Below are 121,996 nucleotides of genomic sequence, written 5' to 3' on the forward strand. Positions count from 1 at the left end.
AAGCTCATACTGTTTATGTGCTATGCTGAGATATGACAAGGGCAGCTCAGGATAAACCTAATATGTAAGAAGATTCATTTGTTCCACAAAAGCATTCCCCCCTGTAGCAGGTGCAGTTTGTTCACAGCTTGACTTAGGGGAGATGAGTGCTAGCTGTCACACGTTTTACTCCTGTGAATATTTCTCAGGGCAGGTTTATTTTTGAAAGTCAATTAAAGGCACAAGCTTTAAAGTCTTGGCTACAAGAAAGCAATTAATCATGTCCACCAATAAGGGATACAGTTCATTGAACACACATCAATCAACCCAATGGGACATGTTGTCACACTATAACAAAGCAGTTGGTGAAACAGCAAAAAAAAAAAAAATAATAAATAAAAAAATAATAATAATAATAAAATAAAATAAAAACTGTATATTAAAGCAATATTTTGGCATTAAACATAACATTGTAAAAAACATGACTACTTGCTTCAATAAATGAAAACCTTCTGTAAGCTGCTATTTTGTGTTCGTTTGATTATGCAACAACAATTAAAATATGATAATAATTGGAAGATAGAATTCTCTAATTCTAATATGCTGTGATGATTTTGAACTAGGTATTTAAAATAAACATTCATAAAGATACAGCTGGAGAAAATATGCATTTGCATAATTAGACTTTTGTCTCAAAACCTTATAGGTACTGACATATAGCCCTTATGAACGCCCATGTGTGACAATTAGCTCCAGTCTTCCGTAATTTAAACTGATTAGGAAACCAGTGAATCTCAGATAACCCTACCATTCCAGGTCATTTGGAATTCAGCTACAAAACAGCACACCCTACTGCTGAATGCCACCATAACACAGTTACTGTTCCTATTGTGAACTTCGCACAACCTTTGTCCTTCAATGCTTTACACTGCTGGGGAAAAAATAAATCCTGCCTAAGGTGGTTTGCTGGTTTTATCTTCTGCTGAGAGTTCTGCTGTCTAAACGGGTTTGATGGTTTTGGATGGTTTGGGGCGACCTGGTAAAGCAAGGAGACCAGCTAAACAAACTTAAACCAGACTGAAGTGTTGACTAAACTGGACTCTGACTCAAGTCCATCTCAAGTCAGATTTCAAGACCATGTTTTCTATGATTTCATACGAGGTCCAATTACTCCTGAAGATTTGGTCTTAGTCTCGGACCTGAGTCAAAATCTGGTCTTGTCCGGACTGAGGTCCTTAAACACTGCATCTTTTTCATCACCAAATTAAACTCTATTTACTGTTATAATTAAACCAAGCAATGATCCTATAGTCTTTGCAATAGAAATACTTAAAGGATAATCGAGAATACATCCATATATTTTGCAGAGTGAACCAAACACTTAAAAAAGTGTCAGTCAGTAAAGCCAGTGGAATTTAAAGGCTGGATTCTGTTGTGGCTCAGGGTTGGAGATTTTTTTTTTTTTGACCCTGTGTCAAAGCCCAGTGCAGTTTCCAAGAATCAGTAAAAAATAGATGAGAAACTGATGAGAGATGGAGCAAAAGGCCTTCGAGAAATGTTTTCTTTCTTTTTTCTTTTTTTTTTTAGATAATTATGTGCACTGGACTCTCATAGTGAAGATTTAACTTAAGGTGAGCATAAACTGATATTTTACAGCTGTAAAAATCAATAGAATAATTCACCCAAAAATTTTAATTCTGTTTTTACTTAACCATTGCATGCATCTCACATACAATTTTCCTTGAAACATATAATAAAAGTTGCAAAGCAGAAAATTACATTTTTACAATATTTAGCTTATTAGTGGTGACTTTCGGTTAATGTACATATAGCAGAAATGTAGTGAAAAATAAATTAAAGACGTAATCAACCAGAAGATGAAACTATTAATTATTATATGATGTAATATCTTCTATGGTCGTATGGAATACTCCTATGGTGCTTTTTATCCGAGTATCCTTTACAAGAAAATAATATTTCAGTCTTTCTTCACTGTGTTAAGTACCATTTCTGTCTTTTTGAAAACATAAAAAATAAAGAAATAAATATATAAATAAATTACTAGTGATTTCAGAGTGTAATTATTTTCAAAGATAATCATACACTATAAAAATTGGTGAAGGAACTGTTGTTGTATAGAATATAGCTGTGTGGAAACTTTAGGTTGTTGCCTCCGAGCTGAGCCAGTGACCCAAACATCCAAGCAAACATTGTTATGAAATGCAGTCCTAACCTCAGATTTCATTATCCAGACTTGAGGATAAGACACTGGCTATGTGCAATAAAGACAAATCTTCTCACATTATTTTATCTTCCAATACAGAGGGGAAAATGGCATCAAACAGAATTTGATCCCTCATTTGGTGGATATCCTGCTGGGGCTTGTGAACTTCAAAGCTGGGCAGGTGACACAGATCCATCTGGTTCCTCTGTAGGCTTTGAGTAAATCAAGGGCACCTTACTGCTTATTCAGCATGACTTGTCTTTCCTTGTATTCTCTAGACAGTGCACAGTGTCTTACTTGTGCACTCTTGAGACACAGATGAGCCTTTCCAATATCTCCAAATTATGTTCCTTGAGTATCTCTTTTTGTTTCTAATTGGCATCTACAGCTTATTCTAAATGGGTATTTTTGGAAAGCATTGTTTCCAAATGCAGTTGATATTGATTTTAAAATTGTATTCTGAATGGGTTGAGTTTAAATGAGTCCCAAATCAAAGCGAATCTCGTCAGAAGACGAGAAATTGCACCATATATTTTATGTTTCGTTTTATTTATTTATGATCCCATGCATTCCTGTCTCCTAATTTGTTTGCAATGCCCTGAATTCCAAGAAAATCGTTATTTCTGGCTTTCAAAATATATTTAATAATGGAACTCCTGAACGAACTGTCAATCGTGGCTCATCATTAATCATAACCAAACAGTTGGGGAAAGTTTTAATGACTAGTCATCAATCATTAATGTCATAATCATCAATCACGATCAAACCGTTGTGGGAAACTTTTAATTAAACTGTGCTTGACCTATATATTTATTTATTTGGTTAGTTTTAATTTTTAGCAAATGCATTTGGAATTTGTTTTTTGTTTTTACCAAAAAAGTAGCATTTACAAAGATGATAAGCCTTAAAAATGTCATGCAGTATCAACCATTTCATAAATGGTTTCATTAGATTCAATTCAATTAATCTTAGAAAAAATACAAATAATAATCTTTCAGGCTAAATTTGATGAAATATCCTGAAAGTAACAAAATAATGTAATCATTAGTTTGTCAGATATTGGCTGCCTGGCCACGGAAGTAAATGAAATTCATTTCCAAAGAGCTGTGTATCTATCCATGCCTCCATCAAACTACATAAGTTAAGCACAACTTGCTGTTCAGCCTTCAGTTTTAACCCTCTACTGCATGATGTTTCCTCATGGTAGCAAACTCATTTTCTTCTCTTTACAGGCTTAGAATGCTCATAAAATGGCAATAAAGTGGTGTGTAATTGACAGATTACTTTGAATAAACCATTTAAATGTGTTTCTTCATCAAATTAAATCCTGCTGGTCATTAAAAAATAAAATAAAAAATAACTTCTGGCATAGCGCACTTTAAAAAAAAAAAAACACCTACTACTACTACTACTACTAATAATAAAACAATATGTTTATTTTTCAAGATTTAACAGAACATGATTTTCAACAATTAAGCAATACTAACAACCAAAATGTGAAACAAAATTACAGTTGGTGTTTCCTTTTTGAGTTCCACTGTTAACCCTCTGCATGCTATTGTTATGCATTGATCTTTTATGACACAGATATGATAAAAAATGATGTACGATATTAACACACATCGCTTGTTTTATACGCATTAGGATTGTTGGAACATTTCTCAACGAGTCCAGCTCACCAAACAGCCCTATTGACTAAATTGTTTGATCCACAACAGAGAACACCGAAGCAAGAGAAACACGGGGAACGAGGCATCAATACAAACACACATAGTGCCTTTTTTCGGAGAGCTGCATGGTCGACTGCACGCTCATCTTTCATGACTTCTCATTTGGAGGCTGTGACAGCCCACTGGTATTAATTAAAAAGAGAGCGAGATCTGTACCGCTCAGCTCTGACCCACGACAGACATTGCTCTCAATTAGGTGCCCTCCAAAGTCTCCCCCGCTAAGGCTTTTTGGCAACATGGTTTTTCAGAGTGATGATTTGAGTTTGTAAATGATAGCAGGGGCTGTGGTCAGGACTCCAGTTTATTCTGAACACGATGCAGTGCTGCAGACTCCCTTGAAACGTCTAACACTCTACCTAAATAAAGTCTTGCTGAGTGGACAGTCATCTAATATTAAAAACGGATTCATTATTTATCTCTATGTTGCTCAAACCTGTTTGATTTAGACCTGCTTTATTAAATTGAAGACAAAAATAGACATTCTGAATATTGTGATGCTTAATATTTTCCATGCAGTTACGATGAATGATATGTTAACCTTTTGATCTTTTACTGATTAATTATTGATGAATTCTTGTTTTATTTTAAATAACTGTTTCAGAAAGTGATTTGTTTATTTGATTGTGCAACATCAGTAAAAGTCTCAGTGTAACAAAAAAACAAAACAAAACAAAAAAACACTAAGAACCCATTAATACTAAGAACTATAACTATAACAGTAACTACATTAGCATCCACATTAAATAACGTTCTATTAAACGTGCGTGATGCCATTATATCATCTGCTGCTTTAATGATTGGATGGATTCTGATTGGCTATCAATGTTTTCATCTTTCATAAGCTTGAAAAAAAATAAAAAAAATTGTGATTCCAATGGTATTGTTCCTCTATGCCGTTATAGTTGTGGTGTGGCAGCTGCTTTTAAATGTAGAACGACTTTTAAAACGACTGTTTATGTTTATTGTAACCATTATAGTTATCGTCCTTGTTGTGAACAGACCATTATTGCATGTTCTGGTATTCGGTTTTTTTCCACTCATTATTACAAATAATTTGTTCTCCTCCCAAGTGCATTCATCTCTGCAGACGATACACTATTTTAAAAGTGATCCATATGACTTGTACACCTTATTCCAAAGTCTTCTAAAGAAAGAATCTGTGTTGACACACACAAAAGAAAGGAAGTGATACAGGTTTGAAACATGGTGGCGAATAAATGATGACAGAAAATTCATATTACTATTAATATTAATTACTATTAATATGTATGGGTATAGTTTTGTGATGTGACTGGATTAGCAATTGTATTTTTGTTATTATTTTATTTGTTTGAATGATTTTTTTGTATTGTGCAACTCTGTGGACCCCAGGAAGATTAGCAACCACTTTGTGGAAGCTAATGGGGATCCAAATTAACAATAAACAATAAACAATAACAATATTTGGGGCAGACTGGGGAAAAAATAAATGGACTCAGACTCTCAATAAGCAAAACCACATAAAATGTCTGTTGTGTCCTTTAGATATGAAATATCTATTGAGCCTGTCTGAGTGTTGCAGCTGTCAATATCAATCTTATCTCTGCACAGTCGGAGTTTGTTTAGTGTCTGTTTGCTTCTTTTAGCAGATAGAAGAATTTTCTTCTTGACTGAGCATGTTTGCAACATTCACTCAAAAACCCAGTGCCAGCTTTTCAATCCATTGCCTCCCACTTCATCTTGCGATAAAACAATCTCTGAACCAAGGGTGTGGCTAGACCCTTTTACTCAAATACTTCAGTGGTACATTTTAGTGAAATACCACTGTGCTCCGGCAAAATATTACTGGTGATAAGTCCTTGTCTGATGATGGAGATTGCCGTACTTGCCTGAAAATCATTTTCAGCAATATATCTTCTGTTTTCTATCAACTGTTTGAAATCAGAACCAGTAGCAATGCCACGTTCATGCATGAATGTTGCTCTAAATCATCAAACTGGAATTGTTTGCAATTCAGGTTGATTCAATTGGACACTTTACTCACGCGCCGAATCATTTGATACAGTATTTACCTGCAGTCAGTAGGAAACAAAATAATTTGTAAGCAGTGAAAAAGCATTTTATGGGAAGTGTAGCTTGTGAACAACTCTGTTGCAGATTATTTATATGCATATATCCAAAACAGAAGCAATATAAAATTTCTATATCAAGTTTGTATATCAGTGTATCAGATTGTTGGGACATGGCTCTCTGGAATACTGATTCCAATTCAGAGGTCAGACGTATTGTCAGAATAAATTAATGCTAATATTCCATATGAGTAGGCTTGTTATTTACTTTTAGTAGCCCTGTTACTCGGAGATCCTGATTGGCTGACTAAATCCTCACTAAACTGATTATCAAAGAGTGGTACTCCAGGCCTATTCATTTAATAGTTGAGGATTAGCCTACTCATTTTTCAAAAATTGTCAAAACACTTTGCAAATGAACATCCTGGCCTTTCCCATGTCTTTTTTTTCTGGATTGTTACAAAGTTACTGTCAATTAGAAGTGTACAGTATTTTACAGATCTGCTTTTTGACACTTGCTTATTAGCATGTGTATCACCACAAGGGATTCCGAATTTCCTAAGGGGATCTTTAAAACTGGATCATATCCCAGGAGACCCCTGCTAGCCTGCATCTGACAGCTAAAAGATCACTATATATTTTTTTTTTTTATGCTCAGCAACAAATCATATGCACATAGAAGCCGGAAAGGCAAGACCTTAATGCAAACTAGCACTTTAAATCCATCTCCTTATCCTGCTCTGTTTGTAATGTGAAGTGTTATAAATGATGCTATATTCCCATGGAGCTGTTCTGTGCTGGAAGAACAGGAAGGGAGTGAGCTTTTGATGTTTTCTTTCTCAATGTAGGTTAGAGGAAGTGTGAGGCCCAGGTGGTGTGTGATTCTACAGAGCATTGTCTGAACCAATACATATGCTATGATAGGGTGGTGTGTCTTTTGTTTACAACTTTGAAAAGGATATGCAATGTGGAAGCACCAAATTTATGCATGTATGTAGGTATGCATGTGTTAGATGTTTGGCTGCTCTCCAAAAAAAAAAAAAAAAAAAAAAGTTAAGTGTTTTATTTCTCACATCCTTTTCTCTCTTTCTCACTCTTTCTGATGGCAGTTCTAATTAGTGTTTTTACTGAACGAACATTTGGATTTGTTACTCATCCACGTAGCTCACTCTTAGGCATCATTGCATTCTCTAAGTGATTTACAGTTGGTTGCTTTGTAGAATTCTAGGCATAAGGCAGTAATTATTTATTAATATATTAATTAATTTATTTATTCCTTTTGTTTATTTAAAATATTCAGTGTTATATATCAGATCACCAGTATGCATCTGTAATATGTATCTGATCTGATGGACTATGCAGAAATTCAGAAAACCTGGAGGCAGCTTTCACATGGAGTGTTTGTGAAATGTGCTTTGCAAAAGTCTTTATTTTGATCATATATTTTTAAATTTGCCTGACCGCAAATTGTATTAAATATAGACACATCGTGTTGCATAGCATGATACTTCAGTCATTCAATTAACAATTACCTTACAGTCTAATAAAGTGAAAACAATAATTTTCACTTTAAATCAACGCTTCTGGACAAAATACCAGTCTATAATGAATTTGTTTATTTCAAACATGCAGCCTTTCAGTTTACAATCACTTGCAAACATTGTCTCTGAAACCATGCTTTTACTCAGTGTGAAGCGGGCCAAGAAGCCAGGATACAGTAGCGCATCTCCCTTTATCACTCCTTTGTCTCATGAGAAAGGGGCACCCCAGTCACCACCAATATCTTCACTTATTCAGCGTGGCATCCTTTCAAGCCAGGGCATGCCATTCGCCTATTTATTTAAACGGCATCAATATTTAATTTGCTAACGTGTTGCAGAAGATCACAAGAGCACTCACAAAGGACCTCAGGCTGAATATGCAACGCCTTGATAAATATTTCAGCACTCCATTTCGCCAGCTCCCCCACTGACTCACTGTGTGCCTCGAGCTGATGCATGCAAGAATTAAACATGTTATAGCAGTATTTGTTCTTGAAAAAAGGAACAAAACAAGCGGGGCATTGCAGAGGTGAGGCATCCAGAAGAAGAGCATTTAGGCTTTGATATTGTTGCATTATTGTGAAGCAATTAAAGACACAAACAAACACCCTCACATACTAAAAATCAGTGCATTCATTTCAGTCAACCATTTCACTTTTTGCACATGGGTCATTTCTATTATGCAATACACTGTCATATATATATATATATATATATATATATATATATATATATATATATATATATATATATATATATATATATATATATATATATAATAAGTATCAGCATTTTATGAGGTTTGAGTTGTCTGTGTACTTTTTAAAAACATTTAATGTTGGTATAAAATCAGCTTTTAACCGGAATGACCCACATAATCTTCTCTGTTCCCTTATAACACTTCTAAGAATCCACAATAAGATGAAATACAGCCATAGTAGCTTCACATATATATTAAAATTGAAAATGCAGAAGTGCATTTATGTATTATGCATTTTCAATTTGAATATATATGTGAAGCTAATATGGCTGTAATACCTCTTATTATGGATACTTAAATCATATAAACATATCGAGGGGATATAGCCAACAAACTAGAAAATCCACAAGGCCTTAAGGAGCAGCTCCTGTAAAGATTCTCTCTACACTCATTCGTGGGCATCCATCAATAAGGCAATTGTTTAAGCTCCCAGCAGAGCTTGGCTCTGCCTGTGAAATTTATGAGAGCCAGAGCAAACAGACGAGTGGATGAATGGTGAGAGTGAATCCCGCAGGCAGACGGAACAGAGTCCTTAACAATAACAACACAATCAATCAGGTCATACAAGCTTCACACTCAAGCCTAGGACTGCTCCCAACATCCCCTCTGCATCTTCTGCCTAGCTCATCATTGCGCTTCATGGTAAAAGGCTATTGAGGATGAATGATAGTGCACAGGCTGCTATGTTTATACCAGATTTAGTGACTCAAAGGTGGCATTTGTTACCATCATCAGCAAGTAACTGAGGAAATGGATGCAACTTCCTCTGCATATTTTATCTGTTGTTGCACATCTCTAGATGATTGGAGAACGATTTATGATACGGCAACAAAGTTGAGTGTAGATGTAAGAAAGCAGTTTGCACTAAATTACACAGATTCACTGTGTGGATGATGTGAACATCTTCACGTTGTTTTCGCACTGGAAAAAAGCCTCATGGTTAGCCAAATAGCCGCTGGCATCACAACAGCAATCAGTCACTGTATTTTACTCATTATGCAGCCCTCAGGCTGCTGAGAGAAGCTCGGAGGAGGGTTTCATCCACATCGCAGCTGTGAATAGCTAAGTTTAGCCAGGGTTTGGGTGAAGGCTCTTGAATGTAAAAAGGGTACGGAACATACATGGCTACAACTGCACATAGATTACTACTAGCATGAAGACTGGAGGCAATGCAGAAAATCTGAGGTCTAGGGTTGCAACTAAGTGCACAAGGGATAGAAGAACAGACAGCATAAAGTCTTGCCACAGAGAGGAATTGTGTTTTGCCTACAAACAATGATGCATCTTTTGAACAGAAAAGATGCTACAGGATCGAGACACAATCTGTCCCCACAGCAGTGCTGCAACACGGTGCGTGGGGACTTCATTATAATCTTGACTGTAAAACTTTGAGATGATCACAGAGAATTTTGTCTGTTTGTTTCTTTGTTTCTTTTCTCCCTTCCTATTATTTTTTGGATTTGTTTTCTCTCTTTCACTTTTGCCTCTTTTTTTTTTGCCTCATTTTGTTCTCACACGACAGTGTTACTGGCCATGTCTACCTTAGCAACTGTGGCCATCCTCACTATTATCAGACAACTTTTTGATCTTTCCTAAAGGAAGTCTTTGAAAGTCTTTTGAACATTATACAACCCGGAGGTTATATTATTTTTCTCCTTTTCCAAATCTTTAAATAAATCCTGTTTGTGCATAAACTGTTCATTGTAATGTCTACCCTATAAGGCTTAGATTAATATTATTCTACTTCCTATTCTGTGTTATGGTATAACAATATACTGTATGTTCGTTTGTCTACATGAAATGTGTGTTTATGCCTGAGAGTCGTGTAAAGTCTGGAGTTCTTGGTTGTATGTCTGTTTGTTGAGGTCTTACATCACCAAGGCCAGTCAATTTAAGCAGATTGCTCTTCACACCTGTCTCTCAAATGAAATTTGGTTCTCACTCTCTGAAGCGGTTGTCTTGTTTTAGATGTATTCAGAATAAGCTCCGCAAAAAGAGAAGTATAATTTCGTTCTGGGTTGAATAAGATCTGAGGGACAGACAGTTTATCCTAAAACAGGTTAAACATCCTCAGCTGCACACCTACTTACCTTGAAAGAACTGAATATATGCAACCGGAGCCAAACGAGAGAGGCTTTCAATGCCAAAACTTTGCGTCAAACTTTTAAATACACATGCAGTGTTTGCAAAAGCTCTCATTCAAAATTGATCATGAAGTTCAACACTTGCTTAAAAGCTTGGAAAAATGCACACGGTATGTTTTGTTCTGTGAACACTTCCCCACTGAATCCATAAAATACACTCGTGAGTATGACTAAAAGGCTTGTTAATGCCTTGGACTGCATTATGACAAGCCTTGCATACATTAAAGCTGCTAAAGAATTGCTGTGCGGTATTGACTGTGAAGTTGTTATTTAGTATTCTGCTTTCATGTTTGTGCTATACTGCAATGCATTTACCTTGAGTAAAGCTATTGTGCAAATGAAAGGAATAGGAGGACTGTAATTAGCTGCAGTTATTTCTTCCGTTCTCTTATTGATCAGGCTGGTGTGCAAATTATTTAATACAGCCTAAAGAATCAAACATCCTCTTAAGTATCCAACAGCTGAGAAATTGCATCTGTGTTCCATGGCAAGCACAAACACACTGTCCTTGTCCTTCTGCTGTATTTATCTGCTTTGCATTGGGAATCCAAATAACCCTCTCGCCACTCTTGTAAATAATGAGAATAGGGACTTGCATTCCTCTGTTGCTGTTAATCACATCATTGCTCACTCTAATTTGGCTTACAGTATCTCGCTGATGGAGAATGTGATGCCTGATGAAGTAATTCCACAGAGGTGTGGATGTGTGATGTATATGTAGTGAAATTCAAAGATCTCTGCCTTAAAGAAATAGAGTAAACCCAAAATAAATATTTTCTGACAATGTACTAACCCGCAGGCCGTACAATATTTAGATTAGTTTGTTTTCTTCATCAAAATGGATTTGGAGTTGTTTACTATTTAGCTTCCTCACCAGGAAATCTTCTGCAGTGAATGGGTGCCATCAGAATGGTAGTCTAAACGGCTGTTTAAAACTGCAAAGTTTTAAAAAAACAAATCTGCAAGTTATCCACACCACTCCATTGCATCTTTTAATGTCTTAAAGAGTGAAAAGTGACAAGTTCGTAAGAAACAAATACATCAATAAAATGGAATAAATAACTTTAAAACATTACTCCAAAAATACCAAAATACCAGGCCATAATCCCTGATAGCATTTCCTCCAATGAAGGTCCATCCCTTGTGTACATCAAATTCTACTGACGAATTATATATATGTACTTTTTTTTTTTCAAGGAAGAAGCAGATATTTTTCATTCAATTTTGGGTGAGCTAACCTATAGGCCTGTATATATTTTTGATTTCTTGATTGTTTTTAAATATATTTTAATTAATATCAATATTGCAACAATTTCCTAAAAGAAAATGTAGAAATGTGACCATGATCAACCCTTTACCTGTTCAAATCCCACAATTGCACAAAGCAGTTTTAAAATCTGACTATAGAAATAAAATATGGGGGGAAAAAAATAACTAAAATTGATAGATTTTATATTATTCTACCACCAGTGGTATAAACAACCCTGATCTAGGCTATGGAGTTTTGAGCACAGTTTTCAGACAGCAGCAGTAGGCTTCAAGCATCCATAGTGGGTGTAATTTGAACATTGCTGCTCCCTAATAGAGACTCGGGAAAGCAGCCTTGTTTCCCAGAGCCTCTTTAGGCATCTCAGGAACATTCTGGGCTGAGATCACTGGCTTGTGTAATCCTTTATGGAGACAAAGGGGTTGTCTTTAGCGCTTCACTGATGCCTTGCTTGGTGTAAGCTTCTTGTAAGTACTTTCACAAAGTCATTTCATCACAAAACCAGGATTTTGAGGAACTCACAGAATGATGCTTTTACTGTCATTACGGCCTTTCTGAGTAGCGTTGGGGATTACTGCGCTCGGCTAGCTGAAGTAACAGCAAAGGAACAAAGCTCTGATTGCTATCTCAGGCCAACAGGTTGAAATTTTGTTAGAGAGGCTGAAATGGGGAGGTCACTTTTAAGAAATACTAGATAAATAACCATTGTGAACATGAAGAAATGGTTTGAAAAGGTTCTATTATTAGCAGTGTGTTATCTCTGCTTTCTGCCCATCTGTGATGTTATTGGTTTCTAGAAATTCTGGCTCATGTGAGATGTTTGTAATATCCTTTCAATATCCTACACTCAGAATAAGGTTTCTAAGGTGAAAGCTTTGCTCTACAAAACTTTGTGTGACTTTGTGCGAGTACACAGGAAATAACATAAGTGGTTGTGCAACTAAATACACAAAAAGTGATTTTGCTCCCTCATGTTTTCATGACTCATGATGATTAAGGTTGACATGAAGCAAAACCATCTTCTTGTAGACTGGTATTTATCCAGTAATTATACATTTCAGAGACAGTAAAAACATCTTGATTGCCTATGTGCTCAAGCTTTTTCCTAGTTAAAATAATTCAATGAAAATAAACTATGGAGATATTTTGCTTTTCTCTGTTGTTTCTAAGATATTCATAGACATATTTCAGTAGATTTTGCCAAGCCATCATAAATAGTTTCTTGAATGAACATGGAAAAATATGTTCATTTCATGTAAGTTATGTAATCATCAATGTGTAGAGAAATAAGGGCACATAATCTATAATTTATTATTGTAAACTCATTAGCATCAATGTTATTGTCAATCAATTAGTGTTAAATAAAAGCACCATGAAAAACCAAGAAGCTTTCTTACTCTTCAACAAGACACTTGAGCTTCTGTGTCTTTCACAAGTATAAAAGAGAATGCAAATTTATTTCTAAATGAAATCCAGGTGGAAGTTTCAGAAAAGAGAAGTCGTTTGCACTCTTTGTAGGAATTTAAAAACTGCGGCAGTACAACAATATACAAAATCTCACCCATGAGCAAGTACACTCTCAATAGAACAAACAGAGTGTCATTCATTTTAAATATTTAGCTCAAATCAGGATGTTAAAAAATTCTATTTTTCAACTAATGTGCTTTTTTAATTAAGTGGTTATCAATAGACCACCTTTGTGTTGTTTTTGAAGCTTGAATACCTTAGTCCTTTTTTTATTAATTATTATTATTTATTTTTTTACAAATTTATGGAAAAGAGCCACCAGTACAGTTATTCAAAATCTCAAGTCATTGGGCGAGCAACTGACAAAAAAACCTTAGTAAAAACCTTACTATAGTAGTAAGGTAAAATGATAAGGAATAGGTTTATAGAATTTGTCATTTGCTGTAATAATACACATAATACAAGTTTGATTAGCATTCATATTTCACAAACTTGTCGTGACTATTACAAATAGTGTAAACTGAGTTGTGTCTATTCTGATATGCAGTGTGCAGATGGCTCTGGCCTCATAGAAAGATCTGTTAACTCACTCTGTATGTTCTCTGCCCATCTGTGATTGTACTAGTTTCTAGAATTGCTGGCTCATGTCATGCACGTTTTTAATATCATTTGTACATCCCAGATTATAGATGTTTATAATAAGATCTTTAACATGAAATCTTTGCCCTACAAACTGTGTCTGACTATGTGATGGTACATAGAAAATAACACGGTAATAAAATGGTTTAATGCTTTAAAAAATGGCTAAAGATGTAACTGTTTTTGAATGCTTGTCAAAGTAGATGCTTGATGCAGTCAGGTGGTGTAATTGTGACATCCAGATGTTAACCAAGCCGTGCTAACCGGCCAAACCTTGACCCCCTGACACACTCTTGATGCAAAGAAATACATACTTGTAGAGTCACATGATCAGCACACATCATCAGGGCATGACACATCTTCCATTACCAGTAAAAAATTGAATGCAAATATGCCAAGCAGATAGGCAGAGCACATCAAAATCCTCCAAAGAGATGTGAAATCCTGCTCCTTAAACCTACAGTATAACCATTGCCGCAACTTGTGACATCAAAAGCAAGCTCCTTAGGAAGATCAGAGAGAGTACAATTTGGAAAGTCGAAGCGAAATTGCCATCCATGTCCACGTAAACTCTTCTATATGAAAAATCCAGCACTTGACGAGCAGCTATGTCTGTGTATGTGACTGCCAGCGTGGATAGGTGGGTGTACGGAAACAAAAATGAAAGACTTTTGACACAAACCTTGTTCTTATGAATCATCTTCACAGTTGGTTAAAACATGATGGTGCCCCATGGAATGCAATAAGTCATGTATTTCTCTTTTTTTTCACTTGAAAGTCTCCTCGTCTGATTAGAGTCTGGTTTGCTTAGAAAGTTTTGAATGTGTGCAGTCTTAAAATAAAGAGCTCAAGGTTAGAGTTCTTGATGAAATTTCAAAGAACAAGGGCACACCAGGCAGAGACACAGCTGCTGTCTTTCTTCTGTCTAGCTTAATTGTTCTTTTGTTGTTCTTGTACTGAAAGACAATTGTGAAGCCAAAGGTGACAGGAGCTTGATGGAAAGACTATGTCACATCCCCTGCTCTTTCTAAATCATCCCATGTAGTTGCTTACATACAAGGACCATTGACAGTCAAAAATCTCCATTTATTAGGACTGTTGGATCACAAAGTATAAGGATGTGTTTACAGCTGGTTCATGTATTTTACAGAACAAAGTGCTGTTTGATCTCGAAAGACCAAGTGTAAATGCCCTTCAAGATGTATTCTTGGAGACGGATGGCAGTCTTTTCATTCAGTGTTCGAGTCTGGTGAACTCTGATCTGCAAATGTGTATAATAAAAAGAAAGTTTGATTTAATAAAAATATTTAAGTAACAGATTGAACTCTTGGCTCAGTACAAAGAATGCAGACTGGAAAACTATTTATTTATTATTTGAATTTAATTTGTTTAATAAGACTAAAATCCTAATATTAAAATTTTTTGCATTGTGATATTTTTTATTTATAGAAAATACAATTGAAATAATTGTCAAGATAGCATTTGTTGTAATACCGTTAATTAATTATAATTTATTTAAATAAAAAGGACTATCACAGTAATGAAAATCACTGAAAAAAATTCTGAGAATAAATAAATGTGTAGATGGATGGATGGATGGATGGATGGATGGATGGATGGATGGATGGATGGATAGATAGTTAGATAGATAGATAGATAGATAGATAGATAGATAGATAGATAGATAGATAGATAGATAGATAGATAGATAGATAGATAGAAATTCAAATTTCTCAATTCTGCATTTACAGTTTATAGCAGATTTCCTCAGACAGACATATTCCAGATATCATTGCTAAAATCGGATTTGAAGTTTAGCAACTTTTCAGACAAAGGCGTTCAGGATTATAGAGGTGGTAGCCCTCAATACCCATAGAAGATGAACAATGAAAAGCCCATCTCTGGGTTCAAATGAGAGGGAAGCAAGCGTGATTCATTATGCAGTTGAGAGTGGAGTTGTACAGCTGTTGAACATCACCCAGGACAGACAGAAGTGCCACCAAATTAATTTGAAATCCGCCCTCCATTATGAATGAGGGCCAGGTGTTTCTCATTAAAAGTGGGCACACTGTCAGGAACACTTCAAGCTCACATGTGTGCCCACACACACACGCACACGCACACACTCTTTGGTGGGTGTTAAATTATACACTACAAATAAGCTGGGGGCAGAATTTACCTCTGCTATATGATTATTTGGATGTAAACCTTGGGGTTTTGCTATTCTTAGGTTATATCATTTCTAAAAAAAAAAAAAAAAACATTGTTAGGGCAGTTCTTATCCAATACATAAATAAATCAATAATATTAGAAAATGTGTTTTTCAGGGCTATGATGATTGGTCTGTAGTAAGTATAACAAGATGTTTTACTTTTTAAAGAAAATGTAAGTGTTTAAGTCCCATGGATAAATTGCTGTCATGATGCTTGATGTCATGATCACGATGAGTGTTGCTGAAGCTGCCAAGGTGTTTTGGTTGTTTGCTTACTGGCCCAAAAGACCATACTAGCCTAAATATTCAGGGCCTTTATATGTAAATTAATGTGTACATTTTATCTTACCAGTAAAATGACTGAATAAATAAAATTGTATGAATGTTTTTGAAAGTATTCTCTTATTCTCACCAAAGCTACAAACAGTAATATTGTGAAATATTATAACATTTATAACTTTTCTGTTTTATTATTATTATTATTATTATTATTATTATTATTATTATTATTATTATTATTATTATTATTAAATCTAATTTATTCCTATAATGACAAAGCAGAAATTTCAATGCTGAATCTTTATCCTAATTTGGTGCTCAATTATTCTAAATATGTATTGGTGTTCAATTTTTTTTTCTTTTATAGTTTTGTTATGATTATTATTAGCAATGTTGAAAATGTTTTTGCTGCTTAATATGTTTGTGGAAGCTGTGATAGATTCTTTCAGTGAACATTATATATATATTTATTTCTTTTTTTCAGAAAGTTATTTTATAGCATTATAAATGTCTTTACTGTAACTTTTGATCATTTAAAGCTGCAGTATGTAACTTTTGTAAAAATATATTTTTTACATATTTGTTAAACCTGTCATTATGTCCTGAGTTGCCTGACAGTAGAATATGAGACAGATAATCTGTGAAAAAATCCTCTGGCTCCTCCCAGTGCTCCTATTGCCATTTGCAGTTACAGACCGCTCCCGGTAAGAAACAACCAATCAAAGCTGTGGTCCGTAACTTTGTGTTCAAAATGTAGAAAAATTTATATAATAAGCGAGTACACCATGAATCCATTTTCCAAACCGTGTTTTTAGCTTGTCCTGAATCACTAGGGTGCACCAATAATAAGTGTTTATATTCTGACTATTTTAGATTGCTTCGGGGGTACCGCGGCGGAGTAACCCAGTACCTTTGTGATTCTTCATAGACATAAACAGAGAGAAGTAGTTCCGGCTACGATGTTCTTCCGCAAGACGCAAGTAAAAAGTATTAACCTTTTCTTAAAAAAAAAAAAAAGTACTTACCTAAGAGTTTTAAATGGTAGATTTCAAACATTGATAACAACTCAAAATACTTTAGTAATGGCTGCTGTAAATTCATCTTAATCATCAAAGGCATAATATCAATTTTTTTTTATCAAATGTAAACTGTAACAATATTTCATAATATTACTATTTTTACTGTATTTTTGATCAAATAAATCACAATAATCACATAATTTATAAGAACACTCTCACGTCAGTGAACAGCTGAGTCATACTATTGGTACATTGTCAGTTTGTAGAGAGTCAGTTGTGTTCGGAATATGCAGATCTCTCCATCTGGTGTCCTAGACAAGCACCCTTATCAGCCTGCCCAGTGCCAGAGCGCCCGTTCTCACCCAGACTCCTGCTTCTTGAGTTGATCTAGGGTGCCAATGTGACCTGATCCTCAATCAGTGCCAGGTGTTTCTGCCAGGAGAAAGAGCTGAAAATAACCCTACAATTCATCATGGGAAATAGCCAGCTGGGTGAGTGTGTGCGTGTGTGAGCAGAGTATGCATGAGGTATGCAATGCTTTATTCAACGGGCAAGAGATGCAGCTTCAGATGAAAATAATCAGCAGGATCCTGTATACTGTACCTGTTATGTAGCCTATTATATAAATTATTTTATCTGTGTGAGACCTGTTTTTATTGTCCTCTCAACAGTATTAATAATAGTATTAATACATTTTATTTATAATAACAAAATCTCAAAGTCCCACAAAATGAGAAAGAAGAAAAAAACATAACTCAAATCATTAATCATGATCGATACGACATAAGAAGAGTTTACATTGACTATTACTATTAATAATAATAGTTTAAAATAAATTATAAAATGTATACACAATCAGAATTTCTTGTGCTTATATATATATATATATATATATATATATATAAACTTCTGAAATAGAGTGTTCCAAAATACCAAATTCCAAAAAAAGCAATTGCTATTTAAATATCACTATTCAAAAGTCCCTTTTTTGACTATATATACAGTACATCAAATATTATTTCAGAAGTCAATCATAACCAACTGCTATATTCAAATAGCATCATTGAGTGTCCTTTCCCTTTATTTTAAGACGACTTGAATGACAAATTAATTTTGTAATAGCAACAAATATCTTGACAGTTTTGGATGTGGTTGCTAAAAATGTTTCTTGGGGTAATTATTGCCACTCAAATGCATTAATAAATCTCTGGGAAAAAATCTGTTTACAAAAGCACTATGTACTGGCAATCCATCTATCCAGGTGACTCCGTTCTTTTAAATCACAGTAATGTTTTTCTTCTCACACAGGTCTAGGCTTGTTTAAGTGAAATTATTCTTCTGTGGTTGATGGCAAACTGTTATTATTCTCTCCTGAAGTGGTGAAACAGCTGCTAAATCATTTCCTCAGCGTTGCGGGTGGATAGATGCCAGATATGATTGAGTGCGGCTGCAACTTACACCTGTCTCCAAACATCATGGATCTGCAGCAACAGGAAACTCTGTCATAAAAACATAACACGATGTGATATGAAACTTGTGATAAAAGAATATTAAGGGATGTGACTGCCTCCTACATTTCAGATTAGATGGATACACACAGCAATTGTTTTATTTTCTGCATTTGGCATCAACAGCCCATTGGTGTGGGAAAATGTATCTTGTCATCTGTTTTGGTCTTCACTGAAGTATATTTTATAGCTCAGTTATTTCTCTGCAGCTCAGGGATATTAATGGAGTTTTGTTTCTTTAAGCTTTGACTACGTTGTTTTTCTTTACAAAATATACAAAATATAACATAACTGTCTTGCACTAAAAGTAGCTAAAAATGAACGAATATAGAGGTAATTAGTTTCTGAAATAAATTCTTGAGTTCATACTGAAATGTGAGTGATTTCACTAAATGATTTCGCTGCTATTGCACAGTGCAAATAATGCTGTCTTATTTACTAACCACCCGCAATCCAGTTTAACCAGGCACTAAATGTGCTGGAATAGTGTGATGTTGTGAGCTTTCACAGTTAATTATAGGAAAATTGTTCTCTACAATTTGCATTCAGTACAAATTTTGTCTGTGGTTGCACCATTTCCTGATTTGCATTAAACACGTTCTCAGTGCAAGCAAACAAACAACACTATGACGGGTGAAATTTATTCTCAGTAATTGATCGCAATCTCAGAATTTCTATTTAGTCATAAGAGGGGTTTTCAAACTAGGTTTGCAAGCATGTGCTAGGAGATCCATGAACATTTTGAGACAGAAGTTTTTGTTTTGTTATTTTTCTTTTTAGGATAGTGTACAGTATTCTTCATTTAATTTTTGTTAAATATTTTAAGATATTAATTTTATTTGAATGTCATTTATTTTATGCATTTAATTATTAAATGTATGTATTATTATTATTATTATGTAATTATATAAATGAAATGTTATGTATTATATTTATGCAATTTTTAATGTTTTAGTTTTGCCTTTTGATGTTGTTTGCTTACTGATCATTACTTATTTTTTATTATTATTATTTTTTTTTTCAAAGATAAATAATTGAGATATTAAAGAGATCTCAGCTGTGATTTTTCAAAAAAAAAAGTGGATTTCAGCACTCAGCATTGTTTTGCATATAGTTACCATGGTAACTATGACAGTGATAACTTTCATGTCTGCAGGTGTGCAGCTCTGGCAAAGTTTCAGTCCCTAGTATTTTTTATATCTTCTTGAATAGTTCAAACTCCTGCGGATAATCTGCAGTGCAAGCGTCATGTTATTTCATGTGTCTTTCAATTTAATGACGTTACATGACAAATTTCCTCATTACACTAAGTTCAGGGCAGTCAGAATATGACTTTTAATGTCTTTTAAGCATTAACGTTAGTGTACTCTGCCTGAGTCTTGCAAAATCTTCAAATGTGCCTCAGCATCAGTAAGCACTACAGCTCACCTGTAAGACCTTGCTTTCACTTCCATATTCTCTTTGTGTTTTCAGACTGCACCTGCAGTAGCTTGAGACTGAACCCTGGAAATGGACATCAGTGGTTTCACCTGAGCTGCCCAAATCCAAAGCAAGCTTGCACCTGCTGTGGGATCTGTCTAGTGTTGAAACTGGAGAAGAACAGAAAGGTGCTCTGTATTGATTGAATTTGGAAATTTGCTGAAATTTAAGTGCAGTCAAAAGAATACTTTGCCAAAAAGGGGGGTGGGGGGTGGGCAATAGCAAAATACAGTTATGCACACTGTAAAATGAATGAGTAAATATATTTGCCATGTTTAATATGGTAGTAATATTTTCAAACAAATCATGTTGATTATCCTTAAGAGTTATTTTTTTGTGACATAATTTAATAATTTTATTATATTTAATTTTTTACATTTATAAAAATAAATAAATATAAATATATATAATGTTTTACAGAAAAAAATATTAAGTAGCACAGTTGTTTACAATATTGATAATAATATTAATTAATTAATTATTTAATTAATTGAGTAATGGCTCAACATTTTGCTTGCAATCACACATTTTAAATTATATAAAAATAGAAATAGAAAGATTTTAAATTGTAATAATATTTCAGTAATAATCACTGTGTGTTTGATCAAATAAATGCAGTCTTGGTGAGCATAGAAGATATCTGTCAAAAATATGGAAAAAAAGAAGAAACCTAGACTCATAAATGATTAAAAATTATTGTTCATTTTTAGTTCATGATATCTAATGCATTAAGAATTAACAAAATGAAAATGTTATCTTAAGACTAAAGCGGCACCATTGAGAGCCCAAATGAATCAATCTCATTTGCAAATTAATAAAGAAAATGTGTTAATGCAGTGTTAATCATCAACCACGAAGATGTGAACCTTTGAAATTTTTCAATGAAAACGTCTTTAATCACTAGTATTCAGATGTAACGTCTGCATTAAGATTGATGACTACTTGAAGAACATCTGCTCTGAGCACAGCTTGTATGGAGCCGTGCGAGTGACTCTTATGTGGCTGTTTTCATTTTCAATAATGGCTGATACTGCAGCATCGCACCCCAGCTCTGTGAGCCTGCACCGGTGTCTTCACTCAGCTCTAAGTACGAACATCAGACTATTTAAAGCTCTCAACCAGCCAGTGAAGCACCCTTTAAACCAGCACTGCTCCCTGTGTAACAGGACGCAGGTGCAGAATGACTGTACTGCTAAAGCCAATTAACAGGGTAGTCTGCTTCAAGAGACGTTCAAATGATAAAATTACTGGATGATCACAACAAACCATGACTGGATTTGACTCAGAGGCCCTTGACTTCTGCCAAAACTCAGTGTTCTGTAGGACATTAGAGGACCTTTTCATGGTAAATATATAGAGTACTTATGCAATGCAGCACAATCACGGAAAAAAAGCTCATGAATCTGAGTTGTCTAAGCAAGCTATTTGAGCCATAGAAGATATTTGGAATAATGTTGGTAACCAAACAGTTGACGGTAGCCACTGACTTCTATAACATGTAAAAAAAATAAATAAATAATAATAATAAAAACTATGCAAGTCAATAAAAAAAATAATTTGGGTAATCCAGCAATTATTTTCTTAGAGTCTGCTAGCATATAGAGACAGTTATTGGGATATTTGTAGTTTATCAGCACTGTTTAATCATTTAAATTTATGTTACAGATTTGGAACCTTGCAGATATTTAAACATACTTTAAATGTTGACTTGCATGCTCAGCACAGTATGGGACACAACAGTAAAGATAAGAATATGCTATGCTGAGCATAGCCATTGGCTAGAGATGGGGTCATACACTCCTGCTCTCCATTACCGTGAAATAACTAAATAAAATGCAACAAGACACCCCTGATTCTGATATATATTCACTGATATGCCGTAGATTTTTTTTTTTCTTTTAGCTGTATCCACAGGCTAGTTTTGGACCCATACTCAATATTCAGTGATATTTGTATGTTTTTCCATGTTTGCTTCTTTCCTTGTCTCTCACATGCCCTCTTTCTATTATTAGACATCTTTTCTCTCTCTATTTTTTATTCAATCAGCATCACTCCAGTCCTGTGGTCAGGAGCGTGTGGTCAAGAGAAATTATGGGAAATTGGAGATGTATCTGGTCTTTATTGCATCAGTGTTGTCACAATGAACCAGGTCCCTTGTGTGCAAGTACAATATGTCCTCAAGGTCCATATCAGATCAACACAGTCCTCGGTGAAAGGGACAGTTTATCTAAAAATGAAACTCAACCTCAAGTCATTCCAAACCTGCATGACTGACTTTCTTTTGTGATACACAAAATATGTTTTAATAAAAAATTGGACACTATTGAATTGTATTGTATTAAATAAATATATATATATATATATATATATATATATATATATATATATATATATATATATATATATATATATATATATATATATATCCAATTAACACAACAACAGGTCTTGTGCTTAGCACTGGCAGTGATTAATTTCAATACATGGCCAAGAAAGTCACCATATATGCATATTTATAGTGCAAAAATGCAAAGTTTCTTTGGCATACTCGAAGCAACAGATTTGGAAATTCTTATGACTGACAAGGTTGCTTATGACGACCTTGGCTTGCGCTCACCTCATAGTGATTGGCTGCCTTCCGGCATTTTTTGCCTCTCATTTGCATAAAGTCCAGCATTTCGCAACTTTCTGACTCAGTCTTACCATTTGCTCTACTCCACCAACCATCCCACAATCCCCTGTGCAAGCCTTCCACCAAGCTCCCATAGAGAGTGAACTGGAAAAACCCTCGCCTTGTAGGGTCACAGAATAACAGCATCCTCTTTTGTTAGACCCCACTGGACATTCACAAACTCTTACTTGGACACATTTTGTTTTTCTACTCGTTTTGACTTAGTTTTTCTTTTTTTACTTTTGATGCATTGCCCTTAATCCCACAGTTGCTGTCGTCAACTCCCGACACTCGCGTCCACTTTTATCTTCTTGTCCTCACTGCAGTCAATAAACTAAGACTCTAGGGGTGAGCAGAGAGAGAGGAGGATCGAGTGACATGCAGTATAAAAACGGAAATAACAAAGTTGTACTCAAACTTTTGTCACTGCTGGGCCGTGTTGATAATTAATGTCAAAACAGTGCAGTAGTATGGGGCAGCAGTGGCTTCATTTTGAGCCTGACATGGTTGCAGAGTACCAGCAGGCTTCAGAGAGCTTCAAGGGCTGCAGAAGAGACATATTCCAGGAGAATGCACCGCCAAGCCCTGCCACTGCCCCTCTAATGAGGAGAGGGACTGTCAACAGTCGCTTCTCTTGCTCCCTAGCCAAGCCTCGCTTCCTTATTCGTTCTCTTTCCATCTCCCTCTCACTCCCCAAGGGATCCCAATTCCCTGTAGGCCTTTTCTGCCATTCACACTGACTTCACAGATTAATAAAATACCCTCTGAAGTGCCCTCAAATGCACTCTCATTTTTGGATCCATCACCAACAAGTCGGCTACATCGATGGTTCTTAGCATGGCTGTTTTCCATAAGGAGGTAATCAAATATTACAAAACACAAGTTTCATCCCTTCTACTCATTACATTCTCACAGAGGTCCTGAAGTTTGACACAGACTCAAAATACAGTAATGTGAGAGGAGGCAATGCCTTCATTTTACTTTGGCTAATTTACTGTGTTAGGGTGATAGTGGCCAATTATTGTGCATTGAAATCACTCTGCAAATCAGCATGAATAAAATAGTATGGGACTGGTTTCTCTGTGAATCAGTGTAAACATCAAATGGAGCATGAATTTACATTGCGATAATTTCCCCTGAAAGAAGTGGTTCACCTAAAAACTGTTTTCAACTGGGTCAAAAAAAATTCAAAATGTCGATTTTTGTTTTTCCCAAAAGAAAGAAGTGCATACAGATTTTTTTTTTTTAAATGTGTTCTTTTTGGGGGGTTAACTGTGTCCTTGCATGAGTTTGTGAAGTTCCAAAGCTCTTGAGATAACACTGGTGTAGTAACAAAGCACATTGTTTTACAGCTAACCCAATCGCATGGCAATTCACACATATTTTACTAGGTGATTAATTCATACAATTTGTGGAAAATTTTACATATTTTATGAGGTGGCAAACCCCAAAGGACGAACCCTGCCCCTAAACTTATCTACAAAACCACACAAGTGAGGTCATATGAATTTGTACAAATTAGCCACCTCGTAAAATATGTATGAATCGGACATGATAAAGCATTGTTTATAGCCGTTTTAAGATAATCTGTGTAAAAATGCTATGCATAAAACTTTAAATATGTAAATATTTTCTCTCAAGAACAATAGCTTCTAAATTTGGCAAATTGTTAGCAGATGGTGCTTGGCATGAGACTACCCAAACACTGACAGGTGGTCTCACTGATATTTGATATGGAGATGGCCTTTCCTATATTCCCTACAATTTCTAGATTACCAGCGACATCAAATGTGTTACTAATAATCAAATGTGTTTCAAATAAGGGGGTTGTTGAGGTTTTCTAACATGAAGGGCGAAAATTAGGCTACATGCGGTGCAAAAGTGCTTCAGTGGTCAATGTGTATGAGTGTGTCCTGCAGTATGTTTTTGTGTATTTTCAGATCCGAAGCTGATTTTATAGATAGATAATCACTGTGAATCATTCCAAGATGGGAGATGTTTCCTTAACAGAGCATTTTCTTGTTAAAGATACATGTAAATGTGGCATAAGGCCTTTAGAGAGCAACAGCAACACATGTAGAGAATATATTAATTGTTTTGTAACTCAAAAGCAATAACAGAGAAAATAATTGCAGAAAAGCTTATATTTATCCGAACAGCCCCTTGATAATGCTAAAGAGCTGTGACTAGAGAGTCAACACATCCATTTTGAAAGCACCCGAATGAGCAATGGCATTTTTCGCTTGTGAGGAGCTCTATTTAAAATCAGTCATAGCCAAAGTAATGTATTACACAGTGTAAACTCGTGCTGGGTCTCATTGGTGTGACAGATCCCATGCTGAAGTAATTAAGGACAGGGTCTTTGCTGAAGGGCACAATAAACAGTCCTCTAGAGACCAAATGCACCACCATTAAGGCAGCAGGCCATTGCTTCTCTGGAGAACCCCTTGCTGACATGCACAGAAACGGTTCTTAATTATAAATTCGAGAAAGAAATGGGGGAAATATGCATGGGGAGACATCCTATTAACAAAGGGACATTGAAGGTCAGTGGAGATGTAATGTGTGACTGTAGTCATCTGTGATTGATTATATGCATGTTCAATTATTTATTTGTTCTCTCATTTCGCATTCTTTTTTAAAAAATTGTTTTTTGTCAAGTTTTGTGATATCAGCCATATAACGCTGTTTTTATAAGTATATCATGTATATGCACTTTAACTGAAGAGTCCTTGTGCATAGTGAAAGTGTTATTAGTGTTCGGGTGTGTGATTAAATCCTAATGTCTTTGGGCTAGTGGTGCACCTTGCAAATAATTAGCCCATATGGCCTCTGTGATGTCAATTTGTGAAATGTTTTTAGTAGCATGGCAATTCACTTTTTCCACCAATAGGGGACATCCTATACTTAAAAATGCCTTCAGGTTGTGATACTGAAATATATATATATATATATATATAAAAAGCAGCATTGTTATTTCCAGACAGAGGAGGGCAGCACGTGCCCACTTTTAACACAGAGGTTAAATTCAGAACAGCATGTTATTATTCTACCCTTATTAATGCTGCCATGTTTATATTAAAACTATGTATAAATATATGTATATTTTATGTAAAATATATAAAAAAAATGTAACTTAACATATTGTCACATGCAATGATCCAGGACAAATTCAAATTAGCTTTAGAGATATAATGGCAAACATTCAATAACCATTATTTGAAAAAACAAAAACAAAAGTTCTTTTTTTCATTTATTTATCTTATTATGAACACACACACACACACAGACATTTTGTTCATATACAGTATATATATATATATATATATATATATATATATATATATATATATATATATATATATATATATATATATATATATATATATATATATATATATATATATATATATATATATGTATATATAAATATATATACACACACACACACACACACACACACACACACACACACGCACACACGCACACACACACACACAAACACACACACATAAAAGGGGGCATGCTGATGTTAAAACATAATAATAATAATAACGATAATAATAAATTTTAGTTTGTAAAAAGCTTTGTAGCTTTACAAAAAAAAAAAAAAAAGAAAAAAAAAAAAAAAAAAAAGAACTACTACTACTACACTCTAAAAAATAAATGACTACTACGGCCTTACAGACGTTTCTGTGACATCTGTTCAAAGGCGATCATCTGTTCACATGCACTTCCACCTCATTACTGACTTGTTGCTGTTGCAATGAACAATGCAGAGACTGAAGCGAAACAAGCATGAACTTACATTCCACATTATTGTGCACATGCAGACAGCAGACAAAAACACTCTTTCGTTTGAAAGAGGATCCTCTAGAGCATAGTTTATTCATAAGTCAGTCTAGACCTCCATGTCGGTCTCATACAAACAGATGCATTCACACACACACACACACACACACAGACAGAAACTGCACAGACAGGAACCTGATTAGTGGTAAATGCAATTCTACTGTTCAGTGTGACTGACAGTGTCAGAGAGCGAGGGTCTCGTCTCTGGATGATACCATCAAAGTACTGCTTTATTTGTCTTGATGAGGAGGAAATGCCATGTCTCCTCTGCTCCGGGGGGCTTGCTGATGTCATCAGAGTGGCAACGGGAACATTTGCCTATCTCTGCAGCTGCCAGGAGCCGCAGTGCAATCTCACATCATGAGATATAGTTTGTCGGCCCACCATATTGTATAAAGGTAGAATTTGTTCCATATGCGTTTACTTTCCTGTTCATGATTTAATCCTAAGGTGTTTTCTTATAGCTGAATAGCTTAAATGTTATATGAGTACATTCCTAGCAAAACAATTGCATTTATCAGAGGTGCATGCTAAGTGAAGCATCTATATAGTGCATTAATAATATTGAAAGGGATCCTCTTCATTATTCATAACGGCAAGTGTATAGTTTCATGTATAAGGATGCAGTGAAAATTAAACACTATTTTTCAAAACTTTGAAAAAAAAAAAGTAAATAAAATAGTATTACAGTTTTATACAGTTTATATTTTATATATATGTGTACAGTATTATAGTTTTTTAAAATATATGTAATAATAATATATGTCCTAACAACCATTCACATTGTCATAGCATTATGTAGCATTACTTTTTTGCTTTATATATTCTTCCGAACTTTTCATGCAAAAATTGAACGTAATTGTGAACATTAATCTTCTATTTTTCCACAGTGTTAGTGGATAATAGGTCTACGATTAGTATGTTGTTTAATGTGTCCCATGCTGTGCTGTTTTGATTTGAAAGTAGTTGCGAGATGAAGCGGCGTCTGGCTTCCCTGCCGCTGCCAGGCTTATTGCAAAGAGGCACATGCAAATTTCATGCAACACTGCCTGGCTTTGTGTGCGCCAGCAGACGTCTTTGAGCACAAGGGGCAGGGCACTTTCTCCACCCTGACAGATTTATCAGTCGCCCTTCTGTGCGCTTGTTTTACTCCACTGTGGATCCTCACACTGAAACCTGGAATAAACATATAAGATCCATCAAGATTATCCCTTGGCAGAGATGTACAAAAGCAATATATAAGAGCTTTTAAGGGCCTCTAAATCTAAAGAGCCCTTCAGAGTGGCATGGTGCAGATGCATATGGTTTGCATGTGATTATAATGGGAATGCACTATAAAAACAAAGCAATTGATGAATGTGTTAAAAGCAAAATAAATTGTATATTCATCACCCTCACAACCGTAGGCCACGTAAGCTCTAATGATATGCATTTGGATAGCCAATGAACTTCCTGAGTGCCACCTAGATTGAATTTCCATAGCAACGCTGTGTGCTTTTAAAGCAGTTGCGGCAGTAGCTGGGGGGAGGAGAATATAAAAAAGAAGAAGTGGAAGAAGATGAAGAACTTTGCATTCCCTCTTCAAAACCTCTAAACCAAGATTAAGTTTTTCTTTTACTCAACTTTGTGTTTCATTTTCTTTGATGTAGTCTAGTGTACTAATCTCCCATTTATCCACAGGCAACAGGCTAAGCGTTAGCCTTGAGAACTGACGAAAGTGGAACTGTAATGCTTATTATTTGTAGTCGGTGTTAATGCAAGTTTCATTTCACTTTTGATCATGGGATTGGAAAAGACCCCTAACCCTAAGTATAGGGTAAATTAAATTTATGAAAATGCTTGACTTAAAGGGATAGTTCACCCAAAAATGTGTCACCAAGCCTGTGAGTTTCTTTCTTCTGATGAACATAAAATAATATATTATAAAGATTATTTTTTTTTTTTTACATACTATGCAAGTCAACGGCTACCAGATTTGGTTACCAGTATTGTTGAGCACCAAATCAGAATATTAGAATGATTTCTGAAGGTTCATGTGAAGACTAGGGTAATGGCTGCTTAAAATTCAGCTTTGAAATTACAGGAACAGTTTATATATATATATATATATATATATATATATATATATATATATATAAAAATAAAATTATATTTAACAATTTTACTGTTTTCACTCCATATTTTATCAAATAAATGCAGCCTTGGTACAGTTTTTATTTGCTATAAAATTGTTTAAGATTTTTAAGGGGGGAGGGGGGGGGGTTGTTGCTTCATGGTTTTCATATAGGCACACAAAGAGACAGACCTATCAGATCTTCTGTCTGGATGAAGAAACAGTGGAGGCCATTGTATAAAGGAAAAAAAAAAAACGGAAGGGAGAGAGAGAAAAGGGGGGATGCGTGAGTCCATTGACTCCGACATGTGGGTGTCGTATGTTCCTGTCAGAAAGAAATGTCATTCTATCACCATCCAGTCATGTCTGATCAGTCCTATTTCCCGTAAGGATGACCATTCACTGATTCACGCGCTGATCTGTGGGTTTTATTCTTCACATAGCTGTGTCTTGTCTTTATAAGAACCGGACATTCTTTGTTTCACTTTTTCTTTACAGCAGAGTAGTATTCCTAGACATTTCTATAATGCCTTATCCCTCCACTCACTTTGCACAGCATTCTGGGACTGCACGTCCAAGAACTTGCTGATAAGACCTGCCATATCACTTAAAACCCATTAAAGGAACTACTTGCATGCCACTTTATAAATGTCAGGAAATTCTTATGAGATGCTACAGCGTACGCCAAGGGCTATATTTGATGGCTGTCTGTCAGCCAGTGTAAATGACTCATGTGCAGAATACAGAGAGCGAGACGGCTGCTGACTGCAGGCGACAGGGAATGGGGTGAAAACACCAGGTCAGACTTCAGTGCTTGTCACTCAGCTGAGATGCAGTATATGTTTTATGTTTCTGTGCACTATGAAAGACAATAAATAATAGGAGGTGAAGATCTTCTCTGTCATTTCCATCTGTATTTCACTGTCACTACTACCTGGTTTGTCTGTCACTTGACCGTGTTATTTTTTGTATTTGTATGTATTCTATACTATGAAATATATACTGTATAGTATATTGTTATTTGTTATTAGTTTTTTTTTTATAAGGTTGCGTCTTTTTTAAATCTCCTTTTTTTCTTCATTTTCCTTTATATATAGGGAATATGATGAAAAAAGGAGAATATATATATATATATATATATATATATATATATATATATATATATATATATATATATATATATATATATATATATATATACATTTATATATATATTTTACGATTTTTATCAAGCTCCTATGCTTAGGTTGATTAATTTTACTTTAATTGCGATGTTCAGGTCCTTTTCCAGGTTATTAAAGTGAATATATCATTATTTTTATTTTTATTTATTTATTTATTTTGTATTTTTTTTCTGGTACCTAGACGCATCACATGCCTTTCCTTTGATATACGCCTAGGTATATGTTGGCTCCTTTTTGTGTTGATGTTTTCATATGATGGACAATAGAATTGGCAAAAAAAAACATCCCTTAAATTTGTGTAAAGGGGAAGACTTGAGCCATAACATATAGACTTGGGGCCAGTCACCATAGCAACCACATAGCAAAAAAAAAAAAAAAAAAAGCAACCGCATAGCAACAAATTAACAACCAGTCTCAACACCCTTGCATCATGGTTCTGTTTTGCACAGCCAAGTATCATGAACTTTTACTTTAAAAAAAGAGGTTTTCCCTACATCTTCCTTGTTTTTCACCCATCCTTTATATCACCAGTGATCCCACCCCCAAAGTGAAGCTCTAAACCATCTGCCTCACCTTTAATATCCGATTACAAATCACTGTGTGGGCATAAAATGTAGAGACAATATACTGGGGACCATTCTTATTGATTTTTGTCTCTTTTCTTTAATTAGCTGTGCGGCTTAAATTGTGATTTCATCTGCCCCCTGGCCTAACTGTATTGATTGCCTGTACTTTCCCCTAAAACAACCATCCTAGTTATTCATGCCTTTTTTTTACCCAGTATCGAGCCCTTGTGGTTTGGCATGCTAACTCATATGCTTCTGTCTGATGGGCTGAGATGTGGCAAAATCTCATCCCTCGGGAGAGAAAATCTATTACCATGTTTTGAGCCACCAGTGGGATTTGGGGGCCAAACAGCAAAACTGTAGTGTTTTCTCATCCCTGAATTTCATCAGGGGAATCGAGCAAACCTGTCAATGAAATGCCTTAGGGGCCATGTTGAATTTTCGAGGCCTCTTTTGAAGAATAGCAACAGCATCTCAGAGTGTTCGTTTGCTGTGGCTACATTCACCCAACAATAAGTTTAGATGAACGAGATCATTCTTGGAGATTTTCCTTTTGGAAGAGCGAAGCCTCTTTTGTGTTCTGCCGACATCAGATATGAAAATGCGAGCCTCTCTTTCACGCATTAGAGTAAGAAATGAAAGTCATTATTTGCATGAACACACTGTCATTGTGCAGCAATCATCCACTGAGAAATGTAATTATGCCACGTTTAATTCTCACAGAGTGGCAGCAAAGCTCTGGAGACAACTTCAAATGTTATGCATGCATGAGCTTTAAAAAAAACTTCTTTGCATTGTACAGATATATCAGGAGTATTTTATAAGACTTATCAAAGACATATATTTTTAGAGACATTTCCATCTCTCAAGCTGCCTGTCCTCTCCTCTTCATTGCTTCATTTCCATTTAATGATTCTTTGAAAGCATATAATTAACTTCTTCATCAACACCACAGATCTCTCCAGGGTCTGCACATCTTTTGTCCACTGTGGAATTGGAAAATGCCTTTCCATGTTGCTATCCACACATTTTAATTACAAGCTCACCACCAGTTATGGCCCCTGCTTCAACTGATGAGGTTGTCCAATAGGATCCAGGCTGGAAAAATCCAGTGACATTTGCTTAGGTTTCGGAGGGGGGAGGATTAGAGGAAGGAACATATGAAATGGTGATAAAGGTATTATGTGGTTATTAAGAGGTCCTCTAGTCGATAGCCTGCCATATGAGAATCTCATAATCTGGCTGTAATCATATGAGTATGCTGGAGCAAAAGGACATTACATGGTGTTTCAGCAGGAAGATGATGTCAAATGATTGTGTGGTATGAAAAAACTGTTATAGTGGTTTGCAATCTTTAATTATTTTTCAGTAAACATGGACACATCCCTATATTCTGAAGTATAATGTCTTTTTGTTTTTATCTTTTTGTGTCTCCAGGTAATGGAGGATTTGACATCCACCATGGGGAACAAACATGCTTTTAGCCTGATGAATCACAAATCCAGCCTTGATCTGCCTCATACACAGAGGGAAGGAGAGGAAGAGATCATAGGTCTGCTTAAAACCCTTCAAAGCTTCCTAATAGCAGATGAAAACAATACAGTAATCCCTTTTGCAAACCAGAAATGCATGTGCAGTTGAGAGCCAAAGATACGTGATCATTTGTTAATTATCTGTGTAAAGACTCAGGCACAAAAAAAAATCAGTCCTGTTTGTTTGGATTACTGGATTTACAGATACTAGAGGCTGTTGTAATTTTTTTTTTTTTTTTTAACTCATGCAGTGCAACAAATCTCTTTCGCATAGAGTTGATCCGGTTGTTGATTGTGGCCTATGAAATGTTGGTTCACACCTCTTCAATGGCTTTGTGAAGTTGCTGGATACTGGCAGGAATTGGAACACGTGGTCGTATACGCCGATCCAGAGCATCCCAATCATGCTCAGTGGGTGAATTCCAGGAATTGTGTACAGATCTTTACAACATAGGGCCCTGAATTATCATCCTGTAACATGAAGTGATGGTCGTGGATGAATGGCACAACAATGGGCCTCAAATGCCATCAATAAAATGCACCTGGGCCACTCGATCCACAACGTTGACATCAACAAACCGCCCACCCAAACGATGCCATACACGTTATCTGCCATCTGCCCTGTAAGGTGAAAACTGGGATTCATCCGTGAAGAGAACACCTCTCCAAAGTGCCAGATGCCATCAAATATAAGCATTTGTGGCATTGTGCTGTGTGATAAAACTGCACATTTTAGAGTGGACTTTTATTGTGGCCAGCCTAAGGCACACCTGTGCAATAATCATGCTGTCTAATCAGCATCTTGGTATGCCACACCTGTGAGGTGGATGGATTATCTCTGCAAAGGAGAAGTGCTCACTAACACAGATTTAGACAGATTTGTGAACAATATTTGAGAGAATTATGCCATTAATTTTGCCATTTAGGTATATATATATATATATATATATATATATATATATATATATATATATATATATATATATATATATATATATATATATATGCTGGTCATATAATTAGAATATTATCAAAAAGTTATTTCACTAATTCCATTCAAAAAGTGAAACTTGTATATTATATTCATTCATTACATACAGGCTGATATTTCAAATGTTTATTCCTTTTAATTTTGATGATTATAACTGACAACTAAGGAAATCCCAAATTCAATATCTCAGAAAATTAGAAAATTACTTAAGACCAATACAAAGAAAGGATTTTTAGAAATCTTGGCCAACTGAAAAGTATGAGCATGTACAGAACTCAATACCTAGTTGGGGCTCCTTTTGCCTGAATTACTGCAGAAATGCAGCGTGGCATGGAGTCGATCAGTCTGTGGCACTGCTCAGGTGTTATGAGAGCCCAGGTTGCTCTGATAGTGGCCTTTAGCTCTTCTGCATTCTTGGGTCTGGCATATCGCATCTTCCTCTTCACAATAACCCATAGATTTTTTATGGGGTTAAGGTCAGGCGACTCCTAGGGTTAGGAGTCAAACTATAGACCCCTTTTGCGCGGACGTCACAGGTACGTCACGGCGCTAGCTGGAGGCAAAACAAACGGAAAACTGGAGGCGGCTAATACAAACCAACACAGGGTCGGCTACTCAAGGAGCTTAAAATGTTGTCTTGTTGAGTTGTTGGTTGCCAGAATCCACGGAGAACATTTTATATACATTGTTGTGATTAATTGTGATCGGAATTTAAGAACATGGTAAGAAAGAATAAATACAGAAAGTTTATAATTAATTTGCAGTCTTCAGAATTTTTATTTCTAGAAAATATTTACATCTTAATAATAATTTTACTGTAATGTCACTCTTTATTTAATCTAAGGATTTATACGCCCTCAGTTTTCTTTACTATACATGCTCGGTTTCTCTATCAGGTAAGTGTAGTCAGGCCACTCAATCGGAGGTAATCCTGTCAGATCGTCCATCCAATGAGTGATTATGTACGGGTCGATCAATCTGGTTCCGTCCGTTAAAGTTAACTTTTTCAAATAATTATCGCGGTCCCGGACAGTGAGTGACCTTAAATATTCAGATAAAGCAGATTATTCCGATTTTCTCCAGCCATTATTAAAAAAACAAGCTAAGAAAACTCGCTAGCTTCCGTTCGTTCAAGTGTTGAGAGGAATCTTTCTGCCTCCAGCTAAGCCCCGCCCACACAAATACGTCACCTTGTTTACCAACTGTAAAAGGGTCTATATACTATTTTGTACAGTGTTATATGAATTCTAATTATTTGGTGTATTTTTCACTTCAAATAATCAAATTTATTGCAAACAAAAATTATTGCAAATTTATTTATTGCCTTTCTTAAATCAAATAAATTTTTATTTTGTATACAAATGATTGTAACTATCAGGAAAATATGTTTAACTAGGATAAATCTTAATTAAGGTTGTTTGTTTGATTTAGGGCTTTACTCCCGTTAAAATAGTAAAATACTGCAATCTAATTACAGTTACTTCCAGGGTCACATAACCATCTTTAAAGTCCAGCATTTTCTTTATACCTCAGATGGAAATGCATATTCAGACCTAGCATACGGTCAGCGGACCGCAAACAGGCTGCATATTTATTTCCACATCATTTCTTCTCATTACACAGTCCTCAGGATGTCAGTGGAGCCCTTTCTGCTCCATTGATACACCAGTGTGTGAGAAAGAGAAGGAGAGAGAGAGGCGAGATAAAAGGTATTATTGTGTTCAGGTTGAACTGGTGAACTCTGGTGGACACTGAAAGAGGTTGTAAGTATTTGCTAGCTAAGCCATGATTGTGCACTGGAAAAATCTCTAAAAGAAAAATATCTGAAGAAAAACAGATGTTTGAATTTGGCAATTGATACTGGAATAGTAGAAAACAGAAATGTTAATAGTACAATATAAATGTTTGTCTCATATACTGTATATCAGTATTTAAGGTTGCCCATTTTACTTTACACAAACTCTGAATCCACAGCGATATTCACATCGCAATTAAGCTTGACTGACAAAAATCGTACTGAGATACTATTACCAATCTGCTTCCAGCTGAGCAACATGTTCTGCTACACTGGCCATAAGTCAGTGCTTCTCCCCTAACCTTTTAGTCATCACATGTCTGATACTCATCACTATAGATTGGTGTAGTGCAAGCACTTTCCTGCCCCTGCAGTAGATGCTTAGATGTGACAGGTGTCCGCCGGCTGACAATAAATCAATTTGGATTTAAGAGAGAACCTACTGAGGAGCAGCAGGCCTCATAAAACGATCCAATTACATTTTGTGCTGGGTGAATCTATGATCTTGTAAGCCTCTCAATTAGATTACATTGGTCCAAATTAGATTAGTTTAGATTTTCGCTGGTCACTTGCTGCCTTTGAGGATATACACCAGAATGAGTTAGGCACTCGTTTACCAGTTTAGCAGGTATGAATTTCCTCTGTTAATTCTGATGTGTTGGCTAAAATAAATAAACTCAACTAAATGGTTTCAAATGGGGTATAACTGACAAAAGCTGTCAACACCAGTGATGGCTAGGAAAACGTATAAGAGGATGGGCCGTGGCTTATAGATACACATTTTAGACATTTATCTATTCTGTATATCTGTATATATATATATATATATATATATATATATATATATATATATATATATATATATATATATATATATATATATATATATATATATAATTATTATTTAACATCAGCATGCCCCCTTTTATGTGTGTGTGTGTGTGTGTGTGTGTGTAAAAAGTGTAATGGTACACAATAATAACAATTCAGTATGTACCTTGGACTTTTGTTTTAAAGTCACAGTTTAGAAAAAAAAAAACTGTAGATAATCTATAGAAAACCTATAGATATAGATTTCTCTTATTTATTGAAACTGTGGTTGACTAAAAATTTGACTGTCTTTAATAAATTATATTGCATTGACTAATCTAATTATTAAAAAAAAATGCTTCTGCTTCAATTTGTTGTTGAAATATAATCATTTAAAATTCAGCTAGATACAATACATATTCTCATGTTATATTTTCTTTATAAATGCCACTTGGTTCGATATTTTATGTAATGCAAATTAAATTTATCATCTTAATTGTTATTTTGGGGATTTTTTTTTCACTGTATTTAACCTTAAAATCATGGTCACTATAGTGCATATTTCCATGACAATGTAGAAATGTTAAGGCACACTAGACATAATCCAGAAGCCACCGATTGTGCTGCTGTTGAAGGTGCTGAAAACACAACAGGGGCAAAATATTTTTTAAAGTCCTTTCCCATTAACATAACAGTCTTGCTGGTCTTAGCTGGTTTAAACAGGTCTCCCAGCTTGGTCAAACTGGTCTTCAAGCTCCCAGTCTGAACAGCCCCCCTATTTTTTTTTTTTTTTTTTTTAAAGAAAATCATAAAAGTGTATATATTTATACTTATCAGAACTGTAACACCTGTTTAACACAAAAGTGAGGCAAGAGGAGCATTATACAGTGATTTAGTTTACTATAAAATACCCCTCAGTTTTCTGAGAAATTCATAGTCAATTGGCATATTGTTGGTGAGTAGAGTCACTGTCATTGACGAAGGGGGTGTGTTAACCCCGGTCACAATGTAGCGAAGTTGTGGAGGGTTTTCTCGGTTGCCATGGATTTGTAAAAGCTATTGACTGCGTTCTGCCTTTCACTGAACGTATTTGTAAGAGAAACGCACCACTGAAGGGAAAGCATCATCGCTCGTGACATTCCGCTGTCGAGCGCTGACTAACAGCTCGAGCTCTGCGCACTTCTCACACCAACTACAGCGAAAGGTAAGCAATTCTTTATTATTATTTTTGGCGAGGAGAGGTTTCATCCTCGACATGTCGTAGGATTCGTGTGTTTTAACACTTTGAAAACCTGTTATGGGATGTATGAGAGTTGTAAAGCGCAACTGACAGGTGGAATAAAACCCGGTTATTTCCTATTCCGACGAGTAGTGTAGTAATATTTTTTTTTTTTTTTTTTTTTTTTTTACCTAATGTCTGCTTTCACTGATATTAAGGGAGTTTAAATGATGAAGATTTAGAGACAGAACTATGTTTGTTAAGTCTGGCATCGTTTCAGTGTAGTTATGTTATTATATTAACAACCGCATCATGTGTATTAAAGATGGATTTAAGTGGCCACATGCACATTGTATATAGGATTTTTTTTTTTTTTTTTTTGCTAAAGATGTTATATTTGCAACTCTTTTTTTTCCTGGTTAATAGCATAATAGTGTATCAGTGGCATTTTGCTGCCATGAGACTTGTAGATACGTGTAGTAAAATCTGTGAATCTGTTATTGATACTTGCTTCCAGTTCTTTCTATGCAGTACATGTAGTACTTTCATTGCACTTGTGGGGCTTTAAGCATATTGTGCTTTTGAAAACATGCCCTTGGTAGCCCTTGACATCCTTACCACCAACATTAGATCTTGAATAGATGCTAATTTTCCTCTACAGGATTGATCTCTCGTGTGTTTGGAGCGCTTGGCTTGCTCTTGGGTTCCCACTGAACCCCAGGCTATATGGTCTTAAAATAAACGTTTCGGATAAAAGGAAAAGGAGCTTTAGAGCAAGCTGGTGAAGTTCCACAGTGTATTTTCTATTCTCCAGTTGAGAAAATCATATTGCAGTGGCATATGGTGAGCTTTTGAAACGAAGAGGCAAAGTCCCATTCTTCCATTGATGGATGTTTTAGGTTTAAATTCTTGTTCCATTTGATTATGAAATTGTTTCCAGGTTAATGAAACAATTAATTAATTAATTAATAATGAATTCATTACATTCATATTCCGCTTTTCTAGGCACTCAAAGCGCTTTACATAGACAGGGGGTATCTCCTCATCCACCATCAGTGTGCAGCATCCACCTGGATGATGCGACGGCAGCCATATTGCGCCAGAATGCCCAACACACACCAGCTTATTGGTGGAGAGGAGACAGAGTGATGAAGCCAATCAACAGACATGGGGATTGTTAGGAGGCCATGATGGTCAGAGGCCAATGGGCGAATTTAGCCAGGATGCCAAGGTCATTTTTAATGACCACAGAGAGTCAGGACCTCGGTTTAACGTCTCATCCGAAGGACGTTATAAACAAGTTCTAAAAGAAAATTTATATTACATTATACTATAAAACAATGAGCTTTTTTTGAATGAATAGTAATCAAACCCTAAGCAGGTGGATGCCATTTATATATAGTAATTTCAGGTAAATTTTGATTCAGATGTGACCAAAAGTGAAGATTTGAAGTCTGAATGGGTAAGTTGAATTCTTTTTCTATTTTTACCAGTTTCAGGATGAATTGCACACCTTTTTTTTTTGAACATCATAGGCAGGTATTATTCCTGATGTACTGGTATTTTCAAGAACACAGAAACTAATATGTTGATTGAAAGAACTTATAGGCTGATGTAACATAAAAACCATTGAAGACCCTTTAATTTTAAGAATTTAGTTATAAGAAACCCATTTACATAACATGTAGGCTTTGTGAACTCCGTAAGAACTGTAGGCTCTTTAATGTAAAACATATTGAATGCTGCCCTCAAAGTAGAATTTTGATGTGATTATGAAGCCTTCCCGTTATGAAAATCAGATTCTTTCTAAATCTCTGTCATGACAGCAAGATCAGTTACTCTACTGTAATGAAAACAATTAAAGTCGCATTAGAGACAGACGGCAGCCTTGCGTGCTTTGAGACTTCACGAGTGAATTCGGTAGGATGAATTAGCACGATGATTGGTTTCTTCTTCGGTCCACAGTAAGAGTGTGGAAATGCCAGATAATAAATGAGTTGGATGTTCCTCCATGGAGACAGTGGCTGTGATTTGCTACTAATGAGTGGTAGCAGAGGAATGAACATTGTGCTCATCTGAGCTTGTGAAAACATCATAGATTGCTGGTCTTCTATTAAGCATTTTTTAAATCCTACTTCGAGGAACAATAGGCCTTATTTATTTCAAATTCAAATTTTGCTTATGTATGATATCCTTTAGGGCTGATAATCATTATTATGCAACAGTTAACCTGAGAAAATTGAGTTAGGTCACACATTTGTGTGTTTATTTACTGGGCGATTTAACTGCTAAATTATAAATCATTAGACCTGCGCATAGTTTGAAAGCATTATGATTCGTTATATGAAATATGTATTGCATTAACAAAGTTCAGTGCACTTTATAGCAACAGAGTTCAAGGTTTCAGAGCTCATAAAAAGTTCTAATGAACATTATCAACAATTTGAACCAATGGGTGATGTTTCTTTTTGGATTTGATGACAAATAACTATTACCATTTAAGCAATTCAAATTTTAATGCAAAGTCAGTTAAATTATTTTATGTTCATAACGTCTTATGTAAGTTTAAACTGGAATTATTTCATGGCATAATGGCCATTTATTTGCCAAATTCTGCCAATTGAGGCCACTGTGAGGAAAGTAGGGCAAATTCCTCTCACCAACAGTCCACAAATAGAACAATGCAGGGCACCACCATTTTTCCATCACCATCAGATGCCTGCCATCCAATAAAATTATTTTCTATGCGTACAGTTTATGTGAGAATCAAGTATTGTCGCTTGTTGAGGAGAGGTGTGCTGTTTTCTAAACATTCAGATTTATGATTTAACCTGGCGGATGATTAAATTACTAGAGCAGAAGGTTCCTTGAGCATTTTCTAGGGACAAGAACACCTTAGCAACTGCATAGGAACCACTCTAGTTTCATGCTAGCGCTCTAGGTCAAGCATCAGAAATCTATGTAGTTCTTTATACTCTTTGAGGATCACTGTAAATCGATGTGTGATAAGACCTTTTTCTTATTCATAATATACTTTTATCTTATTAAAAGGTTTCAAAAACCGTTTTTTTTTTTTTTTTTTTGTGGGAGATAACCTCTATTGCGTAGCACAGTGTAGGCTAACTGATTTTCACTGTGGATTCGAACCATCGCAGGCAGATATGAAACTTACAGCGAGGCCTCTCATCTCCATGTGTGATGCCATATTCACTCAGACATACAAATTCAATTGAGGAACACCTGCGCCCTCAGCTAAAAAATATGCTGCATCTCGCTTTTCATTTTCATGCCAGCTTAATGCAGGCGCCAAAGTTTTCTAAAGCAGAACGACACTAAATAAATAAAAAAATGAATGAGGGTGGCATGCCTGAAAAGAAGCGCAGATATGATGTGAATCCATGTGAAAGAGAATGTGAGAGGGAGGAAAAGTTATTAAGAATGAGCTTTTCAGTCTGCTTTACAAATGTAACATTACTGGAAATGTCACAGAGTTGACATTTGCAAACTGGATTTGATTGGAACAAACAGAGCATCAGTTCTAAATAATTTTTCTCAAGGACTAAGTTTATATAATGAGTATATTATTGTTAAGCTAGAACATAGAAAGGATAAACATAGAAAGGATAGTTCAATCAAAAAATTAACGTTCTGTCATTAATTATTTATGCTCCATAATAAACCTGTATGACTTCGAGCATATATTGGATCCCCCCCCCCACCCCCCCAAAAAAAACCCCCCCAGTGTTTTTTTGACACTGTTACATTTATTCCACAGAAATTTGGAAACAGAAACAAAGTTTAAATATGTTTTCCAGTTGTTGTCATTGGTTTGAAATTAGCTGCAATGCATCATCTTGACATTCAAAATATGTATAAGGCATGAATGAAATTTAAGAGAAACAACTTTGTTTATTTATGCAGTATATTTTAAAATCATGTTTAAAAGTCCTTGATGAAAAAAAAAATGCAATAATATAAACAGTAAAGACAACATATGATAACATATATATATATAATTTTACTAAATAGTATTTTTTTTTTTCATTTTATAATGCCATTACTACACATTTTTTATATTTATAAATTGTGGCAGAATTTATTGTAATTTTTTTTTTTTTTTTTTTTTTTGGGAACTATCCCTTTTATAATTAGAACACTTTGAACAATTTAAAGGAACACTCCACTATTTTTGAAAATAGGCTCATATTCCAACTCCCCTATAGTTAGTCTCGCATAGCCACTCCTTCAGACTGAAGGTCTGTAATCTATGGCAGCTTTCAATGGCCAAGACTCGCCCATGAAGCTGTTTGACAGACATGGAATAAAACCAATCACAGTTCGTTTCATTCATCATCATGTTTCGGGGTTCAGAAATGTTGTCACAATAACAGACCATTGTGTAAAACTCTTATTTTAAAGATTATATATTTATTACATTTTATATTTCACATAGACGGTAATGTTTTCTCTTGGTTCTTGGTTCTAAATAAATGCGACTTATTGTCCAGTGCGACTTATATATGTTTTTTCCTCGTCATGACGTATTTTTGGACTGATGCGACTTAGGTATGTCTTATCGTCTGAAAAATACGGTATATATGGTATATATGGTACATATGGTATATATATATATATATATATATATATATATATATATATATATATATATATATATTATCTCACAACTGTTGTAATTATGGCTTTGGTGAATTGTGCTTCTGAGACGGAAGGCTACATCCTAAAATTCAAATGATCAGTACCGATCATTTTCTTTCTGTTTATTTTCGTAAATTTAAATATGTGCAGTTTTTTCAGATGTAGCCTTCTGTTTGAGAGATTCCCATAGACAAGCTTTGTTGAACTGAAAAAGACTCTGAATGAGGACTCAATTCCCCTTGATGGAATCGATTCCAACCTTCAACCGACTCTCGATTCTCAACTCCGGCTCTAGTAGCCAGTGCAAATTGATAAACAGAGGTGTGACGTGTATTCTTTTCAGCTCATTAAAAATTAATCTTGCTGCCACGTTCTGGATTAATTGTAAAGGTTTGATAGAACTGGCTGGACGACCTGCTAAGAGAGAGTTGCAATAGTTTATCGCCCTTTCTCAGTCTCACTTGCCTGTTTCTCTCCCTTTCTCTGTTTCACTCGCCTGTTTCTCTCTTTTTTCTATGTGTATGGCTATAGTTCTATAGTATTTTAATGTGTAATTTGGCTAATTCTCTCATCTGTTTGCACTGAAAACGACTCGCGATCATGTTTGCCGCCTGGAATGCACAGGGTTGATTGGATGAGTAGTATCACCTGGGATGGTTTAACTTGCATGCTTTTCCACTACCCCTACCGTAAAGACAACAAAAGCTTTGCTGGATTAAATATAAGCGCCCTATCAGGTTTTAAATCATGTAGGTCCATGTCCGTAAGGGACGGCTTCTGGGTCCAGACCCGGACCGCAGTCCGCCTGTTAGTGACCTATGATCTATGCTAAGCTACAGCCAAAGTGCTACCGCCAGACACAGATATTGGCTGAATGGAATCGAAAATAGTAAAACTCAACTGTTAAACTCTAGGGGAGTTGGAAAATGAGCCTATTTTCAAAAATAGTGGAGTGTTCCTTAAGCCTTTGCTTAAGGTTTTTTATTACATTAAATTACAATATAAGCTTTACTTGTCAATTCTGAAGACATTCCTCACAGCGGTAGCACCAATAGAATTTTTTTTCATGATTACTAGCCTGAAGTCTCTGAGAGCCACTTATTTTTTATATTATTCAATTATTTTCTCTGAAGGAGAGGGCAGCGCCTATGTGTTTGTGTGTAGCCTGTGTATTCTGTGGTTTTGAATGTGGGTGTGAAATGGATCAATTCTGTCTGTTCAGCATTGGGGGAGGGAAATAACGGGTAGCCGTAGTAACGGTGCGGTGATTATAGTGATGGAGATTCTCCCCCAAACCTTATTTAACAGGCTGGTTGTCATTGGAGTTGCTCGGTCACCGTCATCCGTTACACCAAAAGGAGAATTTAAATGATGAGGTAATACTGAAGGACAAACCTGAAAAGGAGGTCAGTCTTATCAGACATGTTCAGGGTTCCCTTTATCCATCCTTTTCCCAAGAGGCAAACAGAAAGCAGCAAGAACACCAGGCCGGTACATTTTGCAAATGCCTAAGGCAGTAGAAAAAACACAGTTTCTGTATGATTCATCTAGCGTTAGATGTTGTTTGATCATTCAGTATTTCTTTGGATCTTGAAGCACTGGATCGTTAACTATTGGAGTTAACAGTTTTTTTGTTTTGTTTTTTATGATTGTGAGAAAATGCCCTTTGGCTGTTTGTATATTTGAGGTAATATAATATCTGCTGCACACAGACTATATTTTAGAGAGGCACCATTCTTTTTAGTTTGAAGTCAATATAAAATTATAATCGACCCTGTTTACCTCTCTTTAATGCAAGTTCCTTATTGTGCATCATAATGTAACATACTGTTATCATCATAAAAGCCTATAATCATAATTTTCAAAATGTAACAATTACTTTTCATTTTTTACATTAATACTAGCCAACATCCAAATAGAGTGCTGCAGCCATGATGTCAAAACCCGGAAGACTAATTTGCCATAGGTTCCCTCAAGATTTTCGCATGGATTTTTATAATGGGCTGATTCAGTTTATGAATAAATCAAGGTCTCTGGAAAATATAAACTGACAATACTTGGATATTTTGTAAATTACGTACACCTAAACTGAAAATGTAAATATTGAAGCAGTCATGTTATTTTTTTATGTCTGTTTATAATAATATGTTACTACATAAAATGTTTGGGTGCGAGTGTGTGCAGTTTATGTCGTACAACAAATCATCCAAGTATTATCAAGTTATGTTGACCACAGAACTTATTTTGCTCATTAATTTAAAAACCCAAATGAAAATCTCGAAGGAACAGGTGGCAAATTAGGTTTTTATTTTATTTTATTTAGCTATTTTTATGGCTGTTTATTTATTTATTCTAATGTGTAATTCCCATTATTCATTAATATCCAGTCAATTCTAGATAAATAAAGTCTCCCTGTATATTTTTTTATATGAAGACTTATGCCACGTATGTTTCTTGTAATTTCAACTTTATATCTAGCAATTGTGCTTTTTAACTCGTAATGTAAATATATATCTCACATTAAGAATGTATTACTGATTTCTTTTTTTTTTAAATATATTTTTTATGTGTTTGCCAACCATACCTCTCAACAGTATAATTTGAATAAAGTAAAAAAAGAAAAAAAAAAAGAGATCCGCCCAGAATGAATAAAGGTAACAAAAAAAGGCAATAGCTTCTTATTAATGTCATACCTTTGCATCCTTATTCATGTGTAACCTTATCAAGTTTGATTATAGGAAGTTAAAAGATCAGCATCTTTTTTTTAAAAAAAACATCACATTGTAAGGGCTGTTAGGCAAAATAACGCAAGCGGCAACATTTCCTGCGGCTGCCCATCCCCCAGCATGCCTGTGGTCAGAGTCTGATTAATGGTCCTATCTCTTTCACAAATCTCCACTTCCACAGATGCACTTTAAATCTTATTCATGAGGCAGCACATATCAGTTAAACAACAGGAGATACGATTCAGAACTTTTCAAGACAGATCTCATGCTGCACCACAGGGTGCCGCATTAAAAAATCATGCTAGTATATGTCCCATAACATGGTGTGAAATATAGCATGCTCATGATGTCTACAATATAATGTTGCCTGTGATAGAGATATGAAACGCAAAGCATGTGACACTGATGGAATTTATACGAGCCATTATTCAAATCAGCAAGGCCCAAACTGTGAAGGAAGCGGATTATATAAATAAAGACAAAAAATAATAAAATGATGAATGAGCTTTTGCCGCTTATGGAATAGCGACATCTTTGTCCCTGGGGTTCTCATAAAGGAGGTTGTGTTTCAGGGTATGGGGAAGCCTGGAAAGGCACTGCAAAGATGGAGTGGAGGGAAAGAAAGGATGCTAGAAAGAAAGGATGAAGGAGGATAGATGTGACAGCCATGGGGATCTAAAAGTTCATGGCAGTGAAAAGGCTCATTGTATCCGGGGACGTGATATGAAACATGCAGAGGTTTGCTTTTGCACCAGTTTGTCCCTCTCGCTGTGTAAACAAGGATGTACCAGTCACAGGACCTGCAAGAAGACCTTTAATGAAGAAACATTTAGCTCTTGCTTTAACAAGCTCCTTTATAAATTTAAATGGACAGTTCACCCCAAAAAGAAAATTCTGTCATGTTCTTCAAAACCTGTATGGTTTTTGTCTTCTGTATAATACAAATAGAGATGTTTTAAAGTATTATTTTCCCATAATGACACCAGATGAGAACCTGGTTGCGACGGCATTTTAGTGCCACGTTGAAAAAAAAAAAAACTAAATCTAAGATACATTATTTCGAGAATAAAGAAAAAACTACGAGAATAAAGTTTAAATATTACGAGAATAAAGTACAAATGTTTCGAGAGTTAAGTCAAAATATTACGAGATTAAAGTCGTAATACTACGAGAATAAAGTTGAAATATTTTGAGAATAAAATCAAAATATTTCAAGAATAAAATCAAAATATTACAGGATTAAAGTCAAAATATTATGGAACACATTTTCACATATTTGGAATTTTCCCAAAGAAAACCGTTTAATTTAATGAATTGTTTCACATAAATACAGTGAGCTCATCATTTAAGAGCTTGAAAAACACATTACTGTAAGACACATAATTTGTGTTGCACTTTAAAACTGAGACATTAAAAATCTTATTGCTATTGGGTGGCTGGCGCACTACAAATAAGGAATGCAATGGAAGATATGAAATATTATTTCCAAGCATACTGTCCCTGCAAGTATGACACATGGTATGATTTCTGCTAATAATGTTTTTTTTTTTTTTTTTTAAGCGATAAATAAGAGAGCTACAGCACCCCTGAAGGAATATCGATTTTTGTGTGTGAGCTGATGTCAAGATAAAAAGTTGTTCCTGTTCCGTCTGTTAATAAATATCATATTCTTGATATTAAGCTGTTTCCACGAGTCCTTAAATCTGACTCTTCCTCATCCCTGTAAAATGATGTGGCTGCTCTGATGCAACAATATTCAAATCAATTCCAGTGCCCTGCAACTTCTCCCGGTGCTCTCATCCTTAATTCACAAAATCTTTGATTTCTTTTTTTTTTTTTTTACGTGGACTTCTTTTGTGCACGCCGTCGTAGTTAAGAAATTTCATGTTCATTTATACACTTTATTTTAATGGAAATGCATTATTGTTTTCGTAATTGAAAGGCTCTTTGCTGTCAATCTCCAAAATGAACAAAAAAAGCACCATATAAGCAGTCAATACAATTCAATATCTATAAGTCTTCTAAGTCTAAATAATAGCTTTTTAAGATTTTTTACTTTTTAACATAAAAAAGTAATTAATGACTGAATCTTGCTTGACAGCTATGTTTACTATTCACTAATCGTTCATGCAGAGAAAGTCATACAGGTGTACAGAATAACACAAGGGTGACTAAATGAAGAAGATTTTTTTTTTAATTAACCCTTTAAGCATGACTGCTAGGATTTAAATCCACAGATCAGCCAAACCTAAGCTAAATAATTTAGCAAGGGCTTGTGGGTCATTAACTTGTTATATTGTTTGAGGTCAACCTTCATGCCAGAGCTAAGGACTTCAGCTTGTCTTGCATCACATTGTAAATCAGTTCTAATGGGTATGAACTCCATATGTGCACACATAAACAAAAACAAGACCAGCAGGTGCAGTCCCCGTGTGAATTAAGCCATTTCTGCCTTCTCGAATGCCCACTTCTATTTGTTTAACATGCGCTATGGTTTTAACAAGCCTCTCTATAAAGTATATCCAACTCGGAAACTATGTCTATCAGAATGACAGAGTGTGAGACCCATACATAACACCCCCATCGGGACCCATTACATTGAAGGTATTTTTTTTGCAAATGCAAAAAAAAAAAAAAAAAAGAAAGAAAAAAAAACACTATGCGAATACTGCTAATATATGTGCGTGTCCTGCATAGAGAGAAGATGTTTACTGGCTAAGAGTGGTAAAAGGCTATTAGCCGGGCATCAGAAGGTTGATGAACATTGATTAGAAAGAAGCATGGAAGGCATAATAAATAGCTCGCAAAATAAACTTCAGTCTCTCAATGTTCACTTAAACCTTAAAGACACTGTTGCAAAGAAAAGCATCTTAAGGTAATTAGATTCAGCCTTTTATACGTAAAGTGTTGCACAAATCTCAACATATGGCCAAAGTTTGTGTGGAAATGTAATTGGATTCAACCCAACGCTAATCGAATTAGCTAGTTAAATTATCTAAATTACATTTGAATCATTTGGCAAACACTCATTGTAGATGTGAGAAGAACTTCCATCAGTCTTGAAAACATGATTAAACTAAATTGATCCCAGTAAAGTCATAAAAGCATTATCTTGAATTTAAATTAGTGTTTTTAACCAGACAACCAGAACATTTTGTCGGTATCTAGCTATAGCTAGCTATCGTTCTGTCTGTCTGTTGTTCTGTACATCTATCTACCTGATAAACGTTAAAATCTGAAAGCTAAAAAAATAATAAAAAAAAATCATTTTTTTATGTAAAAAAAGAAGCTTTTTCTAGTTAATAATTGCTGTTATAACAATGTATTTTAATTAAAATTAGTTTATTTTTTTACATTTACTTTGAACTGCAATTCAACATGCTGTTTGAATCCTCAATTCTAATTTATTTCATAATTCAGGAATAGAATCAGCATTTAAAAGATATTCTTTATGTGACAAGTTTCTCAGGAAATTTACTGTGTTCTTCCTTGTTAGAACGCCGATTAATCTCTGACAAAGAGTTTGCAGAAGGATAAGACCATCTTTGTGTCTGTCCTTGGCACTGTGTGCACTTAATCATGCTTAGGGCCAGAAACACAGTGATATTCAAGATCTCAATGTTCACATCCTGCAGGAACAGCAACTGTTGTACAAGAACACTGCCAAACCTATAATTCAACACTGCATTCTGGGACCAAAACACCATGTCCCTTACTGACCCCGCTGAGAGCCCACAGCCCTGTGACCTCATTACAATTTCTTCTGCAGGTCCCGGTGAAATCCCTTAAAACCAAGACAGCTTCCAATTTGTTCGATTTATCTTTGTATTTAGAGGGAAGACAGATGTGCTGTTAGTTCTCATATGGGTGATTGGTCTCTAATTTGGAAAACCTTGGGAAATAAGGAAACTACATCCCATCCCTGTAGCTCAACTGGAGCTTGCTTGATTTTAATACACAAACTGATAAAATATCTATTTTTATGCATTTGATCAAAAGCATGTAACTACACATCTCAAAAGCTTGAACCCTGCTGCAGTTGCATGATTGGAAATGTCATTATTGCAGCAACTCAAGAGGGGATTGATTTAGACTTTATTTGAAGAAATGTAATCACTATGCTCAGTGGCAATTGCTACATGGCAGATTTAGGTACGTAAAGTACCAGAAAACAGAGCATAAGTGATGGTAATTTCAGCTTAATTGTTTTAGATAATTATAGACATGCAGGTACAAAGCATAATCGGATGCAAAATGTTCACATTTTACATAAACTGTACAGCTGCTAACTTTGCAGCAGTGCTTTCATACAATAAAAATAGAGACTGAATGAAGTTGTAAGCAGAAGCAATACGGGTTTATTTTTTATTCATTTTTTATTTATGTAGTGTTGTGTTTGGAAGCACATTTCAATTGTATAGGTAAAAATGGCAATCAATTTTGTATAATAATTTTAAAATTATGAATTCATCTCATGATATTGCCTTATGTTTTTTTGTTATTAATTATGCGGCAGAAATGGCTTCTAGGTTTTGATCTAATGGCATAATGTTGTGCTGCAACTGTGAAAACTTTTAAGGCTGAAGAAACACTGATTAAATTTAAATGACACATTCTGCAGAAGGTGGTAATCTCAAGATACTTCAGACTCTTTTGGCTCAAGAGACGTTAAATGGTAAAAACAGTTCAGAGTTACATTTAAAGTTGTGTATCTTGGGAAACGATCGCCCTACTTCAGAATGAGTTTATATATTTGAACTGTTATCCGACACAATGGCAATGAAATAAGCTTTAATGCTTAAATAAATGCTTAAATGCAGAAAATACGGCATGCTGATCGAGTGCCAGGACTTGTATATTTTTGTGTTGTTTACCAGTAGGCTAGTAGTAGCTACTCAGCTGTTGTATTCAACCTTAAGTTGCTATATATGTGAACTCCCCTTGTAGTCAGATTTAAATGTGAAAGACCATGTGTGTATGGTGTTTTTAAGAAGCATAGAATACTAATCTGTTTCTTTATCACTCTCAGGCCAAGAGAATGACAAAAAAGATAGCTATAATTGGCGTTCATTATGGACTGTCCTTGACAAAAAAAATTCAAGCAAAGCATCTCACAATTAACCCTAATTAGGGCATACTGATCATTTTTGCTATTCTGCAATTCATCTTCTCTTTTCTTCTAAGCTTTAGCTGTCTATCCATTACTTGTGTCTTGCGCAGGTTTCTGCGCTCTCCTAATTAGCATCTAGCTGGGAAAGGGTGCACGGATGCATTACTGTCAGCGCCGAAGCCCCTCAGAGACCTGCTGTTATATGACTCACCTCAAATATGGCTGCCAAAGTGGTTTCACTTCTTTGTCAGTCTTTGTACCGGCTGACATGGATGAGAAGAAACACGAACAAAGCAGTTTTGCACACTTCTTTCCCACTAACGATGTTTGAGGAAGCGGTTATGTTAGCTTTCAACACAGTCTTTTTCTATATGCTTATGTGTCTACATGCATGGAGAGGCTTTGTGTTTGGCTAAATGGGCATGACAGCATAACAATAACCGTTAGCCATTTCGTCAACATCATTTGCATAGATTGTTCAGATAAAAAAAGGTCTTTTGTCACTGACAAGCTTCATTGTAACCGTCGATTTATATTTTAACTATTTATATATTTACAAAATAGTTTTTCTTTTCTTTTTTATTTTACCATAATTAGAAGCCTGTTTCTGTCTGTCGTATGTTTCAAACGTTCAGCTAAGGTTACCTGAACCTCCCTCTTTTAGAAATGTCACTGATCCAGAACTGTCAACAAACCCAGTGGTAAATTGCATGATGCAGGTGTTCTTCCTGCAACCGAGGTCTGTTAAATGCGACCCTTGTGGTGATCTGGCAGCGTGTGGTGGTAATTGGACGACGGGGCTGTCCATCATACAAATGGGGTCAAGAATTAAAAAAAGACCTGCCTACATTTTCACAGGCCATCAGCTATGATTGACATGTTGAGCTCTGCTGTGCAATAATGGCCCCAAGCGGTTTGTATCTGATTCATTACATCCACTAACTGAATCTTTCAAGACAGCTATGTTTGAAGTTGTTTTCACTACTCTTTAATGTATTATTTTCCATTGACTGCAGCTAAGCCGGTTACTATGGGCAACCTGTGTCACATGGGACCCTTGATAGAACTACTAGCGTGTGAGGTGCCTGTGGCGTAAATACACCGTTTCTCCACACATACATGCAGCAGAAAGAAGATGAACATTGTTTCGTCTGGTTGGTACCAGGAGAGAGAATTCATGTATTGTTAATAGTGTTGATAAGATTTGCTTTTAATTTTCAAAGCAGTTTTGGCAATTTAGTGCTATTTTGGAGCAAAAATTATAATTCTTTCATGCTGCTTCTAATCCAAATGACTTTCTTTTTTTCTATGCAACCCTATAGGAAAAAAATTAAGCACAACAAAAAAAAATATTTTTCAATGTGAGAAAAAAACCCATTTCATGTTTAAACACATATTAAACAAATGTTACATGCTGTTTTTATTATTATTATTTATTAAATATAGTAGCAATTTATGAGTAAGAATTTTTCATCCTTCACCAACTCTTTTCCAGGTTGGAAAGGAGCTTTTCAGCTTCTAAAAAAAGATGCGAAATCTCTATAAAATGACTTAAAATCGCTAGTGTTCGTTTTTCTGAAGTCATATGATACATTTGCCTGATATACTGACTGAAATTTGCATCATTATTCACTGATAATCTTCCCTTCCAGCTGTTGACTACTGTAATCGGATCATTGAGTGATTCAGCAGTACTAACTAAATTAGTCAGGTTTCCTGAAAGAATTGTGCAAACTGTATAAGGAACTTAAGAACTCAGCTCAAGAACTTTGTTCAAGAACTCAAAGAATGATTTGTTCACAAATTAGACATTGACATTTCTCTCATCAACATACCTATAAGGAGAAATAGGGTAGACGTAAATTATTTTGAGATTTTTTGTTCTTTCCCCTTTTAATCTCATGGCTTTAAAAGAGTTTGTGCATCTTTTACATCATTTTTTGAAGTTTGAATTGTCTAGTCCATTTTAATTGCATGGAAAGAGTTAGCTGTTGTTTTCTACAGAGAAAAGAAAGTCCATGAATTTGGGTGACATAGTTTGATTAAATAATGTAAGAATAATGTAAGAATTTTCCCTCATGCAGTCTCCCACAATGGTCAACAACTAATAACAAAGGAATAAAGAAGCAAGGTTGGAAGTGGAAGGCGTAAGTAGCGTAAGGGCACATACTCATGTTAATCTCCCGCTGATCCATATCTAATCTCATTACCATCATACATGGCACCATATATAATTTCACTTTTTGTTTAGACAAAAAAAGAAAAACAATCCCACTCCCATGTCCCCCTCCCTCCACCTGTGGCATTAGAGGCTTTGAGCTTCGGTGTGCTGGCTCATCCATTAAAACTCACATTCCACTAAGTCTTTTAAGCCACCCTTTAAAGAGCACTTGGGCAAGCTCTTCTCCATTCACTCCCAAGTGCTCAGCATTCCTCTCACTTGACATGAACATCCTTTACTGGACCCAAGCAGCCTTTAATTTGAATTGTGTCTTCAAACAGAAGCTACACTGTTTTGGTCTTGTTAGTAACTTTTTCAACCAGCCTAATTTGGAATAGATTCACTTCTAATTGCTTTCCAACAGAGGCATTCTGAAGAACTTTTTGAGTATTCCAATTTGCAACCAAATTAGCAACCAAAAAATCTATTAATTGATGTTACAGTAGTTGACATTTGCAACCCATTTTACTGCAGCAATATGACATAAAAACAAAGAAAGAAAGAAAGAAAGAAAGGACCACCATTTTAGATGTAGATAAAGTTAAAGTAAATTTTGAAGATTTTTAAACTGTAACAATAACAAGAGTTCCATTCAAATAACGCTGTCATTTTGGTAGTGCTGGAAAAAATGCTGGATGGAAACAGTAATATGCATAAAAAATTACAATATTTTTATATGAAAAACAAATAAATAAAGTAAATCAGCAGACGTGCACAAACCATTATGTGATCACATTTACGAATACATTTCTAGATGTTTATCAGAAAGGTAATTTGAATAATTCACTTAAGGCACAAATTGATTATAGCATATATATATTTATGAAATGTGCACAGTAAATATTCAGGTATGGTTAGTAACCTGTTTGTCAAGTGTGAAATCACAGAGTATGTGATTGTGTTCATGATATTCTATTCATAACTACATTATCTGTCTATTAATAATTTAGAAAGTGCTCTATAATGATCAATTATGCACTGACTTAAACATAGTTATTGTATGTGCTGTGGTAGTCAGAATGACTGCAGTATAAATAATATAAAATGGCCTTGTTGCTCTACACTGCTGTGAGTAATTTAGCATTAGCAGTGGAGTCACGTCACCAAATTGCTTTTGTGCTGTGAAGTGTGGATGACATAGAGTGAGCTTAACCAAACCTAGCAGTGAATGCTAACAACAGACTTCACCTTCACTAGACCGCTGAACGCAAATATCATCCATTTGCAGAGCGAAACCAGAGTTTTTGAGATACAACAGCTTTAGCAGATTAGCATAGCCACACATAGCACATCAGTGTAAAGACCTAGTGTTAAGGTTATCGCTCCATGCATTACTAGCATGACTGTAGCCATTTTAACCTCCACTTCACATTTTATCATAAACACAGTTTCTCTGGGAATAAAGCTAAAGGAGATGTGGCAATGCAAATGGATTTGTCTCAAATCTACTAGTGATTCAGAACGAAGTAAAAAAGGAGTGTGTCAAAAAGGGCAAGATATGTTTTTTTTCCCCCCATGTTTTTATATAGTGAACGTAAATATTTGTCCACTTGGTCTTGTCCACCCTGCACAGACCGTGAGGGGGAATGATAACGTTTTGAAAGAGCCATGTCTACCTGCCGTTATCAATGGAAGACAGCTGGTGTGAGGAGATATGCTGGGAATTCATAAAGGTCCCAAGCTTGGCAAGATGATTGCTCTCCACACTGCCTGAAATGAAACTCCTCCTCATATTATTTTATATAGAAATGTATTAAAGGATCTGTAAAGGAAATGGAATTTGAGAATGCAGCTGGCAAGATCATATCTTTAGATAAAATGGGGAAAATGACTAATTCTGAGAACAGATGTTAACAATACAATGGTAGTACTTGATTCATTCTTGCTTCTAAAGAGCTTCCACCATTTTATTTTTATTAAAACCATTATTTATTATATTATGATATAATATTACATTTACTATTTCTATTCTACTTTTTTATCTTAAGGCCTCGATCCAATATTAAAATTTTAATCACCTTGATAAATATGTGGAAATGGAAGATGCAGTTGTTGTTTTTTTATATATATATATATATTAGGGGTGTCCCCGACTAAGGATTTTCATAGTCGAATCGGAAAATTTGAATCTTGTCGATATTCGACTAATAGTCAAATCATATGTTTGGGGGTGGGGCAAAATACATTAACAAGATTTTATAGCAAGTTTTTAATCACTGGGATTCAACTCATAATTTCATATAGAATATGCTTCGTTATTTATACAACATAACGTTAATATTAAAACTTATAGGCTATTTTCAAAAAGGGCCTGAACGCACATGAACATATCTGTGGGGCTCTGAATGCGAACTCCTTTTGTGGACGCGTTCTTCACAAAACAATGTGCAGAAACACAGCAGCTAAACTCTAAAAATTCACAGCGTTTTAGTATAATGATCTTCTCATTATAATAGTATGTACATAACAGTCCCAGTCATATTTATTAATATTCTGCAATGTAGTTTGACCTGCTCGCGCTGAGATATCACCGTAAGTACTACAATGAAACGCTTGACTCAAAACCAAATGCATCTTATATCAGTTAAATAATATATCCACGATGTATACACCGGCTCAAATGTTTTGAAATTACTTTGAACCCTACCTGTTCGAAAAAAATCCAGTCTTTGCCTGTGTCAGTTCGAGTCTTGGTAAAGTTTTAAATCCCTGCCGCCCAAGATGCTTCTCTGTCGGTCACGGATTATGGAAAGTGAAACAAATCTATAGTGGTTGGATTTATTCACACACTTTAAAATATTAATTTGATGCTTGTTTCTTTACAGATTCTTACAGCTTTATCATAATAGGTTGTATATTAACTTATTGGGAGAAAAACGGTAGTTCTATGTGAAATCAGACATTTGAGCTCCCCCATATAGTCAAAATGGCATAATCAATAACACCCTGCGAATATTAGACTGTTAGATTGGTAGTCGAATCAGGCTCCTCAAAAGCATCGATTTGTTGACTATTCGGGGTCACCCCGAACACTGCCATCTGCTAATGTAGCAATATTACACAATTGTATTTAAAGATTCATGCAATCCAATGGAACCTGTTTCATATAGTGACTCATTTTGATCTTCAGAATAATTGTATTTTGCCCATTGTCATTACAAAAAAACGAAAAAAAAAAAAAAAAAAAAAACAGAAATATTCAGTAGATCTCTGTGTGTCAGGTAATTGGTTAAACATTGAATGAGTGAACAATTAACTGGTCTGATCAATTCTCTTTCAAAATGAGAAAAATACTTAATCATGTGAAGTGCACCAGTGACCAGAGGCATGAAATCTGTCTAATGTGGCACAAATACTCGAGGCCAATCAATACAAGCTGAACATGCAAAGACGAAAAAGACAGGCAGGGAGAACGCACCCAATGCGTGCAGCATCACATACATTCAGGGACAGTTTCCTGTTTCCCTGCATGCTTAAAGCTTGAATTAAGACAGGCAGCACAATCAGCAACCTTGCTCGCCAGGAGTGGGGGGATGCAATCCCAGGGCTACCACGAAGTGGAAACTCTACAGCCATCATCATTAAAACACCACCAAAGGCCCAGAGACTATAATGCGTCCTTTCTGCAAGCGCTGCAGTTTTATCTGGCTCATTTGAGACTGAGGAGACCATAGCACTATGAATTATCGGCTATGGGATGCTCCTTCCCGCTAGCTCTTGGTGGTATCCAGGAACAACCGCAGAAGGAAGCATGCCATCCTTCTGCAGCAGTTTTCTGCCCTTTCTTTTCAACCCTACCACCCATCAGCCATCTAATAGGGGGTTTTAGTCTTCATTTATCTTCATTTAGGTTGGAGAGAGGGGATGGTTTTGGTTTGCTGTTCGAAATATTACGCGTTTAGAGAAGGGAGGAGGGGTGGCCAATGTAGGCAGTGTTTGATTGGGGGTAGGGTGCTTTCAAGAGACTCCTAGACTCGCTTTTCCCCAAGACTCCTAATTACTCTGAAACATTCTTCCATCGTCTCATAGTCAGTGCTGACAACAGTTCAGAATTAAAGATCCTGGATGCCCACAAATGGTATTAACATGTTGATACAATAATGCTATGTGCATTTATCATGCTGTCGACAATGCTATTGAAAATGGAGTCAGTGCAATAAGATGACAATACACATTAATCAACTCCATTTACCAACTATATACACTATATATATATATATATATATATATATATATATATATATATATATATATATATATATATATATATATATATATATATATATACTATTTTTTTAATCTTTTCTATTGTATTTGCATACGTTTCCTTGCAGTTGCTCATTGCAAACCGTAGTCTCAAAGATCCTACCAAGTTTGTATTGGTTTATTTGACCATAAAACAATATTTCAGTGGTCCCCAGTTCTACCCTCCCCCATCCAATTGAACCCCACACATTCAATGAGAGTTTGATTTAACACTTGCAGCTCCAGAAGCCATGAGGGAGCTTTGGCCTTTCCTGTGCTTAGCAATGCCATTGATTGATATTCCTAGTTGAGCCGCTGCTGTCTGGTACTGCTGATTGATTCAAGCAGCTATAGTGCACAGAGTGTGTATGATATTGAGAGTGTATTTCAAGTTGAGGCATACTCTTAAACAAATTAAATGTGCTCATATGGATCTCTTGCTTGGTATAAAATGTATTGGAGTAACTCTTTATGTCGGTCCACTTCGATCTTACCATGGATTCCTCATCAAATGCTTAAATAAGGGACACAGCAGTGTTCAAGTGAACAGTTCCACTTGCATACATTCCTTTGGCTATTTCCTGTCTTGGCTTGTAATCAATAAGCTATGTATCATTGCCTAGATGGACCCTGTTCCTTTAAAACCCTCTCAGATTCAGTAGTGAAAACTGTTTGAAACTGTATAGATTTGTTAAGTAAAGTGCACATGAGGTGATGGAAAGCAATGCAAATTTACATTTCAATTTTTTTTTTTTTTTTTTTTTTTTTAATCTTTGAAACAACTTGAATTGACTTAAGAAGCAATATTACACGAGATAACAGACTCATTTAAAGATATCTTCTTGCATCTTTATTATGAGTTTTCTCTTACGGTACTGGCAGACTTTTTCACCTTGCGTATAAACAAGTAAAAAGTAGAGAATCTACTATTATGGAGCAGTAAAAAAAATAAAATAATATATACTATATACGAAAACATCTTATCGTCTTTTGCCTCTGAAGTAAAGGTATATATTTTAAGGATTTTTAGATAGGTATACTGCAAAGCAAGTAAAAAAAAGTTTGTTTTATTAAAAGTTTAGCCTCTAAAAATTGTTTACCAGTAGAAGTAGGCTGATTTTTCACATTCCTTGTAAGTGTTATTGAAGGTAACCTTTTTGAAAGGGGGATTTATGAATATTAAAGCAAGAACTATAAAATATTACACGTTTGATAATTAAAAAATAAGTGGTTTGGTTAAAATACAGGAAAAGCACAAGAAATACAAAATTACATTGAAAAAAATATTAGAAACCATTCTGTGTATAATGAAAACAGTACACAGAATGTGGTGATACGTATCGTATTGACAAATTAGTTTAATAAGTTGGATCTGTACTGTATACCACAGTTTGCAAGACTTTTAGTTTCCCACTACTAAAGAGATTACAATTTTATGCTAATCAGTGAACCAAATAAATGCTCACTTCAAATGAACTGTGATGATTTGCATCTATCAAACCAATACTTTTTACAGCCACTTTAAAGTAGTGGTCAAAACCACCTCAAAATGATGTACAGTATACATTACTGCATGCTATAATGATTGAAAAGTAAGTCTGTGTCTGTGCCTGAAAGGGTTAACTGAAGCTCTGAGACATCAATTATGATTAGCCTGTGGCTGCTCATTGTCACTAATCAATTTTTTATTTATTTTCTTTTTTCTAATCAACAAGCAGCTTTGCCATGCAGAACGAGTCCTGACAGTGCGCCAATAATGGCACTCGCTCCTTTGATTCGTGACCCCTCATTTTGTGTGATCGTACCAGAGACATGGTGCCTTTCTGTGGTTTCGCTTCATTGGTGCTTCTGTCTTGTACCAACAAAGGGTCATTGCTCATTTGTCCCTGTCCTTTCTCTGTGTTGTCTCTCGTTTCTCATATCGTTCTTCTTCAGGACATATGTTTGGCTGAAAAATGCATAATCCTGTTATGGACTGGCCAACTGTCCGGGGTGTTTCCCTGCCTTTGGCCGAGATTCTAGAATAGGATCCAGGAATTATGTGACCCTACAAAGAAGATGCAGTATAGAGAATAGATATGGATTGATGGACAATGTCTGTCTGGAGGATTTAAAATAATATATATATATATATATATATATATATATATATATATATATATATATATATATATATATATATATATATATAATTGGTCATGATTTCATGTCTTCAAAGCCTTGCATAGATAGATAGATAGATAGATAGATAGATAGATAGATAGATAGATAGATAGATAGATAGATAGATAGATAGATAGATAGATAGATAGATAGATAGATAGATTTGTAACAACATGAGACAAAATATCTTTTTAAAATGCAGCATGAGACAAAATATCTTTTTAAAATGCAACAAGGATTTGGCCATGCTGTACTTTACCAACATGCTGACTAAAACAGAACAAACTGTGCTCGAAAAAGATGTCACCTTAAGGGTAAATCCCTATTTTCTTTTATTTCATACACCTGTCACATTTGATGGGTGAACAGCTGGGTTTGGGAGATATTAAAACCTGAATGCAGCATCCTCCAAAGAGAGATTTCCCGTCTATTCTTTAAATGGCTCAGCTCTGGCACAATAAATCTGCTAGACCTCTGTATCACTCTGTAATCTTCTTATCTAAAGGGCATGGGCCCTACCCTGTCAGCAGTAAAAGATAGGCCATTTCCAGAATCATGTGACTCCTCTCGAAGTTTTTTTGGATTAGTCAATAACTAGTCTGCAACCAATCAATTGTATCTCTCCCGTTAACCTCATTTTAGATCTGAGATCATGATGCGACTCAAAGCATCCTCACAAATGTAAATTCAGGTAGATCCTCTAACCTTTCATGCCACTATCACTTTGGCTACAAGAGTATGACATACATTATGCATGTTTTGGGGGTAAAACAACAAAGCAGATTTGCTGACTTGAACTTCTGAGTGTTGCCGGATGAAAGCTGTGGGCGATATAGGGTGTGACGTGCCGCTCAACTGAACAAACTGTCCCGCTGTGTAACACAGCATGGCTTTGCATCCCAGGTCAATAGCCACCATTATTACTGCCAAAAGCTGTCAGATTGGATGTTGGCCTTGTCTCTTTCAGAGCTTCTAAAAGACATCGGGATCAAATCCATTAAAAACTACACTGTGGTGGGACATGTTTTATTCGGTGTGAAAGTGGAATATAATGGGGAAGTGTACCATGTCATCTGAGTGGATGAGTATATTCATCAGCATGGAAATGACATCATGTGTGACTTTCTGCCTGTGCTTTTTCAAGCTTGATATACTGATTTTAGTGTTATGGTAAAATGCGAAGTTCAGATTTGTTCAGTTCTTACAGTGTTCTGATTGTTTTGTATGTGTATATATATATATATATATATATATATATATATATATATATATATATATATATATATATACACGTATTTCTCTGACTATAAGTCGCACTTGAGTATAAGTCGCATCAGTCCAAAAATACGTCATGAGGAAAAAAACATATAAGTCGCATTTTATTTATATATATATATATATGTACATTTAAAAACATATTTTTTTTTTTTTTTTTTTTTTTATTACTAATTTGTGTATGTTTTAGGGTGGCCCTTATTGGGGGTAATTTTTTAGGGGAAATGTTAACCTCTCACCCCCTCAGTTGTTTCTTGATTGGTGATATTAACAAAGTTTTTGTTCATTGATAAAATGTTAAATGTTTCTGATGTCAGAGATGAGGGGCAGTTGTGGCCTAATGATTCAGACTTGTAACCTGAAGATCCTGGGTTTGAGTCTCAGTACCAGCAGGGATTTTGGGTGGGGGTATTGAATGACCAGCACTTCTTCCACCCTCAATACGATGACTGAGGTGCCCTTGAGAAAGACACCGAACCTAGCAATGGCTGTCCACTGCTCCAGGTGTGTGTTCACTGCTTGTTTGAGTTGTGTTCACTACTCACTGCTCTATGAGTGCACTTGGATGGGTTAAATGCAGAGCACAAATTCTGAGTACAGGTTACCATATCTGCTACATGTCACAACAATGGCAGAACAATATTGACTACTTCATTACGAGTCTTTGTTCCTAGGTCCGTGAACTGGGACTCAAACTCGGGACACCTGAAGTGCAGCGGTGCTATATATCAGTGTGCTGCCCACAATGCTATCAGTGCCAATGTATTTTAACATTTTAAGACTGACAACACTCTTCTGTTTTCTCGTTTTTTAACATAATTCACAGTTTACTAATGGCTTTGTATAATTATTAATTATGTACTTTCATTGTCATTAAGACTATATTAAGAATTTTAACTTTGAAGAGCACACCATAAACGTAATCCATTCTCAGCTAAATTTGGTTTTAAAAAAATAAATAAAAAAATCCTAACCTTTTTTTCTACTTAAAAATGTCATGTTAAATTCAACGTACTGCATAGCTTGCAATTTGTTTGTTATCATTCATGAAAGTTACTAGTGATTAAATATTGAAAAATTTTCTATAATAAAGTTTTTTTTTTTAATTATAAGAAGCATTATATTATTATTTTATTATTGTTTAAAGGGTACGTAACATGCACAGTTTGACCTAATCTCATGTTAGTCTTGAGTACCTATAGAGTAGTACTGCGTCCTTCATATCTCAAAAAAGTCTTTAGTTTTATCATATTTATAAAAGAAAATAAAGCTTTCCAATTCTCTCCGGAAAAAGCCGAGCTCCTGGAGGCGTGCCGTCACTGAAATGACGAGAACACACAAATGCACTTGCTACACTCCGTTGCTGTCCCGGAAAAACAAACAGCATCCACTGTTCATGTAACGCTGGATTCTATGGGAAGCTGAACACGGTAAACTTTCCCTCACATCCAAAAACACACTTATTTGGAGACATTCTCAAATCCTATGCAGCGCTGCCGACAATTTCCCAATGAAGTGCGTTGATGTGCACACTCTCGCTCTCCTCTGGTCAACGTGTGCGCGGGCGCGCTTTTCCAAGATAAATGCTCATATAAGGAGCTCCACCATCATCTAAGTCATTAGATCCATGATCGAAAAAAAAACAGCCGAAACTTGTACCAACCCGGAAGTAAGATTTTCAGAACAGAAATTCTCTGTCATTCGTCCAAATTATTATTATTTTTTTTTACTTTGGTCATGTTTAGCATGAGAATCCAACTCTTTAACACTGAACAACTCTGAATACACGAAACACCACTGTTGCCAACCTTTAATGTTGGCACAGTAGTCTCTTTTTAAAAAGATTTAATTTTGTACGTTTATTTATTTTCTATTTTTTTTAGTATACACAAAATACATTTTTATGTATCATGTTATGCCTTGATTCTTGATCAAGTGTGTTAATGCGAATGTAAAACTTTCATAATTCCTTCTAACCTATCCTAAACATGTCAAAGACAATGTACTTCCCGTAGCTTTCTGCACTAACAAGCACTTTAACTAGCATTAAAGTGGATTTCAAAATACTGCCACCTTGTGAACCTCAAAGCTATTTCTATGAAGGGCAAGATGAAAAGACCTGACATTTGCATTCATATAAACAGCCAGGAAGTGTTTGTCCTTTTCGATTGCGATTTTCCCCTTATAATTTTAAGATAAAGCCCCCGTTTCTAGGACACGTCAAGCGACCTGCCAGAGAACGTAATTGACTGATGAACTAATGGGGGGAAAAGCAGGGGGGAAAACCACACTGCCCGATTTACTGCCTGACTTTATAAGTATCACAGAGGCAAATGTACATTAATTCTCAGACTTATCATTCTCACAATCCTGACTTCTGAATATGAGCAAGAATCTATAAGCCATCTTAGACTTAAGAGAGTCTTTCACTGAGGCACAGGAAGAACAAATACTTTCATTCAGCGCCTTCCAAAATGCAAATTCCCCTGGCTCTTAACATCTTTTCTCTTTTTTTTTATTGGGGTTCCCATGTCACAATATGGCCTCAGTGGGTCTTGCGTGTGGTGCCTAAGTCCTGTGGTAAACATGAATGTGTTTTCAGGGTGAAAACAAGACTGTTGGTTTCCTGTGGTGGTGAGAGGTCTGGTGACATTCTTCACTTGGACAGAGCTGAACTTTTATTCATACTACAGCAGATAAAAGTAACTTTTTGTTGTTTTTTGAAGTGATGCATTTATCATTTATTACATTTATAATTTGACTTTTTGGGGAGGTAAATATAGTTAATTTATATATTTCTGTATACTTCGTCTAACTTCAATGAATGTTTGTTAATGTGGCAGTACATGGTTTGAGTAAAATAGGGGATCAAGTTTTGGAATAATATTTCCAAGGATTGAAACCAAAATCATTTATGAAACAGAAACTTCATTGTGGAACTGAACAATACCTGGTGGCTTAGTCACACTCTTAGTTCATTGTCTCTGACTTTTGAAAACCTTGTCAGGTGAAGTGCTTTGCACGCTTGATGAGAGAACATTCAGTCACGAAATGGGAAGTTAAAGTAATTATGTCCTTATCTGGGACTCTTCAATCCAAGACTTCCTCTCCAATGAAAGGCAGATGTGACTCTTGCTCATTTTTGCTGCCCCAGATTCACTTTTGCCCCTTCCAGCTCTTCATTGAAATGAGCTTAGTAAGTTTTTACATAACTTGATATTCTAAGTGCTAAATGCAAGAGCAAAATCTAATTTTCTATATTATAAAATATTGGAGCCCTGATAGTAGACTTCAAAGCTATCCGTCTGGCAGTTCTGTAGCCTCTGGTTGCCATCCAGAGAACATGACTACATTATTTTAATGTATGAGTGTGCATTCCCACACTCTAGATCAGGGTTTCCCGATCTTTTATGTCAGCTGAATTCCTATGATCTCAATAAATTTACTTGAAGTGCCCCTGAGATTTTAAGTCATGCCAACTAAATATAATGAATTTTGCAACCTCTTTGCATATTCACTTATGAAATCTATTTTTAAGCCCACAGCGTCTACCTTTATATAGATTTAATATTGTAAATTTTTATTTTATTCATTTTCTAAATGAGTTTTATTTAATTAAAATTCAATTTAATCCCTCAAACAGACTTCTATGTACGTAGGGCCTCAGATCAATCAGTGACTCATTTTAATGAATCATTTAGTCCTGTTTTCACAAAATTTGATTTATGTGAACCACCTGAAGGAACTGTTTCATAAATATAAAAAATTATACATTTAAGTTACTCTCCATGACAGCATCTTGTTTTGCACAAGAATGTGCATATATTGTACCAACTTATTTTTTCCTTTGTGTTTTTCCTGCTTTTCTTTTCTATATTTTTCATTGTGCCATTAAGCTGCATTTATGTGAAATGATTCTTCTCAAACTACAACAATGAAAATCTGACATCACTGGCAAATGCTCAGGAGGAGTGCGCTCACATATCATGTGTCTTTCATCTGTCATACGCAAAAACCATGTCAATCAGTTGTAGAATATAAATACATAAATATTCTAAGCAGGGTATTTCCTTTCTGTTTTTCTCCATTCAAATGTCTTCTATTCAATGAACTGAAGTACTCAAAGCTTTCTCTTTCAGCATATATGAATTTTAATGTGTGTCAACAAGGGACCTAACCTATTTGTTTTTTTTTTTTTGTTTTTTTCAATACACCACATTTTACTCCAGAGGGCAAACATACATTTTTGGGATATTTTGCATTGTTTGAAGATGGAGTACTTAGGAAGTTTAACATGGTTGCTGGGTGTGTCTCGCAAAGTATTAGACTGTCTGGCGGTTTTTAAGAGTCTTACATCAAACAAACAATTCACCACACACATTACCGCTGTTGAGTGCTGACTTTATCAACATCATGCAACAATATGCATTTTCTGTTCTCCTCCATAGATGAACACATTACTCATGTCTTGCAACATCTGTTCCGTTGCTGTCACTCTTTTATTTATTTTGTGTATGGCTTTCATTTTTGAAGTCTTTGTTGGAGGGTGCACAATGAGCACTTTAGAGAATGCTGGGTAGATGATTGCTCAGCTGTACAGTCCGAATATAGCTGCCCTTAAAGTCACCGAGAGCCATTTTCAAAGCAATGTCCAGCTATCATTTCATGTCCTGACACATTGCGAAAGCAGGAGGTGTGCATGAAGAAGTCTTGATATGATATTGTTGAAAACATTTCAGAAAAAGATCAAATAATTGGTTTTAAATGAATGGTTCAGATTATGAGTGAATACATGTGTGGTGAATGGACTAAAACTGCTCGACCACATGATGTGTTTGGATCCTTGTTCTAATTTAATTTACAGCCGCCCTTGATCACCAGAAAATGTCTCGCTAAAAGAAAACTCAGCATACTGCCCATTTTTCACAGCCTTAGTTTCACCAGGCAATTAGCGCTTAGTTCTGGGAACAATCTATAATTAATCTAATTAGCATAAAGGAGGCGTGTTTTGCACTAAAAAGGCTGAGAATTACTTTTTATATGCAGCTTAGTGTAATTTAAATGCGTTTATGGTGCGGTTAAACTGAATTGTAGGTGGTTTTGTGCAGAAATACCGCTCACACAAGTGATATAATGACATGTAGGCGTAGCATTCTATGCTATCATTCATTTCCTAATCAAGTAAATGTGAATTAGTCAATGGGAGTGTATATATTCGGATCAGATTTCAAATCTGATTAGCCAACCCTGTTTTGTTGGACTCATTGCAAGGACACAATGTCCTTTAAACCAGTAACACAATGACTCTGGAGAATGCCATTCATTAGCGTCCATTCAGAGCACATGCTAATTTCAGCCAATATAACCCTTCTTTGCTCTTTAACCTTCTGACCAGCGTACATCGAATTCATTCGGCACTCCTTAATTCAGTCCAGACTTTGGTTGAGGATGCTGACGTCATCAAGGGAAATATATTTAGGCTTCACTATCAGTGTTTTAACATCTGCTCTCCAAATGACATTGTATACGAGAGCTAAAGGTCTCATGTTAATAATGAAGAGAGGATATGTGTTGAAGTCAGTGTGTTGGCAGATAGCTGTAGCCTTAGGCTAAACAAAGACAGCACATTCTAAAGGGATGCCAGTTGAAGCTCCCAATGTGATATTGTCCTCATTTTGGCGGGTAATATCCATGAATTATACAGTAGGTAATGTGTTGCCACTATGAGACAGATTTATGCTTGTGATTTAAAGTTTTAGGGGGGAAAAAATCATTGTGAGCTGGGTATTGATTAATAAAATGACATGTAGTTTTAATAACTGCTGCATGTATTAATAATAAAAATATCAATTTAATGAAAAATGCATGCAAAGTGGACAAAAGATTAGTCTGAGAGTCTATATATATATATATATATATATATATATATATATATATATATATATATAAAACACTGATATAGATGCATATAACATATGAAATCATAAATGACATATTGTAACAAATTCTAATTCAAGCATCCACTAGAACATATTTATATGCATATTATATTTTATATGTATGTATACATGTAGAATTATGATTTATAAAATGCCAAAAAATCTTATATGTCCTATGCTTACAATTCAACAATTCAAATTCAGTTTACAAAAGTAATCCTGTCCAAATAGTGATTTAGACTTACATTCAAGGTTCTTTAAAGATGTTAAACCAAAATATCATGCAGTGAGGAACAGTCTTAGCCATAAAATGTTGGAGATTTCCCAATAGCTCTTTCAATAGGGTTAGCTCTGCGTGTACACAAGGATATCTCAAAACCACAACAAACTCCCACCCATGCACTGTAAAACACAAAGCTAAACTATTCACTTTCCAGAAGCAGCCTTTGATATGACTTTGACAAAGAAGCCTCTGTAAAAGCCCTCTTTTCACTGGGCTCTTTAATGCCGTGGCTCTCCTTTCAAGCATCCGAAAGATAACTTTCAATGTTCTTAAGTGAAACAGGCACATGTGTCACCTGTGAGACGCCCCGCAGGCTGCCAATGAGAATCTCTAAAGCCTCTTACATATGTTGAGCTTAGAGATTACTTTACATTATGTGAAATCATCAGGGTGGAGGAGACTGTTGAGATTTGTGGAATAAGCTGCATAAAAACGCAATCTGTTCTTTATCACACAGCATGGAGAAGATAAGGTGTAGAATTTCACACTCAGGCTGTTTTAGGGTCATGTAATAAACCAAAATGTTTTTTTTTTTTTTTTTCTTGGAGTAGGAGGAACCCAGCATGTGGACCGTAAAACTACATGATACCTTACCCTCTGAAATGGCTTTAGTGGACAATTACAAAGTAATATGTCTATGTCCCATAGTGCTTGTAAGGAAACATGCACTTTTAGCCCAGGGGGTTCACAAATACCAGATGTGCACTACAGGTGCTGCTATATTTTCAATCATGTCTTCTCAAATGTATATCTGCAGTATAAAACATAGATGGCTCGGTTACCAAAAGCATTTGATAAGTCTGAAATGTTAGGAATTCTACAAAATATAGGTTGTTATAAATGTTGAAATGTTGAGTCGGGTTATGGGTATCTCAAGAGGAACATTACTACAAATGAGGGAGATTACATTACATGTCTTAAAGCATTATGAAACGAGTACCATGGTATGTTAGAATAGCAATTCAACTTCTTCTGCTAAATTATTTTTAAAAAAATTATAAACTAATGTGAGGCAGGGGGTAAGACTGAGAACATTCTCTTAAAGGGTCAATCACATACCGTGAACCATGATCTGCAGTGACCAGAAGCCATTTTCAGTTCATGTCAATTGTGAAGCTATAGAAGTTATAGAGACGGTTAGGAATGCAGAGTAAAATCTCTGTATGTGTAAACGTGACATAAGGAACCACTTAACTTTACCACACATACTTGTTGTTTTGTTGACTAGTGCATCATTTAAATACATCTGTTGCTTTCAATTTTCAGGTTTCTTGTGAATTTTTTATTTTTTTTTTAAACACAAGTGCGTGCTTTAGATTCTGTTGCTTGCAGAGTAATTGATCAGTTTAATGAATCTTGGGATGTCAGTAGGAACATTTGCATAGTAATGCAGGTTTCTAAAGCATCTTATAAACTTTGCCTGTGGCTTCTTTCATTCGCTATTTGCTAAATGGCTTTGGGGAAGAAAAAAATTACACCTTGTTGAGAAAGACAAGACTGTATCTTTCCCACCATTAAATTGCACCTGAGGCTAAGAAGTACTGGAATTTTTATTTTATTGTTGCTCCCGGCACTTTCGCATGATTCTTAATTAGAATTTTATAATGTCATTTAATTCGCTTTTACCTTTATCCTGTTCGCCATGTATATATCCATATATATATATATATATATATATATATATATATATATATATATATATATATATATATATATATATATATATATATATATATACACACAAACACACACACACAAATAATAATAAATGTTCTCATTATTATTTGTATATATATATATATATATATATATATATATATATATATATATATATATATATATATAAATGCCCACTCTTTGTAATGAGAACATTTATTATTATTTGTATATATATATATATATATATATATATATATATATATTTATACACACACACACACAATTTTTTTTAAATATTTTTTTATTTAACTGAATTGTAATATATATAATTAGTTTACAAAATATGATTTTTCTTTTTTTGTTTCTTTATTATTTCATATGTCAGGCTTTACAGGGTAGATTATTTAATGTTCCTACACTGTTCTCATTACAAAGAGTGGGTGTTTATGTAATATTTCAGATGTATTTCCAAGATCTTGAATGTTCTCAGGCACGAGCAAAATGCTCTGAGAGAAGTTTACCATCTTCTCCACACTGTTCCTCCGTAGTCTGACTAAAGAACACTTGTGCATTCCAGAGGCATACACGACTGTGACCCGCATGTCAATGCAACACCTTCCTTTCCTTCTGAGTGTGGAGACCTCCACCTCATCAGGAGAAACTTGCTCATGCGAAGCTGATCCTTGATACATTATCCGCTGTAGGATTAGAGCAGTATTACAACATGCCCTTCCATTCCCCTACTGGAACCCCCCGACCTCCAAAGACAGACCGCTGCTTTGCCTCTCCTTACAAGGCATTAGCTAGATACTTTGCCTTATCATGGGCTTACTAACCCCTGTGTTTTATCTTATTAAGGGAAGAGGAAGAGAAGGATTGATATGGAGGCCTCCCAGAAACACGCATCTCACTTATGAATCTGATTTAACAGGAACTGAGGTGTCTGTAAGACTGCTATGGATTCCACCTGGAGTGCTTTATGATACGATTTTTCTGTGATGATAGTCAGTGAAGCACTTGGCCTGTAGAATCATGCCATTAAATTACTATCGACCAGCTTTTTTTTTTCTTGTAGGAAACTTGAAAACCAGCCCTTGTAGCTTTTTGTACATGCACAGACAGTTTAAGTGGGGATAGGTTGCCATGTACACCCATTCATTTGGAAGAGACATGGTGGTTATTTTAATGAATTTGTCTTCGCAGCTTTGTGTTTGTATTGCACTCAGATGGTTTGTGTACACATTCAGAGTACTTCAGCATGGCAGACCCTATTCATTGTTGAGGTTGACCCAGGGGGGAATAGTTTATTGATTTCTAGGGTAACATGATTAAAATGGGTTTCAGGAAGACCCCGACTTGTCAACTAGATGAGAGACTTGGGGCAATAAAGAGAGCCGCGGAGGAGCCGCCTATCAGATAGGACACCACTGACCATTTTTTTCCCTTTATGTTTAAAAGTGCTTTGTAAGAAAGTTTTTATATATTAAAATTCTGGTTTAAAATTGAATGCCAATATTATGCCAACTACCGTTAATGGCTGATGTTAAAAAAAAAAAAAACTAAAAATGAAACACTTTAAAAATAAAATTAATAATTTTAAAAATTAAAAGTCAATTTAGGCATTGCATTTTGTATTAGAGTTTTTGAGCCCGTTTGAGTTTACTCAAATAATCTGTTTTATTTAATTTTTCACAGTGTATGAAAACAATGTTAATCAGGTAAATTCCCAATATTACCTCACATATATATACAATACTGAATACCAATCAATAAAAAAAAAAAAATCACTAATATTGGCGGATGTAGTACCTGTATTGTTTGTCCCCAACTATACAAAAACACACTTGCACATGCGTGTACACACACACAAATAATAATAAAAAATACAAATAAATAATAATAATAAGAAGAAGAAGAATAAGAATAACAATGATAAAATTTACAAACAATTTCCACAAAAAAAAATAATAATAATAATAATGATTTTAAATATGCTGTATCTAACTGTTTTGAAATAAACATGACATTTTGAAGTAGACACTAAAATAGTATTTTCTTGGATAAAACACTCATTTTTTATGTTTCATTTACACATTTGAAAATATTTTTACAATTAAAAAAATAATAATTTACACAGTCTAATATGTTTAGATTTTGAGCCACTATCCAGTTTGCAAAATATAAACCTTTCAATCTCAATTCAAGACAATTTGACAAGTTAACTTGCCTGTTTTGACACCCCAACCAGGATATCTCAGCGAAAGATGTTTGTTCAATTGACATATGTTTGCACAAGATCTTTGGTGGGGCAGCTAATCAGGAAGAATGATCACATGCTCACTGATGCCAGTGATTGCAGAGAGGGCCATCTGTGAATAAGGCGGCCAGAAAGAGTCTGAGCTCTCTCGACCTCTCTCTCTCTCTCAGGTTGAGTTATGCTAACCATATGGCACACTAAGCCTCACCCAAACCTCAACGAGCACTTAAACACACTTAGCTTTGTTAATTCCATTTTGAAGATGAACGTGGCTTTGAATTGAGGGCCTTCTCAACAGCTGTGTTGAACATGCTTTATTTTCGTCTCAGCACACGTGTAGATTGTATGATAAATGCCTAAAGTAAATCATGTCCTGCATGTTGCTGCTTCTATAAACTTGTGTATGGAAACAATTTAGATGCTATTAAAGTGTCAAGGCTAATGGGGAATTGCATATAAACAGGCAATCAAGACAATGGGTATTTTATTAGAATGGCATATGGTGTTAGAGTTCTCGGAGCGCTACACATCAGATAAGCGATAATTATGACATGTCTGAAAGAGTTCAAAAGGAGGTACTTGGCGGCAAACCAAATGAACCTCTGGGGTTCTGGAGCAAATCAACCTGAGAAATTATTTGAGTAAATTGACCTTACTTAAAATAAATACTTAGGAGAACATTTTCTACCGCTCCACAGGAGGCCATTGATCAGTGTTGTTTGATTTCAGTGACACGATCAATGTTAACTAGAGCATGTCAAACAAGCTAATTCATGCTAACTTTCTTTTGCATCAGCAGCTGTTTAACTAAATCTAGCTTGAGAATTCAAATAGATCAGGGAAGCACTGAAAACAGGAAGTGCATGAAAATGTATTTAAAATAATAATTGAAGGTCATATTTTAGCGACTTAACTACTTTTTCAAGAACTGTGCATAAATCTAATTTTCTAAAAAAAAAAAAAAAAACTTGTACATGCTGCTCACATATTATTGTGGCACAGTTTGAACTGAATCAAACTATATGTAAGAAACTGTAAAAAGTACAAATGTCAGGGCATGTCAAAATTTCTTGAGGACCCAAAAACACCCTCAGACCCCAGAAGGTTAAATATATCTGTTGCATGTCATGTTATACAGCATTATCAAAAGCAGTGAATGTGTCTAATTACTATTTGTTTAGATTATAAAAGTAGTGTAATTTGGCGGGTTTTTTTTTTTTTTTTTTTTTTGGCCTGGAAAGAGTTCAGTTCAGTAATAATTGCATGCTGGATTAGCGTTCAGTCAGCAGGAGACCGTCCTTATTCGGTCTGGTGAGCTGGGTTCGTCCTGCCCCTGACCTACTAGCACATGCCGTACAGCGGTCTTTATGCCTCAGCCTATATCACCAGCTATGAGACACACTCTATAATGCTAGTGCATATATCATCTTGACATGCTAGAGGGCATTGATCAGGGCCCAGGTGAGCTCATTGTGTAGGTTGTCAGCATTGCCTGAAGGTTACAGGGGGTTTATTTCTTATAGAGGAATGCACATGTGCTCCACTCTTCTGTGCCCTTCACTACTTTGTGGTTTTTGCAGGTTGTGCATTTCCTCCTGTCTCTCTATATCGTTATGGTTATGGGGAAATGATAAATGGATTATCCTCAGACAAGGTTTGGACATGTGCATGATACTATATAATACATGCATATAGGAAGAGTAAAAATTAAGAATGTTTTCTACACTATTAGATGACCAAAGCCACTTGAGTTGAATCATTGAGTTGACACTGGTTCATGTAAATAAATCTAACTTGATATCCCTTATACTATGCTATCAAAGCTTAATTAATTTAATGACTAACACACACACACACACACACACAGTAACAGATGACACTATCTTTATACCCTTTTGAAAAATTCAGCATATGCTGGATAGGTTTTGAAGCTTGGCTGCTTGTTTGAGCTGGTTTAAACTGGTCATTAGCTGGTTTAAGATTGTCATGTGCTGGTCCTAAGATGGTCCTGACCAGGAGCTAGTTGCTTAGGGCCAGCTTAGGACCAGCACATGACCAGCTTAAACCAGCACGACTACCTACAAACTAGCTTAAACCAGCTCAAATCATGCCTAGCCTGTGCATACTGTTTTTTTTTTTTTTTCCCAACAGGGTATGGCCAGCAAATCATTTAAAATATCACATTTGATACTTAATGTCATACATTGCAGTAGAATATATTGTGAGGGGATATATTGAGGGGACATGTGAGACTTCCTAATTCTTGTTCATTTTAAACATTCAAACTTGGAATAGACGATAATGTGGACTACTTTTAGGTGCTTTTTGGAGCTGAAATTTACAATGACCATTCTCTCATTCTTGTATCATGAATGAAAACGTCATAATATTCAAATGCTTTATATCACCAAATGCAGCAGCAACCCTAGTAGACAAATTTAAAAGACATTTTGGGTGCGAGTGCCTAAGTATATCGATGACCTGCACTAACGATGTTATATGAGCACTATGCTACATAATCATATTTGCTTCTAAATGGTCTTGTATCAAGTAAAAGCATTTTTAAATAGTCATTGCTACTCCTAGTATAGACATGTTAACCGCAGCACACAATGTTGTTTTTGTTTGACTCCTTTTCATAAGTGAAGTTATTCAGTCATATATAGTTTATTCAATTACAAAAGCAAGAAAACAAACAACATAAGTGGGCGTAGAAGATGATCATGACAGATGAAACAACCTCAGCCGAATCCTCCAAAGCAGAAAAGCGAGAGAGGTTTCTGACTGTGAACAGTGAATGAAATCGAGGAGCGGCGGAAAAGAAAAAGAAAGAATGGATGTGATCCCCTAGGCAGCACCCAAAACAGTGTCAGGTTTGTTCAGCCTGGTTGCGTGAAGACTAAGCTTGGTGGAACTGGCAGCTCGCCCTCCCATTCACTCTCTATACTCCCTCCCGCCACTCTATTCTAACCCTGTTGCTTTCAGGGAGAAGCATTCCTATGAAGTTTATCAGCCGTCTTTCTGTTTGTGCGGCCATTATGGCAGCTTCATCCTCCGAGCACTTAAAAAGGACACGCTGGGGACTGGAAGGGCCCCGTCAGTTCAGCACCGGCACAGTGGCGCTTTGAGTGTCCTCTCTGTCTGGCAATCTGCTCACGCTATCAAACAACACTCTCTTCCTGCCAAAACCTGCCCCGTCCCTCCTTCAGCAGTGGAGAATTGGCATTTAAAGGGTCTTGTTCACATTATCGCCCAAGTTTGGATGAATGGGCTCTTTGCAGAACAGCTTAGCATCAATAATAGATGTTATATTTGTTCACTGTGCTTATTAAGACAAACATTACTGCTATTGCGCCTATTTAGTTTCTAACTCATTTAACTCAGTACTTAGTATTTATCTCTCCCTTGTTTGTGCTGTGATTGTTTGAATGACCATTTTGATGATTGACAGCCACTCAGAACACTCTAACAACCTTCATTACACCACAGCCACCACATAGCAACATTATAAAACTACTCCAAACTAATTAGCCATGGTACCTGATCACTTTTTCAGCAACCTTTATTCTGAAAGCATCTTTCCTAATTCTTGTAGGGATTAAATAAAAGTTCTCATTAAAGAGTTATAAGCCATGAACCAAACCAACCAGCTAGAAGGTGAATCACAATATTATAAACTTTGATTTGAAGCAAAAAATAATAATATAAATAATAATAATAATAATAGACAAAGGTACAATACTTTGTGCTTATTGGCTTTTATGAAGAAAAGAAAAACAGTCTTATGAAGCATTGCAAATTATATACATTTAAGCTCTCTTGGTGTGATTTGCTAGCCGGATGTTCTTATTGGTGGAATTTTCTCTACAGCATCATGGGTAATGCAGATTTTACTACAAATTCCATTGTTAAACACAATTTTATTTATATATATATTAGTTAGATGGCTTCAGCAAAAACATACAATGAAAACTTCGGTGCAGATCTGTATTTAGGTTTTGTTATTCTGTCAAAATCAATTTCCCTATGAAGAACAGGAACTGGACAGTTGCAATCAATTGGTAGTGATTTTTGCAGAATCATGGATAATGCAGTTTTTCACAATGGTATTACACAGTTGACCGTGATTATTTAAAATATAAGTTGTAATACTAATCACTAAGTAGCATACCATTAAAAAGTGATTAAGAGTCACAGGTAATGAAATTAATGGTACATTTAAACAGTGATAACATGAAAGAATCCATTTTAATTGAATTTTAATTAGTAATGTTTATGGCGCCTGTATGTTTAATGATGTTTCCTGTAATTGATGGCACATCGTGTGATCTCACTTCACACGGAGAGCACTTGACACATGGAGAGCATCATTTTTTTGAAACCTGAAAGACTAATTATACCTTCACCTCTATGGGCACTCTTCCATTTGACAGACACATCAGTGGCACCTACATCAGCATAATTGAAGCAAACATGTCAAGCCTTTCTGATTTCAAGCTCACCCCACACCCATTTACCCAATTCCACATCACACATCACAGCAAGCCTGTTCTACCTCAGCGCTGCAGGATGGGGTGGCGGTTTTGTGTTTAGATTGTGTGACCATGTCCTGCCCTGTGCTATTTGCTCTGCCGGCAAATAACATGATCCCCAGAGATCCAGTCTTATTTGTGAGGTACAAATGAACTGTTGCTGTCCACTGGCTTATGTCAATCAAGTGGATTTGAGACAGAGGTTATCGTCATTATTTGGTCCATGCTGACCCATTTTTTAAGTTTCTAAATTCTTGCTTCCCCCAATGCAGAAGCTAAAGTGTACGTGTTATGATCTCACAGGCTGCAGATTATATTAAGAATAAAATATTATTGCTATCTACGATATTAATTCAAAATAGATTTTTTTAGGTCTAAAAAATAGGTGCACTGTTGCTGTTCTTCATGCGTAAGGTTTTGGATATGAAAAATGTAAGGTCTTTTCCAAGAGATTTTCTTTTCTACTTACCCTGGCCGGTGAGAAAATTAGTGAAATTCACTTACATGAAGCAGTGACAAGTACAAGCCAGCAACCGCATAGCAACTAAAACCATACTGAACACCTTAGCGACTGCATAGCAACACCCTTGCAATCAACCAGAACATCATAATGGCTACTATTGTACCAGCAAGTGCTGCTCACACTACATTCATAAAATATAAAAGACTAAACTAATAGCTTTCTTAAAATATGTCTAGTTATCCTTTCTTTTTAACATCAAACAATACTAAAATAAACTTCAGATTAACCCTATTTAACCATAATGACAATGTTACAAAAGGCAAAACACGGATCTTGACATCCATGGCACAAAACATAGTCAAGTCTCCACATGCAAGAGTGCTTTAAATGCAACCTCTTCCATCCAGAATTCCTTTGCTGTCTTCTCTGTCTCTCTCTCTCTCTCTCTCTCTCTCTCTCTCTCTCTCTGTATCTCTCCTTCTTTGTACACTCCATGTGAAAAGCGCTCAGATCTGGCTTTGTGGGAATGATTGTCACTCGCTTAATGAGCTTCTTTGCCAGGCGAGAGGCTTTGGCAGCATATGTCTCCCCTGTGCCTCTCTCGCTCTGCACTGTTCTGCTCGCTAGTGGCGGGGCTTCTTTCCCGCGTCTGCTGTGGTAGACGTTTCTCTGTGTTTTCACGCCTGTGGGATTAGACTGTGCAGAAGAGGAAGGTTCGAATGTCTTTTTGAAGACGAGTGGACAAGAATGAAGCAGATTCCTGTGAGTATTTAGGCTTCTGTGTGATGGGTTTTTCTGAGCTTGATATAAAAGCGTGCCGGTAGAGGGACTTACTACTGTAGTAGTGTGTGCTGTGACCCCTGCACGTGTGTTAAAGAAAGCCTTTGGAGGGACTGTGAAGCAGCGTGTGATATGCAAAATGATTTTCTTTTTATCCAGTGCTTAGATAGGATCTAATATTAAGTGCAACCTTTTATATTTTTGTGTTTTATTTTTTTCTGGCATGTTTCATGTGACTAATATCCATGTCAGATGAATTTTACTTTTATTTCATGCTCATATTAATGTTTTGGCTTATTAGCTCTCCTGCTCTGTTATCTATTTTATAATAAGGTAGATTGTAATTGTTAATGACTTTTTTTTAATGTTATGATAATTGATTAAAATCAAAACTTTAACTGCTAACATGATTCAAACATCTTATGTTTGCAATCTGAGAGACCACTTAGAAACCACTGTATATAAATAACTGAATAAATGTAATTATTTTTTAAACCCTTCTGTGTATAGATAGAGTACTGATTTTCTGTTCCCCATGTACATACTATGTACTTATTATAGTAATTACAATAACTATGTAATAACTAGGTACTAACCCTGAACCTAACCCTAAACCTAACCCTACCCCATGTAGTTACCTTGTGTTACCAGAACTTTCTTAGATAAATACACTGTAAGTACACTATAAGTACATGTAAGTAAACATACTGTGAAATAAAGTGCAACCCTGATTTTGATCCTAAATTTCCCTCCAATAGAATTTTTTTTTACATTTCTAAATAAGTTAATGTCAGCTTTGTGCTACAGCAGAGGGTTAAAAATTTAAGCAATATCTGCATACTGGGTTTTGATTCTGTCAATTTTTTTTATTTTTTTATTTTTTTTTGGGGGGGGGGGGGTCATTATGATTATTTTGAGGGGTTTAATTCAAAATCCGAACTTTTAATAAAAATGTTGGTTATGTGTACTCATGCATTCTTAGAGTTTCTGAGAACAGTACAAGAATGTTCAACATGCTTTTCTTGATTATTTGCATGCACTTTCCTTTTATTGCTGTTGGTTATTTGGTATGAGAAAAGTTAAGGAAATGTCTGTAACTCGATTCTTTAATCTTTGGGATTTTCTTAATAAGAATCTCCATGAGGTCATAAAAGTGCGTCCAATAAGCACCTTTTTTTGGATTTCGCTGTTTTGTGTCATATTCTGTTTTATAACACGCTAATAAAAGGCCAGTGGTTTATCTAAACGTTGAAATGATTTAGAAATCCGGATTGTTTTAGCGCTTCCGACAGAACTGTCAAATAGCTTATTTAAAACAATATTATCCAGAACAAGTTGTAACATGTTCAACATTAATAGCTCGTACTTTATGAATCACCTTCTACATCCCTAAAGTCAATAGACACAGGTGTGCCATTGTTTGAAAAATATACAGAGGAGAATTAGTGCTGTATTTACTCTATGACAAACACTGGATATTTCTTTGCCTTAGGAATAAAAAAATTCTCCTACAAGAGCAAAAAAGTAAATTAGCTTTAGATTTATCAGGGGAAGAAGATAATCTTGGGCACAAGTTCCATTTATCTTGTCTGGCTATAGCCAAGTTTCATCCTGGGAGATTGCCAACATCCGTCAGATCTGAATGAACGTAGCCAGGGCTCTTGCTGTGTCAGTTCCCACAAAATAACACTCCTGTCCCCCTGGTGTGCCTGTTTCCAATCCCCTCTACTTCAGGCCACTCAACACGAATAACAGCCTAATATGATCACTGTCCAGGGCACGTAGGCTTCCACTCATCTCAAAGAGTTCAAAGAAATAGGGGAATGAAAAAAAAATATATAAACGCTGAGACACAAAAGGGAATTTCTCACTCAGCCAGTTCCTTCTCACATGTACTTGAAATGGCACAAATAGGGACATTTTTACACTCTCTCTCTCTCTATTCCTCCCCCTCCTCCCTACTTGACAGCACATCTGTGATTGCCAAGCATTTGAAAGATCTCTTTCATTCTTCACAGCCGACTTCTGTGACCTTAGCTGTGTGGACAATTTGTTTCCTTCTCATTCTCAGATTGGGCTCTATGCATCTGGGTCCAACAACACATCAGTAGAAGATTGCATTCTGGTCATGAACTTGTTTTAAATAGCTGAAATTGTGAAATACTGACTAGCAATACAAGATGCCTGCTGTATTTTAGGGTACTTGAATTCTACAGCTTTTCGTTTGGATCCGATACGTCACAGTTCAGTTAATTTGGTTGGTAAAAAAATGCCTATTCTGGCCTAATTTGCAGTATTGAATACTAAGTATAATGCATTTCTCATTATCGTTTGCTTTCACTAAAATTGCTTTTTGTAAGTAACATTGTTTGTTTCTTTTTAACATCAGTGAGTCTTTTAGGTGAATCATTTACTCAATTGAATTGACTCACATGCTTGATCTTTTTGAATGAACAACATGCCCTAAAGATTCCTCATTCAGTTCGTTCATAGACAAGTTCATTCAAATAGTTCACAAACAAGATTTATTCTTATTCAGTGACTCTCTTGTTTAGTGAAGGGTTGTGTTCGTTTGATTGTTCCAACCAATGAAATGATTCTTCACAACCCATATTTAAACTCTTTGCTCACTTTATAGTCTTTAAAGGCAGGAAAACAGTCACATTTTTCAAAGTTGAAATACTTCAGTGAACGTTTATTTGTTCATTTGTGACCCTGGACCACAAAACCAGTCTTAAGTCGCTGGGGTGACTCGAGAACAAGTCAATCTTTCGTTCGTTATCTGGCTTGACTCAGTGTTCATCTTCAGTTCGCTCTTCACAGCAGTTCAGACAGTGTACTGTTTGAGTACATGAATTACTCCGGGATATTGGTTTGTTTTAGCTCAGAGGGAGTGTCAGCTATATTAAAAAAGTTAACAGCTTAAGTAATTTGTGGATTAATGCTTGTTGGAGACGTGAACTGTTTCAAACGATTCAGTTCGATTTGGTGAACTGGTTCAACCGGTTCACAAAGAAGATCTGGTTAAAAAATTCGTTCGTGAACTGGATATCACTACACTGCAGTGAACGCGCTTACAACAGACCCGGAAGAGAAGACAATGCTGAATAAAGTTTTTGCTATTTTTGGACCAAAATGTATTTTCGATGCTTCAAAAAATTCTGACCCTCTGATGTCACATGGACTACTCTGATGATGTCTGATGACCTTTCTGGACATGGACTGAAGTTTCAATGGAGGGACAGAAAGCTCTCAGACTAAATCTAAAATATCTTAAACTGTGTTCTGAAGATGAAAGGAGGTCTTACAGGTTTGGACCGACATGAGGGTGAGTCATTAAAGACATAATTTTCATTTTTGGGTGAACTATCCCTTTAAGACCACTTTTGTGGTCCAAGGTCACATTTGTTTAAAAGATTTGTTCTAAAACACTGATTTGTTCAAATTTAGAAGACTATCAACTTATTAGAAAACATTAATAGTACACATTATATTTAGACCATTGATTTTGAAATGCAGACATGAACAATTACAACAATATGGACTATAAATCATTTGTCCTTTGGAAATTCTCCTGGTGTGTATTTTTGCCCCGACAAGAACATTTATGAGAGGAAGTTAGACCTTTTCCACTCCATAAAATCCAGAAAAACATGTAACAGGTTGATAACTGGTCTTGGTTTGAGAGCGCTTTTATAATATACTGCACTGTTGACCAGGGACACGTTAATCTCTGTCATAGCAGTTCACAGGGGTCACAAGGTCATCCACCATCTCTCCAATGGGGACTTAAGGTTAGGAGCTCATTTCATTGATTATAGTTCTCTTGCTCTCTTTCCTAATCTTTTTTCACACTTCTTCTCTAGCTCCTTCATAATCCACCTGTACGTCTCGGTCAATACGCCTTTGTGTCATTCTACATTTTGCTCAACCACTCTCCCACTCCATCAAAAAACAATCTCTCCACTTCTCTGTACGGCAAGTTCATGATCCACGCCCATGCCATTCCTCGCCCCCATCCATCTACGCTCTGTCTCCTTCATTCACTCCCACATCCCTCTCCCATCCCCTGTCAATAACAGAGACGGTTTATGACTTCTGCTTCCCACTATCCTATTCCAAAGCTGTCTTCCACCTGCCCACATCTTTTTCTATTATTGCCCAAATACATGCTTTCTGCCTCTGAGCCCAAATCAACCCTGCATTCCTTATTCATCCTCCTGTCCCATCCCATTCCCTCTCTAAGCCTTTTCCAGGCTACTGTATTATTAATGGGTTGGTAATTGAACCGTTTAGTCTCTGGCATGCATGTTAAAATCGACTGAAGCAGAGTCAAATCTCAGTTAGCTATAGTTATTATTTAATATCGCTTACATGTTTTAAGCTCATTTATAGTCATGTCTCTGCTTTGTGCAAACAGAAGTTTTAATAATGTCATATTTTTGCAGATTTTTCCTCTTCTTTCTTTCTTTCTTTCTCAGCACCAAATCAGAAATCAATTGGAAAATTCAGAAAAAAATTGCATTGTTCAAATAAAAGAGTATATATTTACAATACTCATTCATATAACTTGTTGTTGCTGCTGAAAATGTGTACATCTTTATCCATTTTCTGTTTACACTGTAATCAAGCTAAATGAGAGATTAAAGTAACTAAATGGATGAAACACTCTAATTACAGCACAAAATGAGGTGAATTTGCTAATTGCTCTTTAGTGTGAGTAATCTCACCAATTTTTTTAATGTGCTGGAGAGATTAAATCAGAATCTGGGTCTTATCCAAAGGTTTGAGGAGGATACACAGCCATCAAGACTCTTCAAGTAGTTGAATATAGCTATTAATCCAGTTTGACAACACAGGGATGGAGTTAATCCCATTAGTGGCCTTCACAGTGTGCACACAAAGTTTTCATACCAAAAGGCACTTAAATGCTGAGCATGTGCTGAATAGCAGATATCTGTCTATTTATTTACAATGCAGTGGTTCTGAGACCATTTGAAGTAGAATTACTGTAAACAGGCAGCTTTGCTTGCATTAACTCTTTCCTTGCCCGTTGTTAAGAGCGCTGTCATGCACTCTTAAAGGGATAGTTCACCCAAAAATGGATGTTCTTGTATAATTTACTCAACTTCATGTCATTTCAAACCTGTATTAGTATTGGAACACAAAAGAGATTTTGAAAATGTCTCATGCTATGTAGGCAATGGAATCCAATGTTGTTTGGACACCAGCTTTCGGTTACACTGTATTTTGCAGTATGTGTACTTATACTGTACTTAGATTGTATTTAACCCAAGAACGTAGTGGGAGGTACAAGGTAATTAAATGTGGTAAATTCGTTTAGGGGTAGGTTCAGGGTTAGTACCTAGTAATTACCCATTTATTGTAATTGTTATACACAGTATGTAGGTGCTTCCCACCTTCCCACCTTTCTTCAAAATGTTATTGTTTCACAGAAGTTAGAAAGTCATGCAGGTTTGGGAACTTCTCTTTAAACTGAAAAGACTTTGATATAATAATAATAATCTTTTCTAATTTTTATCTTTATGATTAGATGCTAGTTTGATCTGGGAATTGGCTGGGCAATACGTACATATCCAATACTGATACTGATCAATTCATTTTAAAAAGCACTGATATTAGTTAAGAACCAGTAGATTAATTGTGTATCTCTGCATGTAAGCATCAGATGCATTTCTTCTGGTTATTTATTAAAATACGGCCAGTAATAATCAAATAAATGGTGATGCTTTGGTGGTGACAGACTCTGTTGTGTGAGGAACAGATGTGATTGTTTTTTCTTCATAGAGTTGAACAGCCAACTGCTTCCCTTAGACTGCCAGTTTACTTCCTATTTTTTTTCACTGTCCTGATTTACGCTTATCCTCCATGGCAAATGAGTCTTCACAGTGGGCGAGGCAAATGTGCGAGGGGCAGGACGCCATCAGTCAATTGGAGAGAAAAGCTTGCTCTTGATTGCTCTCTGCCCGGATTCTACCTTCTCCTCCTACTCTGGCTCTTACTCTAGACCGGTTTGCCCAGGCAATGCCAGGTCAGAGTTCACGCAGACCTTCCCACGCTGGGCAGCTTTTACCCCTTGCCAGTATCATTAGAATGAGATGTGGGGATTAAGAGCAAGCTGTAGTTGTTAAGAAAGTCCCACTTTGTTGTTAACAGGGTATTTCTTAGGTAGGCTGTATGGGGATGAACTTTGTTAGTTTGAATGTTGCAGATTGAAATGTTTAGAGGAGCTCTCTTTGGTAGCAATGTTGTCTTACTGACATTTCCTTACAAATCCACTTTCGAGTGGATAGAGTTGGTCTGATTCTTGATGATCTATTTGTAAGTGCCAGATTTATGATTTATTTTTTAACTGAAATGCTCTTTCATAGGACTTCAGGGACTTCTTGCTTGAATATTCCTATGATGATGACATTTTATGGCAAGAGTGAGTTACAGTGTTAGGAACTAAGCGAAGTAGCAGAGCTACTAACTTTTCGAAACTTAGCTACTTTTTTTCAGTGAGTAGCGAAGTAGTCTTGATTCGTTCAAGTGAATTGGTTTCTACGACATTAAACTCACACGTTACACTCTTAGAGATAAATGACTTATTAAAAGACTCTCTCTTTCACATAGTGATGGGAAATCTGATTCATTCTTGTCAATTGATTCATACTAAATGATTTTCTCTCATACATGTCGCAATGGAAAGTGTATTCTAGTGAACAGGTTAATATTAAACTTTCTCACATATTTTACTACGAAAAGACTGATTTATTTTGCTGAATCAGTTCATACCAAATTACTCTCTCACATGTATATCGCTGCTTCATGGAAAGACCAATACATTTTAGTGAATCAATTTATACTAAATTACTTATATGTTGTGATGGAAAGTCTGATTCATTAATTGCTCTTACTAAACAACTCAACTTTCTCAAACATGTTGCTATGAAAAGTAATTCTAGTTCATTTTTGTGATTGAATCATACTAAGTGACTTTTCCTTTTGTATGTTGACATGAAAAGTGGCTGCAATGGTACCAAACAATTCTTTCTCACACATGTTGCAATGGAATGTCTGATTCATTCTGGTTAATTGATTCATTATAAAGGACTCTCTCATATTTTGTGATGTAAATTGCAGTGAATTGTTTTGATCAGATGGTTCATGTAAATGAGCATATTAACAAACATATTCTCTAAGTGTAGCATTTCAGGTTTCATTGCAACTAGTGCAGTAATGAAAACACACGGTGCATTGTATTGGATCAGGATGATAAACATATGCCACCAGTAACACACCGCACTGGCCAGTAAATCACAATCCAATTAGCTTAGCGCTTTACCTTTTGATTTTAATCTGGCCACTAAAGCTAGACACCATCTGTGGGAGATAGAGAAGTCCCGGGGCAAGTGCTAGAGCCTCAGGCATTGTCTTTGGCTCCAAGAAACGCATCCAAGTCCGACAGGCCGTAGCCACAAGCCTTTCAGTATGACAGTCAAGGGGTGCAGAAACCCATCCTTACTAGTGACATCACAGAGGTCATCTCAGAGGTCACCATAACCAGCACTAAATCACAAAAGCTTTCCTCGGCAGAGTTAATACCATTATGAAGAAATGCAGGCATGTGGAGCAGAGTTCAAGCCCATCAGAAAACAAGAGCCCCCACTGAGGAATGAAGCGAATCGACTCATTCACACAGTGGTCAATTATTCAATTACTTCTCCGCTTACTGGTGTTTGACCTCAGTGTTTCCTATCGGATTTGTTAAGCAGAGGAGAAGATTAAGGGGAGGATGGGCTTCAGATGTCTAGCTGGAAAAGGAAGTGATTGAAGCATCTGGTGGGGTTAAAATGGAGGGGCAGTGAAGTGTGGTTATCTCTCATGACTGGCCCTGAATGCTGAAATAAAGAGAACATAACAGTCCTGCACCAACCAAATCCTTCTTTGGACTTTAATTAGATGCATGAATAAATTACCTCATATGGTTTAAAGAGTCATAAATGGTTTTCTGTGAACATGGATGGCTGATAAAGTTATATTTTGTGAGCTTCGAGTCTCTTTTTTTCTGCCTTCCTCCCTGAAACTCTTTTGTTCTCAGAGTTAAGCACGGATCTATTTTATTGTGTGTTTAACTTAAGTCAAAAAGGAAGTGACCTAATGAGCCTGGGGCTCCAACCTACATGAAAACGGCTATTGAGCACCAAATAGACTCTGTTGCAAAATTCGTAGAGGAATACAGCCATTGAGATAAAGTTTCCTGTAAGTAGTTGTTAATAGACAATTATATTCAAAGTCACTTCCAGAACAGGGACAATACCCTGAAGCAAACTCCACCAGCACTAAGTGCCTTAGGTGCGCAATGGTGATGGATTGAGGTTTCGTTCCTAGGGGCCTCAAACTAACGGACACAATGACAATGTACCTTATATACTATATCACAAGAATGGGACACAGTGCATCACATATAATACTTCAGTGTTGAATGTGACAAAATATTTAAAAATATTAAAAAAAAATGTATAATTAATTTTAAACTGTATTTATGTGCATTACTGTATATTGTTAATTTTTGATTAATCTCACATTTGTTACTGCATATATATAATTTTTATATTTTTTGTAATTTGAATTATTGTTAATGCTAATTTTGGTTATTCATCACACCTTGCCCTTTGTTTTTGCCTTGCATACAAATGACACTATATATATTGTGCATAATCCACTATCGGTATGCCTATTATTCTTCATTGCACATTGCACATTACACATTGCACACATTCACGTTCAGTAAATAATATGACAACCAAATTTGTCTACTTTCAGCTACCAATAAGTGCTCTTAGCTCCATTTACAGCTACCAAACTCACTATAGTAAAAGTCTACAGGTTCTGTCTGACCCTAATTATAGATGTTGCAGACCAACAGGCACCAGACATCGTATTGTAGTTTTGTAGGCTGATTCCCACCACACCATGTAAGGTGACCACCATTAAAGTTACTCCAATCAACTGCAGCATTTTATAGCCAGCACTGTTATGAATCTGAAGGGAAAATGGGAGTGAACTCTATTTGTCTCCAGCCAGATGTCTCGCTGGCGCCAGATTCCAAAAGGTTAAAGCAACTACTGATCCCTTACCACACATGACATCACCAGAGACTGCTCAAGACGACTTTAATGGCAGCAAACATGACATCTAACTCAAAGTTCATCCACTTTGGTATAACAAAGCGACATATATCTTACTGCATATTTAAGCACATGCATCTGCAGGCTTTAACAGACATGTGGTTCTGTCCCTACTGCATCCAGCTAATCAAAATCTGTCACTGTTATAGTGCCATGAATTCATAATTCAGAATAATTTCTGCAACAGCTGCTGCGCATTACCATAACTGCAGGGGGGCTCCATTTATTTTATTTTTTTAAGGTTTCATTTTTCGTATTCAGTGTTATGAAGGGGAAACGGAGGGAAGAAATGTGCCTGCCACGCATACACTGATAAACAATTTGCAGAAGTACAATTCATGTCTCCAGGGACTCTGTGATAGAGAGCTTTAATATGGAGATTCCTCTCACAGATGCATTTCGAGCAAACACAAGTTGGGATAGACATTGACGCAAGTTACTCAGCAGGAGACATGCAGAATGTGCAAGTCTTTGTGTCTGTGCGGGTGACAGGGTTGTTTTTATATGTGATGTTGTTGGTCGACTGTAAGCATATGCTTGCTCCGAAGTCTGTGTACTGTTTACACACGTAGGTGTTTGTGTGTGTGGCAGTGATTTCTTGTTTGCAGCTGACGTCTGGGTGCCAATAAGATCTGTGTGGTGTTTTGTGCAGGTAGAGAGACCCCAGACTGTGTTGGAGTGAGATGCACTGACTCCTGGCAAACTGCAGCATTCCCTGTGTATCATCCGCTCTCCTTCGAGGCTTTGGCCAGTCATGCGGTTGCTACAGAAAATCCTCCTCCTTTTGGTTGCTTGCCTTCATATGAGCTGCAAGTATCAGAGTGATGCCTTGGATATTCCACTTGAAGGTAAGTTGAATAAATGACTTTCTGTTCTATGTATTATTTCTGTAGTATTGTTCTTTTCTTTCTCTTACTGGTTTATATATTTGATCAGATTTTCAACACTGTCTCTGTTTAGTTGTTTGCCATTTGCACAATTAAAATGAGCTATGGAAGCCTTTTCCTACCTCAGATAAAAAAATAAAAAAATAAAAATGAAATTGTGACTTTATTTTCTAATTTTAAATTCATATTAGTTATTTCTTAAAAATCCTATTTTTTTATCTCACTTTTGAGAATCATCTCACAAATGTGACTTCATATTTCACAAGTGAGACTTTTCTATCTCATAACTGCAAATTCATATCTAACAATTATGACCCTTACGACTTAATGTTTACATCAATTGCAAAATTTATCAAACTTTCAACTTTGCCATATTTTTGTATCTCACAAACACGACTTCGTACCACAATTGAGAATTCATATTTATGTTATTTGCAAATTCATGCAATTACAGTTAATCATTTTTATCCCATTTGCAACTTCATGTCCCATAGTTTTCATTTATTTTCTTTATATCTCAGATATGCTACTTCATATCTCAAAAATGCCTTTATATCTCACATTTATCTCATAATATCAAAATTGTGAATTTATATCCCTCAGTTGTGACTATATATATATATATATATATATATATATATATATATATATATATATATATATATATATATATATATATATATATATATATATATATATATATATATATATGATTGTAAGTTCCCAAATTCATAACTCAATTGTTATTCCAAATACTGTACAACAACTTCATTTTCATATCATGTGACGTTTTATCTTATGTTGGTGACTTTCTCAAAAATGTGATATATCTTAAAATTGCAGCGTTCTCATAATTGCAACTTTATTTCTCATAATTTTAAATTTATCTAACAAATGTGATATATCAATCTATATATCAATCACAATGTGATATAAATAATAATAATAATAATAATAATAATAATAATAATAATAATAATAATAATAATAATAATAATAATAATAATAATAATAATAATAATTTACATCTATCACATAATTGTTTTATTTTTTACTCTGAGAGGGAAGCATATTGAGCAAACTGTTCTAACAACGGATCTGTTTGAAACTGAGTGTTTGTATGCAGGTTCACTCAAGCTGACAGCAGGTATAATTTATTGCTCTGGCTATGTATTTCACCATTTCCAAGGAAACCAGATAAAGTGTATTTTGTTGTTGTTAAATTATTCGCCATATATCTTTAGGGCCTGAAAGATATCTTACAGGAGCACAGCACTGCTCTTTTTTTCTGTTCTGCTTTTATTTAGTCAGTCATGGAGCTGGATTCAATTGTTTGATGACAATTAATTATTTGTTAGCAGTTCAAATGAATTCATATCTATATGGTTCTAACAAATCCTTGCACATTTGTTTCTTTGTGTTCTTCCTGCTGCGGTGGATTTGTTAGTTTTAGCTCACATGAACAGTAAGTTTAATGCCAAGCCATCCATAGAACTAGTAACTTCATCCATTTAATTCATTAGCATCCACAAACCATCAGATCTCCTTTGAAAATCATGCATTAATGCAGAGATTTGCTCTTTTGTTGGGGACATTTAGAATAAAGTAGCTACTGCTTTCATATTATGGTATCAGATGGGGATACCATGGTACTTCATTTATCATATCCATGTTCCTTGATGGTATTTGGATACCATGGTACTAATATAGTACATTCTGGAATATATTTTTTATTATCGTGAAATCATATAAAAAAGTGTACTTTTTATAACAGTCTAGAAGAGTTACTTTTCGTAGACATAAACATTAAACGTTGTTGTGTTTAATAAAGTAGAAATGTTAATCTGAATGTTCCCTCAAAGCATTTAGATGAGTTTTTTTTTTTTTTTTGCATAGTGGACAACCTGCAACATCAGAGCGAGTGAACCACTTTACATTTGTCAAACCGTAACTAAATACCATCACCCCATTATGATTTTGATAATGCATATCCAATTTTACACTCAAGCTGTATCAGCCATTAGTTTCTTCCTGTTCTAAACCACAAACAAACTCTCATTGACATTATTTGACCAGATCATTTGCATTGCCTGATAACAACTCACTCTTTGGCAAACCACCCAATCAATTATTCAATATCTAATTATGCTCTCCAACAAATATTTTGTTTACCTTTAGTCTTGTATGCATTGATCAAAATAGTTGACCTGATTGTGAAAAATCATTACAGTTGCACCAAAGCCATTTCACATCACCATTTTCTGCATGCAGGTTGCATGCTACCATTTTTCCTCTATGGTCTACTGAACTCTTCCTCTCTGGCTGTTTCTTTATCTAGTGGAGCAGCTGCCCACAATTACAGAGCACTCACCTGCCTCTCTGATCGCCTTCCCTTTCGAAGAGAGCTTTCCTATGAAGTGTGAGGCCACAGGAAACCCTGGACCCGAGTAAGTAATACACACAAACACACACACACACACACACACACACACACACAAATACGCTACCATTCAAAAGTTTAGTGCATTTGAAAGTCAAACAAAAAAATGCCAAAAATAATAATATTGTGAAATATTACTGCAATTTGTTTTCTACTTTAATATATTATAAAGAATATTATTATCAGTGTTGAAAACGGTTGTGCTGCTTAATATTTTGATGGAAAACATGATTTATTTCAGGATTTTTTAGGGATTCTTTGATGAATTTGTATTTCATTTTCTTTCAATTTTGAATTTCTTTAACGGACAGTTCTGTTTTTCCAGCCTCAATCTTATTATACAAATTTGATTAATTTGTTCCAAACTGATCAAATTGGGTCAGACTCAGTCATGAGATAAACATATGTTATCATCTGGTATGTAATCATAATAAATGCATCTTCAGCTTGAAGTCGTCTTATCATTTGTCTTCCTTTACTAACTACATGCTTGTGCCAGTTTTGCATCGAAAACTAGACCAGAGATGGAGGGAATGACCTTCAGGAATGACAGCAAGAGCATCATCATAGTGCTTCATGCTGGTTGATCAGCATCACCAGCTATTTTTGCTGGTGAACAGTGCAGCTGTGCTAGATCAGCACCAAACCAGGAGTGAAATTCATCAGGGTAGATAGATTATGGGTAAAACAGTTCACAATATATGGAAAGAAAAACCTTCAGAAACACCCCACTGGCATTTCAAAGCGCGTTTCAAAGCCTTGTCTGAGTATTTGATGTCGTTTTTAAATTTGAAATCCTGAATGTGTAAATCCCCTTTGCGTGCTTGTTCTGTTTTCATCATATTTCAGAGGACGCACGCTGAGTGGTATAATGTCATTTAATTACTGATCATCTCTGTTTTATTCTTTTTTCAGATTCAGGTGGACAAAGAATGATCAAAACTTTGATCCTTACCAGGACCCCAGATTGATAACATTAGATGACTCCGGAACATTCATCATCCCCAATAATGGGAATCTGACAGAATTCCAGGGCAATTATCGCTGCTTTGCAACCAACAAGTTAGGAACGGCCATGTCGGAAGAGATTGAATTCATTGTTCCGAGTAAGTAATGTATAACTTTGTGCTGTATGCTCCGTAACGACTCTTTCGGAATGATTTAGAGAGCAGTGTCCAATAAAACAACCGCTCTGGTCCTTAGTGGGATATCCATTTTACTAACCCGCTACAAACCCTCAAGCATTTCTTTCCCTTTCATCACAGTGTGTATGGACCGTGAGGAGAGAGCTGATGAAAAATGAGTTTTCTCCTCTCTCTCCATCATTTTTCGACGACACATTTCTCATTGTGTTCTGAAATACAGCACATAAATTTCCCCAGATGTAACCAGAGCAAAGAGTCATCAGTTCCCAAACAAGACCAGTTTTCAATCACTCAGTTGACACGTACAGTTTCAGCAGCAGAGTGATGTGATATTGGCAGATTTTGGACTAAATTTGGGAAATTTGGAACAACTAATCTTTTCAGGCATGCCTTTAGAAGAGAAAGTACTGCCACCTAATGGTGATTTAATTTATAAAAATGGAATATAATGGTATGTATCGATTCATTTTGCTTGTGGATTTCTGCAGATGTTCCAAAGTTCCCTAAAGAGATCATCGATCCGATTGAGGTTATAGAAGGTCAGTCAGTCATTCTGGAGTGCAACCCACCTAAAGGAATCCCCCCACTGCAAATCTACTGGATGACAATGAGTAAGTTCAAGTTAGGTTATCTGGGTTAAATTAGTCTAAGGCACACCCACAGTCCGCCCACAGTCTGACCACAGTGCTTTCAATGATCATCTAATCAGTATTTCACAATTAAAATGACAGACTGGCTTCTACATTACTTCTGGAGAGTAGGGTGGGTTTTTAATAACCCACCTGGAAACAATTGTTTAAGAATATTTCTGTTATTAATTGAATTGTTCACTAAAATAAATATTAAAATTAATCATTAAAATAATATGTATTAATTTAATTATATAATATTTAAATTATGTATTACCTTTGAACAGACAAATGTCTATAACAGTGGAAAACCTGCCACTAAAGATACTTTAAGACAAAAGCTTGCCCACGTGAAAGATGTTTCTAACATTGCTAATTTGACATATGAATGTTATTTGCAATGCAGAAAGACAGATTTGAATGTGTTAGGAGTTTTATACTTCTGAAGTTATGTTAGGGCTTCTAAGCACACGAAGCTAAGTTTAGTGCTTCTGTGAGCAGTAACACTATGTTAGTAAAACTAAGCAAATGAAAAGAATTCAAGCCCTCATTTGTTGAAAACCTGCTTTCTCTGTAAGAGAAAGTTGATTTATGCATTGTTAATAATGTTAGAAATTATATTACTTATTTAAAAGAATAGTTTACCCAAAACTGTCTGAAAATGTACTCTTCCTAGGCCATCCAAGATGCGTGTGTTTCTTCATCTGAACAGATATAGAGAAATTAAGCATTACATCACTTGTTCGCCGATGGACCCTCTGCATTGAATGGGTGCCATCAGAATGAGAGTCCAAACAGCAGATAATAATCCACAAAAACCATTGTTTACAAGATATTAACTGGCGGACTGGAGTCATGTGCATGTGCATGTGCATTATTGTGATGTTTCTATCAGTTGATGAACTTTCAGTCTGATGGCACCCATTTACTGAAGAGGATCCATTTGTGAACAGGAGATGTAATGCTAAATTTCGCTAAATCTACATCTTGGATGATCTAAGCGTGATCAAATTTTCTTTTTTGGGTGAACTATTCCTTAATATTAGTAGAGCATTGTGTTAGCAGCGCAAGGTTGTGGGTTCAGTTCCCAGGAGCACATGTAATGTAAAATATGTTAGCCTGAATGCACTCTATGTTGCTTTGGCTAAAAGCATCTGCTAAATGCATAAATTTAATTTATTTTAATTTAAATTGTCCAGATATATTAATGCTCATTAAAGTAATCATATTATTACTCTAATGTCATTGTTACTTAGTTAAAATTTTATGAGCTTTTTTTTTTTTTTTTTTTTTTTTTTTTTGAACATCACAGGTCTGCAGCACATCGAGCAGGATGAGAGAGTATCAGTGGGTCTGAATGGGAACCTGTACTTCTCAAACGCTATCAGGACGGACAGTCGCAGAGATTACTGCTGCTTTGCTGCCTTCCCCCGGATACGAACCATCGTCCAGAAAAATGCCATGTCTGTCGTGGTCAAAAGCAGTACGTTTAAATTCTAATCTTTAAGAGTTTGATTGCATAACATGATAATTTATGTACATGACCAGCATCAAACATGTCGGTCATGTGCATCTGATACATCCCGCCAGTTTCTCATGTAGTCAATCTCCAAGCACTTGCTGGGCTTCAGCAAACCAGCTTGGAAGATATTGATGCTTCCCGTACTTTCATAATGCTTCCTTTGAAGACTTGTTTGTGTATGCCATGTCCATATTATCTATTGTTTAAGCTCTTTTTGCATTTGCCACACATTTTATTTGTCTCCATTTCTTCATCCAAGACAAGTTAATGAAGGACTCAGACTCTGGTAGCGGCAGAGGTTACGGTGAGTGACATTCATTAGGGATGCTACATGGGCCTAGATCAGCTTCTTTGTTTTTAATTAGTTTTGATTAATAGTCTCATTCCATGTCATATCATTCTTGCCTACTCTTCAGCCTAGATTTGAAAATCTCAAAGGTTTTCTGTAATCAATGAGAATAATTCATAGGTTCATCCATGACTCATTCTCTATACTTGTTTTTCCAATGTTAAAACATTTTTCATGACTAATTTTTTAATGCAAAACTGTTTTTTCTACCCGTTTTTTATGGTGATGCTAGTGGCACAGTAATTAAAGCATATAAATCAATAGAACTGTGCATGATACTATATTATATTATATTATATTATATTATATTATATTATATTATATTATATTATATTATACTATATTATATTATATTATATTATATTATATTATATTATATTATATTATATTATATTATATTATATTATATTATATTATAATTTTCATGCATGATCTTTTTACTGTCATAAAGCAAATTCTCTCTTGGAGAGGAAGCCCAGTCTACTGACGCCCACAGGAAAGGAGTCACATAAATATTTGGTGAAAGGCAAAGATCTTCAGTTGGAGTGTATTGCAGAGGGCTTGTAAGTGTCAATGTCTAATTCATTGTATTAATTCAGTTAATTTGTTAATCTAATGAAGAGCTTGGCATGCATTTCAGTGATCCCACTTGAAATGCTTTTGAAATCTAGTAGGAATTATTAAAATGGTTATTTTGGAAAAATAAAAGGAAAAATATATACATATAAGAGAATTTGGATGGATGCATCATAAAACTTATTATATTAATGACTGAATACTTCATGTCCATTTGAACACAAAATGCTATTATTAGACTTAAAAAAAAAAAATTCTGTCTTTCAGCCCCACACCAGAGGTGGAATGGGTTAAAATTGGCTCCCACAAGCTTCCAGAAAGAGCCGTGGTGGAGAGTCACGGGAAGTTGCTTACTGTAGAGATGGTGAATGAAGAGGATGAAGGGAAATATATGTGCAGAGCCAAAAATCTCTATGGAGATGTTATGCATTATTTTCATGTTACGGTAGAAGGTGAGTCATATTATTGATCACATTAATCTCATAATATAACCACGGTAATTCTGCAAGTGTTGCTTTAAAAATGGTTTCAATATCAGGGCTGTATTAAAGACAGTCTTTGTGGTAAAAGAGCGCCATCTTCTGTCCAAATGCAATGTATTTATGAGAAGGACAACTAGAAGTATTTATAACATAATACAAGGACACAGTGATCATTTCGGGTATGACAAATGATCATTTTCAGGTTATAAGAGAACGATTATGCATGCATATATCAGATTACTGTCCACAGCTGATAACCTTATATTTAGTGTTTCTGTATTTTCATCACATATAGTGTCTGTATTTTTCCAGTGCAGATCTTAGTTAGAGTAAATGCCAAATTATATTTAACACAGAAAATAAAAATGAGTCTGTGAGGGATAGATGTATCTAAATAGACAGATGTATCTAAAAAAGAAAGGTCAGGCCACATAACTTCCACACACATCTCAACCTTTAACAACTCTTTGTGTTCAAACATCAGAAACTATTAGGAAATATCCAACCACTGAATGCCACAACTGACTAATCAGAATTATGTCATGTGATTCTTTTGCATGAACAGAGCCTCCTGAGTTTGAGATTGAACCTCAAAGTCAGTTGGTGACGATTGGAGCTGATGTGGTGATCAAGTGTGTTGTGAACGGAAATCCTCAACCTAGTGTTGAATGGAGGGTCAATGGCCAACTTCTGAACGGTAAACATTCCTAATTCCTGTTTCAAATTACTGAACATTCCATGAACAAAACAAAATTCAGATTATATTGATTTCAAATGATTGTGCCAACTAACCTAAAACATCCCTTACATGGGTGTAGTTGCATGGAAATAATCAAGTTAAAAAAATTTACAGTAATAGTTTTTATAAAGATATCCTTGCCATACTGTACTTTAACTAATCATTTAACCCACATTTATAGATGTCCCAACATCCAATAGGAAAGTCTTAAAAGATGACACCATTTCCATCCACAATGCAAAGCCTGAAAACAGCGCTGTTTACCAGTGTGAGGCCAAAAACAGACACGGCACCATCCTAGCCAATGCCAACATCATGATTATGAGTAAGTAAACGCTACACGATTTGCATTCAAATGAAATATTGTGTCTTGCTTGTTAGAGATGAGCTATAATCTAATACTGTGATTGCATTATTAATACACAGATCTATATGCTGAAACTTAATTTATGTTAATATATATTAAAAAAACACTTGATATTATTAATTATTAATATTAATATAATGATCAATAAAGCATTTCCACTGCGCTCCTTTTTAAAAAAAAATCATGTCTGGTGATTAAAGGTTAAGATAAGATTTCATCTTACTAATGGCTGCCAAGAGCCAAAAATGAAATAATTGAATAAATAAATAAATAGAATTCAGTAATGAGAATGTGTAACATGCTAGAACAAAATGTGATTTTTGGGATCAGCATCCCAAAAATTGTAAGAGACAAGTATTGCATTTTATACAGGAAATTTGCTTAAGGTGGTAATATGATTATAGAGATGTCTAGTAGTTATATGGTTAAATGCATTTCATAGTACAGCAAATAAACAATAAAAATAATTACAAAAAAAGTAAAAACTTATTCTCAGCCTCCATAAATTTAAGAAAGGTTCCTTGCAGTATTCCACAGTGTTGCTTGGTTGTGAACAAGCATCTGTTTTTTTTTTTCTTTTTTTTGTTGTTTTTTTTTTTGTTTGTGAGTGTGGACAGAGCCATAAGCTGAGGTGTGATATGGACAGTGGATGGCCCTTGGGTTTGTTCAGAGAGCGTAAGGTCCTCATGATAGCAGACAGGCTTTGGGGTGGAGCTCTATGTCAGTTCTGATCTCCAGACACACTCTCCCTCAGGCAGCCAGACGCTTTTATGTGCAAACAGTTTCGCCTTCCTCCATTCATATTCAGTTGCTAGAACCAAAGCATGTGCTGCTTTCATCTGGGAGATAAAATAAGCTGCTAAGGATCCTCACTTAAAAAAATAAAAAATAAAAAATATGAAAAGGAAAAATGAAATTAAATAAAGAGGAAGCAGAAAAACAAATCTCAACTCTCTCTCCGTAACCCTGAAAACCCGCTTAACTCCCCTGATAGAGCAGGAAGCTGCTTTTCCAAGGACGAGGACTTTTTTCCCCCCTAAACTGATAACAACATGCATCACAAGAAAAGAGATAAAGAGGCTAATCCAATCTTGTTTTGTCGTGTTTAATGGTGCAATGCTGATAACTCTCTCCTCAGACATCCAGCCCCTGATCTTAACAGAAAACAATCTGCAATATATGGCAGTGGAGGGGAAAGGTGTGGTCATGCACTGTAAGGTCTTCAGCTCACCAGCATCCAGTATCACATGGTGAGTAGAGTATTTACACAGGCCAGCAGAGGGCAGCACAGCTCTAGAGGCGATGCTGCAGTGATTGAGTGCCTTGCATGTGGTTTTGCGCTAGTGAAGCAGTTTACTCAAGGGTGGGCCCTCAGGCTGTGTTCAGCACTGTGATAATGAGGTAAACTACTCATGTGGATCTGTAAGTATGCTACTGTTAAGTTAAAGCAGTAACAACAGAAGTGTTGACTGTGGTGGCACGTTAGAGAAAGCAAACAGAGCATTTTATTGAATTCATAAAAAGGAACACTATGGTTTTAAAGTTTGGGGTTGGTAATATTTTTTAATGTTTGTAAAAGAGCTCTTATGCTCATTTAAGGCATTTATTTATTTACACCATTTATTTGAAATAGGAATATTTTGCAGTATTATACATATCTTAGACATGGTAACACTATTATGCACACAGTTGGAGCTGTTTTCTGAAAATGATTGAGTTGTTTTATGGTTGCACAGGAGTAAAGCTGATAGTGCCGATGCGGTGGAAGGAGAAAGGTTTTCCGTTCATAAGAATGGTTCGCTGGAGATCCAAAACATAATGAAAGAGGACACGGGGGAGTATTCTTGTTTTGCTCAAAACACTGAGGGCAAAGTTGCCATTGCCGCAACACTTGAAGTCAAAGGTAAGAGAAACAGATACCCTCGTAAATCAATCAAGTTGAAGGGGTTCACTAGATTCCAAAAGCAATCAAATAAAGTTAATCCATATAATCCAAAATGAGTTTTGTTTTCCTTGTCAGATCCCACCAGAATAGTCGATCCTCCACGCGATTTGCGGGTTTTGGCCGGAACCACTATCCAGTTTTCATGCCAGGCAGAGTTCGATCCCTCCATTGGAGACGACTTTGAGATTCTCTGGGAAAAAGATGGCATGGCCCTCAATGGCAGTGAGAACGCACGGTAAAATACGAGAAGATGTCATTCTTTTACAGTAGCGGATATCAGAGCTATCTAATCAGTGTCTTTGCTGGTGTCTGTAGATATATCCTGGACGATGGAGTGCTTGAAATCATTAATGTGAACTTTGGAGACCAGGGCTTTTATGTCTGTGTGGCCAGAACACCGTTTGATCAGGACATGGCGCTTGCACAGCTTTCAGTCGTGGGTGAGTTATGTGCATTTTAGGAAAGTAAAGATGGACGCAAGTTTTGAGGGCTGAACTGGGTTCAGCAGAAGACACAGGATTCTGCTACCTGCTGCAGCACGGCTGGAATTATTCCCTTAATAAGACAGCACCATGTAGTATTTGTACAAATGAACTAGCTGGAGACATGACCTGGCAGGTAGTGCATGAGCTCTGACATGTTTGAAACAAGCTGGAGTCATCTCCCAGACCCAAGCTCACCTCTTCTCCCTATCATTTTCTGCTTTTCTCCCCCTGTCTCCAAAACATCTATAAAATGGCAAAAAAAAAAAAAAAATTAATAATGTAATGAATCTGACTGAACTCGAGATGCTTGATCGATTGACAGCCCTAAATAAAATTAATTGTTTTCTTAGATGTTCCTGATCCGCCAGAGGATGTGATCCTTTCTGAACATAATGGCAGAAGTGTGAAACTGCAGTGGATTCCAGGAGACGACCATAACAGCTCCATTACTGGTAACACAGTCATAATACTCATATTGTCCATATACTGTATCTATACATTTGGATACACTATGTACGGATTATAGACAAGGACTTGAACAACCTCTTATATAAATATAGAAATGAAATAAACTGTATATTATAGAAAAGACTCAACAGAAATGTTTATGGTTAGTAATATTTTTTCAGGTTTATGAAGTCACCAAGGATGCATTTTTATCACAGTAAAAAAACAATTAAAATGTTAAATAACTCTGTTTTATTTTTAATATATTTAAAAATTTGTATTTATTCCTGTAATAGCAAAGCTAAGTTTTCATTAGCCATTACTCCAGTCTTCAGTGTCACATCATTTATTAGAAATAAATCATTTATTAGTGGTGCTTTCTTTCATTTAATTGTCCCCAGTATTCTCTGATGAACAGAATGTTTAAAAGAAAATATTTTATTTAAAATTGAAATATTTTATGATATTATTAATATATATTACCTTTTTTTACATGAACATATTTTTGCTGAATAAAAGTTTTAATTACTTTTTTAAAAAGTCTTAACTGACCCCCATATTTTTAAATCGTAGTGTAAAATGTAATTAAAATTATATTTAAATTTGGGCCATTGAAAAGTATCACACAAAATGAATATCACACATCTACACTGGGATGCAGTCTATGGACAGATCAATTTTGCTCACGCTCTATAAAAGATTGAAAAATGCACAGTTGTTACTGTTTTGTTACTGTTACTGGTCTGTTTTCTATCTGATTTACCCTTCAACAAAAATGTTCATTGGTGTAACGTCATGTGGTCAGTTTGAATCAGTCTATATAAGGAATATTTCCTGACAAAATCCAGTTAATTAAAATGTTGTCCAAGTATTGACTCCAGTTTAAACTTTCAACTTTGTGCAGAGTTTGTTATAGAGTTTGAGGAAAACCAACATCAGCCAGGCAGCTGGAGAGAGATGATGAGAGTACCGGGGAACCATCACTCCGCTCTGCTGAAGCTTCACGGTCATGTGGACTACCGATTTAGAGTCTATGCCATCAATGAAGTGGGAAGTGGTCGGCCAAGCCAGGCCACTGAAAGATACAAAACTCCAGCATCAGGTACAGTATCTATGAGCTCTCCTACTGTTTCTCTTAACCATATCACCTTTACAGATGGCAGTTAGGCCAACTTCATCACCTACTGAACTTTAAAATATTCAAACTTGTGAGATAATTGATTTTCCATGTCGTTTAAGCTCCAGTCTAAAGTGCATATTTCACAGGCCCTTTTTCTGTCTTCCACTAACAATTCCACCTCCAACAAAATCCATATTTCTGCTCTTTCCAAAGCACCCGACAAGAACCCAGAAAATATCAAGATCGAAGGTCATTTGCCACATGAAATGGATATCAACTGGGAGGTACGATGCTAAACGTTCAATTCCAGTAGTCCTCCAGAATATCTAACGTTCAAAGCACTGGAAGGGATGCACAGATAAAGAAATGCTCTCAAATACTGAATTTCATTTAGTTTCTCAGAGGGGGAGAGAAAACTAACAGTGTCAGTTGTTAGGTTCCAATTATCGATAAGCGTATTCCCCGAGATAGGAGTTTTTGCATAGCAAAACACCGCTATCTCTATCGGCGTGCTGTTGGGAGAGTTACAAAGCCCTGCTGAAATGGATCTGTCTGGATACAGGTTCCCATCAAAAGGAGCCCAGAGTGAGTCTTTGATTAAAAAGTAAAAGAAACGGGATACATACATTTAGATTTTCACTTAAAGGTGAGCTATGACTTGGCCCTGCTAATACAACTAGTTTCTAGAATTATGAGGAATCTCATTGTTAATGGTGGATATTAGTGAATAATTGCATTTATTGTTTCTGTCTTTTGCTGCAAGAGGATTGTAAAAGCGTAGTTAGCTGTTAGAGCGTTGCTAATAAAAGTCAGTTGTTATAATGTGTGACATCATGAAAAATCACAGTTAACCAGGTATATCAGGAGTGGACATTCTGCAGAAGAATTCACAATAACAGACCTACATAGAAAACAATTATCATTATAAAAATCTATTAATTATATAATTAATTTTTTTAATAAAAAATATACAGAAAATAGTGAAAAATCTAACTTTTGGGAAACATTAAGCAAATATTAGTGTAGAAAATGCTTCTTGAGCAAAATCTGCATATTTAATATGATCAAAGTTTATCTAATGCTAAAGACTGTAGTAATAGCTGCTGAAAATTCAACTTTGAATTTAAATTTAAATTTAATTTTAAAATGCATTTAAAATAGAAGAGTTATTTTACATTGTAATAATATTTCATTGCAGTTTCTACTCTATTTTGATCAAACAAAGACTTATGAGATGAAAAAAAATCTTACTAACCTCAGACTGTAGAAGGGTCATTTATTATTTCTCATAATTGCTTCAGACACATCTAAGAAAACAAAGCATGAATACACAGTTCCATTTGCTGGTATCTACAGTACTGTAGCTAATTTGCTACTGATTATCTTGAACAAAACTCTCTAATCTTGCTCAGAAGTGCTTATTACATAAACTTAATTTGTTAAACTGTGTAAAGCCAGATAGACTAAATGTAAGTTTTGATTTCTGCCATTGTTTGTGTGCAATATTCATCATACAGTCAGCAACTAATATTCTGTGAGCATCCCCTCTGAGGCTGAGACAGTAAAAACAACAAGTGTTTAAGAACTAAATGCTATTTCCTTTGATTTCCTGTTTCCTGTGAATTCACTGAGCTCTTTCGCTCTCCTGTCACAGCCACTGTCACCTATTGAACACAACGGCCCTGGTCTGCAGTACAAAGTAAGCTACAGAAGACAAGGCCACGGAGAGGACTGGACGGAGCACATGGTGAAGAGGCACTCATTTCTGGTTACAAACACCCCAACGTTCGTCCTTTACGAGATCAAAATTCAGGCCAGAAACCACGTGGGCTGGGGTCCGGAACCCAAAATAATAACGGCGTACTCAGGAGAGGATTGTAAGTAGGAAGAACCTCTATTGTGTCTGAGCTGTGGAGATGAGCATGCATTCAAATAAGCCAATACCACTGACATTTCACTCACTGTCAACGCACTGTGCATGTTTGCCTTTGAGGGCATACAAAGCAGGTGGAGATTTTGAAAGATGCATCTTACTTTTTTTTTTTCTAACCTTTTCTTTGTCTGTAAGGGTCTTGTTACATTGCAAACAAGCATTGCCTGTAAACGGAAACACCCACAACCCTTCTAGTGCAGTACATGTGTGACGAGAATATCAACAAACCTAGAGGGCAGAGAACACTGATGAAATGCCATCTTGCCTTTACACAATATCCAAACAGTTGCGCTGATATGCCGATTTGTTTTGCCTTATTGAGGATATTAAATTGCACAAGGGGGAACGATTTCTTCACTCAGAGCCTTTGTAGACTAACAAATGAAATGTTATCATGGCTATGAGCTATTTACATTTGTGGCTATAATTATTCTCTGCCTTCAGTTTTCTTTTGGAGTTGCCCTCCTGATGTTATCTCAGGTCACTACGTTTCTGTGCAGTACGATTAGTTTAGTCCCCCTTTCTCTCCCTTTTTTTGTTCCTTTCTTATCTTAGCACATGTTTGCCAGTGTTGGGGAGTAGCTAGCTAAAACTAGCAAAATAATGATAAATTGCTGTTTTGCGCGTGCAGCTTTAAATCTGAGCATGATGAGAATGATTCATTCTAGCGAATCAGTTCATTTGGGCAGTTAATGTACAGTACATGACCACATTCAAAAAAATGAATCACCTGTCTCAATCCCTGTATGGCAGAGTTTGATATTTTCGGATTCCTTAATTGTTCTGTTAACAATTCTGGTTGCACTTTAGGGAATAGGGAACACACATTCACTATTAATTAAGAGTTTTAAGGGATCTAAAATATGGTCATGCAGAATAAGTCATAAGTACAGTATGTGCTTTATAAGTACTAATAAGAGTCAGTATGCTGGTAATATGCATGCTAATAAGCAACTAGTTTATAATGAGAATTGGTCCTTAAAATAAAGTTTCACCACAAATATTTTAATACCTTTAAAGGTATAAAAAATGTAATTAAACTAATAATAATATTCTGTATACAGAAATTCAGACTATTGATTAGATATAAAAAGGCAAAATTTCTGAATCATAAAATGCACATTTGCACAACTTATATATTGCTCTAGAGTTATTTATGGAAAATATATATATATATATAAACTTTTTCAAAAGAAAAGCTTAATATAATTATGTTTAATTTATATGTTGCTTAGCTTGGCAAGGTAGATTGTCAGTGTTGCTTAGTTTTAGGTTTAATTCCATTATAATCAAATCTCTTGCCATTAGCAAGTGTCATATATGGTGTCTGTGTGATTGTGAGTGTGATATATTGTTTATATAGATAACTTAGATTTGTGTATGGTAAATCACTGTTGTGTAGCCAATTTGCCAAGTGTCTGATAACGAAATGTAGCTACAAAGCATAAAAACAATATGATAGTCCATAACTCCACATAAACAACTATTACCCCTGCCTCAGTTTTTCCCATGATTACCCACAAAATTACACCACATTTCTTGGTCCTTATTTTATGGATATAGCTGAATCTAATTCACTGGCATTATCTTGATGTAGGAACAGTGTTATTTGAAAGCAGCTATATAGATCCATTTGTAATATTTCATTTGCATGTGATTCGTCCGTAGTCCCCTCAGCTGCTCCAGAGGATGTATACGTAGATGTGATGAACAGCACCATGATGAAGGTCAAATGGAAACATGTTCAAAAAGAAAAACTCAATGGACATCTGGGCGGCTACAGGGTAATTCCACACCAACATGTGTTTTGCTTTTTAGCCATGGTTTAAAGGCCAGTGACCCGTTTTTTTGACCTTGAACTCCTCTTGTTTCCCAGCAAGCTGTCAAAGCTATCCACGTGTGTTTCACGGTGGTGTTGTTTTACACATCAGCTGTATTTCATTACCTGCGGACTCATCTAATCTCTTGTACTTCTAGATAAGCTATTGGAGGCTTCGTAGTCTGCTGGACTCAAAGAAAACACATGGTGACAAACACACATTGACATTCTCAGGCGAGAGGGACCATGCGGTGGTCACAGGGCTTAGGCTGTTCTCTGAATACAGCCTCATTGTCATGGCCTTTAACAGCAGGGGAAACGGGCCTGGCAGTCATCCGGTCAGCTTCAAAACACCTGAGGGAGGTGAGTGAGGAGAGGACGTGTGTGAACACTTGAGCTAAACATAATAAATTTGGTTCTGTGAGGTTAAGGCTTATGCACTATTTCCCCCTGATTTGCAGTCAGAATGAGTAGATGCTAGTTGATAAAAGTCAGAGCCAGTCTGCAGGTTTTGGGCAGTTGGATATGACAGATTTCATAGAAAATCGCATCATGTACTCCGGGCACGGACTCAGATTTTTTTTTAAGCTTCAGACTATCTGTCCGTTCATAGGATATCAAACATCTTTTTTTTTCTTTTTTTTTTAGGTAATTTTAGAACACACATTCTTTTCATCTTTTCATTTTTCTGTGGTTTTATTGTTTTTGAAAATTCTTGTAGTATGTAATCCACAGTCATTATACAGTATGATGCCAAGTTGTTCTATGTAATCAATTCCAAATTCGACAAATGTGGTTTTATTAACAAAGTTCGGGAGAAGCACGATCAGATAATCATTCAATTTGGCACAGGTGCATCTCGTTTAGCTAATCATCTTAAATAGCACACAAGCTTATATGTATCCAGTCTTCCTACCTCCTGTCCCACGACAGTTTTTTCGGCATCCCTCCTCCACCCCAACTCCTCACTTCTAATCTATTTATCCCAAGTTTGGGATAGGGGGAGTTATTTGGGTTCGGGCTGTGCTCCGGGCCCGGATGCCTCCCCCAGGACAGCACGCCAAAATATGCCTACTATTCGCCTTCAGATTAGATGTAAGGGTGAACTCGTGAAGTGCAGGATGCCTAGTGTTACGTTAAAATATGTTCAGATTTAAAAATTTGTGTAGTGTGTTCCAGCCTTTAGTTTACCTAAAAAGACATGTGCTATGTACCAATTTGAATGCTATAATTACAATTATTGCGTTCTAAATCATAGTATATTGCAAATCTGTGCACATACTAATGGCTAGTATTCACCCAAACACATTGCCTATTCGACACGAATCTAATTATGACTACAAGTAAGATTAAAAAGTGTTCAAAAACCACAAACATGGCATACGTGTAAGACCTACAGTTAAGTAGAACGATTTAAATAAAGGGGTTTGAATAATGAAAAAAATATTTATTCAGGTTATCTGCATCTGCAACTTTGTGAAAATTTCTAAAGATATAAGTTGGTGAATTGGGATGCAGCAGTTGGTTCTGGACCATTCTAGTGACAGCAAGTTTGAATATTTGGAAATGCAAATGAGATGCGAGATCTTTGAAATACTGTAGGGGAAGATGTCTTTCACAGAAGAAAGAAAGTCACAAAGTTTTGGAATGCACAAATGAATAATAATGATCATTTTTTTGTGTGAAATGTTCCTTTAAATTATTAATATAACTGTCAACTATTTGTTTCTTTCCCTACCTTCAGTTCCTGGTCAAGCGGCTGCTTTCAGTGTTACAAACATCCAGAAACACAAGGTCACTTTAACCTGGTCTCCTCCGGTTGACGCAAATGGAGTCATAACTGGCTACATCCTCCAATATCAGCTAAGTATGTGAACACTGCATTTCCCATTTGTTCATAACCCTCGCTATAAACGTCTGCGTCTCGCTGTGAGGGTTATGTGCTGGGCTTTGAGTAAACAGCTTTTATTACTGATACTTATTTCTGACGTGACACAGTGGCATTGCTGGTCATTACAGGGATTCTACAGTGAAACCACAAACCACTGGATTTGCATTGAAGGTTTTTAGGACTCTGTTCGTGTCTTAAAGGGCCAGACTATAGATTATAAAAAAGCTATTGCCTTGTGTCAACATGTTCCCTGTTATTCAGATGTGGATTTGGACATAAAAAAACAACAAGAAAGTGTTCTTTGATTGTCCATGTTTCATTACATCGAGTGATGCCTACGTCTCACCACTAGGAGATATTGTTGTGCCACCTACCTTAAGCTTGGCTTCTGCATCTTAAATTCAACAGAGATTACATTATTATGAAAATAAGGCACAGGACCTCAATAAGACACAGTTGTATATTTGCTAAATGATTTATGGAAAACAATTACTTTGACTTGTTAAAGTTGCCTCACTCAATTTACTTATTTTTATTATACAGGTTCTGTTATATTGAACTGAAGGCACACTAGTGAATTAAACAGCTATTTACTGCATGTCATTAGAGTATGCTTTGGTTTTAATTAGGATTTACAGTGAGAAACACTGCTGATTACATAAACAGTGGGTTATGTGCATCATATTAATAAGCAAGTGATGAACTGTAGGGAAAAGTGAAACATTGTGAAGCACATCTGTGACATTTTTTCAAGATATACATTTTATGTCACTTAGTGGTCACATGACATGCAAGTAAATATAAAGTATTTTTAGTAAGTATTTTATTTTTATTTGATTTTAAATGTAAATGTGTGGTTTGATGAATTATTCCCTTTCTGAAATCCCTGCAGTTCCCTCACAAACCTTCACAATCTCAAATCTGGGAAACGCTGGGATACCTGATCCTGGCACATAGGTGTTGCAAAGCTCTCATGTCAAAAACACTCGTGACCTGGTATTCCATTGTGATCAAGCCGGCCCGCTTTCTCGCATTGACCCTATGCTGTTTTACATGCATTGTAACACAACATCAGGCTGGGCACGTGCACCGCTCAACATGCAACCAGATCCCAGCAGGAGTGATGACGGAGCTGATTATGATGCGTACAGTCTGGAAGGCCTAGTCAGCTAATTGTGTTTGATGCTGTGGCTGATCATTGAGGCCAAGTGTCAGGTTGTGTATTAAAAGAAGTGACATTTTCATCAGGAGAGCTTGCTAGAACCATTGTGCTCCCTTTGAAGTGGGCTCATTGAAGTCCCCTTGAAGAAAGTGGTGTGTAAAATGCTGGCGAGAGAGCGCACAGCTGTACCTATTGAATGGAAAATAGCAACTGGGATTAAAGAGCCACTGCACAGATGGCCCGCAGCCAGCTATGGTGAAATCGCACAGAGTTAACAATTCACACATTTTGAATTACTTATGGAGGATTCAGAAATAGTGTTTTATTTTTATTTATTTATTTTTGTTGGACAGACAGATTGGGAATTATTTGAGGGGGCTCCAGAACATGTTGCAGTGCAGACCCAAAAAATTGTTTACACAACATAAGCATAATAGCTCAAAAACACATCATTAGCACATGGATAAGAAATGATGTTTTAATTGGAAGTGCCCAATTCGGTACACAAATGCTGCCTGATGACTGACAGCTACTTTCAAATGCACACATGCTTGTGTGAGTGTGTATCATCTGTAAATAAAGCTCGTCCCTTGCTGTGATGCGTGAAAGGTCAACTGCAGTTCTTGCCAGGGTTATTAATGCCAACAGAAGTGGTTTGCCACGAGTGAATCCCAAAAAAATAAATACATTAGAGAGAGAGAGGAAATCTAATCTCAAAATATTTAAAAATGGCATCTACATGCTATAGCCAGTTTAGAGATTTTCTGATTTTCTTAAACTTCTTCAGTCTAGAGGAAAGACACCACCCAAAATACACATTTAAGTGTTTACTTTATTACACGCTGTCTTCTCAAAATTATTGTTTTTCTCTGAACAATAAATCTCCATTTCAGTAGCACTTACATAGGCTACTGCAGTTACAAAACTTGCAGTTTTTATTATTGTCTGTATTCTGAAGGGTTTTTACAGAAGAGTTTGTTCACAAATCAGTTGCCTGAATTTTTCCCCCTAAAAAAATATGGTGAAAATTTATTTTGAACCTGGCTACTACTTTATGCATTTGTGCAATACAAAATTTAAAGTTTTAAAGTACTGTGATTAAATTAACTATGGGAGTGTGACCATATCTATTACTTAGTATTCACCTGTGGTGTTTAGCCTTTATTTATTTCTTTGTTCCCTATTGCTGAGTGCTGACTGTTTAAAAATAATTGCTTGGATTTTTTTTTTTTTTTTTTTTTTGTACTATTTATTAATATTTAACTTAATGAAAGGAGTGTGTTCGATCTCTTTTCCCTTTTTTATTGTATTAAAAACAATTAATATAATAGAAATAATTGTTTAAAATAGACTAAACATGTAGTCCATGCAACAACATTGTGCATCATACCATGAGACAAACAGTAGTATTGTGACAACCTTATTGTCATCCACTATCAACACTTTGGGTATTGTGACAATCCTATTGCAGACTGTCAGTCTGTGTCTGTGTCAGAAAAAAAAAAAAAAAGAAAGAAATTTGACCTCTGGCTGACTAAACACATCTGACATTTCAATGACATGACCTTCCTGCAACCAGTTCAGCTGAGCGACCTGCCATGACACATGATGAACACGTGCCGCTTTGCTGCATAGCTTTATTTTTTATTATCTGTGTGATCATCAATGGATTCGAATATGTGGATAGACATGCAATAGATCGCATTGATGGTATGCTCTTTTTCCTTTTCCTGTTTAGTAAATGACACAGAGGAACTAGGTTCTCTGATGACCCTCAACGTCTCTGCTGACAGTAATAAGCTGCACCTCCAGGATCTGGAAGCACTGAGCAAATACAAGTTTTACCTACGGAGTTGCACACGGGTGGGCTGCGGACCAGCTGTCAGCGAGGAGCGCACCACTGTCCCCGAAGCGAGTGAGTACAGGCAGCAGCTGCTCAGGAGTGGGGTGTCTCGGGGGAGTCAGCCTGTGGCATTCCAAAGGACAGGGAATCTGGCGCTCTGACATGGGTGACCAAGTTGCTGTTGTTATGGGCATCGACCCGGCGAATGCAGGCGGCGTTATTTCGACCTCCCATCTCACCAAGCTTTTCATATGCCTATCTAAGCATTTCTTTATAGCTAAACAATATCATAACAGAGTGCGACTGGGCTGCATTCATCACTGTCTGGGAAGACCAAGCGCTCATTGATTTGAGGGTAAAATCTTGCCTGCAAATAGGAAGAAGAAATTAAATGTTGCCTTTAGGGATGGAAATGCTGGATTGTTATTAATACAGACGTAGAAATAAGTTGGTAATCAACCCTCAAAAAAATATATTAAAAAGAAAAAAACCCACAACTGTGAATTTACAGCACATTCATCATGATTAATGGTTCACGCTGCAATACTTATCATCGGCAGTTAGCAGATTGTTGATAAAGTGCTGTTTATTTCCGTTTCGCCGAGGGTTCATAAGGAAGTTGTGTTTATGAAAGAAATATGATCGAGATGACAATCCCAAGGCGTAATTCCAATATTCGGCAGAGTAATAGAAAACAGTCAAGAAAACAAATAACTGCTCTGATGTGAGGGGAGATATCTTTATGTGTCAATGGGAAACAACCGCCTAAACATGACCAGTATACCTCAAGAAAATCAGCTAATTTCAAATAATGTTAGTAAAAAAAATATATATATATATGTACTGTTGGAAGCATATGATAGATAATGTCTTATTTTAAAAATATCATGGTTTTTTATGTATTTCTGGTCATGTTGCCGTAGCAATACCATGTTTTTGGCCATGAAACATGGTGAAACCATGGTGTATTCGACTAAGAGCCTTGTACAAATTACAAGTAAATTAATGTATAATATATAACATCAAACAACAATAATGGCAAGAAAAAATATATTAAGCAAGGCACTACATGCAAAATCTTTTTTTTTTTTATCATTTTCTTTCATGCGCTGTCAGATTCTGAGATTTTGCCTCCAAAACATTCCAAAGCATTCTTTATCTATTTGCATTTGCAGATTTATCTATTAAGCCATTGTATTATTTCAAGTACCTTATTTTCCATGTACATTCCATGCTAAATGAATATGGAGGTTTTGTCCTACTAATATATATATATATATATTTATCACATAACGTAGTATTTCCATCTGATACATACAAAATGCCTTTCAAAACCGTTCTTTAATACTTACATTTTTCTGGTGAGACATTTAAAAATATGACATCATATTTTTTAAATACTTTAGAATGGAATTTTCCAAGCTTCTTGCTGCAGCTTCCTCGCTTTAATGCTTCGGTAACAGGCACTGCTGTCTTATAAACAAGCTGTCTTATGAACTAAAGTTGTCGTGATTTCAGTGTCTTTCTGTCGTCCTTGCAATATGTCTTTTTCATTGCTTTATTGCTTTTGTTTTGCCAGCTTCAACAGATGTAGCTTCTTTCAACATCAGTATGAAGTCTTCTGTTTTCTTTAGCACTAGAAATAGCTAACACACTAGACTAGAAGATAAAATTGTAGCTGTATTGTAGGACTCTATCTTGAAAATGCATGTGTTTATAATAGGATAATCATTTCATTTTCATATACCGTAGAAGCATAATGCTTTTTTCTAGCTGTTCTAGCTGACAGTATAGGTCTTGATGGTTGCTAAATTAGATAAATCTCACTATTAACCTGTCATCTGCTCTTTGTCGGTAGCTGAAACTAATTGATTTATTTCATTTAATCCTGTTCAATCCATTCAAAATATTTCTTGCATAATGCTATGGTTCAGCTAGCATAGAAATGTTTTATATTTCATTTAGCACCCGCTTGTTTAGTACATCACACGACTGCTTCTTTCTTAGCCACATCACTCCGTTAGAATAGTTCAACCCATTTAAAATACTGTCTTTCTTTCCAGGAAAATCCGGCTCACGATTTCCTCCAAGAAAAAACACGGTTTCCCCTGTGGCTAATGCTACTCTTTCGTCTATAGGTACTAAACCACACAAAAACAAGTCTGAAAGAACAAATGAGAAACAAATTGGGATTTAATGCCAGTAAACTCTGCAAATATGCAGTAATGAAATACCAAACACATTCAAAAGTTTGGGATTGGTAAGGTTTTTTTTTTTTTTTTTTTTATAACGCTAAAAGAACTGTTTTACAGTATGATCACCTCAGCTGTGTTAATTTGAACAAAAATACAACAAAAACTTATATTTTCAAAAAGAATTATAGATGTCTTCTGTTTTAATACATTAAAAATGTAATGTAAAAAGCTTTATTTTCAGCATCATTACTCGTGTCACATGATCATTCATAAATCATTCTAATATGCTGATTTGCTGCTCAAAAAAACATTTCCTATTATTGTCACAGCTGAAAACAGAGATTAGTATATTTGGGATAAATCCAAAATTTTAAGTTGTAACTGTCGGAATGCTAAATAAACCATAAAGTTATTAAAAATAAGTAAATAAATACAAATCTTACTGACCCCAAACATTAGTGTATTTATGGATAAAGTGGTAAGGTCTGATTTGTTGGGGAATTAAAGAGCAGTGCCGATGTAACCCAGAAGTGGCTTTTAAATGGATAAGAGGAAGCCCTTTAAATTCCATTGCTAAATTTCCCCACAAAAGTGGCTTTCGGGACCAGTCTCGCAGGACACATGTGGCGCGAGCTTTCCTCGCTCCTGCTGTGGCAGCAGATGCGGACTGACAAACCTCCAGCTAGCTCGCTCAATATTTATGTGCCATTTCTGTGTCAAGCAAAGGTGTCTCACCGCACCGATGATTAAAGCAATTTCTACAATAACAGGGTGGATGGAAACGCATCATGATTAGAGGATGTCATTCAGGCATGGGGCGATGGGCAGGATAGCCACGGTCCTTCGGTGCAGATGGATTCCTGAAAAGAGCCTGAGAATAAATGTGTTCCATCTGCATGTTTTGCCCAAAGGGAGAGGTGTTGTGTGATTGAGATGTATGGTAATGAGTTTTGACAGCAGACAACAGTCTGCCTAATTGCTACACCTGAAGGTGATGAAAACACAAGTTATCTGTGATTGATATAGCTCCGGTGGCACGCCGTGAAGGTAGCAATTGTCCAAGTCGAATACTTTTAGCTTCCTGAATAGAAACAGTGTACGCTGTATTCAGGTGTTTCTGTGGCTCTCAGAATTTGGTGACTGCGTAATTATTACTCTGCGACTCTGTCTAAAATTATCTCCTATTATTTCCCTTTATTTCGCCCAGTGTAACGGGCACATCATTATTTCAGGTCGTTAATTAGTCATTTAATTACAGAAGACTCGCAGCTATGTTTCTGATGGAAATTAAACTGCACTCCATTCTATCATCTAAGGAGCCACCATTTGTTTGTGCCATCCCATCACGTTAATTTCTTTACGCTGTGTCCTAACCAGCCGCGACACTAGGGTTTCCAGTGACAAGTAATTAGTCGGACCACAATAAAAGTAAAAATGCTCTGCATCATAACAAACTATCAGTCAATCCAAACACATTTATTGTTCACATGACAAAATGACAGTAATTATGAGCTCCTAAGTAGTAAAAAAAAAACCTTTGTCAAACTGGTAATTACTTAGAATAGGTTTGAATGCTTCTTAATTTTACACTGAATTAGTTATTAAGAGGGTTTCCATCGAAGCACATTATGTCATCCGAAGACATAAACAACTCCAAGTTGTAATTTATTTATTTGTTTTTAATATCATTATTATAATTCCAAGTCGACCTGAAGCTGCGCAATATTTGTTATGCAGAGCTGTACTTTGGACCTATCAGGTTTCCTTGTGGGCGGGGCTACCTACTTAAAAACAGGTTGTGTGAAGAAGTTTACACAGAAAATTATATTTGCACAATATCATTAGGTTAATTATAAACATGTGCTACCTTTTTTTAATGCTTGAGCACTTTAAAGCAGGATGGATTCTGATCGGCTATTAATATGTTTAATGTTCATTTTGATAGTGATTCTAACAATATGTTTTCTTTGTTCTGTTATTGCTATAGCTGTGGTGTGGACTATGCTATTCTTTTACATTTGGAATGATTTCTAAACTTTCTACATTTCTTAACAATATTGATAGTAATCGTTCTTGGTGCAAATGAACCTTTACTCCAGTACCTTCTCTTTTGCAGTGCATTGCAACTCTTAACGTATTAGAAATCGTGGCTATGGCAGTAAGGACCATTTGGTTGAAGTGATATCTGGCAAAAGCCATGTATTACAGTGAATATAAAGAAAAAAAAGAAGGCACATGTTCTCCTTCAAGTCATCTAACAAACAACCCTTCCTCGTTTCATCTACAGTACTAACCTTCTGTGTCATTTCTCTCTTTTCTCAGCTGTGTTGAATATTAGCACCTCAGTTAGTCACGACTTTGCAAATATCAGCTGGATTCCAGGCACAGAACAGACGGAGTCAGAGTTATATATTGCCTTTATGAACAACCGTAAGCTTTCCTTACTGTTCTCCATCCTTGTTCTTGTAAATTAAACCTTGAGGTCTGTGTAGCTTAATAAGTCATAGTAAATTTGACCAAAAATAAAACAGTTCATTAGTTATTTGTGTAACCTTTAGAGAATTATCATAGATTTACAAGTAGCTATATATCTTTACATCTATGCATCCTAATTTGTATAGTAATCGTTTAGATTATATTTACAATATAATTATTAAGGCTGTCATTTTTTTTATTTACAAATACCTGTATTTGTTCAATTTTCAATTGCATTACTTACTTAATTAACATGCTAATTAAAACATGCTCCCATCATATACAGTATAGTTGTGTTTATATATAGTAGATTTCTTAGTATACTGACACCACTTGACCCACTATGTACATCCTGTAGGTGAAGGTAACTGGAAGATTTCCGATGTGCTAAATTCTTCTAAGACTTTCCACGTCATTGAAGGGCTCGAACCTGGGACTGAATACACAGTGCGTCTTATGACTAAAAGCCGGGTTGATAATTCTAGTATTTTTGAAGACGTTATCAGGACCAGTGCCAAAGGTGAGGGGAACGTAGTCTCCGAGATGACAGAAATGCAAAGCCAAATCGTCTTTGTCTCTTCTTTTCCCATCCCATCAAGTGTGCAAGCAACATCCTGTGATAAAATGATCATGCATGGCGTGCCTCATGTCCATCCCAGAGCATGTGTTCTGTGGGCTTGATAAAAAAAAAAAAATTATGCCTTATCAGCCTCTGCCATTGATTAATTAGACATGCAGTCTGGCAGTTTAATATTAATATCTGCACATTTTCATTCTAGAATGCCTGGTGTCTCTCATTTAGTGTAAGATGTTCTCGGCGGATGTCAGCATTCGGTGAAGTGTCCTCATGAAATGTTTTGTCTCTCACAGATCTGGCCGGTATTCGTGGAGGCATCTCCAACCAGGGCTGGTTCATCGGGCTCATGTGCGCCATAGCTCTGCTCACCCTCATAGTGCTCATAGCGTGCTTTGTGAACCGAAATAAAGGCGGAAAGTACTCAGGTATTCCCTCACACAATGAAACAAATCAGCTGCTGGGAAAAATGTAATATGCTAAATGGAAGTCAGAAAACCCTAACAAATGTCTAAACTGTCTGGAGATTTTCTTTTAAGTATAAAAAAAAGCCACAAGGTTTAACTAGAAGTAAAAAACACACACTGAAAGTAAAATGGAAAAACATTGTATTTCCAATTCACAGCTTGATTATCACGGCAGCACATGGAACGTGTTAATGCGTTTATATTTAGAACATTTCGCACATCTTCGTTGGGGGCTGCAAAGAGGGTATGATTCTACCCAATCACCTTGTTGTATTTTTAACTTGATCTTCTAAACCACTGTAACCTTTTCAGCTGTGAAAGTTTTCTAATTACTGTACAGAAACAGCATGAGCCAGATCTGTTCATTTACATGTGTTAATATGAACTCTGCCAATGTGCTTGCTGACTCAGTACAATTTTGATAATAATAATCATAATAAATGAAAAACAGCTAATGGAACAGCTGGTATGAAATGTAGGTACAGGCTTAATGTATGTAAAGGTAATTTAAGGTTATATTTACAGCATTTCTTGCTCGATTAAACAAATATCTTTAAATACAGTACATATTTAAATTAACTAACTATGAATTTATATCTTGGTAATTTCAGAATTGATTAAATGCAAATTATGTAGCTTTACAGACTTCTTTTCAAAAGTTTGGGGTTAGTGCATTGTTTATATATGAATCTGATTAATTAATAATTAATTTGTAAGAAAGAAAGATGATATAAACAAATTAAGCAGCAACACGTTTTCAGCATTGATAATAATAAGATATATTTCCAATCAGCATATTAGAATGATTTATGTGACATGAAGAATCGAGAAATGGCTGCTGAACATTTTAAAAAGTCTGAAAAACATTATTACAGTTTAATTTTCACTGTATTTGTGATCAAATAAATACAGAGACTCGTCAAGTCTTACCTACCCCAAACTTTTGAATGGTAATGTGTGTGTGTGTGTGTGTGTGTGTGTGTGTGTGTGTAAATAAATAAGCAAATAGCATAGACACAGTGTGTATAAAATATGAATAAATATAATGTATGTTGTTAACAAGATAAAGAATATCTGTAAGTCTCTTTAAATTTACAATGCTCTATTTTGTTGATTCAGTGAAAGAGAAAGAGGACCTGCACCCCGACTTGGAGTCCCAGGGCATAAATGATGATACCTTCTGTGAATACAGGTATTTCAAACCGCCACCAAGATTTACTGCACACATAGTGGCAGAATGACGGCAACCTCTGACACTGTTTCCTTGTAATCTGTGCGTTTTTTCTTTGGTTTGAAAGCCAGCACCAAAGCAGCCTGAGCTCTGGACGTGCAGCAAGCTAAAGTAACCACCACACGTATGTGCTAAACAATAACAACAAAACCAGTGTTGTTCACACATCAGTGCCACTGATGTGTTCCTGTTTCACGTGGTGCTTTGTGAGTAGCTAGTACACATGTAACACTTTAGAAACAATGGCTTTGGTGTAAAAATGAAAATGATGTTGTATTGAGATCGAGCGAACAAAAGATTTCCCAGTAGCACAATGGTAAACAATCCGGTTTAGTTGAAAGACGCTTATCTTGAGGCTGCAATGAATGTGTTTCGTTTCATTAATCATTCAGCGATCCAATAACAATCTCTTCGAGAAGAGTGTGTAGTGAGAATTATTAATCTGAAATATTTTGAGCTGATTATCATGATGAAGGCTGAACTCTAGGTTTGCCCATGCAGCTCGGTGGCTTGTGTTTACGGTTTAAAACACAAGCTTGTTTTATGCAGATGTCAAACGGTGTGTGAATGCATGAGCTTCAGGGTTTGAGTGGAGATGACGCATGCTCAAATGCACCCTTCCACCTTCAGAATTGTTAATATTTCAATCATATTAGCCATTCTGTTGGGTTTGGGGCTGGTGGTTTCATAAGCACACTCACTGTGTGTTAGAAACGGGAATGAGTTGTCATGCTGGAGTCTTTCTCTATTGCTCTTTTTAAAGGAGTTGTTCATACAATTCTGGAAATATTGCTATTATTTCCAGACCATAATGTTGTTATGAATCTGGGATGTTTTTTTTATTTCTTTCTTTTTTTTGCATTTCTGAATGCAAGTAGCAGGTTTGTGTAAGGAACAGACTAAGTCATTATGAATTGGAAATTATTCCTTTTTGTCAAAACGGATTTGGATATTGCATTTTGGGCACAAACAAGGGCTGAACTGTCTCCTCATTATATTATAAGTGAAACTAAAATTTCGAATGTTTTCCTCACACAAAGTTTGCATACGACTTCAGAAGACTTACCATTCAAAGGTTTGGAGTCAGTAAGATTGTGTTCATGTTTTTTGAAAGAAGTCTCTTATGCACACCAAGGATATTTAAATACAGTAGACACAGTAATATTGTGAAACATTACAATTTAAAATAACCATTTTTATTAATTATTTTTTTATTTTTTTATTAAATGTAGTCTATGTTCAAATAATTCGCTCAGTTGGTCCTCAAGAAACATTTATTTTTATTATCAATGTTAAAAAAAGGCTATCTATCTATCTATCTATCTATCTATCTATCTATATATATATATATATATATATATATATATATATATATATATATATATATATAGTATATTTTTTTCAGCATTTGAAGAGTAGAAAGTAAAAAAAACTGCATTTATTTTGAAGTAGAAATTTTCTGTAACATTAATTGAATGCATCCTTGCTAAATAAAAGTATTAATTTCTTATCTTTGCATTCTTTCTCCTTTTTTTTACTGACCCCAAACTTTTAAATGATTGTGTATATACAGTAATTGGAATAGAATGCACATGTAGACTATCTATGTCAAATGGGCAAATTTTATATTTTATTGTGTTTTTTTTTTGTTTAATTTTGGAGATTGACAGGTCACTATTACTTGTATGAAAAGAGCTTATCATTGAGATAATTCATCAATTATACATTATCTAGCTCCTCTATATCTTCTAGAGGAAGGTGCTGGTTTAGCATTAGACCAACCAAACATAACAAGGACAAGGCAGCCAAACTCAGTTTTGTTTCCCATGTCTTACACAGCGATAATGACGAGAAACCATTGAAAAGCAGCCAGCATTCGTTGAATGGTGACTTGAAAGGAGGGGACAGCGGAGACAGCATGGTGGACTACGGCGACGAGGACGCTCACTTCCACGAGGACGGCTCTTTTATCGGAGAATACTCCGGACGCAAGGAGAGGGTCTCCATGGAAATCAAGGGAAACAATCAGAGCATAGCATAATGGACCACGGACAATTTATTTGTTGGACAAGCTCTCACAAAAGGTCAGTCAAAAGGAAACAGAAGGAAAAAAACACGGGATAACGGCACACAAAGGACAATTTTAGCAATTAATGTGTTATTGTCAAACACTCGGTCATACTCACATCGTTTTACGAAGCTTAGTTTGTTTCGTGTGCTATAACTGATCAATCGTGTCAGTTGTGTATACTTTTGTGGGGTGTTTTCGTATTAAATATTTGCAAATCATCGGTGACTTTGGAGCTGCCAGAAAGTTTGCTTTTTTTTGTAAATGCAAACTCTGTACACCGTTTTTGCTTTCTTCGTGTCATCATCTAGCCAAGCAAGTTTTATGTCAGGGTATGAACTTTGTATTTTTAATTTTCGTCCGAAGCAAATATTATTGATATTTTATATTTCAGATACTGTATACTGTGCATTCATTAAATGTGGGTTATTATGTGTACAAAGGAGTTGTTGCTTAAATAATCCTAACTTCTGTTGAAATCCAAAAAGCATAAGGCAACGTAAGGGTCGACTCAGAATTACTCACATGCTTTTTTGAAAGTTTTTCCATTGAAATGATTATTATTAACAGTTCGGACTATACTAACAAGCTGCATAGCCATATTCAGTACCACATAAACCCTACAGTGAGTTTGCTGCTCTTTAACCCAATCGCCATAATACAGTATATCATCAAATAGGCAAATACTCAATGTTCATATGTTTCAAATAAAACACCTCTTTTGCCTCAGAATGGCCTTGATGTTCTGGTAAGTATGACGATTCAAACTCTCATGGATTCCGTGATACAGGGTTGGAATTCCAAAATTCCACATTGGCATTAAATCCTATGAAATAAGTCCTCCAGGAAATGCAATTTTGTTCACTTATGTATGTTTTTGGAATGGCTCCACGTAGAGTCAAACCCAGATTCTGTACAATGTTCCTGTAAATTCTGTTTGCATGTTTAATGAGATGTTGAATGAGGTTTGTGTGCAGATTTGACATTAAATTGTATCATTTCTTGTTCACTCTGGGCTTGCTGAATGCAGCATCACAGGCTTTTTGCTTTTTGAACCTTCTGTGCTGATTAATGCCTAAATGCATGCCTCCTATTGTGGGGCTTTTATGAACGTGCTGAAAACATTTTACGCGGCTTTCATATTCCATGCCCACGTACAGCTGGATACATTAAGGTAAAAGCAGACTGAGAATGACAGGGACTTTAAAAAACACTAGAGTTAACACAGCAAAAAAAGTATTGGATACTGCAGGCAGAGTCTGTGAAAAGATATATCGTAAGTAAAGATCTATAAAATAGTACATCTATCTGAGAGCTACGCACCGTAGATTCTGCTATATTCCTGGAATATGATTTTACCAAGCATATCAGACATTGTGCTCAATAAGCTTTCATCCCAGAGGAAATCTATGTATTTGGCTGTAAGAACACGGATGTGCTCTGTCAGGGAAATAACCTCGGTGAAAGTGGTGGAGCAGTTGGAAATGAGACAATGAGAAGAAGAACAGAGGGGTCAGTCACTCTTATGATGTGTTCAGCATATACAGATACAGCATCTCGCAGCAACTCGGAGATATCAATAATGCAACATTTTTACTGAGTGGGCAGCCTGAGGATACAATAGATGAAATCCACTAAATAAAAAGCTGATATTGTATTAGAAAGCCCAAAGATCAGCCTCTGTGGAGCAGCACAATAAAATGAAAATATCTGCAACTTCAATTGCAATGTAGGATGGATAAATAGACAGATAGATAGACAGAGACCATGCTCATTCTTGCAGCACCATCAACCAATCACTTCTTGCTGTTGCAGAAATATCTGGACATTTTTCATTAAAAAAAAAAGCTATTTTGTCGGATCTTTACTAAGAATTTATTTCAAACACTGAGTCAACTGTTTGTAAAAACTCTGAAAAGTATCAACATTTTAGTTTCTTTATCTAACCCTTAGCTTGAGACTTCTGCATTGGCTTAACAGTACACAAGCTATCTGCATCTCTTTATACAGTATCTCTATAATTCACAACTTCACATTTCACACTCCCCAAATTCTCACATGTTCTATGTGAGCTGAATTCCATTACTGCTATCTTTCAAATATGTAAACAGAATTATAATTGCTCTGTCCCCTGTAAGCATTTATTTCGCTTTTGGGAACTGAAACACATGCGATGCCTACATTTTCTGTAATGAGGGTTTGCATTTCATAGAGAGACATTAGATGAAGCCTCTGCAGCATCCAATCAACAGCCATCTCATTTTTATAATTAGGAGGCTAGACAGCAGCCTGACCCAGAGAAAATGTGAAATATTTGTGTATTTAATTAATTTCTGTTTTTCGTATGTAGCTAGAGACAGACCTCAAGTGAAGATGGGACTGCAGCGCAGTGCTCACAGAGACAATGTATTGATTGGATTTTCTGCAGTCTCTGTCTTCATTACTTGCTGGAGCTTAGCAATGCATATTTTTTTGCTTTAAAATGTGATACCTAAAATGAAAGCGTAAGCTTCAAATTAATGATGAATATGGCTAAAAGTTCTGTATTATTTACAGTATCATTGAAGCCTGTTAAGCTGGCATAGTAGTATTTATATGGATACTTTTTCAGGTGACTTCATATTAAAATTTGAGAATTCATAAATCAAAAGGATTAAAGGTCAAGTAAGTTACACTTACTGAATTTACACTAAATCAACATAGGCATGAAATATTCGTGTTAAATAATCCTATAAGAAAAGACATTCAGTTACAGTGTACAAAACAACTGACCTAGCAACTCGATTTACACTACAACAATATTGGGACTTATACTGAAGTCCTTTGAGGTCATTGTTACACTCTATTACTGAGGCACAACATGGCAGAAGCTTTCCCAACGGTGTTGGGCAAAGTTACTTTTAAAAGGTTTTTTTTTTTTTCTTTTTGGCAACTGAAAAGGCCTTTCTCAGCAAAGGTGAAATTAATATGCCTCAACCTGAAGGAAGTGCCTCTGCACCTCACTCCCAATTTCTCTCACAGGACAGGAGACGTGTCATGGATAAATGGGAAAACAAGTTATAAATAATATTAATTTATTGTAAATTTGAAAACAATGCATTACTTTTAAAAGTAATCTGATTACATAACTCATGTTACTTGTAATGCATTACACCCAACACTGAGACTTGTGTTGTTCTCGCAAATTTTCCACACTGACAGACCAACCAAAATCTGCTTGGTTTGATAGTGACTTCTGTGTGTGTGTGTTCTTTCCTTCTTTGCCATGCTGTTGACATGGTAATGTGACCGCACTTTAATGTGCAAGACATGACAGTAGCTGTGGTTTTTGTTGGTCAGTGTGGCAAATTCACTTGAACTTGAACCCCAGTGAAATATGAGTTGAAAAACAGCTTCATCATAGCATGAAACTCCATTTGTGCAGGCACATTTACCATTTACCACATTTTCTTTTCTTTTTTCAGTCATTTCAAAAGGAATGATACCATTGGGAATTTTTGCTTAAGAATAAAATATTTCCCCAATGGTTGAAGTTGGTCATGCAGATTTTCCATGTTGACTAATAGAAAACTCCTTGGTTACTTCGGTGTTAGATGTGCTGCATGCATTGTTACACTATTGACAACAAGCAATTGACCTTGGCTAATGTGACCGCATTTTAAGTATGACTGCATCTTTACATCCAAGTATTCTGATGTCGCTGATGTTCTAAGATCTTGGTTTGTATATATTCTAGAAGAAGGGGCCAGATTCCAGCCAAAGATTTGTTTCAGAACACATGGCCAGGCACTTATGGTGAGGTCAGAAGTGATTCAACAGTGGCAGTGTTAGACTAAAGAGAACTGTTGAGCCGCCTTGAGGCAGGTTGAACTTCTTGAGAAGTCTCAGGGAATACAACCTTTTTAGTTCTGAAGACAATTTAGCTTTTCCATTTGAGGTGTTTAGAAATTATGCCTCCAAGGAACCTTAAATTCTAGATGTGGATTGAGAAGCTCTGGAGATCTTCTTAAATGTGCGATCATCTCTACAGACTTCATAGCATTTATTTGCACCAGGACACCAGATGCTCTATCTCCTTTCTTTATAAACAGGTTCATTACAGTCACTTATAAGGCCAATCAGTGTGATTATGATTATTTCTGAGTGTGTGTCGACATAAACAATTTACCATGCTACCTGAATATAATTATTTTTAATTATTACTTTGATAGGCAGCTGATTAAAAGTCCTGATGTTTTGGAAGATGAGGCTGGTTGTATAAGTAAACTTGATTAATCCGACCAGTGCCTAATGATGAATCCGTTTCTGCTATGGTGCACGGCATACAAATAAACACCTGTGTTTATTTGATAAATATCTTGACAAGACTAGCAAATTATTTCATTACACTGCCTTCAAAAAACAGCATATATAGCCACATCATTCCAATATTTTCTCCTTGTTGATTCTCAGGGGAAATTGAATGAAATGTAGTCAGACTCTGATGCCATATGCATACCTCGCTGCCTCTGTGAATGGGAAGGGCAGACTCAGTAAAATACCATTACTGAGATAAATAGAGCTAATTGAGCAAAACAGGTCTTGGCTTTATTGAACAATAAATCAGATCCCCTCTCCCCACCACTTCTAAGAAGCAAAGGAGGAATTTAGAGACCACTACTGCCTGCGACAACACTGCTTAATTCCTGCAATTAATGCGTGTGCCAGTCAAAGTATTAAGGGTTCATGAATGTTCTATGTATATTCGATGTATTTCGTTATTAAAAAATTTCCATATATATGTGCAAAATTTAGTATGAAATGAAAATTCAATTATATAATTCACATTAGCCATTTCCTACACTTGTTTAATATGTAAATTAAAAAATATTTTAATGCTTTATAAGTTGCAAAATTCAAATAAAATTGTATTACCCAAATGTATTGTTTAACATGTCCAAGCAAAAACTGTAGGAAAATAATCATTTAAATGCCATTTGTCCTAAATGCGTTTCATCATTTTCAACAGAGTGTTTCAATGTTATTATTGAGCTTTGAAGAAACAAGCTATCAAAAATTCAAAGCAATTTTCAAGTTTTTCAAGTTCTGTATGAAGTTCATAGCACCAGCAATAAATAGCTCTGCTCTAAAAGTTTTGTGAGCTGCTTATGGAGGCAATATTTTCAGTTGTCAAAAATGTAGGAAAATACTTATGCTAAATCTAAAGCTGGTGATCTCAATGATACCAGTGTCTGTGGTATAAAGAGTTGGAGTTTTTTTTTTTTTTTTTTTTTTTTTTTTTTTTTTTACTTGAAAATCTCATAACTGCCACACTGACTTACCACACACACAAACTTTCCCGGACCTTAGGGATGCAAACACAGAATGCCTGGCTAACGGTAATGTGCAGTTGGCCTTTTTAGGTTTTATTTTTATAACCATAAACTAAGTCTTTGGCTGTGTCATAGAGCAATGGCTACAACATTAGGAGCTTTCTGTTCAAAGCATTTTGTGTGAATGGCCCCATAAGTGGCAAAAAGAAGGTTCTCCTTTCACAGCATATGGCATTTTGGAAATATATATTTGCAAGAATATAAATCAGAAAATCATTATATTACAGAAGATGTTTCACCAGTGACCGGTTTTTGGGGGCTCTTATAACAGCGTGAAATAGACTTGTGTTTTCCCCTGTATGCTGCAAGCAATTGTAATATAGAGTAATCAGTCACATGGAATTAACAGCTCAGGTGATTTGCTCTAGAGTCTAGACAAATTGAGCACCCTTGAAGCAAAGATGGAGATATCAGGTCACATGCTTCAAGCATTGCATGTGCCAGGCGAGCAACTCCCATTGATATAAATAGTTCAGACCTCTTTGAGGTCCTCTTTATATTATGCAGTATATTGTTCCTCCATGGTAATGGTAATGGTAACTTATGATCTGTGGGTAATGCATTTATGCAGAGATCATTATGATGGTGTCCCACTCACATAAGTAGCTCAGCTGCTTCAAAACAATGTTTTTCCAGTAAAAAATTATTTAATATAGGTGTAGCATAACAATCAGTGTCACACGCTGCTAAACGAGAGGAAGTAAACAAGTCTCTCTTGTATGTACTAGTGCTGCTAAGTTCATTTGATTCTAGTGAGTCAGTAATATTCATTCTAATAAATCGGTTCATTCATTACTTTGGGATATTAAATGCAATAAAAAAAACTTATAGAGTATTATACAGATTGGTTCCATCCAGTCAATCAGCTTTTCCGTTTTTTTAAATGTTGTTTTTGTTTGCTAATCACTTAGCAACACAGGATTGCAGTAGCTACTGTTGACCGTATTTTTAGCGTAAACAACTTGCCAAAAGTGTAAGCGTTGGGAAAATGAAAGTCAGAAGAATGCAGATCATATTTATTTTACGTTAGCATGAAGCTGCAGTTTCACAATACTTGAATTACACTTGCGAGGAACAGTAAAATGCTGCAAATATTTTCTTACGCTTGAAACATGATTTGCACCTTTACAAAGCTTATGTTGTGCGTGCAAATTTACGTTTACAGTCTTATGTACACTTCAACAACTCTTACCCTGCATTTGCAAATCTTTAAGGCTTTATTGTAATGCCGTCGGTGGAGGAAGGATTGAATGCAATGATTGCCTCATTTCTCATTCAGTGGTGAGATAACATTACAATAC

At 35.7% G+C, this 121,996-nt stretch overlaps 1 protein-coding gene across 9 annotated transcripts; it reads left to right on the forward strand.

The window, feature by feature from the left end:
• Window positions 1-36,788: 36,788 nt before the first annotated feature.
• Window positions 36,789-116,332, forward strand: chl1b (cell adhesion molecule L1-like b). 9 transcript variants are annotated; one of them, XM_026261770.1, is made up of 32 exons: window positions 36,789-37,014; window positions 85,185-85,380; window positions 86,867-86,884; window positions 87,758-87,866; window positions 88,775-88,965; window positions 89,493-89,615; window positions 90,946-91,116; window positions 91,415-91,459; window positions 91,956-92,067; window positions 92,348-92,532; window positions 93,128-93,259; window positions 93,483-93,626; window positions 94,807-94,918; window positions 95,405-95,571; window positions 95,689-95,848; window positions 95,929-96,053; window positions 96,449-96,550; window positions 97,450-97,647; window positions 97,879-97,949; window positions 99,320-99,542; window positions 101,267-101,382; window positions 101,576-101,780; window positions 103,162-103,284; window positions 106,209-106,385; window positions 107,893-107,922; window positions 108,377-108,451; window positions 110,831-110,938; window positions 111,342-111,503; window positions 111,854-111,985; window positions 113,144-113,216; window positions 113,323-113,379; window positions 115,095-115,178. In XM_026261770.1, exons 2-31 carry the CDS (start codon window positions 85,287-85,289, stop codon window positions 113,363-113,365), a joined length of 3,726 nt encoding a protein of 1,241 aa, XP_026117555.1. In that variant the 5' UTR covers window positions 36,789-37,014; window positions 85,185-85,286; the 3' UTR covers window positions 113,366-113,379; window positions 115,095-115,178. The 9 variants fall into 9 exon arrangements, with proteins under 9 accessions (XP_026117555.1, XP_026117526.1, XP_026117513.1 ...); XM_026261728.1 differs by lacking the exon at window positions 113,323-113,379 and having other exon boundaries at window positions 36,791-37,014; window positions 115,095-116,332; XM_026261732.1 differs by lacking the exons at window positions 36,789-37,014; window positions 113,323-113,379 and adding an exon at window positions 75,077-75,320 and having other exon boundaries at window positions 115,095-116,332.
• Window positions 116,333-121,996: the final 5,664 nt, after the last annotated feature.

This window comes from Carassius auratus, chromosome 6, assembly GCF_003368295.1.
Source record: "Carassius auratus strain Wakin chromosome 6, ASM336829v1, whole genome shotgun sequence".
Classification (NCBI taxonomy): Eukaryota; Metazoa; Chordata; class Actinopteri; order Cypriniformes; family Cyprinidae; genus Carassius; species Carassius auratus.

Coding starts and splice junctions, on each gene's coding strand:
- chl1b (XM_026261728.1), top strand. CDS start 85,287: ATGCGGTTGCTACAGAAAATCCTCCTCCTTTTGGTTGCTTGCCTTCAT. Junction 88,966..89,492: donor GATTGAATTCATTGTTCCGA/GTAAGTAATGTA, acceptor GGATTTCTGCAG/ATGTTCCAAAGTTCCCTAAA. Junction 113,217..115,094: donor GATACCTTCTGTGAATACAG/GTATTTCAAACC, acceptor TGTCTTACACAG/CGATAATGACGAGAAACCAT.